We start from the raw sequence: 141898 nt of genomic DNA, 5'->3' as shown, positions 1-141898 counted from the left end.
ATTAACACATTTGCGTCGTGCACAAGTAACACCTTAGGGCAGCGCAAGTCTATATTAATACATCACATGTAATTGTGTAAATATGTCATTTAATTTGTCCTGCACAGAAGGAGCTTTTAAAATAATGTAATTATTCGGACAATGTCTTGTCGGAAGTTCAGCTGGTGAGGACACCTTTGGCATGCGGTGCCTTGCGGCTCTCGGTACTGGAAGGTATTGGCAGGCGCAGTTATGGCCTACCATGACATTTACACGTTGCATTGAAAATAGACAGGGGGCAACGACAGCAAGTTCAGGATAAAGAGCAAAATTGAATCTTGGTCTGCTCTCATGGACAGCGTCTGCCTGGAGCGTTCCCTTTGCTCTATCCTCTCAACCAAAACAGATTTAGTAGTCTCAATGTTCCACGAGTCGCGTACATCTACATCATTGCGTCATCATTGGGTCATATCTGGGCTTGAACAGGCCAACTTCCTAAAACTAGTATAAAATGTGTTAGCCACATCATATTTGTTACTTACTCAGTGAAGTAACAAATATGATCCTGAACCAAAACGAAAAGTCTTGTATTACATCAGAAAGAACACTATCCTCAGTGCTTTTGCTGTTGAATACGTTTGTTTGCCAACACAGAAGCATGCGCTCCTTTGCAGTTCTTCTCAAACTTGAAGTGTCTAATGAGACAGTTATTCACAGGGAGAACAGTGGTTTAGCTGTATGCATAATCTAAATGTATTTAGGAGCATATATTCAGAACACCCTAGGGCGCATTTATGCTGTCATGCCGTTTACACATTGATTGAACCCGCGTTGAACGCCTGGTGCACGTGAGACTGCTGACCTTTCATAGGCCTATATATAAAACAGTCAGAACGTGGAAGTAAATTCGATTATTGTTACTATACACCCATTAAAACAGAGGAGGAGGGAAACATGCGCCACGTGGTACTCGCCTGTTTTCATGCTAAGGGCACTCGATTTACAACGCATGTTCGCGTAAAACTTTGATGTTTTTACCCCGCCACGTTTTGAAAATGTTGCATTCAGTTCTGTAAAATCCAGGGACAGAATTGATATTTAACATAAAGACCTGAGCGTTGCGTAGTTATAGTTCATGGACTAAATGTGTTCCAGTTTGATCGCAGACGCTGCTAGAGAACATGGGCTACCGAGACTTTACTTTATAAGCCTGTATGCCTGAATAAAAAGGAATTTACTGTGCCACTTACAAACAGCTACACGCATGATCACCTAGAAATTAAAATTACCATCCAGCTTCCAGTTACAATATATCACTACTTTTTACGAAAGCAATGTAACATTTAATTCTGTGCACTTACTAGAATGTGTTTTGGTAAATATACCAGTTTGTCTGATATCCAAATGATTTTTTTTTTTCAAAATGTAAATGGTTTGTAAAAATGAATATTGTTTAAAATGTATTTGCCACCTGACTTCTAACGTCACCAAAATGTTCTATGTAAATATACTTAAGTTTCACAGACTGAAAGAACGCAGCTCTTCAATTATTAATTAGGACACCAGTTGTGTCAAAATGTATCTAACCGCGTCATATCCCCTGTAGCGCAGGAAAAACATTAATACATTTGAGAAAACACCAGCTTCCGATCTCCTTGGTTAGAGTTATGCGTAAGCCTTGTCCCCTGTGTACAATGTAAGAGGCAGTACGATACAGCAGTGATGTGCCTTGCAGCTTGTAGTTGTGAGCGTCGAGCAGTCTGAGAAAGTTTGTTTTAATAACACCTGTTTAAATTAATTACATTTTTAGTAGTTCTTTGTGTGAGACCAGTCTCTACGATTACTGGCGTAATCTATCGAATATTCTGACGTAGGCCTACTTTATATAAAAAAAATTGAAAGACCCGCAATCAGAAAATACTCGAAAAAAATACACTTAGAATCCGGGTTGCTGTGACCTCATTCACAACATTCAAGAAAACGGGGTATTTGTATTTAGCAAAGCGTTCTTTTTTTCGGAAGATTGAAGACATTTGATTTTATGATCCGTTAAGCTTCATAATCAGGCTTACCCGCTCAGCCATAGTTTCGCAAACCGTGACTAATAATGTCCTTAATCTAAATTTCAGAAAACTATCGAACAGAACGACTGACCTGATAAATTAAGTGTCTGCTTTGCAGTAGAGGCACTTGTCTATATACAATTATATATATATATATATAGTATTATGTTGTATAGTATTATATTATATAGGTATACAATGTGCAGTTATTATTCCATGTTTACAATGTAATTAAGGCTATTCAAGGTTATTGTTTTTTTTTTGTATTATTTGGATGTCCCTGGAGTGGCTGTTATGTTTCAAGCTACCATGATGCTCACACTGATTTGGTGGTTTAAATCTGAGAGCTTTGTCATTGTGCTCTAATGCCATGTATGCATCTTCTGCATGAAAAACCCATCACCATTCTCAGAAGGCATGCAAACAAAAGAACTTCATTGTGGACTCTCTCTGATCTGAGCAACTCACTCCTTTGAGTAGCCAACCCCTTGGTTCCCCATCATTTCACCAGTTTCCTGTCCTGTTGATGGTGCCCTGATGAAAGGTCACTCAGGACAGGAAAGTCAATCATTGTGTAAGCATCCCCCTTTGTGTACTTGTGTTCTTCATCTATCATGCCCATCGTTGTGCTTGCCAATGACAAACACCTTCTGCGTTGGCCAAACATGCTGTCTGAATAAGGTGACTTGTGTGTAACCCCGCTCACGGCAGAAGAAACTGCAACCTTCAGCATCCTGTTTCCTGTCAGGTGTTAAAGTGTCAGGATCCCAACACTTTATAGTAAACAATACTATACATTAATAAGAGGAATACAGTAAGTCAGCTAAATTTCCTGGTCTTATGTAGAGCACTGGGTGAATCACTCACTGTTGTGGCTCTCCTTCCACACCTCTTGGTGGTCTGACAGCTAAGTGGGTTTAAGAAAGTCTCCCTTTTCTCACTATTTCTGTTGGCTAGAATCAAACGGCACACAAGAGGCTGAGAATTATAAGGATATTAGTTTATGTTGGTCAACATTTTTGCATGAATGAATAAATAGATACATGACCATTTCCTTCACTCCATATTATAAACTTTGAGTGAATTACCCCACATATCACTTCATATTACTGCCCAAATGGGAAGAAATGGAGTAGTGGTCATGTGGGCAATGAAATAAACTGCAGGTTTGAACCCCCCAGTGGGATACCACTGTTGTATTCCTCACCATGTAGCCTGAATTGCTTCAGTAAATATACAGCTGTACATACAGCAGATGAAAATATATCCTATGTAAGGATGTCCGCTTGGACCTGGAAACTTCATTAATCCTACAAGACACTCCATTAATGTGAAAGTCCCAAAATGCAGTACTGAGACAGGCCACCCCTGATGGGTTCACCAGCATCTGCATATGCATCTGCATATGTACTCTTAGAGTGGGAGTTTTTTTTTTTTAGATGGGATCCCCGACCCCAGTCCAAACAACACGCCCAAACATTGTGCCCATGACCCACTCGCACTCAACACAGGGGTTGATTGGATAGCCAAGTTCAGTCACTGAGAAATGAGTGTGGGACAGTGTCCTGACACACTTGTGTGCTCCTCGCTGCTTGCTGAAAGGGGGATGTCTTCCACATTGCTAAGCATGCTCGGTGACACGCACGCCGCGGCTGCCACTCCTTCCCGCTGGGCGCGCCCTCACAGTCCCAACGCAGCATGAGATCTGGGTCAGCGGAGGTCGGACATTAATAACGAAGTGCATTGAGGTGAGGACCGGATACAGCGGCAGCTGCAATGCCTGGGTAAATACCTCATCCCTACTATACTGGTGCGGGGGGTATTGATTTAAAAGTTCGTGTCTGTATTGCCAGGCTGTTAAATGCATTGCTATCGTAGGTCACAGTGCCATCCAGAACCTCCCAAGCCCTCTTTTGAGTGCAGAGTATCTTCACTCGAGATATATAATGGCCTTCACTTCGCAATCACGCATGGGTCATTTACGTCCCCCCCCCCCCCCCCCAATGTGGAATGCTTCAGTATCTCTGTGAAATATGTCTTGATGACAGACATGCACTATTATCCACATGAGGTGAAGGACCATTGCTTCTATCCCATCTCATACCGAGATAATCTGAGTCAAAACATTTGGGCTTCATGCTCGAGTTAAGATTCAAGATGTGAGAGAGAGGAGGTGTAAGGGAAGGGGATAAGGTTCTGTTTACATTTCATGCATGTGTTTACACCTCCCCGAACCACCATGGCCACCACCAGCTTTGGCTGGGTGTCATTTAGGATCCCCTCTGTAATGGGAAAAGCAGCATGCCGTATTGTTTTGAATTCAAACTACCATGGGGGAAACTGCACACTTTCTCCAGTCAGACTCATTCCTGCAGCCATTCCTGATTTCACTGCTCTGAAGAGTGAAGAAGCAGAAAATCCAGTCATTATTGCTAGAAAAAGCATCCGTTCCAGATTCATGAGACTTTGGCCTAATTCCGTCTCGTGTGACGATCTCTCTCATTTTTTAATCGGTTTCTGCACAAGGAGAAGTATGTGATGAAAACATTACCCAAATGCTGGGCTTATGCCACAACACTGAGGGGGGTTCTCTCCAGGGATTGGGCCTGCAGGGGCCAGGATGAGTTAAACAAGGATAGGGAGAGTGCCTGTGGGAGTGGACAGGGATATAGATGCCGGACATTTTCTGGGGCTGAAGGCAGGTTGAGTCTTTGTTCAGCTCAGTGTTGTTTTCTGGTATAAAATTCATGATGATGGCAGTCAGATACTTACAATAGGAGATCACCCTCTATAGCTTAGACAAAGTGATTTCCTGTATGAACATCAGATGAATAAGGATATCTGAAGGTATCATCCACTTCTTCATAAAGCATACATTGTACGGCTTCTGCCAGCCTGAAACCCCTCATTCTTATCAATTGAGTCATGGCTCATTGCACACATGGCACTTCAGGCTCACAAACAGCATGATTGCAGGGAATCCAAGTCCATATTGAGAGAGAGGAGGCTAAAAATACAATTGTTCATTTACGGGTATGTACTTTCACCTTGTGTGCATTTAACATAGGCATCTGATATTGTATTGAAAACAGTCAAGAAGGGATTACATATACATTTTACATAATTGTATACTGTTACTTTAAAAGCAAGGAATTTCCATTTCTGTGTTTCTACTATTTTTGTGGCAATCAATTCTATGATTAGTCTCACAGAAAACACGCCAAAAGCTGACAACCTGTATATGAGTGTGCTTGACAAAGACAGGATATTTCTGATATGTTAGAAATGTGTTAGGAAGTGCCAGTATGGAGCTTGCAAATTAATTATCTGGACATCATCACCCCTCTCAAAATGATCTCAAGATGTCCTGATCCTGAACTGTGATGTTGAGTTTTCAGCCCGATTTTGAAGAATGGTCTGTAAGTCATAAGGTGAGGTAGAACTGCATCAGAATCACACAGTGTACACTTGACACTAGGGGTACTTTCATTTGTGGCCATATGGTGGCACAAGTGAGTTCAAATACATGCCTTTACCGTGGAAGCTCAGAAGGCTGGATCTACCCAGCAGTTTGCGTGTTGGTTCTACCCACCAGCCTGTGCTTATCTCTACGCAAATTCAAATTGAGATGACAAAGATGAGACTTGTAAGCGTAAGTCTGGAATTTCTGGGTGTCCGACACACTTGTCCAGTTGCCATGTGGTCAGAGTGCAGCTGTGCGTGGCGTGCGAGTGCAGCTGTGTATGGTCCACTGTGCCCCCAATGGGAATTAGGGGGCACAGTCTCACCATGACCAAATGCGTCATTCCGTGGCTGAGTTTACTTAGTACCATTGTCTGCAGGAGATTCTGCCATTAATGAAATATTAGCAATTCAAGTACAGATCATTTTGAATCCATCTGACTCCTTTTGCAGAGCGTTAGGTTGAGCAGGTTGAGTCAGTGTTGGGTATAGTAGATTACCCCATTTGGGTAAATATGTGTACCCCTTTTCAGACTCTTTCTCCATATATTGGAGATGGTATTGATAATATTTACCACACCACTCATTTATGCCTTTGTGCTTTGTGCAGGAACATTAGTAATCACAGGCACATGAAATTATTACTAAGGTACCACACGGAAATTTACACTGTATAAACCAAAGAATAGTAGGACTGTTCCATCCATTTTATTTTTACAAAGAGGCAAAGACAATGTTTGGATCCAAATGGACATAACAAAGGCCCATTTGGATGGAAACTTTGTCATTGGTTTAAAATCCATATTTCTTGTAATAAATCCTCTCACCAGCTGTATGATCTGAATTAGACAAAAGCAGACAAGAGGCTGAAAACCCCTCTGTCGATCTTCACTTTAGTGTGAAAGCAGTTCACCCGCAGCCTAGCTGGCACCGAACTGGCTTTCTGAAGTCTCGAGACTGTCATGCTACTATGAAGTGGTTTAATGCTAGTGTCCACCTAGTCAATGTGCAGTGTGAATGGAGCCAGAGAATTGCATACCAGCCACTTCTTCAATGCAACTTACTCAGTCTTTGTCTTTCTGTGATGAAAGGCAGATTCCTCCATGTTTCATACACTCTCATGGGCACCATTTGCAAATGCCTTATTCAACATGTGGAGTTGATGAAATAGTTTTGCTCTTCACTGAAATTGCTTGCACAGATTGATGCAAGCTGCAAGGCTATGATAAGCAGGTACCACGGATGCCCTGCTGACACAGCAAAATTGAAGCCTCTTGTGTCAGCAGGTGAAAACTGAGTTTTCATCAGACAACAGCCTGGCTGGCACTGGCTCTGTTTGGTCTTATTCCTCTGGTGGGCTCAATTCGGGGCTCTATTTTTAGTAAAAATGCAGTAATTCATTCCGATCAGCACCACAGTGAAACAATCAAACAGACTGCCTCATTATTTAAACTGCCCAGCAGGTGCATAGGGAGTGATGTTCATGAAAGGTTTATGTTTTCCAATTTAGTCTGAATTGTTGTGTTTTCAGCCTGTTACTCTTGAAGCCACCTACATGCTCAGCAAAGGCATGTGTACTTGTGATGAGGTTTCTGACGCTTCCATGAGAGTGTACCACTTGTAAACTTTGCTACCAGAGTGCATATATACACAGAACATGATATGCATGTATACACAGAACATGACATGCTCCTTTCCCCTTGCCCTACAGGCCCCGGTCGCTCTCTTTGCATTGCAACATATGGCAGTGGCCATGGCAGCAGGGGTGAGTCAGATAGGTAAACTATTTTTGCAAGGTGCTGATGGGAGGTGAAGTCCACACGCTGGACTTCATCTTCCATGGGTACTCCTGTAAAACTTACCACTTGGCCCTTGAAATCACCTCTAGTGTGTTTAGCAGGTATTGTACACATGGGCTCCCCTGCCAGCCAATCTCAGTGGAGGATGGCCTCTGTCCCTCTCTGTTTTCCTGTCTTTAGTTCAGGCATGTGGAAAGCCTGGGGTGTGAAAAACAGTCCTGCTTCAGCACTCCTGCCTGACTGCTTTTCCCAGTGAGATAAACCTAATGAGTAATTGGTACTTATAAAAGGGTTGTATACAGGGAGAAAATCATTAAAAAATCTAATGTGTATAATCTATACAGAGGCTGGTTTAATAACCTGCTGTTACAAGAACAGCTGCCATTATTTTTATATGACATAAAATCCCGCTTTATGACAAGACAGACTGGGCGGCAACATAGAGAAACAGAGAAAGAGCTAGTGAAAGCAACAAAGCTTTTGGTTCCCGTCAGGGGTCTTTGTTGTGTTGTCTTTTATTTTCATTTATTGTTGACATTCAGTGAGCTTGTGACAGGAAGCTGAAGATGATATATTTATGCACCTTCTCACTTGTAAATAAACACCTGTTTGAAGATTATGATTCATTTGTTACTTCTTACATGCAGTTTATGTCACGCCGCTGAATATTAATACTATTCTTTATATATAAGGATATTGAAATGTATGAATAGGTATGCATTATTAATACCTTATGAATATGTGATTTTGTTTACTCTTACTATTACTTAGTTTACTGTTATTCTTACACTTAGTCTACTTTTGAGGTGAAAAAATTAATTTGGAGTCAATAGTCAGGAACTTCTGCTAAAACATGATGTTGATGGGAAAATAGGATTAAATAAGATTAAATTCCCATTGATATGGTTTATGACAGGGTTTACAAGACTCTGTTGTGTCATGTGAGCTGGGACCACCTGTATTTGTTTTACCAATGTCCTTATCCCAGGTGCCCAACTTTGGATACCTTGTACACACATGTAACATATTGCATTTTATACATAATGTAATGTCCTTTAGCATACTTATGCTTGCACGTTGGTTTATTTCCATCACAGTAACTATCATTGATAGTGTTCCAAGAGGCAGAGAGCTTTGACGAGGACAGCCATTTCTTAAACGGGCAAAGTGTATTCAGTCTGTGCTGCCTTGCACAATCCCACAATGCCTGTTCAGCTCATACATTTGATATTTCACAGGATTTACACTTGTCCCAGTGCAGGCGAAGGAAGCACGCCTGTCATCCATGAATTCCATGGTCCAGTCTTTAGAGATCTGTTAATGTCACTGTCTTCCTCTCTGTCTCAACAAAGTGTTCAACAAAAACTGCTGTCCTGTCTCCTCACACAAATGATCAATTTGCTTAATCAAAGGCTCTAATCAATATCAATTTGCTTGATCACTGACTGAGAACTGCATTCCATTCAGGTCTTCCAGTCCTTGAATGAAGCATGCCCTGACTACTCTAAGCCCTGATTGGTCAGTTAAAGAAAAGCCCTGCTGAAGGTTTCACCAAAAGAAACAGAAGGGTTGTTTCTCATGTCATTTTCTGTTCCCTCCACATGCAGATCACATTGTACTGGTCTCAGAGTTAAAGCATTAGTCTTAGACTACTGAATGCTTCAGCCAGAGCAAGACTCACTCTTACTCAAAGCCTGCCGAAAGTCCATTGAGTGCTCTGGTTGCTTTCTGTTTGCAATAACTGCTATAGGATCCTGTTATCCAACTCTAATCCACACGCCAGCCATTTTGTGAGAAAAAAAAAAAAATCCTGAAGTGGAGCTTGGATCAGAACTTACCTAGACCCCACTGAATATCCCTCTTTACACATATTAATCCCAAACCCCTGGTCCTCTCTCTGTGCTCTCTCTCCCTCAGCTGTGCAGCGAGGCCGCATGTCCAACTCCCAGTCCAGCCCTGGCCAGTACCTGACCAATGGCAGCGAGCCCTACAGTGGGCAGCCTTATCTGTCAGGTTTCATCTCTCTGCTGCTGAGGGCAGAGCCCTACCCCACGTCCCGCTACGGCACCCAGTGCATGCAGTCCAACAACCTGATGGGCATCGAGAATATCTGTGAGCTGGCCGCCCGGCTGCTCTTCAGCGCCGTAGAGTGGGCCAAGAACATCCCCTTCTTCCCTGACCTGCAGCTCATGGACCAGGTGAGGCCCTCCACCTATATTGACCAAGCCAACTAATTCATTTTAGGACTGTTCTGAATATTTTCCAATTGATTTCAGGCTCTCTAATTCATTACAGGACAGAGTGACACAATGTAATGCTCATGCTTTGTGCTGCTAAGATAAGCACAAGCACTGGACTAAGGTTTTGAATGAGGGGCTGGGTTGTGGGTTGCTAAGCTTGGTCCCCGGTTATAAGATTTCTAAATATGTATGCTTGATTAGAGGTTGCTATGCATATTGCCTAGTTACAGATTGATAAGCATGATGTCTCATTACGGGTTGCCAAGCATGTTGCCTTGTTATGGCATTACTATATAGCCTATCCATTATGCTGCTACATCAGGCTTTGAATCAGAGGCCTAATTTGAATGTGAATCTGGATCAGGAAGATGCAGTATCAGGCAGGTGCTGTGCCAAAGAGTTTGCACTAACACATTGTTCCTGTCACTGTCCCTAGGTGGCGCTACTCCGCATGTCATGGAGTGAGCTCTTTGTGCTCAACGCCGCACAGTGCTCCATGCCCCTACACGTGGCGCCCCTGCTGGCGGCCGCCGGCCTACACGCCTCGCCCATGTCCGCCGAGCGAGTGGTGGCCTTCATGGACCATATCCGCGTCTTCCAGGAGCAGGTGGAGAAGCTGAAGGCCCTGCAGGTGGACTCGGCTGAGTACTCCTGCCTGAAGTCCATCGTGCTGTTCACCTCCGGTCAGTATGAAAGGCTGTCAGTTTCAATACAAGAGACCAGAAACCTGCATGTGTGGTGGTGCTGTTGTTGCGTTTGAGAGCTGCTTGCTCAACAAATCTGTCAGGCGATTAATGAGCGAGTGAGGGCCAGGACTGTGTCTAGCGTTGCTTGGTTGCAGCTGAAAAGCTGAAAAAGGTACCCTTGGTATCAGGCTTGCAGGTTCATGACATTTAAGAGGCAGGGTTAAAATGTCATGGGATTCCAGTTTTAGGCCATTTCAATGGATTATAACAGCCCAAATTCCATAAATTAATGTTATCCTTTACAGCAATGGTAGTCATGTATTGAAAAAATAAATACAGTACAATCCCTTTCCTGTTATGTGTTTACTGTATGGTTGCTAGTGTTGCTTTTGCAGTGAAATCACACATGGCTTCAGAGCAGCTGGATCATACCTGATATTTGGGACAGACAGATGCAGGGGGTGGAGGATTACAGCTCTCCAGATAGTTGTGATCCAGATTTTTAGCCGTCTGCAGATTGTTTTTTTCCTTTTTTTGAGCTGTCACTTTTTTTCTTCTCTCCACTAAGCTTGTTGAGAACACTTTGCTAACACCTCTCTCCCAGGCTCTTTTTGTCATCACTCTCTCGTGCACGTGTTCCATCCATAATTGAAACCTGCGCGGCAGCAACCCGTCATCACCGTGAATGAATAATGCATGCTGAGAAACTGCAAATGGGACTCAGCCCAGCCTTGCGCTGACCTACATAACCCCTGTAGCCAAGGGCTTCTATCTGATCCAGTCCAGGCCCCCCTCCCTCCCTCTCTCCCTCCCTCCCTCCCTTCTTGCTAGATTCATCCCTCTGCTCCCAACTCCTGCCAGACACTCCCCTCACCCCCTGCCGGGACCCACTGGCACAAACTAACAAGAACAGACAAACTCTGGTGCCCCCCTTGCCCCGATCCCAACCCCCCACACCGCTGTGCAGCGCCTCTAAAATGACGAACGGTGCCTGGGGCATCCGGGACCTCACACTGTGCACCTCAGCTATCCCTGGCTCATGGTGTGAATCCCACCCTCACAACTGTCTGAGGGTAACTAGGACACCCTTCAACGCTACACTGAGCGCAAGAGACCTGCCTCCTGCAGCTGTGGGCTGTTGTGAAGTTTATTCACTAGAATGTTCCATGCTCAATCACGAGGAGGTCGCAGGGTGCAACTCGTACATGAAGGGATGCCAGTTTCAGATTATATCTATAAGGATGTTCTTTGGCTTGGGAGGTGAGGAGGAGATGTGTTGTCCTGTGCACTTCTTCACTTGAGAGCTCCACAATCTTTCAAAATTCCTGGGATACATGTTACAGCACATATACAAACAACTGCTGTAAATATTCTCTGGATATGATTTACTCTAAATCATATTCATGCAATAATATATGGTGTGACATTTAATATTCCAAATATTGTCTACCTGGGCGATTGCTTGATAAATATCAGCGGTTTACCTTGCACAGAATGCCGATGGTCCTCACAAAGCATTTTAAACACCTGTAGGATTTTAAATGCTTAATGATGTACAGCTAAGTACTCTCCCTGGGTTTTGTTGTCTTGCAGTACTACCCCTCAGGGCAGTTTAATTAGAGTAGTAAAAAATTTCAGACTAGAAAGAAATATGTAGAAGAAAGCATCCTTTGAGTGAAGACACTGACTATTAAAATGAATGTAACAGTCACAGTGACAGCACTGATATCCCTTTTTTTCCGTGTGTGCCCACAGATGCCATGGGCTTATCGGACGTGGCCCACGTGGAGAGCATCCAGGAGAAGTCCCAGTGTGCCCTGGAGGAGTACGTGCGTAACCAGTACCCTGGCCAGCCCAGCCGCTTCGGCCGGCTCCTGCTGCGGCTGCCCTCTCTGCGCGTCGTCTCCTCGCCCATCATCGAGCAGCTCTTCTTCGTGCGGCTGGTGGGTAAGACGCCCATTGAGACCCTGCTGAGGGACATGCTGCTCTCCGGCTCCAGCTACAACTGGCCCTACATGCCCGTCCAGAGGGACCGCCCGCTCCCCCTCCACTACAACGAAAACGGGCCCTGACCTGCTCCTTTATACCCCGTCTCCGCTCCTGTACACAGTCATACTCACTCAGGGACACTGTCCACCAGCCAGACCACACCCACCAACGCCCTCCCCACGTAAGCCCCTCAAGTGTTACCAACACACTGGTTGGCCTGCCCACTTTGGTATAGGGAATGGACGTGATTTTCATGTATGCCACCATGACTGCATAGACTTTAGTAGGACCCGATAAGGGATGGAATCAACAATATACCTAAAGGCACCGCTGGCCCAAGACTGTCATTCTTGCAAACCTGTTGCTGCAGTGGATTTTCTTTTTGGAGCTTCTTGTTCATGCAGATGTGAACTGTGATTTATGGCATGGGATACATTGTTCTGAACAGGTGGATGTGGACAGTTGGAGTGTATCCATGTCCATGTAGTCTTGTGTCTTACAGGTGATTAAGGAATCTGAAGATACTGGAAGCCTCTAATCTGATGCCCAAACTGACTTCTGGGACCTCCTTTAAAAGTATTTTGGGTATTTGTATGTGTGTATGCACTGGTATTAACAGAAATGGTAGATGAGACCTGCAAATGTTTTGTTCACCTCCAGGCAGTGAAAGGACAAATTCCCAGGACACAGTACCCTGATGTAATATCAGGTTGGTGGAGAGCTTCAGGGCACAGAAAAGCCAGTCTTCCTTCAAAACAGGGGTACCTGCAGGCCCACCATGGCACTTACGTGATCAGTCATAGCCCTGGCCACACCAGCCACAACCTCTTTGGACTATGTGTGACTTTCACTGGAGCCCAATAATAGAAAAGATCAGCTAGGATTAAATCATTGCAGTTACGAAGATGTGAGCTTTTTCTGATTCATCCCCACGACAGAGGCTTATGGTCTTCAGTGAGCAACTCCTCTCATGTCTATGGACAGAAGATGTGGGGGAATTAAGGAGTGGGGAGCAAACTGTCAACTCACCAGGAGACCATAAAGGGCATGATGGGATAGGAGGGCTAGGTGTGGGACAAATAATTCCCAGTTCCACCAACAACCAGCAGTGCTCTCTGTCATAGTAAGTCTATGATACTGTATGTAAACAGGCTGTGCATGGGTGAAGTCTCTCATTACCCAGAATTAGCATTGGAGAGAGCACTTATTACATTGGTATTATAAAACAAATTTTGCTATCCTCAGTAATGTCAGGACTACACCACTGGTGATGCTGGACACTGGAATCGTAAGCCATGGAAACAGTGGGAGGAAAGAACTCTTTTGCCATTGATTGCTCTTAGTTTGAGGAATGTTTCTGTTAGACTTTCAGTATCTTCTCTCTTTCTCTCTCTGTTTGGAAGTTGATTGAGTCTAAATCTATTGAATAAAATGTGTCATTCTCAGGTTGTTGGATGAAACATGCTTCTTGAACCTCAGTCAGCTCTTTGTTATGACATAATCACTTCACATAATATTACCAAATGGCAGGTAAATTGTAATGAAACAGAATGGTATTGTAACAGTCATGAAAAAGACTCCCAAAATAAGCTCTCTGCTTCTTGCATAGAGATAAAGCAGTGGTGTCCAACAGCTAGTTGAAACCAGGAACTCTAGATGACCCAACCAAACAATGGCTTTAAATAAGTAACTAAGACCTGAGTTAAAATAAAGACTAAAAACCTATGAATGACTACTGAACACAGCATTGAGGAGAGTGTATAGAGTGTGACATGAGAAAGCAATTTGGTTAATGTCAAAATTCTTAATTTAATGCTTATCATAGGTCTCACAAAATACGGACCAGTGACAATATATGACACGTGCCAGTAATAACACTGTCCCTTCTCAGAGTTAACTTTTCCCCATAGAGTGAATATTGCCCTGCAGACCTAATCTGTGAGAGCACATTATGATGGGTGGCCATCTATACCCTCACCCCCCCCCCCATTTCCCCCCTTATATGTGCATCTAGTCACATGGAATGACTTATGATCTCATTCCAGAGCTGTCACTGGCTTGACACTGTGACCTTAGACTGCCCTGTCTCAGATGACCTTAATGTCACATGTAAGAATGGACCAACAGTGTCATAAACTGGCATATTCCTTTCTGAGCCATATATTGAAAATACATTTGAAATTCAGCTAAATTAAAATACAAACATGTGCCACATAGCTAAATGCTAGCATTTACAATGCATGAGCATTAAAATAACTGATAACTTTCAAAAGAAGTGGTTAAGAATGCAACTCCAATTTATGCCAAATGTGTAGAACCGAATATTGATGTTGTCACCAGGACAGGTCCTTTATGCATGCATTAAAAACCATAGCTCATGGCTACATGCATTATAAATCTCTTATTCTCTATTGCTAGAGCAATCTTTTTAGTGTCTTGACAAGCAAGTGCAGTTGCATGGAAATTCATCACTCCGCATCAGACTGTGCTGAAACGTCAAAGACCATCAACACACTGATAAATCATGTGCAGTTTAATTGCCAGTGACCTCCCCCAATGGCCCCATGCCCACCTTTGAACAAAAGGGTGCTTACCATGGAAGACAAAAGCGCAGCCATATGCATTTTTGACAGAGACACCTTTGCCATTTGCTGTTCAATCAATTTCAATTTTGGCTTAGGGTCCTGCAGATCCAGTTTGCACTGCAACTTTTAGAGACTAAGGTGGGGACGATAGGTCTCGGTTCTCTGATGTACAGGAGGACAGAGTAAATAGCCACAATGGGGGGGGGGGGCAGGGGGGTGTTAATTTTAACTTGAACATCAGATACAGGGACAAGCTGCCTGTCTCATGGAAGGGAGTGGGGCGGTGGTGGTGGGGGTTCATCAGACGTTGGGGTCAAAATCAATAGGCAGGACGTCAAACTGAATTGAGGTCAGCCTTTGTTCTTCAGAGGTAGCACTTAACCGGCTCTCCATCAGAACGCAGGATTGTAACCATCGCTTGTGCGGCCGGGCTGGAACATGACCGCTTTGCCTGGAGGGACAGGAGCTTTGTGCCATTCACAGACAACAGTCCTGTCTGGTTAGCTCCATAAACTGCACTGAACTAAATAAGCTTTAGCTGCTGATATGATCCTAAACACATACTCACACAGTACAGGACGTACCCACACATTCTACTTTTCTTCTTCATTCTCAGTGGTATGCAGTGTCTTATGAAAATGTAACATCCAAAATGTTTTGAATTTGTTTTAAATTTATCATAAAAAGACAGTTCTTATTATGAAATATGAATTATTGCATCTTACTTTTGCCACTGAATGCGTATGCTATGGATTCTGTAGCTTCAAGGAATTATATTTCCAATATTTCCAATTATAGTTCCAAACAATTGTGGGAAAGGACATTTAGAAAGAAGTGGCTTGGTTATGCTGTAGTTCTCCAATTACATACAGGAATTTCCAAGAAGATGATGTAAGTTGTCCCTCTACAAGAGAGGTTACCAGAGTTTTCCAGAGGTTGCATGAGATCGGCAGAAACCTTCATAATATTTAGTACTACCTCAGCAACAGCTACTTTGATTGGATGACATGAACTATACAAAGAACCTACTGACAATACTCCAATTCAGGTAAACTTAACTTTCTCAATTTACCAGTATGATTCAAAGTACCATCCAATTGGAATTATATTGTTGATCAGTGATGGGACAATAAGACATGGTTTATCAATACACTTGAAAGACCACTGTGCCTCAAGAGCAGATGTGTGTTTATTCTAAAACAGAAATGGGCGCAAATACATGCCCAAAGTAAATATCCAAATAGAAGATCTTCCAAAAAACAAAAAAGTGGCACGTTATGATCCTTACTCTTTTTCTGGAGGGAAATTAAGGCCATGTGCTATGTTCTTGAGGGCCACAACTGGTCCGTGGGTCCCACTTTGTTTGTATGTGCTCTAAAGGAAGCAGGGACCAAACATGGCAATATCTCTTGCAAAATAAAGTATCTGCAGCAGTCCCCCTATGAAGGATTCATAAGCGACTCTGATATATAGCAACACCATCAATATTAATGCTGGAGAAAAAAGTTCTGCCAAAGTCCGTTAAGCTGCACGGCATCAATATTGATGGTATTGTGCTGCATCTTAGCTACCTCAGGACCAGGTTGTTCCAGCCAGCCAACAAGCCTATGGGACATCCCCACCTCTACACGGATCACCAGCTCAGTGCAATTCATCCCGGATATTTTATTCATAGCAATTTATCAGGTTCTCCTTATGGGAGCTAAAACGCAGAGTATAAAAATGTCAACTAATCAGCCATTGCCAAAATAAAAAACAACAACAATGAATATTTATATACAGTAATATCAAATAAATACTGCAACTGTTCAATCTGACAATACACACCGTTTGCAGTATGTGTTGTCAATTAAACCTAAAGCTTAATCTTTACTTAGTTCCATTTTAAGTATCTAGGGAAGTGTTACTCCCCTCTGAGTGATGCTTACTGTTTCAAAGCTAACATCAAGTTCTTCATAGAGCAAATTCATTATAACGAAAAAACGGAATTCAAACAATTGTGGGACCGTATGTTAAGTATTTAGGATGGTATAGTCAGGTTGGTTTAGCTAGGTTATTTCTGTTCATTTACACTGGAATGCAAGCTACTGACACAGAATTAATTGCCCAACAGGTATTTTTGGTTAATATAGCTGCAAAAATATGACACAAACAGATGAAAACTAGAGATCATTTTTGATATCTAGAAGGTAGTGTATAAAAGTTTTATAGATAAAAGAATACTTCTCTGTGTTAACACAAAGGGGGCAACCTGTTGCCCAGGAATGTTGTGAAGATCTGGTGATGGTGAGGTCACAAAGTTTTTCATGACTTCAGAAAGACAAAGCCATGGTGACTCTGGGGATGAGATGTGTAGATGCCTTTATAAATGTCATATGTGCATTTTCACAGTTTCAGTGAAGGGAAGCATCCTTTTGCAGTGCTGTGACTTTCTATTTATATATTCTTACAATCTGGATTTCAAAACTAGCAAGTTTATGATGGATCAGATCTTAATTAGCTATCTAGCATTGGTGTAATACATACTTGTTATCAAACAATTAGAAAAGATGTGAAATCTGAATTGGTGTTTGAATCATGGATTTAGTCAAGTCTTTGATAAATATCTTTAGATGACACCCTTAGCAATAACTTAAACGACTGCAGCAGCTGAAGGGAAAAAAAAAATATGGAACAGCCAGGTAACAATATTTAATAATTGATGATTAAATGATCAAATAGTAATGATTCACTGACACAGTTCTGAATATTTCAAGGGTCTGATGTAAATCTGGGCTTGTTTCTGGGCTAGGATTTGAGACCATAAATGTGTGAGATTACATACTCTCTCCAATGTTTCTTGGTTTGTGGTTGCAGTTGCAATCCTACTGAGGATTGGAGTTACAGGGGTCAGATGATTAACAATCATAACATACAATTTTTAATATATGGATTCCAATCTCTTGTAACAATAGGGAATCTTTATTTGGATTTCATTAATTCCATCATGTTTCAGCCTGTTATCCAGCTTGAAGTAGGATATTTTATTTCAATACCTGTTGTCAGGTGCTGTTGTAATAGCAAAATTATCCGTCATTATATAACACCTGCCTAGGCCATCATTATTGATGGTAATGGCAACTGTTTATTCATCCTTCCCTATTCATATATATATGGTTACAACAGCAGTGTCTCCCAAGAACTTGAACCAGCAACATTTGCCAGCTGTCCTCTTTAAAACTACACTGCAATGTGATTGTCCTCTCTTCAGGAGTCTGATGTGAAATTGTCTTTAAAGCCAAGCCAAGCCAAGCAGCTATCTGCAGAAATGAAATTCATCATCATGGCAGGCCCAGATGAAATGAATCCACTTTGCAGTTTTAGCCTTTACCGCTGAAATGAATGGAACAGCCCTTCTGTCGTATGGTCATATGGTCTTTATTTGCAGTTTCCAGCTTACAGTCTGTGAGGTCTTTACTCATCTGTAATAGATTTTATTATGATTTTTGAACCCAGAGAACATTATTCAAACAAATATAGCAGTCATCATCATCATCATCAGTTATAGCTCATCTCCAGTTTAGTGAAGACTGTTTTTGACATTAGAAACATTTTGAGAGTAGTATTTCAACAAATAGTAGGCGACCTAAATTTGGACTCATGCGATTTTACATTTACATTGTCTATAACACTTGTCACATACATGATAGAACTGTGAGGCAGGGAATTTTATTTTAGTCAGGCAGTGCATTGATTTGTTCTGCTTTGTTTTGACATTGGTGCCTCCAAACAGTGGTGGACTTGATAGCATATTAGATCACTGGCAAATGGAATCAAATACACAGGACACAGTTGTGGTTGGGGTAATTGTTGCAGAGATGAGCTGTCATTGAACTGTAAAACAGGGGACAGGCATTGTGAACTGTCCAGAGATTGGGGGAAAAAAAAAATCAGCCCTCTGCCCTGTAGGTGATTAGTCCATGATGCATTTCACTCAGACATAAATCACACCTATGGATATAACACTTGTGCTTGTGGGCCTGGACCAGCATGGATGTATTTCAACACTGTTCCATCTGTGTGAAAAGATAAATGTCCCTGGACCTGTGATTCACAGATTTTGCAATGTGCACAGAACCCTACATGCTGATGGAAAATAGAATGACCTTCCCTAAGGTCAAACAGGAGAGGAGGGTGGCAACCCCTATCAATATTGTCTTATTTCTATGTATATTAGCAAAGTCTATGAGAATAACGGTTAGACATGAATTAAACAGGATTTAAACCAGTAAACAGGATTGGGGGGGATTTAAACTGTTCAGTTAAACAGAACACCAAAGGTGGCAGCAACACCAACACAAATCTGCTTTCAGTGGGTTGCTATACCAAACTGTAGGAAGCAATGCTGAGACTGCATGAAACTATCACTGATGGTGCTAGTGCTGGCTAACACCATATTGGATCTATAAATTATTATTATTTTAAAATTTAACAGTAACAGAGCTGCCAACCTGGTTTCAATATCCCAGCCCAACATGATGTCATCATTCAAAATCTATGATGTTACAGCCAATGCCCCAAAAAGGCCAAAGTGCCAACTGGCTTCTTACAACAAACCAATGTAATCTCAGTGGAAACAGATACATGGCGGTTTCCACTAAGGAATGAGTCAATCCTATTTTGTTACTCAGACTGAAAGTTTTTGTTGAGCTCGTGTATTTTTTTGGGAAAAAAAGTCAAAAGCCCCAAAATGCCAGCTTGATTTCCCATGCTAAAATCAAAAAATCATCAACAATTCAGCCAGTCTGTCTAAGTTGATAACAAAATTAAAAATCAAATCAAAAGTGAAAAATAAAGCCTGCCTGCCCAACCACCCAACCCCATATACAGCCCTCAGTTTCAATTGCTCTGGTTTCAGTGGCCACACAGCTGTACTTAAGCAGTCTTAATTAAAAACAGGTTAAACTTGTTATCCAATGAGCTGCCTCCCTTCACTCTCACACATTGCACATGCACTCAGTTACAATTAGTGCTTGAAATTATGGTGATGTTAGAATCTGTTCAGATGCATTGATGATCCTCTAAATTAAATCATTATTAATTAATCATTTCAACACTAACAATGTACAATAACATGCTACTGGCTACTTCAAGCCACTATTTCATTTGTTTCTAGTCAGTAGATAGAAATCCAATAATCTACAATCACAGGTGTTCACAATATTGTTTCATAACTGATTCACATTGTTAGGTCAGCGCAGGTGTTGGTTGTTTGATTGCATCATGTGACGTCAATATCTTAGATAGATAGATAGATAGATAGATAGATGCTTTATTCATCCCCTTGGGAATGCAGGAATATCTTGTATTAAGAACAGGTGATAATATATATATATATGTTAGTGCTGGCATTTTTTATTTTCACAAAGGCTATTGCCAAAACATGTTGATTACTGTGATTTGTCCATTAAATTAAAGGTATTTAATGTTGTTTTTCTGGTTGAGTGCCCTGTTTTTGGATCTCTTTTACTATATGGGACTTTCCTCCTTTTGCACACTTATGCCATAACTGTGTAAGTATTTTCATAAAATACTATACATACTATAAACTAATACATTTTGTGTCCTTGTGACATATATATATAGCATCCATCCTTTTGTTTATTCCTGTCATCTCAGTCTATATTATGCTCAAGATTTTGGTGGAAATCTGTCCATTTTATATCATTCTGTAATTGGTTTTCTTCTCTGCTAAATCCCCCTTGGGCCTCATCTAATCTCAGTGAAGTAATTACAGTTTGATTATGCTCAGCTTCTCACCATCATTTCTCTGTTTTGAGCTTGGCAACATAAACTTTGACTACGACATTGTGACGGGCACTGTGCCTAATGAATTTTGATTCCCTGTTTAAGCTATTATAGGTGATTGCAAGAATCAAAACAGTGCAAAGTTACAGTTACTTAAAATAACTACAGCCATCTAAGACTTTTAAGACACTGTTGACATAATGAATAACACTTAGAAGGCTGTCATTTTAACTTACATCTTTGTCATCCTTCAGTCATTTAGCCTGGTTGTCCCATTAAGAACTTTTTCTCCTCTTTCAAAAGAACAGAGCAAAGCAGATTAAAATCATTCACATATTATGAGAACTACTGCATGCTTTATTAAATGCAAAATAGATCTGAAACACTGTGTTTCAAACTGGTAGTAATCATTGACTCACATTCTTCAAGAACTTCAAAAACATTTCAATATTAGGTGCAAAATCTCAAATTTCTCATGTGGTAGCTGAATATTTCTGTATAATTTGAAAAAAAGCATTCATTTGGCTCTCCTCCAGGAGTATTGGGCTCAGTGTAATCTGGAAAGCAATTAATGGGCAACTTGGAGGGAGAGGTTTTTCGGCCACGGCCTCCGCCAGACAAAAACGCGTTCAGAGTGCATCCCCCAGCTGCACACTTGTTTTCTGTGATGAGCTGGGAGCTTTCCCAAACGACGCCATAGAGAGTCATTGTGTTCTTGCCAGCTCCCACAGCGAGGCCTCGTTCAACTTCTCACCTGTGCCATTGTTGGTCCCCCGGCACAATGCGGGGTAATTGGAGAATCGGCATTTGAGGACCAGCTCCGCTTTTGTCCCCGATGCGGGAATGGTTGACCTGGATGTGTGGGATCTGGGGCCACGTTAATTGCCGCGGGGTGTTGTGGCTGTGTGTATGCGTCTCAGTGTTATTTGTGTGTGCACCGGTTAATGTCCTGCAGTAATTGCCGTCGTATGACAAGGAGTCTGCTGACAGTGCCACCTTCCTGATTAACGTCCAACACTGTGAGTTAGGTGGAAAATATGTATACACCAAACAGATAAACACATAAGGACTGCGCACGACCACATCAGCAGCAGGAGCTATACCAGGTGCCTAGGTCTCCTTTGCATAGCTTTCTTTGTGTGTGTGTGTGTGTGTGTTAGTGTCCTGTAATGTACATAATTTTTCATGCGAATAATCACCAACTTACAAGAAGTTTTGCATACAATATTTCCGCTTTTTGGTTATTGCTGTAAACAGAATGGAAGGCATGTTTCCCACTGTCGTGCCAGTGTGGAGCAGTGGTCAGGACTCAGGGGTCTACTTGAGGATTATTCGTTGGAATCCAGGAAGTTCCTGCTCCAGTACAAATCAAGCTGTTATGAACAGATATTGTATGACTTCAGCATAAATATTCCACTCGAGTCCACATTTGCAAGCTTGTATCAGGAACAGCTATAAGTTGTTCCTTATACAATAGGAATGTTCTGATTCAATATGCAGGCTATGAAGAATATAGGGGGGAAATTCTAAACAAATCCAGAACACAGCAGCATACTGGAAGCAGCACAGAAGCACAATTGTAATTGCAAAGGTATAATTATACCTGTAATGAAAACAAGATAGAGGTAGAGAGGGAGAACAGCTTTTACTTACTATAGAAAGGAGTGCTCACTTTGAAAAGGGTGGCATCAGTCACCTGGGTGGTGAGATCTTCACTTCAATTTCATTCAGACAATTTGCATTCACAATATTTGGTTATTAAATGAAGTAGTTGTGGGTCTGTAATGGTGGCCCACCTGGGAATCAAATCAGCAATATTTGGATAACAAGCTCAGCTCCTTGACAGTACATCATGATGCTGTTGGATAATTGATCAGAACCTGGAGACTTCATGATTAGTAAGTCCTGTCATAGTAACTCCATATACTTGATTGCCCATGGTGTCCCCTTCAACCTATTCCCCATTCTTACATCGAATCAAGGAGTTTTTCTCTGCATGGAGATACCTTCATTGTGATGTCTTCAAAACCATTTTTTAACTTTGACATTTACAGTGTGATAACCGCAGATGTGGTATTGTGTATCAGTACCTGAATTGCATAGCACAAATGACTTCATGGTGGGTCAGTGGGTTGATCTTTCAGCGCTAAATGGATTTCTACCCTAGTGGTGTAGAAACCAGCAAGTGAAGTGACAGAAATCAATCCTGGCTTGGTGATCAAGATGTGATGTTAAAGTCATATAGATACAGCTGGAAATGTGTGGAATATACTAATGATTATAATGTATCATAACTTTATTTTGAACACGCCAAAAATGAACACTTGGTGTGGAAAGCATTTGAGCAATCAAAAATTTGTGATTGTGACAAAAAATCTGAGGCCTGACAGAAATGAAAGACGGGAGAATGTAGAATAGGAAGCTGACTATATCCTGTCACACTTCACCTTTTTCATTCTACCTTAGAGAGCACTGTCAGCTTTTCATTTGATATAATGTTTTGAAAAATATAACAATTCTGTTTGTGTTGATGAATTGATTTTTTTATGTTTGCATGAGCTTTATTTACATGAATATTTGATTTTGTTGAGTTTATTTAAAGTTTTGAAAACATTATTTTTTTGCAAACGTATGCATAGTTTGCCAAAATGTAAGACAGCTTCATCTTCTGCGTGAACTTTATGTGAGTTTTGACAGTTTTGCTTTTGTTAGAAACCATAAAACTGTTTAAAGAAATGTGTTCAAGCAAACTGTTAACTGGTCCCCAGGTTCAAATTTTCCCGTGCCACAGAAGTGACTTGCACCATGTGAAAAAGATATCATGCTTACCTCGGCTCTGACATTTTGAAATGAATGTCACAAGGATGAAATGTGAGTGAGATAGTGACAAAACTGGGGTATTTAATGGTGATCCTACCATGACCCCACATTGTCCAGTGCCACAGTAAGTATGGTGATGGGATTTGTGTGTGTGTGTATGTGTAAGTATGTGTGTCTGCGTATGTGTCTGCATGTATGCAGTTTTGTATGTGTGAATGTGTGTAAGTGTGCTGGTCCCAGCCTGTAGCTCCCAGTGTGAGTAACACTCCTTAGGTTTAGGGTTCATCCTCAGTTCAAAGTGAAGTTCATCTGCCGGTCAGTGAACTGATTCCACCAGGGTTATGCTCTATCTCTTTCTCTCTCTCTCTCTCTCTCTCTCTCTCTCTCTCTCTCTCTCTCTCCCTCTCTCTCTCTCTCTCCCTCTCTCTCCCCCTTCTCTCTCTCTCTCCCTTTCTCTGTTTTTAGTCAGTGCTGGGCGATCAAGCAGCACTAACAAAGTGATGTATTAAAAACTTGCGCTGTTATTTTTACTGCAGGGGCTGTGAAAGGCCAACCAAACTGTCACATTGTTAACTGTATTCACAGGGGGGTGGGGATGGGAGGGTGGTGGACGACGTGTGTGTGTGTGTGTTTTGACAGAGAGAGAGTGCATTGTATGCAAAAAGTAGCATTGTTTATGTATGACTTATAGCTATGGATTGTGACTGCAATGGGGAAATCTGTGTGCATGTATGTTATGAACTATGAATGTGTGTCTTTAATTATACATTTTTGATGTGTTAACCTATGAGAGATGAACACATGGAAGTAGTTGGCTGGAATGAGATTTAAGAACTATGCTCACAATGATAACAAATTACAAAGATGTCGGCAGAATTTTGAAATTGACTTGAATGAATAACAAACCAGGAAAGATGATGCTTGCCTTAAGGTTCTTGCATTTGTCATATGGCGTATCAATCTATCTGTCTCTGTCTCTGGAGTAAAGCTTGCTTTAGTGGACACCCTTTCCCAGCACAAACCGTTATGGAAAAAAAAACCATACTGAGGACATGCAAGTTCATCACTGAGATCAAAGCTGGTTATCCTGTCAACCATAACTTCCATTTGCTGTACAGGAAGATACTGTAAATCAGTTTGTGGACAACAGAGCTAGTGACTTTCCTGTATAGTGTTGTGCTTTATTTCAATTCAATCCACCATACACTATGTATCAATATAATGTGGACATTTAATGAAACTGATGAAAACTTGCATCAAATTTTTTCTCCCTCTGTTAGTAAAATGACTACGCTGCAGAAGAGGACAGTAAAATTGCAGGGTTAAGCTTTTTAATAGTTTCATGCATTCACCAGCTTGGCGGCCCTTTCATTGCTGAGTTTCATTTTATATTAAAAATCGAAAGGGCCTTTACATGCTTTATGGAGGGAGCGTGACCTTTGTCAATTATGGCGAGTGCATGTCAGCTGCGATGGCCTTTTTTGTCCCGGACAAAAGCAAAGCATCTGTCACGCTTAAGTACCCTTATCTTGTAATTGGGTTCAAGGCTAAGTGACCCGGGTGCAGAGAGGTCCTGGGTTAAGGTCGCCATGTCAGGGGAAAGGGCTACATTTAATCACGGAGAGAGGGGAGAAATCAAGGCCCAGGCTTCAGCTGTCTGGCTAGGCCGGAACCAAGAGGTGTCAGTCTGGGTGAAAGGGTCAGTCACCAGGCAAGGCATATTCAAGCCAAGGTCAGGCAAGCTTTTAGCGTCGGCGTGAATCGATAGGGGCAGAGACATAGCTAATATTCATCGTGCAAACGGGGTCATCCAGCGAGGGCCTATTTTGAGAATGCCCGAGGCCATGCAGAGGTATCAGAGCCTTCTAATTGAAATGTGGGTGAATTCGTGGTAAACATGTGACTGAGAGCTGATCAGTTGAGTAGCCCTCTTGTTTTTTCCACTCCCACAGGCATTGAGGACCACCAATGGCCTGAGATGCCTTTGACTCAAAGCCCCATACATTTCTGGGTCTGAGGAGATTTCCCGAATGAGATATGTCATAAATCATGGGCCAGAGACATCTGTCTGGGAAATATATCCACCTTCTAAGCATCCAGTTTACATATCAGTTCAGGTTTTATTGGTGTGTCATGCTTTTACAGACAAGGTGGTTTCTGAGATTTTGGACTAAGACTATGACACACATCACATTCACATTAAAACTGAAAGAAAACTATTATTATTTTTTTAATGTTAGTTTTCTTTTTACACTGGACAGTGTGAGCCTATGAGGTAGGGCCCTCTGCGGTATGGGTTCCATGAAATGGTTAAGGGGCTGTGCTTGTTATGAGTATGTGTCTGATTCCAAAATGGGATGCTGCGGTGTGAATCAGGAACAAGGTACTTAACCTGGAATGGACCTTGTATAGGCTACTACATAAAAATGCTGAGAATAATAACATTGGTAGGGGGAGAAGTTCCAAGCTTTCAAGTGGCAATTGTGTTATGTCACTTCAGATGGGACACCCATATTTCAGTCAATGAAGTTGTTGTGGTTCCTCAAAGACTGTCAGAAACATTTATCCTCGGTTCGAAGTTTCCTGTGTGTGCCATCGCAGCCAGGTGCTCCCGAATTGCCTTCATTAGGACATCTTGTTAGTGCTTAGGCCTCATTAATGGTGAGCTCTTGACATCTGCTCTGTGTCTTGGCCAATTGGCCACCTTCGCAGTTTCCCCTGTGATAGAACCTGGGGCCATGAATGGCACAATGACATTAAAGGGCAGTCAGGGCCTGAGGAAGATCCACTACAGCCAGGCCAGCCTCTGACATTCTCAATGCTGTATGACTGCAGTATTCCATCAGTGTGCACCAGGAATATACTTATAGCAAGATTCTATATATCTAAATGCAACATATGAAAATCAAATGATCTGATCAATATTTATCCTGAATACTGACGATGGACAGGAAATGAAAAGACTGAAGTTAATATTAAAACTGACATTACATATTCTAGTCTCAGAAACCTTTTCTTGCTTCCAATGCTTCTGATTGTACGTGTTGTTACAAATGGATATTTTACTAGCAAGTAAAGTGCTACATTTGTGAGCACAGCATTTTTTCATCTACCCTGGGTTCAAAGCTGCGATCCTTTGGGTTCAGTGCTTTGTGAAAGCACCCATGCTACTTATCAGGACGCCTGATAATATATGCCCATCTGTGTCACATCTGTTCAATTTCAAGACTACAGCTGTTATCACAGATAGGCATAATATGATCTTGACCAATCAGTTGACCACCTCTTGAAAAATATAACTTAACCCTGATTTGCAGCTTCGTGTCATTTTCAGTTCTCTAAGAAATGGTTCCCCTCTAATTCCATCATATTTACAAGTTTCCCTCTTATTCCATCAAACAAATGTGATCCCTCTGATAAAATCTAACATTTGGGATCCTCTCTGGTTAGATATAATGAAGAGGATCCCTTCAGATTGGATACAATAGAGATGATCCCCTCAGATGCCATAAACGAAATAGTTTCCCTCAGGGTGAAATGTAACAAACAGGATCCTCTCTGATTAAATCTGCCAGATAGGATTGTAAATCAATTCAGGAATGAACCCTGCCTCTTCATCTACAGAAAATGGGCAGAACACTGGCCTTCCTTATCTGGCTTCTTTGTTAATATAGACAGAATAGTATTTGGTTTAAAGGGTATTCAAGTGTGTTCTCTGAAAAATGACCTTGCAATTATTATTATTATTGACATATATCTTTAATAAATAGCTAATACAGGCTTGAAGCTGAACCAGTATTTTTTATTACAAAGCCAATCAGTAATGAATCCCAGGGAAAATGGTTTAGTGGGACATGTGTAGTACAGCTGAAGGGTATGTCAGACTGTTTTATATATATGCCCAATCAAGCACTTTCCCTGGGTTCTGGTATCCCAATGAACATGACTGGTTCTCTTTTAAGAGCGTGCTGACATAAAAAACATAAAAGGTAATCAGCCTCTTCCTCATCACATCCTTGCTCATCTATAAAGCGTTCATCATGAAATTGAGATTTCTGACTTCTTCACTTCACACATAACCTTCTCCCAGCCTTTACTAAATTCTAAACTCTCTCTCTCTGTCTCCACTCTCCTTTATTCCACCCTCCCTTCGCCCCAGCCTTTGCCTTCAATTTATTAGCTGCCATCTTTGACCTAAAAAGTGACCCCAACCTCAAGAGCATATCGATGAAGCTGAAGGATTTATATGACTTATAAATCATGGCCAACGTTCACTATGAAGACAAGGTCAAAGTCATGGAGTGGATTAAAAAAATGTCATTCTAAAGATGGCAGAGTTTAGATCATAGGGAGCGACATTAAAGTTACAAACATCCTTTTGCTTGGTTACCTTCACTGGAGAAGCTGTTCTGCATGATATTGCTCAAGGACAATTAAAATCTAGCAAAACAGACGGATGACACATTGTAGCAGGGACAAGGAGATCTGATATATATGTCGAGTTTGGTTAGATAGAGTTGATACAGATATGGTTGGAAGTATCCATACCCTACACCCTACACCATGACATTATAATTACAAAAATGTCAAGGAAGCTATCAGAGACGCAGTTGAACAACATAATATTATTGTTATTTATTGTCCAGCCAAACAAAACCTTTGCTTAGAAGACACCCTCATCCAGTTTGGTATGCATAGCTTATTTTTTGCATATTATCTACTTATACAGCTGTTCAAGTTGTGTGTTCAAGGACAACGGCAGTGTGCTAAAATGGAGTCGAACCTGCAACTTTAGCATTCCACCCACACCCTTTCCTTTAGCACTTCACCACACTTCTTGGCTCTTAGTAAAACGTTAACAGAAGTGAACTGCCATCTTGAAGCACACCTGTCTGGAATGCCTCACCTGGCATATTAACTTTTAAACCAAACAATCAGAATATTTTGTACATGCATAACTGTATGAATAAGTTGTCACCAGGCATTAAATAAGTCATTTTACCCGCCAGCTACTTATGTCATCAGTTGATTAGTAGAAACCCATGATTAATTCGGTGACAAAGGAATGCATTGTTAATAATCTGTTAGGGTGTTCTCATACAAAAGAAATGCACACTAGAATGAACATGTGATCAAGATGAAAACATCTTTGGTTACTAAGGAATGCCGAGGGGAAAATTCTACTGCCATTGTCCGAGAGTCAGTCACCTTTGTATTTATTACACACAATGGACAATTTAAATGGGGGGTGCAAGGAGATGAACAAATGCAGACCTATTTTGTACACATCTGGATGAAAGAAGGGTCAGCAGAGGTTAATGTGGTCTGTGTCTGTCCGTTTAGCCAATGAGATGACACAGGTGTGACCTCTGAACTCTCAGCTTTCCAATTGGATGCTTTGGAGCTCCACTTTCCCTTGACCTGGGGCCCTGAGCAGTAATTCTATCTGAGGGAGAAGATAGAGGGTGATGGGCAGTTTTGTTTTACTTTTTCTTCATATTTTCACACCTCTATCTTTTTTTACTTCACTTCATGTTCAACAGCCTTCCCTAACTAATATTATATCTGCTTTTTATAGGTTCTGTCTTGCTCATTATATTTTTAAAGGGCTCATTGACACTACCACATATTTTTCTCAGTTAATGAAATGCAATCTATTTACCCTGTGTAAACTTTTGACCACAAACAGGCACACATAATAGGCAAACCAGTGCACACCTAGTCACTCCATAATAAAGCTGCATTTGTTAACCATTTAGAACACATTCTCAATATTTATTTACCTCTTATTAATTAATTATCTGAACTGTCTGTTATTTGCATGTGTTTACAATCCCTGCCTTAAAGTGGATACTATTCACCCTTTATAAATGACTTACAAAATCCCATTGAACATTTGGCAATGCTATATAGCATTAGGTAATTTGTTTATCAATGCTGGTCCTAAAGCCAGTTAAAGCCAGTGTCAACTGCCAGACAGAGATGCCATAAATAAATAATACCTTTGCAATAATGAATTACTTAATGGTTAATTAATTGGGTTTTAATATAATCATTAAGTGTTCCCAGCTAATTAATAAAGGACTTCCATCACAGACACAGATTATCACTCCCAGTGGGGTTAGTGGTACTAGTCCAAATCCTCCACAAGACACAGCTGGGGGATTTCCAGTGCCCCCTGTCCTGTGACTGACCCCAGAATCCAGCCCAGATGTCCCACACCTTGCAAAACAAAGGGTGCAGGTGACCCTTCTCATTGGGAGTAATGGCTTAGTTTACCACAAAAGCAGGCCTCCAACTGGCACCCTGTTCTACTGTCAAATAGTCTATGTAAAGTTAAATAACCGCAATTACTGCGGAATTGTGACAGGACCTAGTTGTGGAACTTGTTTTACAATTTAGACCATTGCACAGAGCACTTCTAGAGCATTTAAAAAGGAGATAAGGCCCATGAAAGAATCCTGTTGATGGCTGAAAGTTTTATTTGCAGAGTTTGAGTGTGAGTATGTTTGTGGAAAGCTGAAGGGTTCATGAAATATTTGAGGACTGGATTCCATATTGGCCCTTTCTTCCTACCAGGGGTTGCAAAAATATACCAAATAACACACTAAGAGACACTCTGAAATGTGGTTTCAGCTATTTAAGCATGTTTATTTTCAGCTTGCATGCTCTCATATTAATGCCCCTTTATGGTTTGGCTGTCTGATAACACAAATAAAGAGAGCTGTGCTCCAGACTCCTTTCATCTCAGGATGTTGCCTTGAGGAGGTATCAGCTGTTGACAGTGAATCATTTACTGTGCGCTGTCTGCCTTAGGTCATTTGCCACCAACCTGATCATCACGCAGTGTGTGGTGTAATGGGCTATAGACCTGAAGATCCTGGGTTCATACACCATGTGGGATGTTGCTATGATACCTTTAAGCAAGGTACTTTTTTCCTCAGTTGCCCCAACAGTATAAATGGGGGTATTGTATATTTAACATATATGTACTGTAAATCACCTTGGATAATAACATTTCTTGAGCTTGTAATGAACTGATTAGCACAGAGTAGCATAGTAGATCAGGACCTGGTTTTATAACCATAATTCAGGCATGAATTCTGGCTGGGCACCATCTGTGATACTATTGGGTAAGGTTAATCTGAATTGCTTCAGTAAATACCCAGCTGTACAAACAGATAGTATTTTTGCTGTATGCCATGTAATTAGACATGGATAATGATCCAAAGGGGGTGTTGCATGTTTTAATAAATGAAATAACCAGTCCACACCAATTACTTATTTTTGCTGGATGCCTGTTCCTCTTAGCCACTGCTAAAACCATCACTGAAGTTAAAAATGAAATAAAATGTTTTTTTTTTTCAAAATCTCAAAGATCAGCTGTCCATTGTACCAGCGACACACAGGCTGAGATTTTCCTTTGTTTATAACTGCGAAAATGAAGCAGAAAAACATCTCTCCCTCCCCCACCAACTGCAGATGAGCCCCATTCCGAAAAGGAATAGGATGTCCTATTTAAAACAGCAAAAGTAAACCTCCGTGACAAAGTCCTGCTCAACCCCAGCCTCCCTCCTGAGCTTCTCCTCCTGTTTCAAGACCCTGTGAAATCCCTCAGACTGCTCTTATGGAAAACCCATCTTGTATATGTTTATAGACATATAGACACACATATACAGACTCATATCTGAGGGGGTCATACTTTGATAATATTTTGAGTTTATATATGTATGTATATATCTCCAGCAATGCCATAGACCATCTGGTTTCCTCTGTATTTATACCTGATGTCATGTGGTTTCTGACCCTCTTGAGTATATGGAGGGATTGCGCTAGGCTAGAAATATTGCACTGAATCTTGCCGTTGTATTGAACTGTGTCTGTGTCTGTCTGAAGTTTGCATTAACTGAACACCACAGGAATTGAGCTGAATTTCAGGTCAATTACATGTTTTGAATTACGTAATAAATAGTGAGAGAGATGAAAATATAAATATGAAATGATACCTCTATATCTTAATAACAGAAATGTCCCTCACTCCAGAAAAGTTCTACCATGTTGCCTTTAATTCACCATCTATATCCAACACATTTTTCCTCCATCTGCCTCCACCCTAACCTTCTTCATCACCTTCTACCATTCCATTTTTCTTTTTCATGTTTTTCCTGCTCCTTTCAGCTTTATCCATTTACCCATCTCTCTCTCTCTCTCTCTCTCTCTCTCTCTATCTCTCTCTCTCTATCTCTCATCCATACCTCTACCTCCCAGCTTGTCCTCCTCCCATATTTTTTCATCCTCATTCTTGTCACCCTTCACCTCTTGCTGTCCCCTCTCTCTCTCTCTCTCTTTCTCTCTCTCTCTGCTACTCCCACCACTCCCTCTGTCTTCCCCTCAGAGCAAGCTGTCAGAGTTGTAGGGGCCCAGTGATCTGTGAAATCGCACAAATTGCGGCTGCCGTAGGTCGGGTCCAGTGAAAGATGGGGAAAGAGAAGGAGAGAAATGAGGGAGATTTTCTGCTTCAACACTTTACTTCTGAACCCTCTCTGCTCCCCCCACCCCTACCCCTGCACACACTTGCACTCACAAACATTGCCATTGCCCCCATCCACCACCCCCCACCCCCACCCCCGCCCTGCATCACCTCTACCCACCAAATCACCATCATCACCACCCCTTCTCTTCAGTAACCAGGTCACCTCCCAAAGCATCTTGGTAGTAAAGTGCCAGACATCACGAGGTGAGCCATACTGGGGTGAGCAATACAGCACCAACAGCCCTTCTGACCATTTCAGGCCAAACACCAGAATTCAGACTTCAGTGCTGGTTTTCCACATGCATACATATTTCATTGCTTATGTGCAGCGGTTTTTGAAATATTGCCACTAAAACCAGCCCAAAGCACAAGGTACTACGATGTTAAGTGTGGGGTGGGGTCAGAGTTCAGGAAACAAGGATAGAGTCTGAATAGGTGGGTGTTACATGTATGCCAAAAGATATCCTGAAAATTGTGGGGAGCTCATTTCACCACTCAGGAGACAAGGTAGTGCAGGATTGAGATTGAAGATTGAGATGAGTGGTGCTTCAATATTTCCTATTTCTTTCCTTCTTTTTTGTTTTTATTGTTTGTATTTATTGTACTATAAAATATACTATTATGCCACCACCACCACCACCACCACCCCCCTAAAAAAAGAGATGTCTCTAGGCGTTTATCTTGCACAACAAATTTCTTCTACAGGAAATAAAATGTTTCTAAGAAAATGATAGTATAGAGATTTTATCACATACCATATTTCTTCCTATCTTCAATGTGCAAATTAATATTCACACATTGCAAACAAGTTCATTTCATCCTGTTTTTATTCTGTTAGTCTGTTATTCCTCTCTCTATGCCTCTTTCATTTTTGCAATTATTAGTGTAGAAAGCTCAAACTGGAAGCACGTATTGTAAAACTGTCAGACACACTGTTCAGACACAATGACGATGCTGAACTTTACAAAGCAAGTTACTACTCTCCTGAAACTTTTTATGAAATACAAACTTGATTGTTCTCATAAGTCTGAAAGTAAAAACAGTGGCCATATACTGGTATATCTATGGCCAAAGTAATCTTTAATGTAAAACACTTATAGTATGAATTTATGTCATAAAGTAAGGTTTGTGTGCATTTTAACTACTTGAAAATGCAGTACCCACTTGTTGCATACATTGGCCTCAGGGAGGAATTATCCTTATAATCAATTTAATTTGATTCCTAATTCCTCTGCAGCCATCTGAAGATGATCATTTTTACATTATGTTCCTCTGATTAAACTTTCAAATAAAGTAATGTTTGACTCTTTTTTTCTGGATGTCACACTGTCTGCATTCAGTATCTTCACTCAATAATATGGCACATTTTGCAGTGCATTATGGGAGCATTGCACATGGGTTTACAAACCATATAGTCAAAGCTTATCCCAATTTCACTGACAATAAGCTGTGGGAAAGATACATACATTCTCTGCCACAAATACCAGTTTACTAAAGGACACCATCCATAATTCATTTATAGGCTGCCAATCTCTGCATCCAACAGTAACCTTGTGCCTGTCCTGACAATGATGGGTTGCTGGTTCAACCACAGAGATATTATGAACGATATGTCCTACCTCACATAAATTGCAATGCTCCATGTAATAATGTAGTACACCATAAACTGTTAATAATATAAAACAGACACTTCTTAAGATCAGCCTGACCTCCCTATAATTAGCATGATGCCACACACTACATGACCCAGCATGCTTTATTGATTTGCATATATCGTAAAGAACATTAAGAAGGAACTTATGCCCCCTGCTGAACAGTGAAGTTAAAAAAAATTCATTGGCCTATCTCTCCATCTCTTATTATTTACTCCACATTGCCCTCTTGTGGTGTAACACTGGTAAGGCAACAACATATGTAATAGCCATTTCAGCTTCCTTCTTACCCTACCGAAGACATTTCCCATTCCTAATGTTTATAACATTTCACTTATGCAGTATCCTTTTTGATTCAGCTAGTGTAACCAAAGCGAATTGATCACATGCTTGAAATGGTATTACAAAGTAAACCTTACATGATCAGTTAAACAAATTAACTGTGTTACTGGGTGACTTACCCTTATTGTAAAAAGCAGCATATGGTTACAGAAAGTTATGGTATGGTCATATGGTTGTTAGGAAAGTAGAATATGTATGCACAGTTGATAAATATTTTCTTCAACTGACCTAAATATTTCCCTGGCATTACATTAAAAGGAGTCTGTTTCAGTAGCACCTGGTCAATTTGTAGAGGTGTGTGCATTCATTTCTGAGCGAGAGAGGCCAAGCAATGCCACAGTGTACACACACACACACACACACACACACACACACACACACACACACACACACACACACACACACACACACACACACACACACACACACACACACACCATACCTTGTTTTTCATGGTTGTCCGACAACATGTACATATTTCAACATGAACAGTAAGGTAATGAATCAGATTATGTCATTTTCTTATACTTTTTTATTATATTATGGCTAAGAAATACACAACAATGTGACTTAGATAATGTGTGTATACACAAATATAGTAGCAAGTCCCCACTTACATGAAAAATAAGCACGTATATATCAATGATCTTCTTTATAAAAAGAATACATTTAATAAACACAAAGACAAGTTGCATCATATAAGGACTAAACAACAGTATCCTTTACAAAGGCACAACGTAAGCATATCAACACTTTGTGAAATGGAATTTCACTGAATGTTTTCTTCAGCGGTAAAATGCAAATGGTCAACTTTTACTTGTTTCCATAAATTTCAATTCAGCACATTTTAACATAATGCAGTATTATACAAGGAAATGTATATTTCATGTGATTAACCATTGGGTTTGTAGTAGTTCTGTGGTAATGTCAGATTGTTAATACTGACAAAAAAATTGCATTGAAATATTTAAAAAGTGTGTCAAATTGTCCCAGTTTTTTGGGTACACTGACACACACACACCACCAGTTGTTTCAGAGGTCACAGACACAGCATTAAGGAGTGACATAGAAAAATAAAATTATTTGAGTGTGTAACACTGCCAGTAACATATTCTAGAAGTGCCAAAACTGGTATAGAAATACAATAATAAAGTGCAAAAAAACATTCTTAGTGTATATGGACAGTGCATCAAAGTTTGGGTTTACTCTGAAATATGAGAAGGAAACAGAAGCTGGTTCAGTACAATTATGGCATTGGGTTGGAACACACAAGCTTACATCAAAAGTAGGTTAAAACCAACCTGAGGTAGGCTGAGAACCAGGCAACAACAGTACCTTGGGAATGCTTTGGCACACGGTGTTTTTATAACCATGAATGCCATTCTGCTCCTCTCATTGGCCCACGTGTCCTGTTGTGCTGGATCACTGGATAAGAGGCACAGGAATGAAGCCTTTAGTAAGTAAAAGATCATCCCCACCCTCCAAGATCATCTACTCGATGAGCTAGAGATTTGAAAAGTGAGGGCGTTCCCTTCTCTGGCCACTAACACAAGGCACCAAAAGGTTGAGACGGCAAAGGCGTGACCCTCTCTGTGAAAGGGGTGGCAGGATTCAAACATTCAATTCACTACACTAGACTTCTCTTGACCCGTAAAATGTTGAGCCTAGTGGATGACCACCTAACGGTGAGCAGATTAAAATACCCTCTATATTAAAAAGTGTGACATAATCTTTACTGCAAATGCTCTGGTGGTGCAGAATATTCAAAGTCACAGTGTGGTACAAGTGAAGTATAAAAAGTGTTCCCTTATTGAGTAATCCTTTTTGTTTGTTTTTTTTTCTTTCTTTCTTTTTGGCAGAATTCACAAGCCTTTTAATGGGCAAGTTAAGGAGGCCCTGACTCCTCAGCTCAATGGGCAAACATCTGACAGGGACGCTGCTATGTCCAAACATCAGTGGCTTTGCTGTTGAAGAAGAGGGTGCAGTTTGAGTAGATGAGAAAAATGGGAAATCCTGGGAACCTCAGTAGAGCTCCAACACCAGAGGACTGCTGGCTGTGAAGGTCTAAAAAAGCAACACCAAAAAAAAGCAATGGTCAAATTCAGGTGATTTACCCCTGCTATTGAAATGTCAGTGGGTCAAGTTGGTCCAAAGAATGTGGATAAACGACTGCTGTGGGTGGAGGTTTACTGTTGCTGGCAATGACCTTTGACTAAAGACTGACGGCGGAGGTGACCATCAGGTCTTTCCCATCATCGCTCCCCCTAGTACCGTCCCTCCATCCTTCACGGCTGAAGACCACAGGCTCCTGTTGAAACCACAGTGGAGTTAAAAACTAAAGAAAGGCACAAATTATACACTTCACATCTGTTGCCTGTTGTGTGAGTGACATCAACAGAAGCTGGGTAAAGGCTGACATCAGCCACTGATGGTTTATGTCTGCCATCTCCAGCTCTGATGCAAGAGTTCATTCACCCAGCACCATGCTTGCTGCTTGGTCTAGTCGCACACAATGCATAAGCTGCGGCTTTAAATATAATGAAAATGAATAAAATTGTTATGTTCCTCATGACACTTAAACCATGATTAAAACTATTATTAAACCACTTTGTGGTTTGATTACATTTCCCTCTCTAACTACAGCATTTTTATCTTGATCCCTAAAAATCAGAGCGATGTCAGTCACGCCTCATTCTACCAAAGAAGTGGTTAGTCGAGTGGTTACCAGGTAGCCTGTTCCAGAAACCAGGTGATTTAGAGTGATATGGTAAACAAACTGAGTGATATATTGTCGAAACTAAAGCTGGGGACTACTGGTTTTATGTAAAGCTACAGTATCTGTTCAAGTCACAAGCATCCCCTGTGGATCAGTGCCATATGAGCAGCTGGATGGACATAACACTCTTAATGTTTCATTGTTACTTGATTACTCAGAACTCATCTATATGTTATACCTCTAAATGTTCATTTGCAAATATTCTGTCCTGGCCTTTCACTAGTTTTTGACATATGGTAGCCCTGAAAAGGAAGAACTGCTTATGCTTATTGCTTACAAGATTTTTAGATTGTGGTTCTAAACTTAACTCTATAAAAAGCAGAAAGAAGAACAAGGTACCATGTAAGGGAGGCCTTATTAAGATTGCTACAACATATAGTAAATTGCCCTTACCAAATCATTGATGTTGTAAAGAGCCTTGTAGGCATAGACAATGGTCAGCGCAGCGAATGCAAGCTCCAGGAATGACAGGACACACAGTATCACCAACATCACCTATAACCGCATTATAAAACATATGGCTAAGCAAAAAATGGCCTGCATGACATTCTCATTTATGCATATCTTTATTTAAGGGGAATTAACGCTGTTGTTTTCCTATGAAATCACATGAAGAAAAAAAACTGACTCATAGTTTTTGCACGTATAAATAATGAAAACTCTCAACCTGCACAATTTTCCCCAATTTATTAAAGCAGTTCTGCACTGTGGTGATTAACACTGATAATTGATTATCACCTGACATTTATCATCAAGGCTTCAGTGTGAAAATAGCTGGTGCCTATGATGTCTAGAAAAAGATAATTTAACATTGAAGCCTTACAGCATTCATGTTGATTTCAACAAAAGGTAAGGCTGAGGGACACAGGAAAGGGATATATTAACATAGCTCAGTTGTAAGAATAAATAGAAGAGGGTGAAATGAAATCCCCTTACTAAAAATGCTCTGCAGGACAATTCAAGGGGAATCAATACTAGAGGGTATTAAAATCAAGAACTAACACTGTCCCATGTGGTTTGGAATTGTATTTTAACTGGAATAATGTAAACTGGAATTTACATAAGGCCTTTAACATGGGCCTCCTCCTGTCAATCATAAAAAGGAAAGAGCAAAAAAAAAATATATATATAGCCAATGAGGATCCTTACGTGCATTTCTGAGCAGGCGGAAAATCCAACGCAATTCAGATAGCAGAAGTAGATGACGATGCAGATGATGGCTGTAACCCCACTCAGCGCGCTCGTCACTATGGTCGCCCTGACCTAAGGCAGGAGCGGACAGAAGGAACGAGGACTGTTAAAGCGCTTACAGGACTGTTCACTTCAAAATCATACAATAATGATTAGTTATTATTTACCTCATAATGGACATATTTCTTTTTATCTCTGAGTTTGGGGATATCTTGAGTTTGGGGCAGCAGTGTAGCATAGTGGTAAGAAGCAGGACTTGTAACTGGAAGGTTGCTGGTTCAATTTCCCACTGGGGCACTGCTGTTATACTCTTGGGTAAGGTACATAACCCAGAATTGCCTCAGTAAATATCCAGCTGTACAAATGGGTAACATGTAGAAAAACTGTAACCTGTACAAGCTGCCCCGGACAAGAGCGTTTGCTAAATGACAATAATGGAATGTAATCTTAGCAGCTCACATTTCATGAACGACACTGTTCACACCACATTACATCTGACATTTGAATGAATAGTCAGTCATCATTCTCATCATCACTGTAACACTGTTACATACAGATATATGCAGCCCGATAAGTACATATAGACCACACAGCAACGACAGGGTTTTACTGGAACTAGTAGCATTGCACTAGTGTGACACTTCAGCAGTGCAAAACATTGTCACTCACCACAATGAGGCGACTTTTCACTCTCGCCATACAGTTCCACCTGGCACAAGAGAAAACCCCACTGGCAATGTACTAAGAACAGAAGATCAGGGTTTTTAATCAAGTTTATTTTGACTGCAGACTTCAGTGGGTCATTGGGTAAAAGGTATTCATAGATCTGAGTATCACATTTTAAGCTATACTGGTCTATTCCAGGAAACATTTGGACATTTTTGAAAAGGAAAATGCCCCCCCCCCCCAATCATATTAGCATCCCAGTTATGCACTATTTTTCAGTACCCTTCCTGTTACTCTGATTGTGTATATGTGGATGTGCGATTTAACATTTAATTCAACCATATATTATTGGATGATGAATGCTTATCAGATGATAAATGTACACAGTGGATGCAGATTACACCACTCAATGCTGCTATAGGTGTTACTCCCTGGACACATGCAAAAGTATTCCTCACTCCTAAAATTCTTTACGGCAAGTTGGATGAAATGTCATAACTGGCATGCTTTTATCAGTGAGGACTCAAAACATTGTCATGTAATGTAATTGTAAAATATTTTTTTTCTGCTGTCTACTCACCAACGTACTTCCTGCCATTGACATTACAGTGCTGGCAATACTTCTCTCAGCAAATAAAATCCAGAGAGATACAACAAAAATACCACATCCAAACAACATCTGTAAAATCTTAGGAGAAAAAAGACAATGAACACAATTTTGTCAACATTCTGTCAACAATCAACATTTGCCTTGTCATCATTTCAAAAAACAACTTCATAAACATTTGGATTATTTAAAATACTGACATAGATTTGCACCCATCTGTCCCATCCAATTAAAATAGCAAATTCCAGATTCTATTCTCAATGTGCTTGGTCACCAAAGGCAAATACTACTGTAATGAGGTTTCATTTGGTCTGGACTATATACATACACACACATCATGTTCCCTTCTACAAAAGAAACAAAATTCTTTGGGAAAGTAATGTACAGTGAGCTCTTACCCCGACTGTTTCGTTAGTTCTTTTTGTAAATATCCTCACAGCCTCTGGTTCTTCCCTTACATTTATACGTCTACGGACCGTAGCTGGTGGATGGCTGGCCTGGCTGCTGATCATAGCAGAGATGGCTGCAGCAGCGTGGCTGGACATTTTACTTCTCGGGATCCCCTGGGAGAATGGAGAAAGGACAACACTTCAGCTCAAATGCTTGGATCTGGCTTAGTTTCAGTGAAGGGACACAGGCGTCATGGAGAACTGTAAAGTGTGAGATGTGCTGTCAATCTGATGAAGCAAACTGACCAGTCAAGAGTCTCTGCTCTTCTCATCAAAATTTAGTGATTGGTTGCCATAGCTCTGCACACTTTAAGAACCATGAACCTCACTTGTGCATCAGTGCTTCACTGGTCTTGCCAGTGTGCTTCACCCATCATGTTTACTGTTCCTACCTACCTACGTCAGCCTGCTCTCTGGCAGGTAATGACACCCAATGGCAAAACGATAAAGCAGATTATTCATTTCCCTCCATCTCCTCCTTTTTGTGGGATTATCCAATGTTTTCCTTACAATATAAAGAAATATGAGCGATGTTGGCATAAACAAAATCTGAATGAATCTGAATGGAATGTTTTACTTCCACGATCCTATCCAAGCACTCTGTTTCTGATTTTCAGATTCCCAAGCAACACCTTTTTTTTTGCAATTTTGGGGGGAAAACAGCAACATATGCTATAAAAAGATATGCTGCAACTGACAGATATCCTTATTTTTAAGGCCATGATAGTCTGAATATTTAACATCCATTGATTAATGTTGTTGGCCTGTTCTGATGGATATTTTTCAGAATATTTTCAAGTGTTGTATTTGTTTGCACTTTATACTCAGTAATCTGGTAATTTGTCAAACTAATAACATTTACACAAAAAACGCGTGCCCTTATACTAGAGTGTCACCTCGATTATGTAACTGAGGAAAAAGGCTGTTGACATAATTCTGAATGTTGTAATGCCTGAAGCGTTCTGATTGATCTTATATTTAATCTACAGGCCTATGAAAATAGATCTGACACAGGCCTGCTGATTTAAAAACCTATATCCCTTGATTTCCGCTTTTTACAGGTGGGGAGGGGTCTCCACAATAAGTTTTAGAACAGGGTGACAAAAAAATAATATTAAAACTTTCCTTTTCCATTTACCACTGATATCGAATAAAACAAAAACAAGCAGTTTTGCTATTACAAATAATACTTCGCAGATAAATATCAATTATTAGAAATAGATTACTATTCCCGTCTTGTCATTTGCATCTGCATTGTCCCCCACTTGTGGTCATGTAGGCCTATGGCTCGGCAGTCTTGGAATCCCTGTAACACTTTTAATAACGAAGTCGGACAGTCGTTTGTCAGGTTGCTTCAAAGATGTATGGCTTCTATTATTCACAAAACAGCAAAAGAGTGACCTTTACAGATATGTGTACAGAGGCATTAATATGAAACGGTGAACCAACATCAGACAGATTTATGAACTAATTAGCTCATTCAGCACAAATAACGCTGGCAAATGTAGCCTATTTCATTTGTCCTTTGCAACGCCGATGTATCGTAAACGTAGCCTAAATTATTACTCCTGGTCAGATTATTTTAAGAACTCAGTGTCCGTACGATATTTGGTGATGCTCAGATAGTTCTAGCACGTGTTAGCCCAAAACCACTCAGTAACATTCAATTTTAGTTTATTTACAATTAGTATATTTAGAACTTCACAATTAGTATAATTAGTGTATTTACAATTTCCTGATTTGTTGAATCAGGAAATTAAGAAAAGTAGAAACTACCCTAAATATTTGTTAGTGAACACATGGAAACACAGGACTAAATTTTAAGACTAATTACATAAAGTAGAAAAGTCGCCCCGTTTTCTCGTTTTTCGATCCAGCAACGTATGAAATCTACACCGACCATCAACGTACGCGACCTGAGAGTTGCGCGTTCGAATCTCAGGTGAGACACTGCTGTGGTACCCTCGAGTAAGATTCACTACCTGAAAATCTCTTGATTCTCTCCGGCAGTGTGCATAAAATACGTAAAACTGAAAGCATACAGTTGCCATGGAGGCTCGCAAATGTACAGTGTACTGTGCTGAATTAGATTTGGAGTTGATTGTCTCAGTTGCAACAGCCGTGCTAAGAAACAACTCTAACTGTGATTTGTGACATGAAATTTTAATGTGGTCCAACTATTCCCATGTTAGAAGGAACGACTGGGTGTAGCCTACGCTTTCGCCACACAGTGCTCCACACTGACCGATGCGCCAGCAAGTCTTTTGTTTCTTTCTCCCTGGAAAATGGCTGCGAAGAATTGGTGATGGGCAATAATCTCCATATTTAAGGTTTAGGAATACGTTTGTCAGACCCCCTGGAATTGCCAATATGATTTGTAGACTTCCTATGATCTTTATCTCATTAACAAAACATAACAGCATTAGCGAGCATGATAATATGAGCGAGTTTTCAAACTGTCAGTACCATGCTAAAATAAATCAAATAAATTTTGAACTTACCCTATATTGAGTGAATCTGTATACTGTGGCGTGCGCGCCGTGCTGACTTAAAATGGCACGTCTGTGCAATACCAGAATATTTCGAACGGCCTGTGTTCTTTTAAAGGCGTATTACAGCATCTGTAGCACTGATCTCAAAAAGCTGGATGGGTGGACGGGGATATATTTTTTGCAGAAACCAATATGGCGACGATTTCACCGCGACTTGCCAATTCCCCGTTGACTGGTATGGAGAAATGTTTTTTTTTTTTTCTACAAAACTAATCGCTTCATAGTGCATTTTATTCCCAGTTTCATTCATAATTACTACAAGAATATGAAACATTGTTTCAGTTGTCATGGCACAACTCCATAGCGAACTTTGAACGAGTTTCTTTACTCTTCGTGGTTTCAAACACTAGGCTCTGATTGGTGTGAAGATCGAGCGGTGGAAATGTGTTGCAGAATGTCACAAGGAGTACGGTGCTGTGGAGAAGCCTGGGCCCCCAACAGTCAAAGCCTGATCGGATTTGAGTGTTTCTGTAGTGCGGGCCTGAAACTTTGAAGTGAGTTGTGTAAAAATCAAAATGCGATGTGAAGAAGGGCAGTTGGAGAATTATTTGTTTAGAATATTAAATACTAGTTAGTTAGCTTGTTATCTCCAGTGGAAGATGTGAGCAAACTGTTAAGCCATAGAAGTAGCGGGTTGGCTTATAGTATAATATAGTATATATAGTATAGTATATTATACTATACTTGTAGCTATTTAGCCAACATAAAATGTTCTCGTTTTAATGTCCAGTTCAAATGTTTTATTTTATGGATCAAAATATTTGTACATTATCAGGTAGTTTTTAAACTAATGTTGGTTACGCAAGAGACAAGATTAGGGAGATCTTAATTAAGCGCAAATGGATATATTGTTAAAACGATAACTAATGCGCTAAACATCTAGACGCAGGGCTGGGACAATGAATAAACTAGCTAGCGAGTTGAACAGATTTGTGGCAGGCAAGTGAACTATCAACTAACAGTGTTACACCAGCAAGTTTTCACGTCAGGAATTTCTCCATCTACCTTTGGCAAATGACTTAGCACTTTTCATTTTTTGGTACGTACAATCCAGCCCACAGCTTGCCGATCAGCCATATCATCGATTTCGTTGTGGAAATCTTATTAATATCAATATTATGTGTTTTCTCTTCTGTGGGAAAATGCTTGTGTTTCTGTTTATTGATTTGTCTTTGCCACAACACAGCTATATAGCTAGTAAGCTAACGTGTTGGACACACATCGCTGAAACATCTGGCAGAGTTAGGAACAGTGATAGCCATATTCTATTGCTATGTAGGCTACCCAAGGCTGGATTATGGACCGGGCCAGTGCCCCGGTGCCTCGGACTGCCAGGGGGCCTCCAAGCCTCAGGCCACGCACCGAGACTTCCGAAGCAAGTTGAATGCCAGGGCCCTCAGTGCGCACAACGCAAGGTGACCACTAGGCCCCTGTGTGCTTATAGTGTGAGCTAACCACTAGTGTCCCCCAGACCCCTCAGCGCTTACAATGTGAGGGCCCCTGGGCCCCTTGGTGTTTAAAATGTGAGCTCACCACTAGGGCTCCGCAGACCCCTCAGTGGTTACAATGTGAGGGCCCCCAGACCCCTTGGTATTAAAAATATGAGCTGACCACTACTGCTGCCCAGACCCCTCGGTGCTTACTATGTGAGGGCCCCTAGACCCCTTGGTGTTTAATACATAAGCAGACCACTAGGGCCCCTGGGCCCCTCAGCGCTTACAGTGTTAGGGCCCCCAGGCCCCTTGGTGTTTAAACAGTTATTGACCACTAGGTCCCCTAGGCCCCTGGGGCTTAACGTGTCATCTCACCACTCGGGCCCCTGGGCCCCGCAGCACTTACAATGTGCGGCCCATCGGTGCTTAAAACATGAGCTGACCACTAGAGCCCCCGGGCAGACACCAACATAGGAAAGCCGGGGGGGCTCCAAAAGACATGTGCCCAGGGGCCTCATGGGACCATGATCCAGCCCTGAGGCTACCACATGTGTGAGGAGTATTGCATGCAAAATGCTACCTTACATTTTTAGAGGAATTGGAAAATGATGTAAGTGTTGTGGGTTATGTAGTGGAGCTAAGAGGAGCTAGCACAAGACTGCAACTACGAAAACACATTGACGCGGGCTAAAAAATTTGATGTGCTCGCCACAGCTCTGCTGTGCACTACAACACACAGCAAAATATCACACACAACCTGTGATTGTGGTCGCAGGATCGGGGCTTAATTTATTAGGATGATGTTGGCACCAAGAACTTCCCATAGCAACAGCCTGTTCATCAGGTGATAGTTGCTTCATATAGGCCTATTAGTTTGGAGGAGGTATTGGGACAGCATGCAGCTGTGTTTAAGGAAGAGTGAGGCCATCTTAAGTGTATCGCAGCCAGTAGGTGCATAGAGGAGTTCAGCCCATGATTTACAAACTAAGATGTTCCCTGTGCAGTGAAACCCTTATCTGTGGTTGAATTTAAGACATTACCGGAAGATAAGATAACTGAACCTGTTCAGTTCTCAGTGTGGGTGACAAAATTATGCCAGTGTGATGGCATATGATGTCAGTAATGGTATGTGGAGACTGTTAAGCACATTGTCAACAGGGAGTCCAGTTTAGAACAGTATTATACGAAAAAAAAGAGGATGGAGAAGAAGAATGCGCGTTGATGCGCGTCTTTAATTCAATAAAAGCAGTAACGAAGCGCGCGAATAGCACTGACTTCGGGTTCAGCGGTGTCGGGGTGAACCCTGTATCCACTGTTGTACGTCGCTTTGGATAAAAGCGTCTACTAAATAAATAAATGTAAATGTAAATTAAGTTCTTTGAAAATGAAATTCTGTTTATACCTGTAATAACATAATCAAATCGAACAATGATCTCTGTAAGTGATATGCAACCTGTTTGCTAACACAATTACTGATGTCGAACAGAACAACAGAAGTCGCAAGAGATTTACTGTGACCTTACGACTTATCCTCTGTAAGTGTTATTTTAGTTGTAGTAATATTTAAAGTGTATCATTCATGATGGGCGCATTTTTATGAACAGTAGAAACACCAGCAAAGCTCATTCGTTTTGTTCGTGTGTTTCTTTATGAGATTGATAACAGACGTCATGACTATTACTTGCTTACGCAAGCAGCAGCAGCTTACCCTGACCTCGGAAGTAAAAGAGGAAAACCAAAACAATGCGGAGTTGTCTATTAGCGAGGGTAGATTGGTATTGAAGTTGTAGGTTTTCTAATTAGCAATTTTTTTGTCTTCTTTTAGTGTGCACATTAAGCGTTAAGTTGCTCGTTCTTCGTCAAGCTGCGCTGTTATAACAGTGTCCTACTCAGTACAACCAGATTATTCGATGATGAATACAAACCAGATTTGCATCGATTCTTTTTTGTCGAATGAGGACGATGTCCGCGCAATTGAAGCCGCAATTAAAACAGCTGTAAAAGCAGTAATGTATGTTTTGTGCAATATAAATGCCAACAGAGTACGTGAATACAAGATGTTGTTGTCCCAGAAGGACAGGGAGAACAAAAGACTAAGAATGCAGATGGAATATGCAGAGAAGGAACTGATATCGTTGCGTCGATATAAACACTCAGTGGAACATGGTAATCATGTGGATGTCACTTGTGGCCATGACTCCGGGCTTTCGTCAGAGGAAAACAGTAAGCACAGTGTGTCCACAAAACCAGATTTACTCGATGGAGACGAAGGCATGCACAGTGAAACCGTGTGGAACCAAGATATTACCAGTAAGTGTCTAATCTTCTCGATTTGACAAAGGAAGCACCTGTAAACGTCGCTCAGACGCACAAATTAAGGGAAATGTAGTATTTCAGTGGGACTTCATTACAGTGCATATTATGTAATCAAAGTAGTTCCCACATTAGGATGTTGAGTAGCGTGACTGAACACACAAAAAGTTTGTGTAAAGGTGTGCATATGAAAATAGCTTTAACATGTGGACTCCATTTAACTTCAGCATTATTGAGAACTTTGCTTGATATTTTCCGATTGGGTTCCCTCCTGGATGTAAATCTTGCCATCTGAGCCTACTTATCTGATTCTGTCTCAGGTACCTGCACAAGAGTGAGTGATGGGGTCGAACAACAGCAGTGGGCAACGGCCACAGATACTTCTCTAATCAAGGTGAATGAAGACTTTCACAACCAGGGATCCAGGCAGAGAACAGCTAGTTGCACCCTGAAGCCCAGTGGTGATGTAAGGCAGTCTGCTGTGTTCCCAGTGAAAGAGGAGCCCTCTGACTTTGAGACTGTTTGCATAAAGTTGGAATTGTCTGATCAGACTGTTGGGGAGCTGGATGGCACTCACCCAGGGCCTCCTACAAATACTGAACTAACATGGTCCAGAGTTGGAGCTGGCAGTGGGGTTCCGAATCACAGCTTTGGAATGTCTGTTCAGCCGAAAGAGAGAACAATGCTCTCTGCAGCTTGTCAAAAAGGTAAGCATGTATCTGTGTTGGTCTTAAAGAGAATGTGAGGAGTCAGGTTTCAGTGACTCGCTACTTTGCACTTCTGTTGAAAATCCTCAGCTGTGGTGCAGAATGCCAGATGAAGTATTTTGTGTGCATATTATAGCACCTATTTTTATGCAGTGATAAAGTGTTAAACAAATCAAAACTGTCTTATATTTTAGATTTTTCAAAGTAAAAAACATGGCTTACTGTTTTTTTGGAAAGAAATTTGTACACATAGGCATCAACATCCCTATTTATATTTGTCTAAGAAACAAATTTCAAGCAAGTCTTGAGATCAAAATGTCTTTGAATGCGTGTTTCCCATTATCCTAATCAGGTGTGTCCATACTTTTGACTGGTGCTGTATGTTGATGAAGCTGTAACTGCTCCGATTGCAGCAAGGCTGTCCAACAAAGAGAGACTGCTCCTTTACAGAGCCAGGATACGGGCGGACCCAGAAAAGTACCAGGCTTACAGGGAGATGGACCGTCGCAGGTGACCATGACGATCGTCGAACTCTGAGACTTTGACCCTTAGCTTATATAGCCAAGCTCACTGTGTAACATTCAATCCTCATCAAATCTGTACCTGTTTATAATGTCATCTGGAAAAAGGGAATGGATTTTTAAACATTAAGTGCAGGTTTAGTGTAAATAGGCCCTAAGTAGTGGGAATTGGTAGGAATGTCCAGATACTTCTTTTTCCTGTGATGAGTAATGAATTGCAATCTTAATTTGGGATATGAAGTCCTATATTTAAAGATGATAAAACAGTAGGTAAAACAGTATCTCTTCTGTTCCCAAACATAGCTTTAGGTAGTATCCCCCATCCTCCCTCAAATGGATAAAGCTGATAGTAATGACAGTTTATTTTTTTAGGTACCAGATGAGGAAAAAGTCCATCAAAGATCTGCCCGAGCATTGCCAGAAACTCAAGAGGGAGGCGTGGAGAGAGGCATCCAGACGTCATCGGGCACGGAAGAAATTCTGTCTTCAAACCGGTCCTCAAATTAGCCAATGAAACATTGTGACACCTTTGGGATCTGCAGGAGACCTGGGAGTGAACTGGGGTAGCATGTTGGATCAGTGCTGAAAGCACTAGACTTGGAACCAGAGTCCTGTGGGTTCCAGTACAGCTTTTGATGTACCACTGGAGATCTTAAGACCAGAGGTCATGAAATTCCTGCTCTCCTTGTGGTTTCCTGTCATTTAGACAATGGCAAGCGAACCCTTATCCCAGACTGGTATAGTACAGCAGGCTTTCTACTGTAGGGCTGTTCACATATTGAATCACAAGCATAACCGTTTGCATTGATTTACTGAACAATTGGTCAAATTAATGGTCACGGTTAGAGTGGAGTGAAAACAAGAAACATCTCACAGACTTTGCCTCGCTTACTAGCTGCATGTTAGGCCTGACAGTAGCGTCTAGAGACAACCCTGTTCTAAATTGTGATGTTTGCACAAAAGGCACACAATCAGCATGCATGGAGTGTGTTTCACTACATAAGGGACAAGTGGGTAGTAAGCAGTGCTCTTGAACTCAGTCATTCAAAGGTTCAACAGCAGTGCCATATTTGAACATACAACCCTGGTATTACCAGTTGTTTGATAAACACTGTCATACTGTTACAGCTGTCCAGTGATATCAAGATTTTACCAAACAACTGTGATGTGTATGTTGTTTTTTTCTGCCTGTATGTTTCACTCCATGGGTTCGAATGGATTGTTGGGGAAATATCTACAGTAGAGAGATTTTCTCTTTTGGGCCAGAGTAATACTGTGTAGCCTTGATGCAGTACAGAATGGCAAATGTTTGTTGAAAATGTATGTCTGTTTTTATGAGTTGAAAAAATACTAAATGTGACAGCAGTATCAGCAAGAGGGTTACAGACAGAGTGTATTTTAATGTGATGTGATGGCCTTACTGCCCAGTGGAGAATCATATCCTGTATGTTACTTTGATTCTGGTATGATGAAATAAAAGCTGGTTGATGGACTGTCTCTGTGTCTTAGGTGTGGTTGTGTGATGTTGTAGACTGTTCGAATCAAGAACTTCCTTTCTTCACACACAACTGAAATTGCAAGTCGCTATTTGCCACTGTAACTTACCAACAACTGAGATTCTTAACGGGGAAAAAAAATTCTGAAATGTGACTAGAAAAGCATTCACTAATCCTGCTGTAACTGAATGTGTTGATATATGGTTTTGCTCACTAATTTAATAGAGCTCAATGTAAAGTTGTGACCATTGTGCTGGCGGAGTTTTTCTTTATCATCCCGATACAGCTTGAGTGGTTTCGATTCCGCCGTCCCTTTACTGCACCCTTCAGCAGCAGGAAGTTGCATCACTCATTAGGAGGGGAAAACAGAACCAAGTCATTTCATTTTGCTGTTAGTGAGGGTAAAACGCCAGGGACAGGATCGGTCATATCAATTTGAGGTAAACGGTACATATATTTTTCACTTTTAGTTGTTGGTACTTTTTGAATGGGTAAACTTTATGTTTCTATTTCTGTTTTAAAAGTTATAAATTACAGATTTGGTTGTCCTCGGATTCTACAACAAGCTACATGGAGTTGTTTGAGCAAAATTCAAAAATAAAAAAACATTAGGATCCAAATCTCGATATACAGTTACAATACCTATACGTTTTTTTGAAAGAAAGACAACCTTGAAGCAATATGATGATTTCTCTCACACCTTCTGAGTATACAGCGAGTTTTTTGTGGTTGTTAACTGTGGTATGGGCACTTAGAGAGAACTTACAGTGGGGCATGATGGTGCTTCCTTCCTTTTGAGGGACTTCTCAGAAGAGCAACATTTCTCAAATCGTTATTCTGCTCCAGTGTCTCAGAATGATCAGTCACATGGAGACCTAAGAAAAGACACCCCCTTCCAACCACAAAAGTAGGCTGAATGTCTCCATTTCATGGTTCTGGGCTTGCACATGTTCTGACAGGCTGTATGTTGAGCCACCTAATGTTTCAGATATCTGTCTCACGCTGAAGTTATTGAATGCAGGATATGTGTGTAAACTGAAATATTGAGGATTCCTAACCAACACGTTTCCTAACCAAAAGTAGTCCTCAACCAGCATGTGTTAAGATTAATAATATGGGGGGCATGCATAATTTTGTCATTAAAAGAAAATTAATAATATCTGATGGTTGTCCATAGTTGATAGCCTTGAGACTACAATGGCTACCGAACTGATGAAGCAGCTGGCTGACAAGAAAGACTCTGTGGAGGCTTTCATGGAGACCCTGGAGAAGGGGGCGGAGCTTGTGGCAGAGACAATGGGAGAGATGCTGCCTGTCTTCTCCATTGCGGCACCTGTGGTGAAACTGGTCCTGGATAATGTAGAGAGCAGGGAGGCCGAGTTCATGAAGGAGCAGTTCCAGAAGCTGCGGGATCGTCTGGAGGTGGTCTCAGAGGAAATCCAGCGCATCAACCAGGAGATCCAGAAGAGCGGAGCAGATGCTGCCTACTTCTCTGTGGAGGAGAACCTGAGCAACCAGTTCCGTAAGTTCATGGACATCCTCAACGCCAAGCCCAAGTTCCGCGAAGTCAAGACAAAGCTCTTTCTGGAGCACTTTGCCAAGACTGGGGGTGACAAAAACCTGCACACCCTGTATGCTGCTGTGACAGGGGACAACTTCTCTGGTGAGTCAGTGCTGGAGATCACACTGAACTATGAGGAGAAGAGCCGCAGGGCCGTGGAGGACTTCTGCGCCCGGCTGAAGAACCTGTTCTGCTTGGGCCTCATTGCCCTGGTGGGCCATGCAGGCCTGAAAGGGACAGATGAGGAAGAGGATCTCGTCCGGGACTGGGGCGAGAAGATGAAGGTGGTTGAGGAAAAGATGAAGGCAGCGGTGGAGATCTGTAAGTCTGGCTTTGCCGAGCAGGCTAAGTTTGACATTGGGAAGCGGCTCAAGGGGTGGACCAGCAAGACTCACACAGAGCTTGCTGACGCCATCGCAGAGTTCCTGGCGCAGAAATTTGACTGGGTGTCCTGGGCAGTAAGGGTATACACTCACACTGAAGGCTGGCTCGGCAACTTGATATATGGTAAAAAGGACCAGGGAATCTATGGAGGGAACCACTTTGCCTTTGAGGGACAGCTTCGGGTGGTGGTTTCCTACAGCCTGAACCCCAGCAGTATAGATAGGGACAGCCTTCGCAGGCTGATTGAGGGACAAAGGCGAACAAGGAACATGGATAAGCTGGCACTACGGATTCACAGCGCTCAGCCCCACTGCCTGGTGCACGTTGTCAGCAAGCACAGGGACGTGGCCGAGAAGACCAGCAACTTCCCAGATGACTTCCGTTATTACCAACTGTACAGAAATTCTCATATCTATATACACTCAGAGTGACTCCTGATGTCTTGCTTCAGGTTGCTATGCCCTTGAATGAACTTCACTTTGCCCTTTAAGAAGTGAATCCTATTATATTTTTTGGTCTCAGCATCACTGCTGTACCTGTTTGATAATGTACACCCACATGCCATTTGTGGGTATTATAACAGTTGCCACCCTCTTCATTGATGTTCAGAGGCCCTTGCTGTGGCTTTTAGCTTTTTGCTGTGATGATAGACACACTGATAAAGTGCAGGGAAATATTTGTAAATATTGTATTATTGTATTGTATTATTGTATAATGTATTTCATTTTATTTTCAAATGGAAGTTTGCCATATAGCATTCAGTATGTTTGCATTACTTCACTAGGTCCTGAATGCCACAGAGTGGAAAACTGATAGCCAGCAGCACTGTGGATTAATCTGGTTTAAAATATGGACAGGTGAGGGGAAACGTTGCTATTTTCACAGCTGTGTAAAGTAAACTATTTCCAAAGCCAGGTCCTTGAATGCCATTTGTTTTTTTTGTTCTTCCAAATATGTTATCATCTCACTAGAACTGCCTAGCTGCTTTTTTTTATACCAAACTGTCTTAAAAAGGCTAAGTCCAAATTCATCCAAGGAAAGGAGGAAAAAATCATATGGAGCACATTTTGATATGCAGAATTGATATGGTTTATTTTGAACTGTTGATTCAGGTTTTTGATATTGGCATGAAATGAGTTGAGTGTGGTCTGCACTGCAGCTCAACCTGAGGAATTCCCAGTGGTACAACAGATATAGAATTACTAGAATGTCAGTATTTCATATTTCAGAATCCTATCCAGTCCAGCATAATGAGAACCTTACTGAGAACCTGACATCACCTGGTTATACCAAAGTAGCTTCTGTCATAGATTTAGAAGACCACTGCTGTCCAGTTCACAAACATGTTGAGTCTAGTATTTCTATATCTATATCTTTTGTTAGTTGTATATGTTGTAACAGTTGGGACAGGGACGATGGGCGATTGGCTAGCATTTCTTCAGTTGAAGTCAATGATCAGTTTCAGCAGGGGGGCAGCAGGGAAGTCCATGGTGATGATGCCAAAGCGCTCAGTCAGTCCAGCCTTGTTTGACAGGTACTGGTGTAGGCGTGTGTTGATCCGCTGGGCCACAGCGTTAGGGTAGGCAAAGATGCCTGCCCCACTGGCATAGGTGAGGAACAGGTGGGACTTGCTCCCGACCGCAGCTGCGTTCAGGTGCTCATAGACGCTCTGCCACTTCTCCGACACGTGAAGAAGGGTTGGGACCTGAGGGGCAAGGCCAGGGGTTACAGGGGATCATATGCGTTTATTGAAAGTCCATCCCGAGGTGTTCCTCATGATGAAAGAATTCTTGACTTTGACATCATTTAGTAAATGGTCAGCCAATTCTTCAAATGGAAATTATTTTTTTTTACATGTGTGCACAATTCATTGTTGCATCCATCCTCTCAAAAAATAAAATGGCACCCCTTCTCCTTTCCCTATCTTCTATCCCTCCCTTCTCCCTTCTCCCTTCCTCTTTCCCTACCCCCCATTCCTTTCTCCCCATTCCCTTTTTCCATTTCTTCCTTGCCACTTCTTCCTTCTCTAAACCCTTTTTCCTCCTTGCCTTGCCTGAGCCTCTCACCTTCCAATCGTCAGCGATGTCCAGCGAGCTGTAGCGCATGCCGAGATCTGGGCCGGCGAAGTCCTGCAGGATGATCAGCTTGCCTCTTGCCTGGCCCATGGTGGGCGTCAGCCGGCTGTGCCACAGCAGGTCCCAGTGGGCGTAGCGGTGGATGTAGTTGACCACCGCCCCGTAGATGTCACGGGTCTCGCTGAACTCCTCCTTCAGCCGCATCAGCACCGTCTCGGTGGGCTGCTCCTGCAGGAAGCGGACCACCGCCTCCAGGGCGTCGCCGAAGTGCGCCCGCTGGTACACCACCCCATGGTGGATGGTGAGGTTGCCCTTCACGTGGCGGACGCGCATGTCCAGGAAGCGCACGCCCGCCTGCAGCTGGAGGCTCAGCGGCCAGGACTGGCACTCGGTCAGGGCGCCCCCGTAGAAGGCCATGGTGTTGTGTGTGCCAGGGAGCGTCACCTCCGACAAGGGGCGGCTGTCGGGGATCGATGCCATCCAGGACGGATTAAGGAACTCCGGGGAGCTGGTGTCGTCATACTCCGGCCTCTGGATTGCCCCTTCACAGGTCACAATCAACACACTGGGGGACACCACACAGAAACAACAACAAAAGGAACAACAAGAAGTGAGTTGAGTATGGCCACGCAACAAGAGAAGAGTGGAGGACAGTCATGGGCTTGGAACCCCTCACTAGATTCTACATGTCTAACAAGGGCTTTTGCTAATACTGCATAGACAGATGTAAACAGTACATCACATTACTGACTCAGATTGTCACGTCATTATTAGAGGACACATTTTTATTTTGTAAAACTAAACTAGGTATTCATTTTTAGGATGATATATAAAAATAACATATAGGTTGTTTTACAAAAATATCTGACTTCTTATTGCCTGAGTATGCTGTGTACCATATGTGAGAGTGCTGAGACAGTTAACCAGAAATGTTAACTAACCCGATGAAGACCACCGTTTCCAGCAGAAGCTTCCAAGCAGTGGTGACAGCGTGTCTGCACATCCTCATGTCAGAATCTCTATCCCTGCCAAAACCCACCAAATCTGAACAAAACTTATTAAAAAAAATTTACATGTGATATATGGGGAAATGTCTTCGATGCCTAAGGTTTCTTATATCCATTTTCACATTACAGTTTCATGTCACAGATACATTTCTATTGATATTTTTTAATGGGGGCCTCACATCCTGACAAAACATACATGTAAGAACTCCTGTGAGCCATATGTTGCCTAACTATGTTGCATGTCCTTATGATTCCTTTGCTACATCACTAAGACTTTGTCTGTCAGCTTTGCTAGACTAGCTTACTTTTACATACTGTGTCACATTTGCGTTGCTATCAGCCAATTTCATGAAACCATTTTCCATATGGCCTTACCACTGGACTGTTCGTAACTTTTAACTCCTTTCAGCTTTATTCTTACAGTATTCTTAAGATGCATCTTAAATATAATACACACCAACTGGCACATCAAACCATCACCAGAGTGTACTTTTGTCATAAGATAACAAAAATGTATACCAGTGCCAGGGCAAGGTTCTCATTTTTATTTATGCTTTGTCTTTCTGGTGGTGTTGCAGGTAAAAGTCCTTTTAAAGGGAAGACCCTGATCTCCATGGCTCCCATAAGCTCCTCCACAGCTGCCATAAGCTTAGTCTGAGCTCAAAGTGCAGGCACACAGCTAACAGTGCATCAGATTAACTGTGGGTCTGTGATTTGGCAGTGAACCTCATTTTGTACCCCCCCCCCCCCCCCAATTGAAATTCATCGTATTGATTCATGGCAGATGTAGAATTGTGCTATGTTTAGGCTTGGCAAACCAAATGTATCCCAGTTTGGAATGTATTCTTCGTCAGCCGCTGTGGTCTGTTATATCTCATGTGTAAAAGAAATATTCATAAGATAAATGTGTTAGACAGAAACAAAGAGAAAGAGAGAAACAGGGTGGTAAATTAAGGAGCAGCAGGCCACTTTACTTTCCCAGGAACAAACAGGGGAGAGTTTGAGAGCACCTTCTTATTATAATATTAAACCTGACCCAAAAGCATCAATAATCTCCATGTTAAGAGTCCCAATCACCATGATCCTGAGTAATCAACCCCCCCGTTAGTGCTGACGAGCGCTGAAAGCACGGGAATGTGTAATGTTGCAGTTACCTGACCACGAAGGGTGGAGTCGTCAGCTGGAGAGCCCTGCAGCGAGTGAGGGTGGAAAAAAAAGGCCATGTTGACCTAGCTGATCCCACGGGAGGCTGGAGTGGCCTCAACGTCAGCACGCATACGGGGGGTGGGCTTCCCTGATCACGCCACCGTTCCAGTCCTTTTTTTTCTCAACACACTCGCTTTTACAGACACACACACACACACACACACACACACACACACAAATCCGCATACACGTGGCTATGAAAGCCAAAGGCCTACAGCACTCACCGCAGCATTTTTTCAAATGGTCATGGCACATTGGCACATTGGTACATTGAAGTGGATATTTTGCTATGGAAATGCTGTACTTTTGAGATGACAAAACCATATACATACACACAACCAAAGAACAATATATCTGAGTGCTCTGTATTTGGATCATTTTGTTGTTAAAGATAAAAAGGAAGGAAAAGGAAGCCTTAAAATGGTGTAATAAATGTTATTTATTTAACATGATGTAAGCATTACTGATGTGATGTTGATTGTTGACTGTCCCTCCCTCTCTCTGTGCTGTAATGAATGCATAAATGAAGTCAGCTGACTCTATCTGAGAAATGCACATGTAAAAAAGGTGAGAAGCATTTTATATGTACTGTTATGTACTGCCTTAGCATGCCACAAAGATCCAGCTGTGTCAATATGGGACCCATTAATCAGAATGGATATGCAGGGCTTAGGGAGACTTTTAAGATATCATTTATGTTATTATGTCTACTGATGATGTGAAGCTGATGCAGTGTAAAGCTTTCTGAGACAATATGCTTGCAGAGCGCTCTATAACAAATGATTGATTGATACAATTGTGAACTATACTTAATATGAGTCAATTCCTTTTATGAGTATCTGGTTCAAATTAACACAGAGGCCTGTTAAACACATCCAAGATCCTCTGAATAAAAATAAGGGAAAATATTTTTGCATATAAGTAACAAAAGCCATCCAAAAAGATCAATTTATTTGGGGTATGTGTGTGTGTGCATGCACCAGTGTGTGTGTGTGTGTGTTCCTCTGGTGAACCCAACAAAACACTTTCCCTGGGTTAATTTTCAAACCCAGACTATTTAGACTTCATATCAAAATAGATATACATGAGAAATGATCATAAAGTCAACTTCTGATTATTTTCCAGGCAGGGTGCAGAACACTCCTATTTCAGAGCCTGTATACCATCAGTCATAGCAGTGTGTCCAGATTAAAGGTATAGAAATGTAAAGGTAAACATACAACAAAGGTAGTAAATGCTGTCTTGTGGAAAGAGTTACGTTTCATATACTAAAATGTAACACTTATACATGGAGGATTCCCACAAAAAAATCACTTACAAAAACTAAAGCACCTGCAAAAGAATTAATTTAAAAATGCATAGTTATGTGTACACAAATACTCTCAGGCGCACAAATATGGTGTGCACAAAAGGTACACATTATTTCTGGGTTTAAAAGGTGAGGACTGCAAAAAAAAAAAAAAAAAAAAAACGTTGATTGATAATGGATCTGGAAGACTTTCAAGATATTCAAGATTAAAGATTCAAATATTTTGGTTAATTTGAATTTTGTGTGCTGATGTCACCCTTCACTGATGGTGTATTGCTCTAAACAACCCCCCATTTTTTCCACTCAGAGTAGGCAAAAGTTTCTGGGATCCTCTGGAGTTGGCTATGCCTTTGAAATGCCAGGTGTAGTGTAACACCCCCATCCCCCCCCCCCCCGCCCCACACACACACACACACAATTTTGAGTGTTTAAAGTCTGATGTCTGGCCAGCCTCAAAAGATGAGGTGAGCTCAGAAGGGATCATTCTCCTCTTTGAAGAGTTGAAAGTGACAATGGGATACTTAATAAATCCCATTTTGAAATAATTTAAAAACTGACACCAATCTAACCATAATACAGTAAAGAAAGCAGACATCAGATGTGTTTCCCACAGCAGTGTTGTAGTTTAAGTGAAGCACTAATAATTCAGCTTCTTGATTCAGCCTATTGAAATCCCTTTTTGTAAGTCACTTTGGATAAGAGCATCTGCCAAATGAATATAGGTAAAATGTAATGTTTCGGGAAAGAAAATAAATATAATCCAGGAAAAAAAGTAGAAATGGAGTGCACAGTCTCAACAAACTACAGGATAAACTTGTTTTAAATGCTGTACTTTTGGTTTCATTTCTTATTATTGCCGCTCTTTCCAACAAAAACCACACAGCTGACACAAAGGAGAATGGAGTGACTAACGAGACACCTCATCAATTGCAAATGAGGTGTGTTGCCAACCTGTCCTGCAGCTCTGGCATAATTGTTCACACGCAACCTAACAAAGCTGTCAGATGACAAGTCACAATACTCTGGATATCTAATCTGGAGGTCAGCCATTGATGCTGTTTTTGAGAAGTAATATAGTGATGACGGTACAGTAATGGACTGTAACTGTAATGGAGATTGACCATTCAGGCAGGAGTTATTGAATGCATTGGATACCCGTTGTGTGCAAGGGAGGAAATGCATACTGGTGTGTAAGAGAAAGAAAGACCCCATCACAGGCTGGCTGACTTGCTTTCAAGCCTATGACTGAATCAGCCATATGCAATCACAAAATGCATTACATTTAATGCATACACTTTATTACAGTACTAATATAAGAATAAGAATGAATATGCGGATGCATTAAAACAGATGGACAGACAGACAAATGGCCCTTGTAAAAGGTGTCCAGCCATACTCTGTTGGGCAAAACCAAAACCAGGGACTTTCAAACATTAGACAACCAATGACAAACACATATGCACTCACAGGACTCAGTATAGCACAGGTTAACAGAATATGTAGGATGATAGGATGATGTTGCCAATTACTGCTGTAGTTGTGGCTAACAGCTATTAAAAATCACATGATAAATGACTAATTTCAGTGTACCCCTTTTACATTAGTGCCTTCTCCACTTAACAAATCCATACAATTAACCAATAATTAAAAACAATACATAGTGCCAGACTTGCACTATTTGTCCATCACACCATGTAAAACAACGTACTCTTACTATAGAATAAGAGTGTACCCTTATCTGACCAACATTTTAATAATTTCAACCATTAAACATATTAATACTAGTAAAATACTAGTATACAATATATTTATAAATAATACAATAATCGATCATACACAGTCACTTCCAATAAACTCCCTACAAAACATAATCCAGTACATACTTCTGTGTGCCAGCGAAAAACATGAACATATTTTATATTTTTCATGCATTGTTATATATTATTTCATTTTCACTTCTGATGTGTCATTCAACATAAGAACATATATTTCACATATATTTACTACTTTTTCATGAACCATATCAGTAGTCATCACTTTTATCCATGTTGTTTTAGACAGAGTATATAGTAATACAGTTTACAACACAAGAGACTTCAGAAATCAAATGTATTGGAGCTGTACACATTTGTATCATGTCAAATACATTCCACAATGCCAGCCAAAAATTGATCACAAAACCCCCTGGCACATTTAAAGTATATTCAACCATCTTCAGTCAATATCCATCCTGTAAAAGTAGATCATTAAGGGCGGATAAACCTGTTTTTTTATACCAAAATGAGCAGAGCTGGCAGAGCCAAGAAAGACAGTGTCCGTCTCATAAAATAAAATTATCTACTCTTGCTTCAGCTTGTATTATTCCTCAGCATCTTGAGTTTCACATGTGTTATCCAATTACTCCTTAAGGGTGAAGGCCCTTGAGAGGTATTTCCTGACCTTCTAGCCATTTGTTTCAATCACCAGATGAGGTATCTTCCTCACGCCTGAGTAAGTCTTCTCATATTCAAAGCCCTTAGAGCTGTGAGGCAAAAGTGTTCCGGATTCTGGAAAAAAACTGTAGTCCTCAGTCACCGATACTTTAGAGTAGTTAAAGAAACCACACTCATCTTTGCCATACTGTGTGGCAGGGGCTGGGCCAATCAAACAGAGTGCTGCATAGCTGCTGCGTTCATTCCTCTGGCTAACCCAATCAGCATTGTTCTCCTGTGAGTCATTTTCCTGCCCCACACCCTTATATGGCGCAGAGGCGAGGCTGTATCTCAGAGGTTGGGGGAATGAAATGGCGGCTGGCAGCTGAAAACAACAGCACTAGTAGGAAGTGAACAGTCACAGCCTTGAACACAGGTAAGCTGACAAGTTGAACACTAAATCTTACTGAAATTATTATGCTTAGGCATTTCTGTTTGAAATAGAAGCCTTGTGGGCAGACATTTTGTGTCAGGAAATACAGTAGCTTCCTCATGTGTGTTGTGTGTGTTTTCGGGTGTCAGTTTTACAATAACCTATATTATGATCCAGGACAGGCTGGTGCACGAAGCACTGTTTGAATGGTGATACCTGTTTATAGTGTCTTTCTTGATGTGCCTCAGCCACTTTAGAAAAGCTGTGTTTTAAGATACAGGTTGTAATGAATGAAACACAGTGAGTCACTCCCTTTTTCCTGTCAGATTTTTTAATTAATGCTGCAGTGCAGTCCTATCCATGATGGTATGCATTCTACAACCCATGAGCTGTAAAACTACATTCTTTTGTGTAGGTGTGCTCATCACATAAGTAAAGGAGTATCCGGGCACACAATTTAGGGATTCTGTAGTACACATCTACAGACAAATAGTGGGTGTGAACTTGGAGTAAGTGAAAAGGAAGTTTAGGGAGAGGTTGTCTTATATTCTGTAAGTAGCTGCTGATGCATTCCTTTAAAGGTGAATGAATTTATACAAGAACAATAATATTCCCTCAAACTTCAACTGATCATATCAATACATCATATCAATAAAGTTTGGCATTTGCTCTTAGTACTATTAAGATGATATATATCCATTCAGGTTAGGCATGGTTACCTGCGTATGTGTGATACCTAGTACCCTAATATTCACTGTGTAAAGCACAACCCAAAATCAACAAAATCTAAAATCAAAATCCGAAGGAATACATTATGTGATTTAATTGCACATATTGGAACAGTATCAATAACTGCTGTGTAATTGTGACAACACATTTTTTTAATTTTCAAATTTCAAACTTCAACTTTAGTATTTCACTGTGCACTCTTTAGAACTGTATGTTTTACAATCCATAAAAGCAACATAGATATCACAAATAAAACTATGGAAGCCAAACTTCAGCAAGAATCCATGATAAACAAAGAGTTTATTTTCTACATTAGTAGTTTTGAAATATCTCCACCTACTGACCATGGATGAATTGTTCCCTTCACAATGCTCTAAATATTTCTACATTTTACACCATTGCATGTCATAAATACTACATGTAATATAATAGCTTAGCATTTTCACTTACTGGTTAGGTAGCAGCTGGAATGTATTTATCATAGTATGTTTACATTGCCTGCATAGCCTGCTGCTGTCAAATTAGGCAATCAATCCATGCCTTGAATCCCAGAATTTCAGTTTAACCTCTATAGCACTTTGCTATTTTATTTTACCCTATGTTTTACTTTACAGTGCAAGATAAAGATTTTTCATAATTATATTTTTATCCTGTTTTGAAAATAAAGCCATTCATAAGTGTTCCTTTGCCTCTTTGCCTTAAAATTAAGTAATAAATAATGGAAAGTGCAACACTTTTATTCATTTCACAACACAAGTTTCCATAAATTTCATGAAAAGCAAAATGCATTAAACAAAAAAGGGCACAGCTGGATGGAAAATGTGTTAGGCAGGGGAGTTGAGTTCCACTTGTCTGCTCTTCCAGGGACGTGAGCCACAGAACCCGTTGGAGGCCATGGCTGATGCGGAGAAGATAAAGCAAACTGCAGCCAAGGTGCTGGGCTGCGTGGAGAAGGTCTCCTCCTTCGCCTCCTCCATCGACCCCCTCTTCGGCATCGTCAGCACCATGGTGGGAGTGGCGCGCAAGGGCCTGGTGGGCGAGGAGGCCCACGCCCTGGACAAGGACTTCCGCGAGATCCACAGCAAGCTGGAGAGCATCTCGGAGAAGAACCGGCAGACCCTGCGGCAGATCCGCATCGACGAGGTCAACGAGACCTTCGGCAAGTACGAGGAGTACATCAAGCACCAGTACAGCGCCTTCAACACCATGGTGGAGCAGGTGAAGAAGGACCCCGTGGGCGCTCGCCGCCACATGGAGGAATTTGAGAGGATCTACGAGCGGGACAAGTCCGACCTCAGCTTGGACGTCTACTACCGGGGAGTGATGGGTTCCGGGGCCCTCTTCGGCAGACCCTTGCTGAAGGTCTACCTGGAGCATTGCGAGGGCAACCGCAAGGTGATGGAGCACAGGTGCTCCCATCTGGCCCACCTTTTCCACATCGGCCTGATCGCCCTCATGGCCTACACTGCCGTCACTGAGGATGATGAGGACGAGGTCAGGGAGAAGTGGGCCCAGAGGGTGGCGGACATCCAGGACAAAATACAGGAGGCTTTGAGTCAGTGCAAAGAGAGCGGGGTGGCTGAATCGGAGTAGCCTGTTCCAGAGAGAGAGGGGGAGAGTGCGAGAGAGAGAGAAAGAGAGGGAATGAGGGTGGCAGCTTATATATACCTATTGTGTGCAAACTGTAAATTTCATGGAAGGAACCCCCTGCCTTTTTCAAAGACAAGGTTCAGACAATCAAAAAGGAATGATGAAAATCAAGAAAGGAATAATGAAACCAAAGCCACTGAGGTGGTGGGTAGTTCTCTCCATGAAAATAGAGGTCCAAATTGCAATGCTGTCTATTTATATTGATGTATGCCATGTCTGTTAAGACTTCTCTGCTGATCATATATATTTTTTTCAAAACAGTACTGATACAGTATAGTTTGCTGTAAAGCGTGATTGAATGTTTGCCTCATAATCACTTTGTTCTGTTCAAACGTGGTGCATTTATGCTTTGACAGACTTGCCTTGTTTGGCTGATGTCCTCTTTTGTATCTTCAATAAATTGAACAGAACACCAATAATCTAAGCCTTCAACTTGTTTGATCGATAGTGGGTAATATAATGATACTGTGTTGTATTGGCCTTTTTGTATGACAGACCCCATTCATTAGTTTACTGAAATAGCATTAGCATTAACACTAATCTGTAAAGTACAAGTTAATACATTCCATTAATACATTCCATTCATACACAGATATATTTTATATTAGTGTCACACTTATATAAAATTTTACATTAAATAAAATATATTTTAACATAGTTCACAGGTACCTTACAGGATTAAATTAATTGGAAAACCGTTAGCCTCAACCTACACTGATGCCCAAATATTCTTTCACCAATGATGGTGCCAATTATAATGTTACTCTGTTGCCAGCAGTAACACATATCATGATAAGTTAATTGTAGGCACAGTTCATCTATTTTTAACTTATTTTCAGTAACAAATGCAAACTATACTGTCGACATTGAATAATCTGTCACTAAGATAAGCAGAGATGAAATAGTTTAACCCACAGGTATCTTTTAGTGAGAGGTCAGTGTTTCCTTAAACTCAGTGGAGAATCTAATGTATATTTTAGAAAGTTAAATGCCAAAAGCATGGGAAATATTGGGCTGCACAGAATTCATGGTATTGCCAACATAGTTTTTGTAAATCCATATAAGGGAAGTTACATTCTGAAGTGTGTGTGTGATGCCATAATTTTACCAGCTGCACAATTTTTGTGTTAGATTGTGACCATGGTTACCATGGCTACATGATAGAGAAAACAAAAATGCCTTGCAGGCTGCTCAGTTGTAACTTGAACTCCTGTCGTGGAGTGATCCTGCTCCCGTTTTATGGAACACCTACTGACATCAGCTGAAGCAGTGTATAGAGTTTGCCACTAGGTGGCAAAAAGAGATCAGCAGTGACATTTGGTTCTGCCCTAACCCTGTATCATGGCAACTGGTTCAATGTTTATTTTGCAAATATGACACACACTTGATTATGGGATGTCTCTACATATCCAGTATGAATCACAGGAGAGGGTAATTTCCTACTGGCATCTGACTGCTGTTTCTTCAGCCAGCCAATCCCATAGAAAACATTTAAACTTCAATAATTAACATATCATAGCTGGCCGTGTTTTTAATTTATTTAACTTTGTGATTTGCAAATAAAAAAAACACCAGACATTGAAGCATCACAACTAATTCCCTGAAATAGAACAATCCATTGCTCCAAACAATCAGATGAGTAAACCCACAACATGTACTGTGTCAAAATTAACATTTATTCGCTTATCAGTTACAAGTTGACTCACATTCCTTTATATTTTAGGCACATTCTGTGATTAACACGCACACACTTTTCTGAAGCCACAATACTGAGAGGATGTCTTTCTGCTTTGCAGCACATTGTATTAAACAAACACACAACCTCTAAGTCAGCAGTAAAGTGCCTAATCTGTTCCATGCTGAACATAATCAACACCAAATTATTGGCTATCAGCATGTTGTTAAAATTTTACTCATCTGATCCTGAAAAAAACTGCAATAGAATCACATGTACATCTCTTTTAAACATTATATGGGCAGAAAAAAGAAAGAGAAAGAATGTTGGAGGGGTGAGGTAGAGAGTAAAGCCAAGAAACTGCTACTGCAGTGATGATGAAAGTATTCACATTTTATGCAAACTCCATTCTTACCAAAAGTATATATGTAAAATATGTATACTTATGTACTTGTATACCTTAGTCTTTAATAACCACTAAAAAAAAACGGTATCAGTCAATACTATAGCGATGGGGAAGTTCAAGCACCCTAGCCCTGGAGGTGTGCAGCTCTGCCCAAGCGACCAGATGTCTCAGGGGGACTGCCATTGAAAGACACCTATAAATACATCACAACCCTGAGAGGCAGTAACGTTGCTGTCTGCTGTGCAAGTCAAGCGCACCTCTAGAGAACACTGTAAGACAAGAGGTAAGCAGCCGGCACTTCTCGCTGCCTCACTTTGCCTTTTTCTGTTTCTCTGTCAGGGTGGTCAGAGTTCATAAATTTGAAATGTCTGTAATGCAGCTGGGAAGCTCTGATAATAAATAGCAATACTACTAATACTAATACTAATACTAATAATAATGATAATAATAATACTGTAATTCCCCAGAATGCCAACCTAATTGGGATTCCTACTTCCAAACGAGCATGAGATAATAAATTTTTCTTTCAAACATTCCGACTATTTGTGTGCCATAAAACTGGATTCAACTATGGATGCAATTATGGATTTGGATGCATCATATGCATCATGGACATTTTTAATTACTGGTTTTTGAAGACAATCTCAGTGATACATTTCTTATTTGGATTTAAAACTGGCAGTCAGGAGAGAAAACATACATTACTGTGTACAGTACCAGTGCAGTGCTAACAATTCTTGAATCCTAAATAATAAAATGATAACAAATAATAAATAAAAAATGAAAAAAATAAGTTGTGCCTTACTAGGACACGCCTGTATCAGACCTGAAATCTAGAAAAGAACGGAATGTAAAACGGAATATGTATAAGATCATTCCCCTGTGCATTGATAGATATGTTTGTAAGTATTTTCTTGATATTTCATTATAACCCACTTTATGCTTACATAAGCCTTTGCTGGGATTATGAAAACCACATTAAAATAATACACTCAAACCATCTTTGATGTCTGTTAGTCTAGCACAATAAACTCTTTAACTGAATGGCTCATAGAAACTTGAAACCCACAACCTGTTGTCAACCTGAAGGTGTGACTCCTGCTTCACATTTCTGCATTGTGTAGTTGTTGACCTCAATACCAATTTTCTGCTATTTTATAACAAAAGACAGTGTCAGATTCACTAGAAATTGTGGTGGCCTTTATATACATATATACATTATACATATACATTACAAACCATATCCTGTAACAGAAATAAACTTTGGATGCATAGCAAAAGAGAAACCAGACTCCCCCTGTGTGAAAAGTGAAAGAATAATAGCCCTTTTAAAATCTTTTCTTTTAGAGTGGGTAAAGGACACCTGGGCTTTCTGAAGGAAAAGGTAATCCTGTGACAGTGACAAGAAAATGAACCGCATCGAGGAATGGGTGCTGCAGAACAAAATCATGATTGAAAAGGGGGTGGAAATAATAGAGCAGGGGTGCGAGGCACTGTCTGCCACTGTGGGGAAGCTTCATCCCATCCTAGAAGCCGTGTTTGTGGCCTCAGCCGAGATCCTCCACAACCCGGAGAGAAAAGAGACCCAGTACCTGTCACAGCAGCTCCAGAGCCTCACCCAGAAGCTGGTGGACATCCAGGAGGAGGTGGGCAGCATCACCCAAGAGATTCAGCGCATCTCCATGAACAAGCAGAACTTCGATTACGAGGCACAGGTGATTAGCCAGTACGAGAAGTTCTGTGACTTCCTCGATGCCAAGCCCGAGTTCAGAGAGAGGAAGATGGAGAGGTTCCTGTGCCATTTTGAGAGCACAGGCGGTGACCTGAACATGGACGCCCTGTATAACGCTGTCACCAGCACCACCCGGGAGCCCATGCTGGACACAGTGATGGCTACTGAGCAGAGGAGCCGGAGAGCCGTGGAGAAGTTCTGTGCCCAGCTGAAGAGGCTCTTTGTGGTGGGCATCATCGCTGTCATGGGCTATGCCTCTCTGAAGATGGGGGCAGTGGGGCGGGAGATGGTGGAGAAGTGGCAGAAGAGGATGGAAGATATAGAGGGGTGCATGAAAGCTGCTGTGGATGACTGCGTCCAGAACTTTGCCACCCAGGCCGAGATGGACATTGAGCGTCAGGTTCTAGAGAAGCAGGGCAGCATCGACGTTCAGTTCGCCGAGCCGCTGCTGGATTTCCTGTCTAAGAAGTATGACTGGGTTTCCTGGTCTGTCAGGGTCTTCAACCACAACGGGATGTTTCTGTGGAACTGGCTGGCTGGGAAGGACTACTATGGCAGGGGCGGCAGCAACAATTTCTTCGACATCCTGACCAAAAGCAATGTCAGGGTGGTGATCTCCTTCAGTGTGGAGCCAAAGCCCATCAACAAGAGTCAGATTCAGGAGCAAATCCAGAGACAACAGCTTAAAGGGAAGATGACAGATGTGGCCCAGTCACTCAGCACCAGCATACCGAACTGTGCCGTGTACACAATCAGCCGCTACAAGGAGGTGGCGGAGTCCAACAACTTTCAGGAGAACTGCTACTACTATGAGAAATACAAGAGAGCATACCTGTGCATTCACTCTAAATAGCCTGAAATGGCAATCTATTCTGGGGGTTAAATCAAAGACAAATTTGCCAAACTGTAATAAAAGCAAAGCTAGCTACAAGTTTACCATTGTAATTGGTCTGGGACTTTGCAATTTCTTGTGGTTATGGGTGATATGTTCTTTTAGAATACATTTTTAAAGGAAAGATGATGTCAATGTATTATTTTAAAGCTGAACAAACTGAAAATGTATGCAGAGTGCCTCTAACATAGATCTAAAATTTAGTTTTGAATGAATATTTAATGTAAACCACAATTATGCTAATCAGTGTAGTGTTTGGTGTGGGAAACAGTGAAGCTTACAATGAGGGGGGAAAAGCCATGATCTCTGTGAAATGTGAAGCCCTTCTTAAGATGGAGGAAGTCTTGAGCTCCAACATGTTCTAAGGCATTTCGACCAACAACCTGGTTCCTTCTACCCAGTTCAACTTTGTCCAAAAGTGGGTGTTCCTACATGTCATAAAACTCTATAAATGCTGACTTTCAAGTGTAATCCATGTTAGAGGCAGAGTTAGACCATATTAAATATAGAGGTGTGAATAAAGTTGACCTTCATGTTTTCTTTAATAAAATAATAAAATTAGAAAACAACATGACATCACTTTGTGTCATGATATTACTAGTTGTGTCATGAGGATACTAGTATAATACTTTATTTTTTAGGCAGACAAAATGATCCAATGTCTACGTATTCAAGTTATATTATGTTTTTCGTAACATTGAATCAGGGGTATGAATAAACGTGGAGTACACCACACACAAACAGGTATCTGGAATTATTAACAATCGTAGCGTTTATCTAGACGTATTATATTACGTCTTATACTGCATACAGACAACGCTCAGCGGTTCAGTGCTTGAGTTCATGAGTAACTCAAGGGCAGGGCCTGATAGCATTCTCTGTCATCTCCATTTTCTCAAACAGGGCGTGCCACCTTTCCCAGCTCCATATTCAGCCGACAATCCATAAACTAGCCGTAACGCGAAACCAGCGAATAAAGCTGATAAAACTGGACTTTCTGTAACGTCACCTGTCTGAAAAGTAAGTTTACGTCGAGTTATTTTCACATTTGTTCTGTACTACCTCTACGGTTCTGTAAAGGTTTTGTTTTCGTTCAGCGCAGCTAGCAACTTTTCTTTTCGAATTATAAGTGCGTTATTTCTAATAGGATTCAACACATTTGTTGAGTTGTTATTTATAACAAACGAATGCTTTACGGTATTTTAAAAACAACAAACCGCGATTAAAATCACGTCTACTGCAGCGGTACTGGTAGAAACTTCCTGGTTTTCTTTCAGGAGCAGGAATTCATAAATTGTAATAAGGCCATTCAACAATAAACCCACATACTTTGAAGACGTCGTTTTTCATTTAAGGAAGCAAAAGTTATACGTTTGAAAATATATTGCTTGAGAGGAAAGAGACCCATGTAGGTTTTTTTTTTTTTTACGTTAACGTTACCTTAAATTCCCGACAAGCGCGAGTTGCCTATTTATGCCTTCTAATCTGGAAGTGTTTACATGGGGGAAGGCAGTATGCGAAGTCAGCTTTTGCAATGCAGTTACCAGTCCCGTGAGGACGGAGTGAAAGATTTCGCTGCTGAAATGAAAGCTGTAAATGTATGCAGCCCATGATCTAATAGTACCACTTATGTTAAAACCCTGCATGAACACACAGGGCCTCCAGTAATTGAATTTGACATTAATATATGGATTCAAGTAGGGTCTGACTTATCTTCACTACCTAAGATCCCTTACACTGGAAATCAAAGACTAAAACCTGAAACCTATTTAATGCAGCTTACTCATTGAATACACAACGCAAACAAAGTTGGTGGGGTCTTAGGATAAAAGGCAGAGGGCTGCTATAACACTGAAACAGTTTGGTTTTCAATTTCTTATACAGTAAACATACACATTATTGGGGACACTTTCCATAGCTGAATACAAGACTGCAACAATTTAAGAGTATATGTGTGGGTTTTGTGGCCATTTGGTCATAATGTCTGCTAAAAAGTAGGTATGAAGCACAAATTTCACCACCTGTGCAAACTGATGGACGTGTACACCTGTAGTGAATTTTCTTGGTAGATGATTGATGGAGATTATCTCTTCAAATATATCAGTGTCAACTTTTAAATGTAAATGTTTAATATTTATAAATAATAATAAAAATTTATTTATTTATTTATAAATATTAAAATGCTAAAAGGTGCTTATAATGATAATGTAGGGCTATTGATTCCAAAAGGTCATTACTCTTCCATTCCAAAATGGAAAAAAAAAAACATGTTTTTGTTGAATGGAAACCTTTGTGTCTGTGGTCTACTGGCCTTGGAAGACAGCCAACATCTTGTTTTCTGCTTTTAACAAAGTAGTCCACAGTTAAGACTGAGCCACCACTGATTAGCACTAACACTTCTCAGGTGGTTCCCTGTTCAGAACCGCTTTATGGGAATTGTAGTTTCCTAGCTATTTTCTGTTATCTCAGGTGAGATGCAGCTATGAAGTAGTTTTCCAACATAGATCCAGGCCTTCTCAAAATGATTAGCAACTAGTTAGAATTCTAGAGACCCACTCACTTTGCGAATTGTGTCCCTAAATAATCTCTTAGAGTATTAGTTGATGATTAGGATACACAAGAATAATTTGTTTAATAAATGATCATGCTTTTCATAAAACACCTTATTAACCATCCACATTAATCTAAATTAAAGAGGGTTCATGTCAGAAAACCAAACTGCAAGGTGCTAGCTGGGTTCCAGTAATGAGGGACTGCCACTGACTGGGAAAAACCTAATTTCTTATGTGTTTCTTGCATCTCCTAATGCAGCGTTGTCCAAACCTCTCCTGGAGGGCCACTTGTCCTGCATGTTTTAGATCTCTCCCTGATCCAACACAGCTGATTCAAATGATCAACTCGTTATGAACTCCTGAAGCTGCCTAATAACAAACTGATCATTTAAATCAGCTGTGTTGGAGCAGGGAGAGATGTAAAACATGCAGGACAAGTGGCCCTCCAGGAGAGGTTTGGACAACGCTGTTCTAATGAACATTTGGTCCCCTATGGTTTCCCCACCCCTGCCACTCAGCAGCGACTGTGGTTAATCTCCATTACATTTCAACAGGTTCTGAAAATCATGAACATATTGACTGTCTCAGCCTAATAAACCTCACTGGGTATGTCTGTGCTGTTTCCTTACAGAGAGTACAGAAGTTTACGGAGGTTTTTCCTGTGGTCTGTATCTAGTGAAGTGTGAACACAAGATGGCTGATCAACTGCAGAAGTTTGTGGCAGACAAGAAGGATGTTGTAGAAACCGTGATGGAGGTGTTTGAGAAAGGTGCAGAGGTGGTGGCCAGCATGGCAGGGGATCTCTTCCCTGTCTTTGCCATTGCAGCGCCTGTGGTGAAGCTGGCTTTGGACAATGTGGAGAGCAAGGAGGCCGAGTTCATGAAGGAGCAGTTCCAGAAGGTGCGGGATCGTCTGGAGGTGGTCTCAGAGGAAATCCAGCGCATCAACCAGGAGATCCAGAAGAGTGGAGCAGATGCTGCCTACTTCTCCGTGGAGGAGAACCTGAGCAACCAGTTCCGTAAGTTCATGGACATCCTCAACGCCAAGCCCAAGTTCCGCGAAGTCAAGAAAAAACTCTTCCTGGAGCACTTTGCCAAGACTGGGGGTGACAAAAACCTGCACACCCTGTATGCTGCTGTGACAGGGGACAATTTCTCCAGTGAGTCAGTGCTGGAGATCACACTGAACTATGAGGAGAAGAGCCGCAGGGCCGTGGAGGACTTCTGCGCCCGGCTGAAGAACCTGTTCTGCTTGGGCCTCATTGCCCTGGTGGGCCATGCAGGCCTGAAAGGGACAGACGAGGAAGAGGAGCTCCTCCGGGACTGGGGTGAGAATATGAAGGTGGTCCAACAAAAGATGAATGCTGTCATCGAGGACTGCATCAACAGCTTCCCAGAGCAAGCCCAGATAGACACCCGTAGGCTGGTGAGGGACCGGGGGGACAAGACCAACCAGCAGCTTGCAGACTCCATCGTGGAGGCCCTGAAACAGAAGTATGACTGGGTGTCCTGGTCTGTGCGGGTCTATGGGACACCCTCAGGTCTGCTCGGTAGCAAAAAGGATTTCCAGTGCTCCACGGGGAAGAGCCGGTTCCAGGTGACAGGGGCAGAAGAGAAGCTGAATGTGACAGTGTCCTACAGCGCCTCCCCCGAGCCCCTGAACAAGCCACTAATCCAGCAGTTGATCCTTGAGCAAAAGAAGCTGACAGTAGCAGCGGTAGCAGAGCTGTTGTTCGAGCAAATTCCCGTCTGCGTGGTTCATGTGGTCAAGGCTTCCAAGGATCTGGCTTGTGCCTGGAGCTTCTCAGACGAGCTGCACTACTGGGAAGCACACAAGAAACTGTATATCTGTGTACACTCGGCCTGAGATAATGTCTTCTTTTTGTGGCTGGGTTGAAGAGCTTCAAACACTTAAAAGTGTGTCTTGTCTGGTTGAATCCAAAAGTCAGATTCAAGTTTACTTCCTGTAGTTATTATTTCTCACCACCTGATACAGCTTGTCGATAAAAATGCCGAAAACAATTTCCCCCAAAAAAACGCTTCATAGTTTTTGGTGCAGAGGAAAAAGTTGCGAAAATCTGTCAGTGTACTTCCATTTTATCATGTTTTTTACATATTACGAATGAAATCTCTATTTACTTATTTACTTATTTTAATCACAGATTCAGAAGTCGTATTATCAACAACTGTATGTCCTTCACTGGCTGTCCTGTTTTTTCATTAATTCCATTAATAATTCACTGTATTACTTTTCCATAGTTTCATTAAGCCACTATAAATTACTGCAATGACTGCAATTTCTTAAAGATATTAAGCAGAAAATGTGGGAACTGATCAGTATGACTGGTCTGTGTCCAGTAGGTGTTGGAGTTTGAATTTGCTGTTGAAAATTGCCATTTGGGTGGCAGTATTACCATATTGTGTGAAGAACAGTCTGTTTTAACAAAAGTTTGGTACCAATCAGGTTTTCCATTTCTCACCATCTGAGCTAGGGGAGAAAGCAAAACTGCATCAATCAAGGCAAGGATTGGTTGAAACATGTGGTTAAATGCCTGGCTTGAATGAAAGCTTGAATGTTCGGTGAGGTATATAAAAATTGTACTTATGCAGGGCAATAACAGGAAGTCTACATCATACACAATGACTGTCTGTACATGCCAATTGAGGGCATTGTTTTTGTCTGTGAGTTTGATATCCAATAAAGCAAATCCTTCAGTTGCCTTCCTACTAATCAGACAATCCACCTGACCAAAGTAAAAGTTGAGGTTCAGTTTGAGTTCCTCTGAGAGAAAGAAACTTTCCATTTGATGTATGCAGTTGCTACAACTGTTCTGTTTGATTGTAATTTCAGACACATGGAGCATGTAGGTTCAGAAAGGCAGATGGGAAGTTTATATACGGAAAATTGCATCAATATATGATGCCTGCACTTGTGAGATCTATTACATGACAAATGCACAAGGCTCAAACATGACTAGTCATCTCACACAGGCCAATCATTATCTCGTGAGTGGGTTTTTTTTTTTTTTTTTTGCACAGTGGGACTGTTGGTTGCCAGGGACTGGATGTAGAGTTATTTTTTGGCTCAAGTGGTGCAACTATTGGGGCAAAGCCATGCACACCGTGCAGCAGAAAGATTGTGTTTAATAGTAGAAAAACTTTGATCAAAACTCCAGCGGTTCAGAATTAAACAATTTATTTAAGTGGAATTTCCCTTCTTTGTATTTGTGTCCAGATTTAGTCAACTTTGACATAGAAAATGATCATTTACCCTACGGTATGTTCTATTTTGACTCTTCCAGGAAATGAGACATGCTCACTACATTCACTGTGGACTAGGGAGGCTTGTTAATCTGTGCAAAGTTTATTCCTGATTTCAATCAGTAAACTCTTGTAAATATAAAGCACTTGTTGCACACAGGTAATATTGCTTTGACTCTGCTGACCATACTGACAGAAACACGCCTTGTGTCAGCATATCTGCCCAGCAGAAGCTTATGGCAGGGGCAGGCTATGCCAGGGAAGGCAGGAAATAGCCAATCAGATTGTGGCTGCTGGGGAGGTGAAAAGAAAAGCAATGAAACATGGTAACATATGACTATGCCTCTTGATAGTGCTTTGATAATTAGAAATCAGAATATCAATTTGCAGGTTGAATGCACACTAAAACCAATTGAAGAGAAATTCCCATTTATTTATTTATTTATTCCCATTTATTTATGCATTCATTCTCCCTTTTAAATGCCTCATGCACAATTGGCCTGTAGCTTAAGTATCCAAACGATGGCCCACTGAACACTTGTTTATTTATGATATGATTCTATAATGTTAGAATATTGTTAGAATAAATATAAGATATTTTTATCCTTTTGTTAATCCTTTCCCATTTACATTTATTCATTTGGCAGACACTTTTATCCAAAGCAATAGGCTACAATTGTTTTTTTTTTTTTTTTTACAATGTTATCCATTTATACAGCTGGATATTTACTGAGGCAACTGTGGGTTAAGTACCTTGCCCAAGGGCAGTGTCCCAGCAGGGTTTGAACCGGCAACCTTTCAATTACAAGACCTGCTCCTTAACCACTATGCTACACTGCTGCTGTAATGCTCAGGCGTCCGAATACTTTTGTCCATATAATGTATATACAGTACTATACTATAAAACACATACTGCATATTCCTTCACATATGTAAAATGAAATATTACACTTGCTTGATGTTTATTTTAGCTTTGAACACAAATATACTGCTCCTCTTCAATTTTCTCATCTCCTCCAGAGCATCATTTTTCATAAAAGTGAAAATAAAAGCAAGGCAGAATTTGATGCACACACATTGGCAAAATATTTACACTGGGTCTAGAGGTCTGTTTGGTGTGCTGGCAATGTTATTTCCCCAGTGGGACAGTCTTGTTTTTCTGGCATCTTCTCCTCTCATTGTGCAATATCTGGGTATACAGTAAATCCCACACAGATTCTCTATTTATTTCAGTTGCCTTATGTCTGTAATGAAAAAAAAAATCTGCCCTGCTGGAAAATTGCATGTTAAAAGTCAAGAATTCATCAAAGAACTCCCAAAGGAAGTGGTGTGCCATTCTCTTAAATGTTTTAAAATATATTTTTGCTTGCTCTGCAGGTCAAGGTAGAGTAGAGATAAATGAGTGAAATCTTCTCTTTCAGTCCCTTCCGTGATTGCTTGGGCCACTGCAGCAGACTTCAACTTTCTGACCAATCAAACGTCCCTGCTACTCACACATACAGCAAGCACACTGCATCATCATAAATCACTGCGATCACGTGAATTGATCAACTGTCAATCGCTGGCAACTAGACAATTGTGGGTTGATTGCATCAGGCTGATTGAACATTTAATTAAAAGAAAGTTTGGAGAACAATGCAAAAGTGGAGATGAATCATAAATCAGTCCTTAAGGTTCTCTAAACATTCTGGAAAAGAATCTCTTTTTAAGTCTCTTAATTGTGTTAGGTTTGTCCTTATTACTACAATGTATAAACATTGTCTACACCTTAATGAAGGGCTAATATTAAACAAATTATCCAAGATGTTTTTGCACAGCATGAAAGGATTTTATTTAGTACTTCATACACAGTTCAGATTGGTTTAAAACATTAGTGGGAAGTAGCTTTCAAACACTTCAAAAATGTCAGGTTTTTGTTTTTTGTAGTTTTTGGGTTTTGTTTCTTTTTTTTGTTTTTTTTTTGCACATGTGTGCTTGTCCATGAAAAGCTTTAAAACAATATAAGCATTTGTAAATGATGACAGACTTATGACAACAACAGCCTAGATTGAGAATATTCTCTCAAATGTTTTCTTGTCTGAAAGTAAGGGCAATTGAAGAAATCACCATTTGAACAAAATGGCTGAATCCATATTTTAAATTTGACTTGAATACCAATGAGCATTTTGGCCCAAATTACAAACATGTTTATGATTGTGTTTAGCGCTTACATACACGACTGAGCAATTTCATGGATATCCCATAAGCCTAGAAACCAACCCTCCTGCTCCAATTAATGACACATTGGCCTTACTAGAAATATTTTTAAAAAATGTCCAAAAAGCTTTTTTTCCACTGATACCTCTCAGGTCATTGAAGGACCCTAAGAATCATATAGGCAAACTGATCTGGATTGTCACTATTCACAAGATACACTCAGAAATTTTTCATGGTGTGTTTGATCAAAAAGCTGTTCCTGGAAAAAGGCAGCCTCTTTTTAGCAGGGATTTGTATCATTTCCAGTCACTCTGATGAAAAGCTCCATTTAGTGGCTAATCTGTCTTACATTGTAGACTGGAGGATGACAGTATGGTTCTAGGCTTTCAGGAGAAAGTTCAGAAACATTCAGTTGTTCACCTAAGAATTTGACACATATAAGTATTAAAAGTTATTAACATGGCTTGTACTTTAAATGTTGAAGTGTACCATGCCATGATAAAAGTTGTCTGAAGGAGTACCACAAGCTCAGACCCCAAGATCACCTACCATGAGTATTTCATTTTGCTGATTAAAATAGAGAACATCTGTCTAAACACAAGAAGTCATAAATAGGCAAATGTCACTCAGCATGTATTTCTAACTGGAGCTGGAAATATATGCAAATTGTATAGAAAAAAAATCAAAAGGAGACTTTGACAGTGAAACCCAGGCAAAGTGTTTAGTGGGATGCACCAAGCATCAAATTAAGGCTCCACAGAAGGCAGGGACTGCATCCCAGTCCAGGTAATCAATGGAGGTGTGAATGAAGGAGTGCCGGCAAGGATTTAAGAATGGGAATGTTATAAACAGACCCCATTATCACCATTCTACCACCTTTACCAATACCAAACAAGAGCTACACAAAAGACAGTACATGAATGACAAAAAAGCCATGAAAATGGCAGAAACATTGGTATCTGGAAGTCATGAATGTCAGAATCATGATGCTTTGTTTAAAAATGTTGATGCTGTATACCTTACTATGTGCTTACCTCAGTTCAGACATGTTAGTTGTTTATTCTGTTAATACCTGCAGACTTTTTAACTGCGATTATTAATTTTCAGTGTGTCCAACTAAATGCTTGCTTGGGGTTTGCCTTTCCAAAGAAGAACCCCACATTGCCCACACACAGTGAGATAGGTAAGAAGTGACAGGAAAGGTGGGCGCTCCTCTGAGATGTGGGATTGGCCGTCGCCTATTCCAGGAGGTGGGGCCTCCTCTAAACTGTTGGATTGGCTGTCTCCTCTTCCAGGATTGACCTCTTAAGATCAGGGTCCTGCGATTGGATGCAACACAAGACCAGACCAGCAAGTCAGAAGGTGACCTCTACTGTACAAATGATGGTATTTTAGAACACATGCTCAATTTTAAAAATGTCTTTTTTATTTCAGCTGGCAAACCATTTTTATGCTCTGTGCTTCCCCGTTGAAATATATAGGCCTACACATGTGTGCCCAAGAGCATAGATACTATATTTGTATTCCTGGTGTGCAAATCACAGAAATAGGCTAAATTTGCATCAGTGTCAAATGCATGGAATTGTCAGTACGGCAGCTTCTTAGCCGGCTTTGTTGTTTTCGCTGTCCATGTGCTCATGTTTACTGTTTTCCCCTGTGTTCCAGCCCTGCCTTGTTCTCCGCCCTATCCCCACTCACCTGTGCCTGATCACCTGCCTGTCTGCACACCTGCATCTCATCCCCTCATCTGACTCGCCCTATATATACCCTGTTTGTTGCGTGCTCTTTCGCTAGTTTGTCTTAGTCCTCCTGATTTGTTACCAGCCGTTCTTTGTTCTGTTTTGCCTGCCTGTTTTTGAGACCCTGCTTGTTCCTCTTGACCTCGATTTTTTTATATCTGTTTTCTGGTTGTTGTTTGCCGTGTTTTCCGTGGTTTTTGACTTTGCCTGTTCTGACCTCGTTTAGATTAGAGATTAGGAATCTCTTTTTTGGGACCCCTTACCTTTCCCATGTTATTCTTCTTCAGTGCCTTTATGCTCAGAACAACTGCACTGATGGTGACACAGAACTGGAGTATGTCAAAAACAATCAGCATGACTCTCAGACCGATCTGTAGAGTCTAAAGAGAGAATGGAGAAAGTTATGTTCTATCACACTGTCAGCAACAACAGCAAATAGACCAACAGCTCTTTCCATTAGAAAGGGGTTAAGGCTCTCCTCTGTCTCTCTCAGAAAATAATGAAAGGGTAAATGGACCTATACATATAGTAAAACAGTAACAAGTAGAAAAAAACATGAATGAAGGGAAGCTACTGAAAAACCCACACCTCTTTTACACCTGAAAATGAGACAGGACAGGAGAGTGAAACTTCATTAATCTCTGTATCCATCAAAATACTCATCTCTCCACAGCACAACACTATAACATGGTGCAAGTCAGGGAGCAGAAAATTCACTGATGCACATGACGCTCCACCATTCATGAAGGTTCACTCTGATGTCACTGCTTTATATTTTCCCCCATCTCTCCCTGAGAGAAAGGTGATCGAATCTCTTTACTATCAGACACTGGACCTAAATTTCAACTGATGATCAATGTGGACCCATGACTGAGTCACATGATGTTGATGCACTTGAATTACAATGAGCACAGTTAACATACTACTGAGCTCACATGGTATGCAACCTGTATGACTTTAGCCTTCACAGTGCAATCAATTATTTTGTAAAATTTCACGCATTCCAAACACATCATAAGAACACAAATTGTCAAAGTTCCTACCAACAACAGGGGCTTATAGGTCACGCAAATGTCGAAGTTACTCTGGCCGATGGAATCCATTTTGGTGGGGTCGTATCTATTATACTCGTTATCTGTTCGGCACCTCCAGTCCTCCCTCCCTCCCTCATCCACCAAGTAGAACACGAAGCCAGCCACAGTCAGGATTGCGCTCACCAGATTCATCATCATAGTTAGGAATACCTGTAGGAGGTGAAGACTTTTCATTTCTTGACAATTTTATAAATACCTCACCATCTTGCTCTCATGTGCATGACCTGAGTCATCATATTGGAAATGCTGTAAATTGAAAGGTCTGCCTCATATAAGCTGAATGCTTTGTGTGAACCTTATACATCCAAGGGAACACTTTCACTTTTAACTACTAATTGGACTTTTTTTCTGGAAAATGTTAAATTAATTTCAAGATGTAATTAGATATACACATTAAATGATCAGTTCAGATGTAGAAGCAGATATTCAGAAGAAGTGACCCAGATGCTATTTAAGTATCCCTGATGGTACAGTTCTCTGATCAATACTGCTGTCTGACTTGGCTAGGAAGCCATTTATGATTGTATTATTTGTCATATTATTTGTTCGCTTAGAAATGCTTATATCCAGGGTTATGTTCATAGCTTAAAGCTTATCTTCAAATGTTATTATTATTAGTAGTAGTAGTAGGTGAGACTTCATAGGAAAATCCATTTTTATCACAACAAAGGGTCCTCCAGGGGACTTCCCCTCTCCATCATCAATGTTTGAGCTGATGAGTAAGATGGAATGTTTCAAATATAGAAGAGTCATTTCACTTACCAAGCATGGGCTGGGAAACCCCTGAGCCAGGATACACAAGATTCCAGAGACAATAAACTGTGAAAACAGAAAAAAGTCACCATCATTGTTGCGTAAGTCTCTCCATAATGAAATGCAAACCAAGGATTTTTCTTGTAGCTACGAAGTGTTTAAAAGGTAGACTGCTCCCTGTTAATTAAGTAACCCTGAAACTGACAGCTAGGGAGCACTTATGTAAATAACGTACAGTTTAGCAGTGTTCAAAAATGTAGATAATTTTCTTTTAAAAGCATGTATTCAAATATTTTTTGATTTATTGTCAGGTTTTAACATGGTATTTACAAATATAACATACTCACTTCCTGACCAAACTAGTATACAACCAATTAAAAACTGAAATCTTATTACCTCTTTACTTTGGGCCCCTTTCTTACCGTTTAATGCCTCAATAATAAGCCATATTTGGTTAATAAGAAGTAAAAACAAAATATTGCATGTTTACATGCACACTCACCATTGCACCCAGCCAGTAGGGGGCCCCAATAGCCCATAAGAAATATGGACCACTGTAGGTTTGGAGGAATATTGTGCCAAGGGCAATGGTAAACAGCCCCACCATGATTTGTATTGTCTGTGAAGAGATTAGGTCAAAAGGGAAGAGTCAGTTAATTCCATACAAGAGAGGAAAGAAAAAGACCATAAGATGTGTGAGAAGTGAATAGCTGTAAATAAATTCCCAGTAGTGTCGTTTAGCAGTTGAGGAGGTGGGCATGTAACACAGAGAGTGTGGGCATGATGCCTAGGTGGGTCTCTGTCCACTTGTGAAAGCTATATAAATATAACATATTCTGTACATATGGAGCAACTGTAAATACTGTAGATAATATGTAAATATGTAGGCTATGTACACACCTTCAGACAAGAACATCCACTTAGCAAATAAAGGGGTAAAATGGAAAATTTATGAGAAACTACTGAGAAAAGAATATACTTTTTTTGGAAAAGACAACTGAAGAACTGATTTCTCAGTGGTTCAGACATACTGTATATAACAAAATATAAGTGGAAATGGACCATGGAAAATGGAAATGTATTTCTCATTCCATTTCTCTATGCTGCCTCTGCTCCCACAGAGTTTCAAGTTTCAAGTTTATTGTCATATACTTGATAACAATGCAACATCATTACCAGAAATGAAATTCTTAGCCTCAGAGCCAACTCAACTTTACATAATAAATAAAAGTCAGTCAGTGTTGAGTTCCCCGTCAGAATCGTTTCCTCCTAGGATTAAGGTTAGGGTTATAACTGAAATTAGGATTAGGGTTATAACCCAAATCCTAAACACTCATGTTTAGGGTTTTGGTTAAAGTTAGGGTTAGGGTTACATTTACATTACATTTTGCTGCTCATCAGACACTCTTATCCAAAGTAAGATGAGTACATACAACATTACATTTACATTGTTGAAATTAAGCAGATGCACTTGTCCATTGGCACTGGGTTAGCAGTAGGCTCAGGGTTAGCATTGGAATTAGGTCTGAAATTAGGGTTTCGCTAGGGTTAAGATTAAGGTTACAGTACTGGCTGAAATTTACAGTTAGGGTTAGGGCTGAAATTAGGGTTTGTCTTGGGTTAGGGTTGGGATTCTGGCTGAAATTAGGATTTAGCTCTGGTAAGGGTTAAGACTAGGCAGGCCCTTTAGTGACAGCAGAAATAACAACAAATCATGTGGAAGAGTTTGTACAAGCATCCCTACATGCTGAAAGCTGAAGGTAACCAAATCTGATGAGGAGAACCAAAGTTGCAACACTGGTTCCACTTTATTTTCAGATCAACAAGTGTGGAAAATCCAACTTCACAGCTGTATGTCATGAAGAACAGCATTAAGTACATTGCAGCAGTGTCCAGGATATTCTGAAATCCAGAAGTATTTTAAAGAAAATAAGGCATGCAGTTCTATTTTCACATTGTAATTAATATTACATTAACATTAATATCATTATATACAGTATGACATAATGTAATGAATGAATGTAATGTAATGCAATGTAATGTAATGACATCCACACGTAAATTGGTACACTTGGACAACTACTACAGCCCAATAGTGGTCTGTGGACCATAATATGAGAACCACTGCTGTGAACTGACTTCAGTACCCAACTAGCTACAAATTGCAAATTCTTATTCTAAGGTTAACTACATTTTTACAGAACAGCCCCCCATTCCCTATACATTTTAGAAAAAGCACTGCATTGAACAATATGAAGAGTCTTGATGTGACAGCTGTCTAATTGTGATACATTTGTAATAGTAAAGTGGCACGGTGCTCACCCCCAGTGTTGACTGAGCGCCACCCAGGAGTTTCCTGAGTCTCTCGGACACTGCACATGCAGGGCTGCAGAACAAGGTCCCAAGAAGCTGGCACAGCAATGGGCAGCTGCTTGCTGGGTCAGAGGTCAGAGTGAAGACCATCACCCCCTCACCCTTTGTCACAGAATATGACATTTTGACTGGTCCAGGCAAAGCAGCTTCTGGAAGATACAATAATTGGGTCATTTTCCAAACAAAATGAAGGATAGAAGGATGTCACACCGAATCCTCACACTGTTGTTTAGAAAAATATGTCTCAGGACAGTGGGATTTGTGTTAGTTTTTTATACACTTCTCTATGTGTCTTGTTTGCTAATGATAGAATGAGTATATTTGGGCCTGCTAAGGTGTTTATGTCTGTCTGTCTGTATACGTATGTACACACTTTGCCCTTATATGACAAAGTCTTTATTGGTGTTCTGCTTTAAATTGTTGAAAAACCCTCCACAAGTATACTTGTGTTCTGAGTTAGTCTGAAAAATATTTTGTTTGAATGGTATGTATGAACCAGAAGACATCTTTGACAATGGAAAAACCTGTCTTGCAACTTTCTCTTACTTACTGGAAATTGTGCCTGGGTCTGTGGGTGTTTGTGTGTGTGTACATGGCAATCTTTCACAGAAGAACACACTTCCGGCTTAGGTTTCCCATTTTGAATTTCATTAACATGTTAGAAAGAGAAGGTAAAGTTAAAATGTTGTAAAAATAGATAAATAAATAAGCTGTCAAAGTAGGTGTGGTCATAGGTTATATTGTGTCACTTAGTAAATACAGGTTATATTGTGTCTTTTAGTAAACACGCAAGCTTCTTGTTTCATCGAACTTTGATATGTAACAACATCCTCCACTCCAAGATAACAGATCTTCCTTGAATAACAGACTGTTGCATTTCCTCAGATAACACTCCTCAGACACTCATAAGCTTGTGTTATGTATAAATGCCCTATTATAATTTTAATGAGACTAGGACAGAATGCCCAGTGGATTCATAAGTAAAACATTTTTCTAAGCAAAAGAAATAATCCCAGCAACAATTTACAGACTCAGTGTAAGGGATAACATGTAAGCCTCAGACTAAAGCAGAGCATATACTCCCATGCTGTGGGTCTTTCATGATAATGTTCTATCTGTGAACACAGTGCTGAACAGTGATAGGAAATGTCTCTTTTTAACTCACCTGATTTGGTTGTCTGGTGATGGGTAAATCAAACTCTTAAATGTTAGTATGTCTTCGTCTTGGTTTGCTGCAGAGGTCTCACCAGAGAGGAAGTGAAATGTAACGAGAGCAATATGTCTTTGTTCACCATGTAACCCCTCACACACACACACAGGGGTGGAGACTATCCAAGAGTGCTTCCCTATTGTATATATGTGATTGCTTTTAGTTGGTCTCTAGCTGAAACTTGAAAATAATACTGTTATTCAGAATTAAAAGTATGCAGAATCCACAATGAAGGATTTTATTAACTGCAGCAAATGGGCAATACATATAAAATTTACTGCAACAAGAAATGGTCAGGATAATCCACAGAAATTTTAGAGACCAACAGACAGTCTCCACGTTACAATAGAAATAGGACCTGTTTTAGCACAGAATTATATTTAAGAACATAAGTATATTACAATGCTTAATTATGGGCTTGTCAAATTACTTCTTCACCATAGTACATCTAGTATTGTGTCAAGCCTGGCCCTGAACGCTTCAAGGGTCTCTGCCTCCACTATGAATCTTGGTAAGTGATTCCAGTACTTCCTATAGAAACTGTGAAATTTACATTGAACTAATTTCCACAAGTCATCTTGTTTTATACCCAACTTGAAATATACCCAGAAGCAGTCCTGTTTCTTTACTCTGTACTTTTTCAAGACCTTGTTGTAGTGTGCCCAGTAATGTCTGGAATTGGACACAGTACTCTAGATGTAATCTAATCACCTCTTTTGATGTATAAACTTTATCCTTTATACTTTTTAAAATATATCTCTTAATACCTTTCTAAAATTTGCAACTGAAAAAAAGGAAAAAAACAAAAAACAACAAAAAACACCCCACCATGTTGTTATTTCATTATTAAATTAGCTAGCTGTTTGTTTCACACAAGGAAAGGGTGAAAAAAAATCTCCCATAAATGGCAGCAAAATAATCTGCATAACTTCCTCTCTACTGAAACAAGACAAGACAACTTAAATCAAAATTACTGTAAGACAGGTTGTTTTGACAGATGGGAAATCTGTACTGGTGCTGTATTTAACTGGATATAGGTGTACCTAAGTCACACAAATAGTGTTTTAAAAAGCGAGGTTACTAATATGTACAAATCAGTTTCAGATTTGCAAGTATAGGTCTATCTCATGATATTAAAGTATCTCTAACAAAACACTTTCAGTGTACAAAAGTGGCCCTTCACTGAAAGCATTCTAACGATATGAATAAGAACCCAAATTACAGCTAACTAATTTGCCTGCATTATCTTTCACACTAAGGAGTCATTTGAGCTAATAAATCCTAAACACTGTTTGCTCTATACTTTCGAGTAACTTGGTCCTGTGCTTTTGGTACTTAAATACAATGTGCTTTCCCTTCTGTTAAGCAGCCAACCGTGAAAATCGTCAGTGAATGACGATCAGTCATAGAACAGTAGAACATAGAACAATAGAACAGACTGTTGTTAAAACACTACACTGAAAACATGTGATGCTCTGCGTATTGATTTATTACAACTTGAAATGCAACGCCTTGTGAATCTCTCCTGGGATTCCGAACAGCTTTCAGAACTAGCTGCCCAGTGTGACACGGGAAGCATAGTAACACCCCCAAGCCACTAGAGTGTCCCATTTCTAAAACAATGTAGTCCAGCTGCAGGGTTAGCCAGTAGGGAAATATTATTAACTCTTGCCCACTTCGGTTTTCTTGTCAGTGACTCAGTGAATATAGGAGGAGTAAAGATGGCGGATAACGGCGGCGTAGACCCTGTGAATAACAACAATAATAAAAATACCGCTTCAGATGGGACTATAATAAAAGTCACAGTTAAAACCCCAAAGGATAAGGAGGAAATCGCCATCTCGGAGGATGCCTCAGTCACACAGGTGTGGTAATTTCATCCGTAATTAATTCCGCTAGCTGGCTACTTGCGTATGTAGTGATTGTGCCCCCTGCCCTCCCTGGCTGTGTGAACCCCTATCTAGCAAGCAAGGTAGCTAGCAGTTAGCCATCTACGCTAATAGTACCGAGCCATGACATGATTTAACCCCATTTACAGAATGCTCAGTCGTTTGTCAGGAAGATGTAGAAGAAACACTAATAATAAAGTGCAAAATTTGTGACTGCTGACGTTGTCCCGAAATTTGTGAAACTGCAAGCCGACAGGATCACACATCAGTCATGTGCGATCGATGCTGCTAGCTAGCCTAGTTAGCAGGCGGATACCCGATAGTGGTACGGTATAGTTAGCTACCTAGTTCACTGTCGTTAGTTTTAATTTCACATTCGTTCACAAGAATTAGACTGGTTGTTTACATAAAGGACTAGTGAGCCAGCTTTCTCTTTTATTTGACAAATGCGTTGTTCTAGAAACGTCGTTATTTCAGCAGCCTTAATAAAGGAGCAGTGTCTTGAATGTTCTGGAAGAGCCGCTGGAAAATGGTTGTTAGCTAATCGGTCTCACTAGCTAGCGCACTTTAGGCCTGAATGCGCCAAGGCATTTCGTCACTTTTCGGCATTCCAGCGAGCTCGCTGAAAATCTTTTGAAATCCGGTCATTAACCTTAACTCCGCTTCTGTACAGGTCCTAAGCCGACCTAGCTAACTCGCTAGCTACCATGTCGTTTAATACTCCTCGTTTTGCAGTGTTACTGTAGCTAGTATGCTATTATATTTGCGGAACTCAGGAACCGGCAGCCGGTTCGTGGTATATGTTATGTTTCCACCGCTGCTAGCTAGTTATTGCTGTTCGGAACTGTCCTACCTACCACTACAACTGATTTCTCTTGTGTTACACTTTCATTGGCCTTTTAATAGAGGATTTTAGTAGTTAGCTAATTATATTGCAGAACACTACCAACTACAACGAGTTTAAAACAAAATCGAGGTCATATTTAAGCAACGCCGTTAAGCCGTTCGGTTGTACAGCTATCCAGTAACGTCAACAATTTGCTCTTAAATGAATGGTAATGGTGGATCAGATATTACAGCTGCCGAAATGGCAGGGATTAACCAAATAGCTAGCAATTCATAAGGTACCGCATGTACCTAGCCACTCTGTCGATCTAATGAAAAATATCTTCTTAACACTAGATATGAAATATGACAATCTGTCAGTTATCCAATGTATGGGTTGTGCAGTCAAAGTACAGGTCGGGTGATGACAAATATACTCATAATAAAATTATGAATAGTTGTAACTGTCATGACTCAAAATTTTTCGGCGCAGAGAAATTTTACAGGCTTGACAGTAATATATGCCATAACACCTGGGATTAATGTCACGAGTGTCCTGTGGTAGTCACAGGTGAAAATCCCTCGTTGCTTTATCAAAGAAGCACAATATAGTTAAAAATTGTGTCTGAATGTGGGAGGTTACAAAGGTCCAGATATGAGATTAATAAATCGTCAGGTAATGTAGTCTTCTGCAGGTAGTTAAAATAATGAAATAAGAATGTTCAGAAAGCACTCTTCCACTTTTGTGGAAGACTTCTCTATGTTGTGCAAGTAGGCCCCTGCCTGTTGTGGAGTTGTGCCAGCCCTCTAAGCTTGATTTTGGAGTTGCCTATCCCAGTGGTATATTCAGATTCAAGACAGCAGGCGAAACCATTGGTCAGTCATGGTGTTCTGCTAAGTCAAGTCTACGTCACCTTTGCATAGATCGACTAATCTTCATGGTATGTGGATCAGCTAATAGGCTAACTTGACTTCAGAGTTCAGAGAGTTGGAAGACTGGTACAGATCAGTGACAGAATAAGTGGATCTGTGCAGATATGATGCTGCCCCAGTGTAGTAGAACACTACCAACATTTTGTATGGGAGAGTGCACAGCCTGGTAACCTGTATGTAGCACAGACAGGGGCATCCAAGCCACAAAATGTATTGTTGAGCTGTAGTGGCTGTAGTTGTGTACATCCACCCTGAAATCAGCTAAAGCATTAAGCTTTAATTATAACGGCACATGAAGATTTCACATTGGTATTGTTCTGGAAGCACGAACTTCAAAAACTTACTATCACATCCACCCACTTTATGCTTCCTGCAGCCATTCTGTAGTCTCCCTAATGACACAAAGAACCATAAAGCATGTGTGAATTTGTGAAAATTTGCTTCTCCTGCATAGTTCAAGGAAGAGATTTCCAGGAGGTTCAAGGCCAAGCAGGACCAACTTGTGCTGATCTTTGCTGGCAAGATACTGAAGGATGGGGACACACTCAACCAGCATGGCATTAAGGATGGCCTGACAGTTCACCTGGTCATCAAGACAGCACACAAGTAAGAGCCCCCCCATATGCTTTCCGGCATGCGGTGCAGTTTATGGTGAAGGGAACGGTACAGGTAAAGGTGATATCTGCTTAAAATATGTTCACAATCAGTACAGTAGGTGTGAAGCAGCAGTGTCATGAAATTGAGAAGGGATCCTTTTCCCACTAAGGCTAACTTGTCCAGACAACATGGCACTTCCACCGCAGAGAGAATTTGTCTTGCAACTGCAAATATTTGGTGGGAGAGAACTCAGCTGCTCCCTGTCCTGTTGCAGGGCTCTACCCTGAAAAAGGGGTATAATGAACACTTATGTTTGTCTGCTTGCTCAGTTCTGATCACAAGAACTGTCTCTATTTTTAGCCTGTACAACAGTTCTTCAAACCGGGTATTTGTTTTGCCCATAATTTACTCTATCTTATTATTTGGTATATAACATGTTCAGAGTAGTTTTAGTCTTGCTGTATCTCATGCTACTTCCCCACCTGCTTTGATCTGTGTGAGATGTAGAGGGTGACTGATGATCTGTGTTCCTCCAGGGCAGCAGATGGCGCTGGTTCGCAGGCTTCTGCCTCCTCCAGCTCAAGTGCACCCCAGGTGAGCAGCAGCAGCACCAACCCTGCCAGCCCGAGCCCAGCAGTCAGCTCCTCACCTGCTGGGTCCAACAGCAGTGGCTCCACGACAGCCCCCACACAGCCAGCCAACATACTGAGTGAGTGACTCAAACAAGCACATGGCTCAGTATAAACCCTGTAGGTGAGGTAAGAGGGTCTGAAAACATTCAGCCAGCTCGCTTAGCTATCAGTGAAGGTGGCCTGCTTTTAGAATACAGGCTTCATGTCAACTTCTGCTGTATTTAAGCATTCCCTTAAATCCAAATTTGAATTGCACCACGGTGGTTGAAGTCCTCGAAAAAGATAGTGAGCAGTGTTGTATTGTAAATAACTAGCCATAGAAGCACATGCAACAAATCAGCAAAAGTTGTAATGGCGGTAAATATGTCAAGGAATGTAATCAGGAATAATAACATCAATGCATCACAGCTTGGCTCTGTTCTAGCTTAAGTTGTTTTCTTTCTTGGTGCGTCAGCAGAGCTGAACTCACGACTGTAATGGCAGTATACAGTGAACATTTCTCTGCACATTTTTGGCAGTATACCTTTAGACGACAATTTAAACAGGAGAGGCATCAACATAAGATCTATATCACATATGTCAAGGACAGCATGGTACCTCTGTGGGACAAGATTTTTTTTCAAAGTCCTGTATGCCTGAACCAAAAATGGTTCTGTTTCATTTCCAGTTCCCTGACCAGCCCTGTGCAGAAAAGGGCTTGAAGCAAAACCTGTTCTGAGTCTTAAGTGTGAATGCATTGTTTCAACAGAGAAATGCAATCTTGCAGTGTGTTAAGTGACATTCCCATCATATGCATTGATTGTTTCCCTTCAGTGGATGCAAAGATTGTTGACAAATTGTCATTTTTCTTAGTGAGTGGAGCTAAATTTGGTCAAGCTGTGTGTCTCAGCCTTGCATTCCAAACAGCCCCCCACCCCCCCACCAGTGTTGACCTATGCAGCACTTCGCAAGCAAGCCTTCTGTGGTGCCAAAGTGCATGTGTGTGTGTGGGTCCTCAAATCTTAAGCCAAAAAAAGAAATGTCTGTCATCATCGACAGGGAGATCTCAGCCTGGTGTTTGCAGAGTACTGAATCTCAGTCGGCATTCACATTGTTTGTTTTACATGGTCCAGACCTTTTAAATTGCTTTGTTTAAAGAATGCCTAAGGGGAATTGTATTTTGTTTTCCTGTAGCTGTAATGTGGGATGAACCCCCCCCCCCACCTCCCTTGTTTGTTTAATGGCTGTTCTCTCTGTGTCCAGCGGGCTTCGGGGACCTGTCCAGCCTGGCCGGCCTGGGCATGGGCTCGGCGAACTTCATGGAGCTCCAGCAGCAGATGCAACGGCAGCTGATGTCCAACCCGGAGATGCTGTCCCAGATCATGGAGAACCCGCTGGTGCAGAACATGATGTCCAACCCGGACCTGATGCGGCAGATGATCGTGGCCAACCCGCAGATGCAGCAGCTGATGGAGCGGAACCCTGAGATATCGCACATGCTGAACAACCCCGAGCTCATGAGACAGGTGAGACAGGAGGGAGGGCCGCAGATTATCAGGGGATATGTCGGCAGTTCAAGGTCGTCTGGAGACATAAGAACTTAGATCTGGCTCCTGGACCCCCAGAGACCATCGCTCTGGTATAAGTGTGACTGCTTGTCCATCTTAACGCAAAGCCCTGCCTGTTTTCCTCAATGATAAGGCGCAGTTGGTCAAAGTGATTGAGCGCTCAAGTTGTCCACCTCAAAGGGTAACATGAGCGGCAGCTTCACTGCACTGCTTCTGCCCTTCACTGTCTCCCACAGACGATGGAGCTGGCGCGGAACCCAGCCATGATGCAGGAGATGATGCGGAACCAGGACCGAGCGCTTAGCAACCTGGAGAGCATCCCGGGGGGCTACAACGCCCTGCGCAGAATGTACACGGACATCCAGGAGCCCATGTTCAGCGCTGCTCGTGAGCAGGTAGTCCTGCCCATACCTGGGTGCCCTGGAGTTGCCAGTTAGATCACACAAGAAATCACTTTGGCTAATACAGCAGTATGTAAAGTACAACAAAAGCCAGACAGGGTTTTTTTTTTTTACTGGCCTTGTTGGTCTCTTCCATCAGTTTGGAAACAATCCATTTTCTGCCCTTGGTGGGAACTCGGAGGGTACTGGGGTGCAGCCCTCCAGGACGGAGAATCGCGAACCCTTGCCCAACCCCTGGGGCACCCCAGGCACAGCAGCACCTTCCGAGGGCGGAGGCGGGACAGGCACCTCCACCACCTCTTCCCAAAGTGGGACCACCCCCAGCATCTCCAACCCCCTTGGCATCAGCGCCGCCAGCCTGGGCAATGGTACCACTGCCCTCCTACCTATACCCCATTAGGTGAAAACGTGCTGATTTCACTTTGCAAATACCTGCTCTCTCATTCACACTCACTTTGTAAGCGTGCGGGTGGTAGCCAGGGCAGTAGACATTAGGAATCTGTGTCCTTTAACATGTTCAACATGTTATGCAGTAAATATTGTATGTTGGCTTTATGTAGGCTTTTTTTTTGTGGGTTAATGCTGCGCAGAATCACTGATCCCTGTCGCATGTGGATTGGATGACAGTGGGCTCAATGACCAGGACGGTCTGTCCAGATCAGTGTAACATCAGTGAATCTGCACAGGATTGATCAAAAGATAAGAAGCCCAGTTTTGCGCTCAGACCGCACTCATGAGCATGACCTTCGCTTGAAGTGGAGCCTCATGCAGCTGTACTGCTCTCTCTCTCTGCAGGCATGTTCAGCAGCCCCGGCATGCAGAGCCTGCTGCAGCAGATCTCTGAGAACCCGCAGCTGATGCAGAACATGCTGTCTGCGCCGTACATGCGCAGCATGATGCAGTCGTTGGCGCAGAACCCGGACATTGCCTCACAGGTGTGTGCAGTCATGAATATTCCTCTTAATGCTGCCTGTATGACCATGGAAGAATAATAGTGGGATGTATTTCTGGATTATATGGAAGGATTCTGGATTCAAATAAGGAATATCAGTATGTCTAAAGTGGTGCTAGCACGTCTCAGTGTATGTGTCATTGTGCTTGTAAGGTGCTGTCAGACTATGTACAAACAAACCTTCATTAAGCCCATGGTGACTATGTGGTGGTCTGTGTGCTCTGTGATAATGGTGCACATGTTGTCATGAATGAGAGGGGCATGGATGCTCTTTGGACAGGGGTTAAATATGTGTGCCTCTGTGTATACTAACTTGCCAAGTAACAAGAGAATGGCTGACCTGCATTTTGCTGAGCTGTGTCAATGTAGGTAATGTAGGAATTAGGGGACAGTTAAAGTAATCAAAGTAATTGAAATTCTGGACTCTCAAGGCTAATATGTATATTGTCTTATAAAAGTGTGATGTTAAAGAGCCCAAACAACATCAGCTTTTTTTTTTTTGGTGCAGATCAGATGGAATGTTTTTTTTTTTTTTTTTTTTTTACTGAATGCATTGGTGTATCTTACAGTTAAAACTGAAATCTGATCAGCTGCTTTGTTACTGCTTGTGGGTTAGCCTTTCATTTCCATTGGCACATTTTGCTTGGCTGCAAATAGAGATGTCTCGATTCAGCTTGACAGAGTAGACTGGTATAGTCTCCATTCCCATGCATCATATCAACTCTGTTCATAATACTTACTTGAAAGTACAGCCCTATTCAGCATCATAAATGTGGATGTTAGGTATTTCAGTACCTAGTTTTGACAGCTTTTTCATTGGTTTGGTTAGCTCTTAACTAACTAGTGATACCAGATAAACAGTTAATGTATGTGTCTAGCTAACTAGTTTAGCAACTCTGCTTGAGATGGTACACTCCACTCATGATACGGTACATTTCACGTGATGTTTAAGTGGTATTTCCCTGCTCTCCATTCTGCTGTCTCTCAGCTAGCAGTGGCATTACATGATCGTGCTGTTAGTTAGAAGCCGTTCAAAAAGGCAAACTGCATTCAAGAGGAGTAATAGAAAAAAACAAGTAAATCAAACAAAAATCAGACAAGGTTTCTTAGAAAAACTGAACAGTAAATTCTTGCCTATTTTAATCGGCAGTAATTGGCAAGTCACATGGGAATTTGATTTTGCAGCATGATTTCAAGGCCATGAAACATTTCCATCGTTTTGCAGAATTGTGAAATTTGATACTATGATATTTCATTTTATGCCTGTTAGTAAGAGAAGATTTCCATCTGTATATGTCATTTCTGACTATTTTAATTTAAGAAGGTAGACTCTATATCCTCTCTGAATCCATACAGCAAAACATTAACAGTAGCTAGCTACAAGCACTCAAATTGAAAGGGGGGAGGATAGTGTGTGCCTCCTTAAGGGATGCATGCAGCTGCTAGCATCTTTGACAGATGTCTATCTCCTGAACACTGGAACATGGTAATGCAGTGATAACCATGCAAATCACTCTGGTTAAGAGTACCTGCCAAATAAATAACAACTGTTGTCTGGCCCCAGGTGATGATGAACAACCCCCTCTTTGCCGGAAACCCCCAGTTGCAGGAGCAGTTCAGACTGCAGCTGCCCATCTTCCTGCAGCAGGTAGGTGTACACAACTGTATGCCATAATTCAACCCAGAGCAGTCTAAATGGAACACCATGAAGCACTCTTAGCCAGAAGATGTGGTGTAGTACTGTGCTTTGCATTTGGGAAAAAAACTGGTTGCTGATGCTAACATTATTGTTCACTTATTTATTTTGAATGGTTTAGTTGTTGTCAAATACATTTCCTTACTTAGATGTGCAGTGTTGTTTTTGAAGCGTCCGTTGACTGACGGAGCATTTGATTGGTTCGTCTGGCGGCTTTTGAAGTGTTGATTTTCTGGCTCTCAGATGCAGAACCCGGAGGCGCTGTCTGTGATGACGAACCCGCGGGCCATGCAGGCTCTCCTGCAGATCCAGCAGGGGCTGCAGACGCTACAGACGGAGGCCCCGGGACTCATGCCAAGGTAAGAGGCAGGGCATCGCCCTCCTTCCCCCTGGGCCACACCCACTCAGCAGGGCATTACCCATCCAGGCATGTGTTTGTTTGCGGCTTGTTCCGCTGTTTTGGCATGGGGGTGTGAATTGGCATGGCTGCTATGCCGTCTGTCAAGTTCTAGGTTAGCATGGCATGTGCCATAACTATACAGCACTGAGGGTAGGGCCCTTTGTAGGGTTTTCTGCAGAAATAACCACAGTGACACGAAGGTGCAGTTGTTTTTTGACTTTTACTCCTCTACTTCTAGTCTCTACCTAGTCTCACAGACAGATGTAAAACCAAATTCACACACAGCTTCTTTTAGCTACACAATAAATGGCCAGGCTTGGACCATTTACAGTTTCTCCTTTATCTTCCTCCTCAGCTACTTCTCCCTGTTTTCCAGCTGCATTACATCTCCAAATCTTCCAGTACCTCTATTAACTCTTCTCACTCGGATCATTTATCCCCTTTTGTACATACAAGAAGGATGTACATGTGTGATGCTATTTTATCCCATAGATGACTTCAGTAGAGCTGCCATTTTTGCTACACATTTTTGTTGTGCAGTAAAGATCAGACTACTAAAAAGATTATAATATTTACATTTACATACATAATATAACATTTTCTACAGCCTACAAAAATACATCCCTAAAATGATCATTTTTGTTAATTACTTGGGTATCTGCAGCTACATGCTGGCTTACCAAACATCCAAGTGGTCAAAATGGTTCCAGAGCAAGCCAGGAGCCTAGGTATCTAGCATATGTCAGCATCAGATATTAAACATATTTGCCGTGTAGACATGTGTACTCTGGTTTGATGTGCAAATCAACGCTAGGTAATCCTATTAGGGAAGTCTCTGTGTACCCTGAGTGGATGCTGGCATACTTAAAACTTTCTTGTCTCCAGCCTGGCTCCTGGAGGACTTCCAACAGCCCCTCTGTCCACGGGAGTGGGTGTGGCCCCAGAGAGCACCACGCCTGCTGGTGGTGGCTCCACCCCTGCCTCTGGGACCAACACTGCCCAGCAGCAGCTCATGCAACAGATGTTACAGATGTTCGCTGGAGGAGGTGCATCGGTATGTATTAAGAGGAATGGAAAAATTAAAAGCAGTTGTACCATGTCAGAATGGAATAGACCAAAAAAAGGAAAATGTGGATTTTCAAGTTTTTTTTTCATGACTTCCCTCAATTGTTGATGGTCATGACATGGGTCCATTTAACTTAGATGGATGCGCTTATATTCTGTTGTCCTGGAAGTTGCTCTGGTTAAGGCCATCTGCTAACTGCATGTAATGTAATGTAATGGCTAGACCCACTATCTCTGCTTGATTGTTGCTTCTCTGTTTGCTGTACATCGTGGAAGTGCTGTCCTGTGTAACTCGACTGAGCCCCATATTCCCACAGACCCAGACCCCAGAGGTGCGATTTCAGCAGCAGCTGGAACAGCTGAGCGCCATGGGCTTCATCAACCGCGAGGCCAACCTGCAGGCCCTCATCGCCACAGGGGGCGACATCAACGCCGCCATCGAGAGACTGCTCGGCTCCCAGCCCTCCTAAACGGAGAGCTACCAGGGTGGGGTGGGGTGGCTGGGGGGAGGAACCATAGACAAAAAGTATCAAAGAACTCAAATTAAAACACAGTCCAACACAGAACAGCTCCACCGTGGTGCACGGCTTGTGGGCAAGTCCCTAACCCCACCCCTCCGCCCCTGCCCCCTTACTCACTCATCCTAGTCCTGTCTGACCATTGGTCAGGCCTCTGCCCTGTCCACCACATGAGATCTGGCCTTGACCTCCCATTAGAGGCTGAATTCCATCTCTCTCATTGACTTCTCCTGGGGTGGGGCGGGGAAATGGGGTGACACCTGTGCCCCTGTTCATTTTTGGGGGAGAGGGCAGTCGTGCCGCCGTAGAATGACTCCACTGCCAACACCATCCCCGCAAAACAAGCAGACGCCTCCCACAAATTGAGAGAAAAAGTTCAGGGTTTGCTGCTTCTAGCTCAAGATGACCTGTCAATTACCGGTTTTTAATTCCGACATTCTGTCAGGCGGTGGCCCAGGACCCAACACCTTCTGATCATCTGTGATGAAGTGTAGAACATGTAGGGATGTAGGGGGAAAAAAATCAGTCGGGGTTCTTAGAACACTGAGAGAAAGGGCTTTCATTTCCTTGGAGAGTCTTGCCCCTGTTCCCTTTTTTTCTAGTCTGAGTTCATGCCTGCTTGACTTCACTATTTATTGCAAGTGCTCTAGAAGTTTCCCTCTGCACCCCCCATCCCCTCCCTTGCCATAGCCGCCTCCTGTTTTTAGACCCCCCACCACCCCCATTCTGAAGTGTCATTCCAAATCCAATGATGATGTGGCCATTGGAAATCCCCCCCTAGGCACTGTAGCGCCCCCTGGCTGTGGTGACTCCCCCCACCCTTTGGGAACATGATTGGTTTTCAGGGGCAGAAGTGAAAACAAGGCACTCTGTGGAAATTCAGATCGCTTTAATCAAGAGGCGAGTCAGCAGTCCCATGATGAAGGTTATTGGGAGGGTGGGGGATATGTGACAGACATCAATAAACTGGTTTTAAAGCTGGAGACAGGTGGTTGAAGACAGATTTCTTTCTTTTATTTTAATCTGATCACATGTATTTTCATTTGAGGTGCTATAGTGCCTAGAAATGACCTGTTGTGTATCTCATTTTAATCTCCTTTAAAAAGAAAAAGAAACAAAAGCTTTACATTTTGTATGGTGGCACCATACCGTAAATTCTAGGTTGCTCTTCAGATCTCAGCCTTGTAGTTGTGGTAACCTTGGTAACGGCTCTAAAGCTTTGCTTCTTTTGTTCACCTCAGAGCTCCAATCCATCACCTGATTGAACATGTTGAAACTAACGTTTAACAGTACTGTACTAAAAATAAACAAGGTTGGTCAATATGCTCGCTATCTTCAGAGTGTTGCTCCTTCCTTCTATCATTTCCTACTTTACTGACATACTTGGTGTAAAAGGATTGGTGGTGCTAAAGGGTTCCCTGTTTGTATTGTGCTTGTTCATTAATGCTGCCTGCATTATAGTCACAATCTGGGGAAATGAAGTCTTAATTAAGACTCACATTTTCACTGGACCTGGAAACTTGCATGTAGGTGGGTTCACGTATTGAAATTGAATGAGAGGCAGTTGGTTCAAGGGGTAGTGAATTTGGAAGGGGGTGGATTACCTACACTGGGCTCCCCAGTACGCTTCAAAATACATTATTACAGTGTGGGTCTGTAAGTTTTGAGGCATGCCAGAACAGCCAGACTCAGTCTTACAATGATGTGATGTAGGCTCGTTTCAAAGTGATTTGACCTGAAACTGTGAAAATAATTCAGACACCTTCATTGGAGGGAGCTCTTGGAGTGACTGGAGATGAAATGACCAGTTTGAGATGCAGCAAGGGCAGTTGCATAGCCATATGTTTAATGTACATATTTCATATTAATAAAAATACGTTTCAGCTGTAGTCCAAGTGTATTTTTGCAGAATGGACAATGTGTGACAAGACGAAGATAAAGCATCCGAACAACAGAACATCTCTTCTTGGTGCATTTTACAGTCAGAGATGTTGAATGTGGCTGAGCGGTTTTGTCTGAATCTGTGCTTGCACTTGGCAGTAACGGGAACGTTAAGATTTTTGATATTTTGAATGGTTGAAATGCAGTGGTGTGCGTTCACTGGGAAAAACGATCCATTTACCCTGGCATCAGATGGGCATGGTGGATCATTGCATAGTGGAGGACAAGATGTGCAGTACTTGGAGTAGGGGCGTAGTGGTTTTTACTCCATGTAACTGCGCTGGCTATTTTAGTCAAATTAATTCATTACCAATATACATTTACACGTGGGCATCTTATGAGATGCTTTGTGACAAAATAATGTTGAGATAATAGCCTGAAAAACATATATAATTTGTCAATTACCCGAAATATTTAAGACAAGAATGGTAAACAAAAATTTTGCTAACTAAGTAATTAATTAGGTTGATTCATTATTTTGGAACAGAAGTTCAAGGTAAAGCCAGCATGGGCTTTGATCACCAATTATTGGAGGTGTGTTTGCTATAAGGTCTTAAGAAGCAGCTCTGAATCAGCTGGATCATTGATGGAATCATTATAGGTAAGATGACATTAACATTACCTCAAAAGTCTCAATATGAACAACTATCAATATGAAATGGGAGACTCGCACACTTCTTAACAAAAAGAAGACAAAAAGATGCTTGTCTTTTGTTTTTACTGAAGAAACGGAGAGAAAGCTCCTCCTGAGAACAGTTGTTGATTACAAATAAAAATGGACAGTTATCTAGCTTTAAAAGCCTTGTGTTTGTGTTCCACATATCCTGGCAGTGTGGATGAAAATTGCTAGCACTCATTGACATAATTGTAGGTATGTATTGTACTGTATGTCTCCAGTAGATGGCAATAAATGTTTGTGCACCTAGATTACAGGTCTACTTTGTCACAGTCCAGAGAAAAGTAAAAATAATTTATGAATATCAACCATTTCATATTTTGTCGCATTCTGAAAGTTCACATTTACATGATCAGTGTACGTTGTTTATGAAATGTTTAGACTTGATGATAAATTGTATTTACACCGCACCTTTCCAGGACTTCAAACACCTTACACTGGGTGACCACAAAGAGATTGACTCAACCCAAAGGATCTAGCATGTACCACAGGATTCACAACACATGAGTGGAAATGGAAAGGCAAGAACTTACTAAACAAGTAAATCTATGGGCTTGATGGCCATGACACCATATGGAACATCACAACTCTGCAATAAGTGCATGATGTTCAGGGAGCTCTCTGAGATGGGTCCTCAGTTAAACATCTCAGTGGACAGACATCACCTCCCACAGCACAGTGTTCTCACCACTGCTCTTCAGTTTGGCTGTAGAATTGAAATTGTCCCATACTGTTGAACATACACTAATTCCAACATTAACCTGATTTTCTCTAGTTTTCTTCCATCTGAGCACCAACCAAGCTCAGCTTAAAGAATTAGAAACTGCATTTTCATCCGTACCAGTCCAAAGGTGTTTACAGGCCTGTTTTATTCCTGTCAAGGGGTGCATTAACTGTTATACATTTACATGCGAATGTGGACCCTATCTGAGAACACTGATGACAGTACGTGTCAGACTAAAAAATAATATACGTATGTGTACACTTGCTTTGAGTATAACTACTCTCACCATAGCAGCTCAACAGTTTGCACAAATACGTCATCTTGTTGTTCCTTTGATACTGTCTGGTGGTCCAAAAGTGAGAAATGTCCCAGTTGGGCCCCCTCAATGTCATTACATACAATGGATTGACATGTTCAATGGACATAGATACATGCATAGACATTTTGGGAACACATTTTATTAAAACTATTTTACCACTGTCAAGTATGTAAGCAGTTCAGAATATTATGTTTTGGTCTGTAAATACACACAGTATAACAATATAGACTGCAGTGTTATTTATTGCTACTTTTGAACTGAGCTACTTTATGTAGCATAACATATCCACTGGTGTGCCAGTTGGTAAATGTGTTCTTAACCCTCAGTGGCTCTGGAGTACTTGATTTATTGCACCCCACCAAGCCTTTAAGACAATATTTATTCAATGAAAATGAAACCTGCTGTGCAAGACACTGTTCATTTCCTATTTCAAAGTCCAACATCTCGGTAGACACAAGAGGCCACTCCTTAGCGAGTTAATGAATACTGCCAGGGAGAGGTGATGGGGGCGGAGGTGAAGTGGAGACATGATACTGTCGTTTCGCATGGAGATGCTTTTGCAATTGAGACTCAACTATTTGATACAGAACAGGAAGTGTTCAGGTGCTGTTGGAGAAGTAGGGTTGGGGGAGGGCAGTGATTGGTCCTCTATGAGAAGGGGTGGGATTTGGCTCCCAGGCCGGGATGCTGATTGGCTTTGATGAGTCATGGTCAGCAGACACAAGCTGGCTTTGTGGAGGGAGTGGGGGAGGAGCAGAGTCTCTATGAGATAACTGCACCATTGGTGGTTTTACCTGTTTCACCTGCCCTTGCCTCTCTGAGGCACCCAACCCCCCCCACCCCGCCTGTCAGCTGAACAGCACGATTAAACAGCAGGACAAGTTCCTTATTCAAACAAGCTGACTGCCTGCTGGAGAGAGAGGAAGGCAAACAGAAACAGCCTTGTTCCCATTCTCACCATTTTGCCGTTCTTCAATCTGGAGGTTCAGGAAGGTGGTCTGTTTTTCCCTGTGGTCTACAGTGGGGTCCAGTCTAAAGGTGACTGTACCGGGAGACAACGCCAGGGACACTGACAGCGTGTGGAGGCACCTGTGTATGCACTTAGCATGGGGTCGGATGAGGCTTATAACTTTGTCTTCAAAGGTGAGTGGCCAATGTTAATGATGGAGGACTCCAAGAATGTTACTGGGCCATGACATGTATGCAGCATGACTTGGGGGGGTAAAAAAACAAAACCTCCAGGGGATACCTTTTTTCTGTAGCTTTGAACCTGCCTTGTGTTTTTGAGTATGCCGTGCAACCACATTACTTGTTTTATCAGGTACACAGGAATGAATACATGCTAGACAAATGAGTGAGGATCCGGTTGTCAGATGTGTAGTAAAATACCACCTGCATCAAACACCTGTTTGACTCCCAGCGATCAAGCTGGCATCTGTTGCCCACAGTTGTTTATTGATCCGTTAGACTCTGGCAAATAATCTCACTTTGACCACATACTTAACCTTCACTTCCTGTATTTGGAAGAGTAAGCCAAGCTGTTGATTTGTAAGACTCCTCCTTACAACAGAGGTGGCATCACAGTGTGTCAAACAAATATATGCTAGAGATGTTCACTAGCCACATCTGTAGACATGAAGAGGCAGATGATTTTGCATTATTTGAAGGATAAATCAATTGGTTTAGCCCCCATTATTACCAAAACATCTGAGAAACTTTTACAATCCTGTTTGTACCCTTGGGCCAGGTACTTAACCCACATTTGCCTCAGTAAATATCCAGCTGTGTCAATTGAAAACATTGTAAAAAAAAAAAAAACAATGAGACAGATGTAAGTTGCTCTGGATAAGAGCATCTGCTAAATGCATGTAATGTAATGATTGTTGAGGGAAAGTATTAGACAATGAAAGGAAATTTAGAGGTAGTGAAGGCATTATAAAGACATTAGCTAAGGTCATGCAGAAAAATATATTTGTGTATGTGTTTGTGTTTGTGTCAAGACAGCATTCATTTCAGGGAACTGGAGCCTACTAGCCTTTGATTATGTTGTAAAATTGCACAGCAGCTTTTGGTCAGGTGTCTCTTAGTTGGTAGACGCAGAGCTTTCCATTGAAACATGTCACAGTGTCAGCCTAGAACAGTGTGTTCTAAACATTGTAAATGCTTTCCCCGGTGACATGACTTATCACCTCTGGTAAAGACTGCACGTGTATGCGTGAAGTTAAATGGTGCTAACGGGAGGCCGGGCGCCATGGATCCATTGTATTCCAGCCAACACGTTCCACTTTTAATGTGTATACCGTTCATTACCATTCCATACATTCCCAATGCTACTCAGAGAATTTCTTGCATGCCTCTGAGTAACGTGAATATGACATATAGTCTGAAGTATGTTCCTCTCCGAGACATGGGGATGGGGTCAAGCCAGGAGCGAAAGCAGTGGATGCAGGTTATATGTTACTCTGATTTTATCATAGAAACAGGTATGACCAGTGGAACAAAACCTGGAGGAGAACGTGGGCCAAAGTGGTGATCTACAATCTGACAAGTATACAGTTTGCACGTGTCCCTTGAACCAAAACGATCTCATTGTGCAGGTTTCGTATCAGCATTTGATCTTGATGGCTACTTAGCTATGATTTACTTTCAGGTGCATTTTGCAATCCCTTTCACTGCGATACCCCAAACGTTTGGATGATGTGACCACAGACGGAGAAGCAATTTAGACTGAACAAAGGGGGGGAGGAACAAAACTCATGTGGCACCCACTCTGTCTTTGTCTATAAAGCTGAACATGGTATTCCACAGACAAAACAAGACCTTCTTGGCCTTAGTAATCACATTCTCCATGGAAACCCGTTCCTGTTTGTGCAGCGCGCTACGCTAGGCAGGGCAGAGTTACTTTTTCAATTCCCTCCCTGTAAAGTTCAAAGCAGAACCTAGTGAACAATTACCCAAAATACATCACCACAGAAAAAACATCAAACAGTCTTCCCCCACTCAGCTCCCTGTCCACTCACAGTTAAATCTAAACTGGTTCCAGACCAGCAGGTGGGCACAGATGCCCGGATGATTTGTGTTTAGGTGAGGACGGAGCAGCTTGCTGAAGGTCGTATGATCACAAGCAGTTAATCAACAGCAGACAAGAAAGGGTGTTTATATTTAACACAATCCAATGCGTCACACACTCAGTGCTGTATTGAGTTTTCAGGAAGAATGCGCTCCTTGTACACTGACATTTGCAAAGGAATTGCCTCCATTTAGCAGAAATGTTGGCTCGTCAGTAGAAATTTGGCACACCTGTGTATGGCAACACAGGAGAGTTCAAGTGTCTGGGAAATATGAACTGACACGCATCTGACCATTCTACAAGGTCTTCAGAAATTCTGGGTCAATGCAGCATTTCAAGTGGGCAAGTTTACAAACTTTCGATACTTGTGCTGTGAAACAATACTGTGAAAACAGCAGCTGATGGACATTATTTTCCTTTTTAATTCTCTGACTGATCTGTTTGCATTGGCTAACAGGGTAACAGGGCCACCCAACTGATTTTCCAAGCACATGAAAATAATTATGTGTTTGGCAAATGTACTATTTGATAGAGCAAACACTATAAGTGTATGTCAAAATATTCTAACAGCATATTTCACAATTGTGGTTTGGGAGCGATGTTTTCAATAAACATGGAACATGTGGACAGGTTGCTGAGGAATATATGTACCACCCAACTGTGAACTTTCCTCACAACTGTTACTGATGCAACATACTATTGGTAGTTTATGCTCTTTTACTTTGTAGGGTGATTTGGATAGTGATTTGTTAACACCTGAGATTATGCTTTAAATGGTTCTTTCTTAAAGCATGTGAAAATTGGTGGTGTGAAAATTTACATCATTTTAAAACAAGTCTCACACACCACATTGTGACATTCATGAAGGATTCCTACTGTTGCACAGACACACCTTATAGAAGGCTTTTCAGGTCATGAACAACTTGCTGTAGATTCTCACTGTCGATTAAGTTGCAGTTCAATATACATCTGTTGTACCTATGGAAATTCTCAAGTGAGCAAACAGATGAAAACAACTGCATTTGGATTCATAGCGCAAATGTAAATGGTGCATTTCTGAAACTGCTGTAAGATCACATTATTTTACCAGTGTAAAGAGTAGACCAAACAGACTGTATAAAGAACTTTAGACTGGCTGGCCTTGGTACAGAAATTCTTCAAGAACCAGAGGGTTTCAGAATCTTGAGATGACAGGCAGGAATGAGTCTTGTGGGTGAGGCCCTTGTTGGGCAAGGCACTCCTTCACTCATTGTTAGGACAGCCCACACAGCGTCTCTGGGTAAGGCTGTTATTCCAATCTTTGCTGAAACCAGACTTTCTTGCATCACTGATGTGTAGAAACAAGATCCATGGGGATGGCTGTCCCTAAGCTTATGAAGTCAGGCCAAGGCATGTCGTTTGTAACTTATTAGGCTATGTGAATGACACGTCAGAACAGGTGCAGCCTCAGAAAAATTGAAGTTATGTCCATGTTGTGCAAAGAGTTACTCAATCGTTATTCATATCCAGCTCTTTGCAAGACTGTTGCAGAAAATCATGGTGGACTGGTATTAATCTCATGTGATATTATTCATTTGTTCAGCAGACACCCTTATTCACAATGACATGCTTAACATATTATATAATTACAGAGGTGTACTACATTGTTTTAGGTGTTCTGCTTGAAAGAACCATACCAGTACCTAACCAAGGGTTTGAAAGACAATGGATGGAGAGACTATGTGCTCCATCCATTGCTGCCCTAATAGCAAGGCAATTCTTATGGTTCAGGTCTGTAGGTCACTGATAATTTCAATTTGAAAGTCATGAAACCCAGTCCTCCTATTACCACTTCAGCCAGTAAGCTCTTGATTTTAAGTCCATATGCTGTTCTTTAAAACTCTGACCACCACATTCCACTGTATAAAACTCAGACCCCAAAAGCACAATGAAACTTCTGATCAGTTGATGCCTTATCAATTAGGCCACACAGTCACTGTAAATGATCATCGGCAGTAAAGACCAACAGTGCAGCCTGCCTGTGAAACACAGACACACCCTGCATTGCAGCTTGTATACTGAACATAAAAACCCTCCTCAGAATACAGTTCATTTGATTACATTTTGCATGAAACCATTTTCTCCTCCAAGCTGTGTCAACAAGATGTTGATTATTACAGCACCACGTCAGACTGTATAGGGCATAGTTTAACCTGCCTCCTTTTCACTGTACCATTGCATCTCTCCAGTCACCTCAGCCACAAGTGCTGTTACTATGGCTTCATAGTACTTTCGCAATGAGTGGTTGAAAATGTAACCTATCTGTAGCGTGGTTCCGTTGTATGTGCATTGCATGGTATTAACTGTAGAAGGAGAAGGTTCTCATGTTGTTGGTAATTGTGTTGTTGGATTACATATTGGTAAGAACATCCTGAAAACATATTTAACTGTCATGACTTATGCATGTTGTGTTAACCACACAGATTGAACATACAGGACTATTGCAGTTCATAATAACTATTAACTAATAGCTAATATTGAGAAGAAAGGAACATGCACATGAATTAACAAAATGTTCATTACAGACACCTAGTATAATAGGTAACAGATATTAAGTATGTCAGATGTAAGCAATACCTAACAAACAACAAACAGACAAGCCTATCCAATTACAGGATTAGTCTGGTATGGTATAGCATCATTAGTACTGACATTTGATAAATATGATGAATTTAATAAAGAATGAATTAAAAATGTCCCTCTTACATCTGACTACGCCCTCCCTGTCCTGACATCCAGTGGTCCTGATCGGAGAGTCTGGCGTTGGCAAGAGCAACTTGCTGTCACGCTTCACAAAGAACGAGTTCAACCACGACAGCCGCACCACCATCGGGGTGGAGTTCAGCACACGCACGGTGCAGTTGGGCACGCTCACTATCAAGGCGCAGATCTGGGACACCGCAGGCCTCGAGCGCTACCGGGCCATCACATCCGCGTGGGTATCCCGGGCCAACGAGCCCGCCTCCACAGGACCACCTCTCACGTGCCCCCTTCGGCACTTCTGCACTCAGCTTCCAGATGGCTGCAGTGAATGCAACCAACTACCCAAGGGCTTAGCTGTATTAGTATTATTGATCAATTAGCTGGAATGAATTCAAAACTGTCAAGATATCGAAATAATTTTTGTTATATAATGGCAGACAATCACATGCTGAATAACAAGTTCATACTCATAGTTGTTAAACATGTATGGCTTTTAACAGGGTCAAAATTAATTTTGTGGCCTCCAGCAAGTCATAATTACTATACCAGAGCTTTGAAGTTTATTCTTGGGGACTGCCCCTAAGGATTCCACCATACAAATAAGGTATATGTAAAATGAAGGCAGAGTACTTTTAATTGCTCTAATGACATCATTTCCATGAGGGAGACAACTGCACATGAAAGCATTGCCTTTCCCATAGAAATACAATCACTGGCATGATTCTTCTCCTCACAGGATCACCAAGGCCATGCTCTAAAGAAGAAAGTAGTACCATTTGGCCAGCTCAAACAGATGCTTACTTTTTTTGTTTAATTGTGACTTTAATTTTCTAATGGATGTAATTCTTTATATAGACTTGGCTGTGATTTTAGAGTGTGAGGTAACTATGCCCTTTGTGTATTTCCATTCAGGATGGCATATTAAATGGGATAGTGAAGGGGTAGGCATTCCTGGTCCTGGAGTGCTTGAGATGTTTCAGAGTTTTTTCCATCAGCTCATCACTATTCAGCTGGATCAATTAATATGGAAAATTAATGCAGGTGACTTGTGTGCATTTGGTAAAATGCTGAGCACCTCAAGCACGCAGTCACCTGGATTAATTTAATATCATAATTGGTCTAGTTGTCCAGGTGTAAGTGCAGATCAAGCAAAAAGCAATGACATCTCTGAAGCTCCACGACCGTGGTTGCTCGCCACTGGGTTAGTACTATGTGACATGGAACTTTAAACCACATCAATAATTCTATATCTGTAAGGCCCCTCCCTCTCTTTCGCTCTCCAGGTATTACAGAGGTGCCGTGGGAGCACTACTGGTGTATGACATTGCCAAGCACCTGACCTATGAGAGTGTGGAGCGCTGGCTGAAAGAGCTCTATGACCACGCTGACCCCCACATCGTGGTCATGCTCGTGGGCAACAAAACCGACTTGGAGACACTGCGGACAGTGCCGACAGAGGAGGCGAAGGACTTTGCAGGTGCACAGCTTGAATATTTAACTACCTCTGTGCCTGAATAGATCAACAGAATAAACCATCTGCATGTTTTATTATTATTGCTTGTATGTCATTTACATTAAGTCACATCCAAGGCACATTATCATGCATGAAATTTTTACAACATAATTTCAAATAAAGCCTGTCATTAAAAAATACATGTGAGCTACTCAAGAACTTCATATGTTGAATTAAAATTGACAAGCAGGGTATTGAATACAGGTTAGATAAAAATAATATAAGCAATGTCAAAATACTCTCTGAATAATTAAAAGAGCACAATGAAATGTCTGCTTCTTTCCCAATGCAGAGAAGAATGGCTTGCTGTTCATGGAGACTTCAGCCTTGGAGTCTACAAATGTTGAAGCTGCTTTCCACGATGTCCTTGCAGGTGACTCTCTTCTTTATTTCTCTCTCTGTTCTCTTTTGGTTTCCCTCTATAATGTCCGCCTTCTTTGTCTTTTTACCTTTGTCTTCAGTGGTTTTGTTTTCCTCGACTTGTTCCGTCATGGATTTGCAATTCTTTGCATGATTTCTTTGCGTCTGTGTCTTCCCACTTCCTTGCATTTTTAATGCTCACTGAGCAGCACTTACGTATTAAATAAATAATATTTAAACATTGGCCTGTGACCTCTGAGAGTATGCATGATATGACAGCAAGAGACATTCCATATAAAGTATGCCATAATAATCTGCGTAAATCAGTATCTGTTCAGTACTGTATGTGATGCACCTTGTTGGAATGTGATTGAATCTCTTCTCTGGATCAAGGCACTTAGGATAGAAAACAACTACTATTTTGCCTGTGACACAAGTTAATCATCAACATCTCTGGCATGCCACTTTAACGTTAACGTGGCTGGGTATCTTCACGGCAGGCTGAATCCCATATCTTTTGTGCCAACTTGTTTACAATCCAAAAAATACCTTTGGTAGCTTGTCATGAATACAGCTGAAAACAAATGCTGAGACATGAGGAGGTGCTCTTGTGTGACAATGCAAGTGCTACTGACAGCTGTCAACATTCCAAGTTTATTTGTGAAAAGCCACAGTAGTAATAATATACACAACCGTTGACCCTCTGAATGTCACTAATTACACACTTTAGCACAGTGCTGGTTTACACAGAGAATGGCAGAGACCCTGGCTTCTCCACAGTTTATCGAATTAGATCATTTTAGGGGCATGATTAGTCCTTATTATTACAATTTGACTAGGCTATTTAATGTTTAATCGTTTACAGAGGCTCATAAAATTTCTGGGATAATTGCCCTGCATTTTCAGATTTCCAGTTAAATTCTGTAATAAAGTCAGTGGCAATCATGCATGCTAGAGTTGATCTGGACTAATTGTGATCATGGGACTGTTGACACAGAGATCCACAAGAAGGTGGCAAGCAAAGAGGTGACCCGAGGGTCCATCAGTGCTGTGTCCATATCCAACCCCAGCGCCTCGGGTGGGGACAGCCCGGAGGAGCAAAAGACCTGCTGCAAGAACCTCTGATGGGAGCCAAAGGATCACTGGATGAGAGGAACAGGGGGTGTCTTGAAGGAGTCCTCACCTTCGGTGGGCAACATCTTCACCCCTGTCCAGTGTCTATGGAAAAACAAAGCACTAGAAAAGCATCAGTGAAATTCAACTTTGTGACTGACCTCATAGTGACTTTTCTTTGATGTATATTACCTGTGGGGTACTTTCAAACCAAATCTGGTCAAGCAATAAGTGTGAGCTGCTTTGCAACAAATTTATAGATAAATTGATTATTGTATTAATGCCAACTCACACCTGGTGTGACTACTGCTAGCATAGTATTTGCTCACCGTTTAGCTTGATCATGTTTTGTTTGACATCCCACAATGCTTCATTCTTGGAAATGGTTGAATGGTCATGGTTGGGATGGAGGGCAGTTTCTCTTTAGGTTTTTAAGTGTATTATGGGCCGAAAGCTTTACAAGAGTGCTGCAGAGATCATCCAAAATAAAACAAATTTTAATTTTGTTGGTTTATCATGTTATCTCAGCTTTGCACAAAGCATTTACTCAAGACTAGAATGGTTCTTACCAAACATGGTAGGCTACTACACATTACATTTTACTGGAAAACAACAGGGATCAAAGTCAAGCCAAATTTTAAATGACTTCGACATGTTAAATTATTTTTAAATGTTATTTTAAAATGTTATTGTATTTTTTTCATGTAAGTTTTCTTTTGTCCTGTGCTTTACAGTGCCTAAATTAGTCTACATGATGCAATTAACTGCCGAGACTTGCTGTCTCTCTCTGGGCACAGGAAATGTTTCATGATTATCACATCTGCAAGTCCACCAGATGAACAAATATGCCAGGAAGTCCTTGAATTACGTGCAATGGGGATGTCAAACGTCAGTAAAATTAATGAAGTTGAGGAGAAGGGTCAGGCAAGCTTATCCCGCCAGAAAATCTGTCTGATATTAAAACGTCTTAGGTGCCGAATAACTCTCTGTTAGTTAGTTTGCGGCAAACTTACGCAGCTATTCTGAATGGCTACACACTTACGTTAAAGAGTTGTCATTATTGCCTCTGATCCCACTTTTGTACTTAGGCTACACAATAAATGGAATGACACACATGTTTGCGCCTTCTGTCATTTTACCAGTGTCTCGATGCTGTTCACAAGACAAGAATATATTTCACTGCAGTTTATTTTTAATGTATTATACTATATTATACTACTACTATATTATTTTAATGTATTATATATCAAAACGTTCCTATATATATATATATATATATATATATATACACACATAGGAACGTTATGATTGAACTGGATGCATTATGGATGAATAATGGGTGCATTATATTACCGATACGTGGCGTTTGAGTCGCGCCCATTAGGCTCACCCACTGTTTGCTTAGGTACAGAAAGGCATGACACTGATGACGTTACAGGGAGAGGCTTGACGAGAGGCGAAGAGGGGCGGGTCATTCATTAAGTGGCTCGGAAATAGTCATCTCAGAAACACACAGAAAGACATAAAACTTTCGCGTGTATGTTGCACGATTTGCCTCGGTAGAGTAAAAGGAGTGCTCTTGTGAAACAGAAGGGCCAAAGGCTGTCCGTGTCAGCTTAAGCCTGGTTTGCTAGCTGTTTAGCTACATATACGGAAGTTAAAGTTATCTGATTATCTTGCTGCGAGCTAGCTAGCTTCCTTATCCGAGCAAGGAAGTGATCGGTGACGTGAGAAGCAGGAGTAGCTAAGCAAGTTTTTAAAACTCCACTGTGTGAGCCCATTCACTGCTGTTGCCACATTTTACGGAGAACACCAACCACTAGCAATAGCTGCTGTTTAAGAAAACATTTTGGAGAGATGACCAACAGGGAAGACGAATACGACTACCTCTTCAAAGGTGAGTGTCTGGCCATATGTTGCTACGTAGTGAGGCAACTAGCTGGCTAGTTAATTTTTCCATCAATGTTAACTTTGACTTAGTTCGACCTTTTGCGGCACTTTCGCCCCAACACTGCTAACATGCTATGTAACTTAGCTAGCCAGCTACTAATATATTTGTAGAACCCAATCGACGCATCAGTGTGACATGACGGAATTTGACATTAGCTGGAGAAACACGAACAAACTGGCTACCGAGTCTAGTTGAATTAGTTATTTACTGACCGGCAGACTGATTTTTTTCCTCAAAAACGACAGTCGGCGGTTCGAAAGTGTGTAGCTAACGTTAGCTAGCTAACTACCCCATCAACGTCTGCTGTTTTATAATAATTTTAAAATACCCAGCTGACAATAATCCACGTCTGTTCTCCAGTTCACTTGCTTGTTTGCTAGGTAGTAAGTAGTAGGTATTTTTTGTATTCGAGATTTTTGGACCCGATTATGTTACATTTAGAGGATCTAAAAATGCTTCTTTTAGTTCCCCCCTTTTGTAGATTTCTCACGGGGAGGTTAATCGGGTTTTTGGCAGCAGTTCTGTGAATGAGTGACCGACTGTTTGACCCCTTTGTGTCGTTATTATCGCTGCGCCGGTTCGCAGTGTTTGCGCTGTGACAATGTCACGCGCAGGCATTTTATCATATGGAAACTCCACCTCGGATGGAGTTGCGTATAGTTTCGCGAATGTACTGCCTGTAAATGGTTCAAAAGCGGGTTAAACATTCGGTCATTGGGAAAAAACTGAGCGGTGTGGGTCGACAAGTAGCCAATATGTTTGTTTATATTTATTACTTTTTAAGAAAATCCCATTGCCAGCCAACCTGCTGTTCACAGAAAGCTCCCCTTTCACAAACCAACTTTATCTTTTTCAAAATTCAGGCAATGTTGTGTGGGTTCACATTTTTGGACGTACATCACATTTGAAACGTGTTGAACTCCCGTGTAATCATATTGACTGTCTGCCTTCCCCAGAGGGTTGCTTCTTATGCAATAACGCATGGAATGTCACAGGAAATGATTAACCCCTTACAGAGGTGTAAAAGTCTTGTCACAAAAGGCTGACCTAGGCTCTGTTCTGCATATTGTTCAAACATCCTCAGTGTCAGATGTTGGATCTGGTAGTATTGTGGGAGTAGCTACGTAAACATCACTTCCTTATATTCAAAAAAAAAAGGGAAACATGTTCATACTTCAAAAGGTTGATTCGGGGAATATGTGAGAATGGAACAATGTCTTGGAATTATTGTTCTCAATCAAAGTTGTGCTGTAAATTTAGAGGACATATTCATTTATTGCCCATAGAACCTCTGACGAAAATATTCTGTTGTAGCCATACATCATAGCCTTTATTCAAATCTCCAACCATTTCCACCATTTCTTGAATAACGTGATCTGTATCTTTCAGAAGTTTTCCATCTTCCTGAACACTCTGCAGTTTACCTTCATTTAATATGAAGGGCTGTTGCCATTCTTTCACAAACTGACAGAATACGTTGAGCTGAGTCAAATCATGGGTGCCTCTAGTCTTGAATTACAAACCTGGTTATGTCAGCATCAGAATTTTCTCCTCAGGCTTTAACAGAAATCAGCTTCTGTATCATCATTAAAGGTCTTTGTATTTTGAAAGATTATCTGTAGTTTAACCTATGGTAATTGTTTAACACATCAACCTATATCTGACTGTAACAGAGAGAGAATCTCAGGTCGTCTTAGTTACCTTGAGTTAAATTTGGTAAGGATGACATATCTGATCATCTAATTGAATGGTGCCTGGTGGTGGAATAAGTCATTTCTTTTTAAAGGTGAATAAATGACTCTTAAAGCCTTTACAGTAAGAAGCCTTCTCAGCCTTTATCTCTTATTATTACAGTTACATCAAATAGATTATGAGTCATAACAGCCCCTTTCCCTCTGTGGACATCACCTATTTGATGTAAATGTAATAATCCTTACAGATTTATTAAATGATCCTTGAAATTCAAACTTTTGGGGATCTGTCTGGGATTACTGCCTACCCAAAGCTGTCAGCTGTACTCAAAGCTATTGGTTCTTGTTGGGCAAGATTTTCTCACTCGGGAGGATGAAATATGGTTTGATTAAAAGGCATCGAGTTTAGCCACTTATAGATACATAAAGGTTATTTAAAAGGTATATATAATGTTAGTGTATTTAGATGTGCTTCCCAGCAAATGTCAGAACAAGAATTTCAGAGAATTTAGCTACAGTTTCCATCTAAAATGAATGGAAAGCCTTAAGAATGATTAATGAAAAGCTTCTGAATTTAGCTTCCTGTTGGTATTGCATCTTCAGCTCATTTCAGAGAAAAAGACCGTAACAAGGATGCCGTTGTTGCTGTCAGGGTAGTTATCTAGTTGAATTTTTGTTTTAGGACCAATCGGTCCAAATCTTTGTTCTTATCATCACTACTATTCTTCATTGGTTCTTGGAGGCAAATTTCTTTGCTCATTGGAGTACACCTCTGGCACAATCTGATCTTTTGGACAAATGCCATATGCTGACATCATTGAGAAGAACCAGCTCCTCTAGAGGAAATTAAGGTAAATGTAGAGAACATTGGTGTCACACCCTTCTCGTTTCAATAAATTACACTTTAGTCTACTCAGAACTGAGCTTTTCAGTGCTAGATAGGTGTAGTGAACACAAAACAATTTTTGTCCTCAACAGAGGCTGAATGTTTCACAGTCTTTGCTATGATAACCTGTACATTCTTGGCCCTTGTTTTTTTGAATGTATTTATTAATTTTCACTCTGCTTTCACTACCGTTGGTGCCTGAATTGTACGCAATCATGCGCAAGTATGTAATCATGGAGGCAGTGCCTTCAATGGAACCCCTTTGGGGCCTAATGGGGACACGCCTCCTGTTATGTAGTATTATATAGGGACACGCCATGGAAGGACCCTGAGCATAGGTGCCACTTTATTTGTTTAGGACTGCACTAAAACTAAGCTTTGCATGTATGACTTCATAACGCTACCACAATTAAAAAACTTACACCCAGTTGGATACTTTAGTATAAATCACTATTTGTCATTTTATTGTATTGAAATCGCACATAGACTAGCGCTTATTGATGGTATAATTTATCAGGAAATAGAAAATGACAAAGTGAGTATAATATTAGGCTCCATTTATATGCTGCTTTTAACAAAGCCATCTATGCATTTCCTACGAGCCTTATAGCCTTGTTCAGGCCATTCTGTTGTATGGGTGGCAAGGGGCGAGCTGAATTCATTGTCCTTTGTCCTCTGAATGGAAATGCTGTTCAGGTTTTTGTGGTCAGACTGGAAAAACCGGCGTGAGGCCCTCTAAAACGGAATGTTGAAACTCGAAGATCCACAGCTGTACCAGGCAGATTACGTCCAGATAAAATTCTAGCCTTATCTCCCACCAAATGACCCTGCCTGAGTGGGATTGCTGTACTGGTGAAATGTGCCGGCGTCAGAGAACAGGGCTGTGTTCCAGATCGCTCTCTCCCTCCGTAATATCAGCAGCAACACTGATCTCTGATCAGCTCCAAGCTTGTTAGGGCAAGCGAGCTGGAGTAGGAGAGCAGCAGATTCGCCATTGTTCATGCCTGACAATGCAGCCAGGCCCTCCTGAGTTCCTCTTCCCTCTGTGGTGCTGTTTCAATCACTTCGTTTCTCAATAGAAGCAACAGACAAAAGGAGACGTTGAACCTGGCTGCGCCTCTCTGTGTGGGAGAAGTGACTCAGGTAGTGAAATGTACCTTCACACAGCCTAATTATTTCTGTTAAATACAGCGTACACCCACGACACACCTAATAAACCATTAATGACATAATCGTCAGCAATAGAATCTTCTCATTTGCCAGGCCTAAAATAGGCTGAGAAGAGGGTACCTTTAAATGTTAGTTACTTACGGAATCTTCTTTCTGGAAATTCACAAAGCTTCAGCTGTAGCCCTGAAAAATTGGAATTAACATGTTGTAAGGTAGAATAGTCCTCACCTCTGTTCAGCCATAGAAATGGAGTAAAATCTAATGGTGGGGGAGAAGGGGCATGTGATTCAAGTCTAGAAGGGCACCTTTGTAGCATTTGATACATTGTTGGATTCTTTTTAATCCCCAACAAATGCAGTTATGTGGTCATTCATTTACATTAGTGGTTTTTCAACGGTTGGAGCTTGAACTAGAAACTGTGTAGAGTTCTACCTTCTTTCTCATTATTTTTAGTGGAACTAGAAGAATGAGCATTAAGTGATGTGGAACTGTGCCATTTCAAACCCATAACCACTCTCTGTTGGTACTAGGAACAGAAACAGGAACTGTTAGGTGAATTGTCATAGTGCAAATATGGTGTACTATGGGTAAAAGTCCAATAAAGAAATATCTGCTGTAATAAATATCTACTTTTACATTCATGAAAACATGGAGTGTATTAACATTGAATTGTCTTTTGAATAACCTGTTGAAATATGCATTCATAGCATGTTAGCCTCTTAAAGTTGCTGTTGTCTTGAAAGTTTGCCACTTGTTACAGCAGCTTCACGGGTGCATCAATTGCATCAATTTCCTATCCCAGCTGAAAGTGACTGCTTTGGAGATCAAAAATTTAAACTCCTGATTCCTCCTAATTCTTCTCTGTCTCCTCCAATTGGCTGAGCCTGCTGATGGGCAGAAGTGGCCAGGAGTGGTTCTGTGAAAAGAGATGCAGTTGAAAGATAAAAGGCAACCCTGCTGGTTTTTTTGGTGCGTAGCTCTCAGTTTGTGGTCCCAGTTCCCACAGAGACAAGTTCCAGAGATGTACAAACAACATCTTAGGTATACCGGTTGGCTGGTTGGCCTTGAAATACTGGTTGAAAGTTGAGGCTTCACGAACCGCACAATGGGTAAACCTGTCACATCTTCAGTGACTCCCTGATGTGATCAAATCAACAGTGATCCACCCATAATGGGTTTCATGATGCTACACTCTCCCATCCCTATCCAGAATAATAGGAACCACCTGACAATGATCAGAGCAGTGAGTGGCAGTAACACAGTATCAGAGACTGTAAATGGACAAAGACTGGTGTGGCTACAGTTGCGGCGGTATGCTGCTAGAGACCTACACCATGACTCTCTGCAGTGGAGTCTTTCTTTGACAGAGGGCAGTTGTTCTGGCTTAGGTCACCCATCCCGCTGCCTTTTGCTGGCTGCTGCTGTTCCTGTCACTGCTTCAGGTTCCTTCATTATGGGCTTTAATGAGGCACATCCTGGGAAAACGCTGATCTGATTTTCACTGTCTGATGAAAAGGGTGGTTGGGTGTGGAAGTCGAGTGCTTCCTAATGCATGGAGGTCATGGCATATTCGCTTTGTCTCCTCACAGCGGGTCAGTAACGGTATGGAAAGCTATCACGATGGCTGTCACATGTGCTTTAATTTCACAAATAGTATGTGTCATCAAAACAAGAAAGACCAGAAAGTACAGGTTATTGAGTTTTTCCAGCTCGTTCATAAGGTCAGTTCTCTAGAAACGTCTCTGGCCTCTGCTGTCGGCAGAAGCTGTCGGTGTTTAATATCTGTCTGTCATGGGGTTACAGGTGGGGTTTGTCTTATGATTGTCTTGTCTGGAATGCCACCAGTACAAATAATACCAATCCATGAAAGCAAACAGAAATGATCTTTGTAAGAATAGAAAGTCAAAATAAAGACCCATGCAGCTGTAGCATGTGTGTATTTTTTGAAGTCACTTGGAAATATCAACATGGAATGCAGAACATGTAATGAATACAGAGAAATGGTAAAAAAAAAAAAAATAATTCTATATTCACGCCCCCCACCACCAATTACTTTAATCACCAGCACACCCACCTAAAGCCCTCTCCACCCAGCAGACATTGCAACAGGTAGGAAAAGCCATATTCAAACATGATTGTACCTGACCCCTCACCCCCATTGTTTTCGGCTGTTGTTGCAACAGGAGAGAGAACCAAAGAACGTGTTGCACCATGAATGATTCATCATGACTGCTGTATGTGTCCTGACTGTGTGCGTGCGTGCGTGCGCACGTGTGTGTGTGTGCGTGTGTGTGTGTGTGTGTCAGTCAGTCGGACACATGCTCCCTCCAGCACGCCGGTTCACTGTCATTGATTCATCTCAGTGTGGGGCGGGCTTCTGTCTGGGGAGCACACATGACACATCCCCTTAAGAGTCTTTGAACCAGGAAGAGCTTCAGCTGCAGGCACCCTCCCTTTCATTCCCCCAAGGGCCCACGGGGAGCCCTCTGTCTCTTATTGCTACGACAACGATTATATGAGCACAGAGACGCATGTAGTCTGCACCTCCAGGCAGACAGCCATTTGATCTCCCAAGGCCATGTGTTTCCAGCCCTGTGGTTTTTAGGGGTTTCTGTTAAGTGGCTTCATCAGGCAAAAACAAGGCAGACTTCAGCCACATCATTTGTTACCAAAAGTGATTATCATCACCATGTTATCATTTACCATGTTAATTGCACCGTACCTTTGCAGGTAACTGCAGCCGCGGGTTTCAAAGACTCAGTATTGTCAGAGGATATAATTTAACATTTTGGAGTGTGTTTATTATTCCCTGTGCTTAAAGAAAATGTTAAACTAAAACCAGCACATTTGAAGTGTTGAGTCTTTTGACCAAAATTTTTCTTGTATGCTAGCCATGCTTATAATTTCATGTTTTAAATTCAGTGTTTTGCATGTAGGCTAATTAAGAGAGTGTCAGTCTTTCCGGGATGAGGCATGAACATGGCCTCTGCTTATTCAAAATCATGCCTGCTTGTAATGTGAGACTGATCAGTAGACGTGAACACACCTAAATGTCTAATATTGATAAGGCTGTATGTATAACATCTCCCTCTTCAAGCCAGTGTTTCCAGACTATCAGGTTGTCAGGCCATTTTTTGTTGTTTCGTTATGTTCTTCCTGGCTGTTGAGCCATAAACACTGTATGTATTGTATTGTATGTATTGTCCTCTTGTCACCTGTCACCACTTACAAAATATAAAGAAAAGTCCCGGTTCAGGGACTGTAAGCAAGCAATGTATTTTCACGAAGGCTCATACTCAGTGAGAAACTTCCTTCTTTGTGGTTTAGTGCCACCTGAATTCCCATTTATTTGTCAGTTTAACACATACTGTAAATATAAACCATTTTGATTTTATATTTGAAGACATTGCTGTTAATGTACATTACACACGTGATCCCTTAGCGGTGGGCTACTGCACAAGCTTTCCTTCATTAGGGGTGATAGGGCTGTGGCAGTTTGGGATCCCCTGGTGTTAAGTTTTCCCTCCTCTCTCCCGCAGTGGTCCTGATCGGGGACTCCGGTGTGGGGAAGAGTAACCTCCTGTCCCGCTTCACCCGCAACGAGTTCAACCTGGAGAGCAAGAGCACCATCGGCGTGGAGTTCGCCACCCGCAGCATCCAGGTGGAGGGCAAAACCATCAAGGCGCAGATCTGGGACACGGCCGGCCAGGAGCGCTACCGCGCCATCACCTCCGCGTGAGTGCCCCTCTCCGCAGCCACCCACATGACCGCCGGCTTTTATCGCCATGCTTAAACCAGTCAGCCACTCTGAGAGTGCTCACTGCTAATCAGTGTGGATATTCACCGACTATCAGGCTGCCATCACAGCTGGACATTAAATGACCAGCTCCAGTGGTCCCTCTTTCAGATGACACGTGGCTTCATTTTAGGCATTAAAAATCCCATAACAATTTTTTGAAAGAGTAAGGGGTTAACCCCTGTGCTCATCCCCAATTCCCAATTTGGACACCCAGTCAGACCCTCACTCCACAGCTGATTGCCACTGCTGCACCCTCCTCTATCACTTCCTCCCGGTTGTCACTCCAGAAGAAAAATGAGGTGTCAGTCGTTCGGCGTAATAATAGATTAAAGAAATAAATGAAATTAGAGGACTAGAGTGACACTGTCTGGATGGCTTATCGTGGTGATTGACGTTTATGATCAAACAGTAGAGATTAATGTAGTGCCTGTTTTTCATCCAGTGCATTAGTCTGAACAGTTATGTAGGAGCAGTGGAAGGGATTTCAGTGTAATCTATCCAGACACGAGCTGTTAACAGGCACCTCGGTTTCGCCTCATCATTTCACCTCAGTATTATAGTTAACATGTGTATCCAGATTAATTCAAAATGCCCTGCTAAGATAGTGAGCCTTTGAAAAATAAACCCATAGAAAGTGTTTCAGTGGGTGCAGTAAGCACACATCAAGATGTCCTCATGAAAAGCTGGGCTCACCCCAGGGTCTGTGTGTTCTTTCCAGATTCAGTCGGAATGAATTAGATGAGTGGAGATGAAACGTGTGTGTTTAGTTTGTGAATGTGCGAGTGGTAAACGTGCTGACCGGATGCACGTCCCTCGTCTGCTGCAGGTACTACCGGGGCGCCGTGGGGGCGCTGCTGGTGTACGACATCGCCAAGCACCTGACATACGAGAACGCCGAGCGCTGGCTGAAGGAGCTGCAGGACCACGCCGACAGCAACATCGTCATCATGCTGGTGGGCAACAAGAGCGACCTGCGCCACCTGAGGGCCGTGCCCACCGACGAGGCCCGGGCGTTCGCCGGTCAGTGCCTGTGCCCGCCCCACAGACTCGTACAAGTCTACACACTCCTCAGTCTGTTATTATATCTAAGGCTTAGCTGCCCTAGAAACAGTGATTGACCCTACGGCTACTTCGGTAATAACGTTTTAGAACGGCATGGCAGCCACTTAGTGCCTGCCCAGTTGTAGACATGATTGGAAGTAACAGTACAAATTCTGCTAACCCTCTATGGTCAGTAGTATCTTTGTCCTATATATAGGTAAATATATATAGGTAAATGCTGTGGCAAATCCTTAGATTTTAAGTCTTAAGTCTCCTCTCTACCTACTAATAAACATAGAATGTCAAACTCCTATACTCTGTTCTCTCTGAATTTTGACTGGAGAGTGTAGAGGGGTTATGACTCTTGACAGCTTCTCTCTAAAAGACTGGGTGTTTGTTACAGAGAAGCATGGGCTGTCCTTCCTGGAGACGTCAGCGCTCGACTCCTCCAATGTGGAGCTGGCCTTCCAGACCATACTCACAGGTAACTTGCGGCACCGCACCCATGTAGACCATACTCTCAGATGGGTATTTACTGAACAGCATACTATCCACACCATACTCTCAGACCACGCTCACAGGTATGCTGTCCTCCAAATTATGGGTTGGTGGGGAATACACCACTGTCACAGAAATGGCCACAATGCCCTTTAAGCTTATTTGAACAGAATTCAGATGCAGCTTCATACGGCCACAAAATACATACATGCAAAACCTGGACCATTGGGTACTTTCTTCCTTATCATCTCATATTACTTGAACTTATTCTTCGTCCGCTTCTTCTCCTCCTTAACTGCCACATTGTAATACCTGCAGTATCACTAATAATACTTTAGTATTGATCTATTACACCATTGGCCTGTCTGGATAGCCATCATTCATCATTGTAAGCCTATAGCTACATCTGTCCGTGGTATTCTATTGCAAAGCATCTGCTGTGAATGAGAGAAACTGGTTCCTGATATACGGAAAATACTCAACTTTTAATTTTTTTTTATTTTTTTTATTGAAAATCAGGTATACCTTAGGTAATGATGGCCCTGAGAACAAGGCTCCAGTATAACAGTGTTATGTCTTTAAATGATGTTACATTTAAAAAATATCTCCATAAACCAATTTTGCCATAATTATTTTCAGGAGGGATGACTATCCTATATGAAGGTTCATATTTATTCAAGCTGACACAGTCGAAACCTTGAAATACAGGGAAAAGGTGAAGACTTCAGTGTAGAGCGCTAGGGAAATTAACAGTTTGAGCTAAGGTAGTAGTGATTACAGTGATAGCCCAGAGTGAAACGTAATTGTTAATGGATTTCCATGTGTTTAGCATCATGCTTAAGGTGCAATTGATGTTATTTCTGTAGTTATTTGACCAAGTGAAGGAGACACTGAGTAGCATGCATTTGCTCTGTACTGTGAGAACTACCTCTACCGTGTTACTTTCCTATCTTTTTTCATTAAAGGAATGATTAATCTCCAGCCACTAGATGGCACCAAACACCAATTGATAGAATTTTTTAACAAGCATATTTGTAATGAATACTGATCCCTCTTTTTTGAAGACAAAGCCTCGGTAATCACCACAGTTTTAGACACCACTAGTGTTACACGTTAAGTGCTCAGCTCAATCTGATGAAAGGGGCTAAAGGGGCTGTAATAAATGTATTTGTCCAACATGATAATCTAATATACTTCTCAGCAGACACCATGACAGCATACCCAATTAGTTAATAATTGCCAGTTGAGGGCTAGAAACAAAGCACCGGAAGGCTTTACATTTTTCGGGTGGATGAAATGAAACCCATTGGCTCCCATCACAGCTGGGAATCAAGTGCCACATTGATTCGTGCCCTGGGGCCCTCACTTATTACTGGCAGCAGGTGACAGCTCAGAGGAGGCTGAAGGGCCAGCGTCACCCATGTGATGACGGATGGGGTGAGTCATCAGATCAGCAAATTGGCTGCTCCAGCGGTGACTGCTGCATTCCGTCACTGAAGGACAAGACTGAGGTCCAGCAGGAGGGCTGTGGGGGGCCCTGTGATCGAAGAGCCGTGAGAGCGAGGGCCAGAGGAATGATGAGTCAGCTCTGTGACCCCCCCTTCCCCCCCCGTGAATTCTCCCAGCCTCAATGACCCAAACTGTGGTGCTTAAATTGTCTTAAGACACTACGTTGTCTTGGAGACCACACAGGCTGTAATTATGGAACTAGTCCCGTAAGGCCAATTTATGTTTTTGAATCCCCGCTGAGTTCCTCATTCAATGAAGCCTCAGCTTCCAAGATTATCATCTGTTAAACATGGCAGCTAAAATGTGTTCCCACCCTTCAAGTGCAAACTGCTCAGATATTCCATGGTAAAGATGGGGGCCGTGAGTGTTACCCTCTCGCGGTTGGTTGTTTCCGTCTTGTCTCTCAATCTCCACCTCATTACTTGTCCTCTTCCTTTTCCCCCCCTCTTTCCCTGCTACAGCCATATACCGCATCGTGTCTCAGCGACAGATGTCCGGCCGCAGCGATGCCGACTTCTCCCCCAACTCCAACGTGGTCCCGATCACGGTGCAGCCAACCCAGCATTCTCCCAAGCAGAGTGCCTGCTGCCAGAGCAACTGAGGCCTTCGCAGCTGGGGGGCAGGGCTGAGGGTGGGGCAGGGTTTGGAATGAGGGCAGGGTAGGAGTCAGAGCGGGTGAGGGTGACTGAGGGTGTGTGTGTGTGTGTGTGTGTGTGTGTGTGTGTGTGACTCCTAAAAGGTGAGAGAACCGGAAACGCTTCGCTAACAAGGGAACAAAAAGACCCAGACGCAGCTTATCTCCAGTAACTGCAGCTCGCTGTTGCCATTGTGCAAATTCTGTCGGGCCTTCCAAAGCTGGTTTATTTAACGCAATAGCCTTATTAAAACCCATCACAAGGTTAGAATGGTTAGAATACTTTATACTGGATTTCACCAGTCCTGTTGGGCTTTGTAAACACGCTTGCAACTAGATCAGAAAAATCACAAGGATTTTTTAGATTTTGAACGTCAAGTGATAAATGTGTGTAATTATGCAATACTTTTTGACACACATTTTATATTATTCCCTTCCTGTCTACATGTCCTCCCTCCCACTTACCTTTTACCTGTCCCTCAAAGTAAACCCCTCCCTGTTCCCCTCAGGGTACTTGTTAAAAAGTCAAAAAGTACAGAACGCAACTGCTCAACTAGAAATGAATGGAAATTATATAGGTTTGCTCTAGTCCACCAGGCTGGTGACGAACGCAGATTGGGAGTTTTATATTTATTATAGCTTTTTTTAAATCACCCAGGCTTTAGCTGTGGTGTACACCTTACTAATAAATAGATTCAAAACAATCAATCAATCAATCAAACACATTAATGAAATTTGTTGCTTAGCATAATGTAAGTGGAAAATTGTTACAAATTTAGGGGAAGAAAAGTAAAGGTGGCTGTGTCCTAAAAAGAGGAAAAATGTACTGCATTTCCCTATACTGTTTGGGGTTATCACTCCTTCCTCCACTTAGAACAGGCTGTCAGAACACAGCACGGGGGTTACATTCCAAACTGTTGCATACTGTTCCAAACTGTTCAGCAACCCTGATCTCTGATCAGTCCTTGACCAACGACGCATGGCACTATCTTACCAGTCACTGATCAGGCATCAGTGTTGCTGAAGGTAGCAGATAGAGCTAGAGTGAGAGAGTTTTTTGCCCCGTCCCCCATGGGCCACCCTCTCCTCCCTGTTAGTTGAAATCACTCTTCTTTGTATTCCTTCTATTTATCGCTGTCTGAATGTAATTAGGGGTCTGTGTATGTTGGCCTCTCCCCCAATGCTGTACCTAATGGGGAGATGTTGTTTGCTGTGGGTTGGTTTGGTGCTGCCTTCCTTAAGGGGTGTGTATGTTCTGTCTCTGAGACGTTTAATGCCTTACATCATGTTGAGTCTCAGCTCTCCCTGCTCATCCTTTCTGATTGGTGAAGAGTAGATTCTGTGGCATTTTTGGAATATCCTTAGGCACTACCATGATGCCAGTGTCAAGTGAAGGGCAGGGATGGGGCCCTCCTTCTCTCTGTTGAGGGTTGAAGGGCTGGGGCACTATGGGGGCTGGTGTTTAAACATGACCTGCATGCATATACATCAGAGTTTCTGTGAACATTGTTACTCAATTACTAGACAATTTCAGCTGCTGTTCTAGAAGCCTCTGTCTGAACTACCAGTTCATGGACAAAGCAGTACTATGCATCAACTGAAATGTTTAATTGTGAATATATTTGTTTAGAGCTTGATGTAAATGAAAATGTTATGTTCCTGCCACATCTGTACAACAGATAGCTTAGCTTTTTTTCCCTGAATTGCAGGCCTTCTTAGTGACTGGTCAGAGACCCTTGATTATCCTTTAACACACATTTAGGGTAAATGCATCATGGGTAAAATACTTTGGGTCTTCATGGTTGAACAAGGAACCATCCACCTTTTCCGGGTGGTTTGCAGAATGTATATTGCAGGGCTTGGTGATGTGTTGTTGATGCTGCTCTTGGGCTGGTTCACTGAAAACAAGGCCCTTTCTGGCCAGTGTCTACTGTATGTAAGCTGAAGGATACCCAGCCTGCAGGGGGTAACTGCCAGCAGGCCACTGGCCCAGTTCTCCCTGATTTGTTTCTCATTAGCTACTTATTGGCTTTCGGGGTAGCAGAAGGTCCTGTTCCCACAGTGCCGAACAACGTGAACGCACACCCTTATTGGTGTTCACCTGCTGTGTTTTGTGTCAGGCTTTATGTCAGCCTCATGCTTGTACTGCACAGCCCGCCTCCAGCTGCAGGGAGAAGCGGAGGTGGTAATGCGCTTGTCCCTCTGATAATGAGCAAGCACACTGATTGAGCGGGCGAATCACTTAGCTTCTTTTGATTGCTCAGTCTCTGTGCGTACACTATCTCAGTCTGGACCACAGATGTCACAAGGCATGCTGTCATGCCTGACGCACTAATGGTTAGCAAGGCTAGCACTCTATAGCCCTGCAGCCTGTGTCAGATATGAGTGTATTTCTGCACAGCTGTACCTCTGATGCCTGACCTTCTGGGAAATGTCACCTGCATTCTGGGGACATTCAGGCTTATTCGGGTCCCCTTCCATTCTTATGAGTTCACAGATTAAACAACCAGGTGTTTTTTAAAATCTTGCAATCCGTGAGGCCACGACAGCAAAAATTCAAATGTGCAGTGGTTGTCGGCGGTCATCAAGCTGTTTAACGAACTCAAAGGAATGCCTGTTGAGCCTAGTTACACTAAAGCTAATGTTTCAGTTCATGAGCACATGACCACTAAGATTTGACTTGGAATTTATGCAGTGGGTGTATAATTAGTCTACTCAGTTGAACCAGATAAGTACAGAGTATCTCCAATTGTAGGTCTGTGTTAGGGAAAGAATTTGTATTTTCCACTAAGCAGTACTGTACTGCTCCTCTCATATCCACCGTCCACAGGTAGTCTCCCTTATACAGAATGCAGAATGGGGTTTTTTAAAGGGTTTTATTGTGAATCTTTATGTAAATGTATTTTTGGTTTCAACTGTGTGTATGTGTGTATATATATATAAATATATAATAAAAGCCTTTGTTTAAAAAAGGGGTTGATTTTCATTTCTTGCCACTTGGTATGTATGCTGGTGGGCTGCAGTCTGGCCTGGCCCAGGGGGTCATGGGTTTGATTCCTGGATGGAGCACTGCTGTTGTACCCTTGAGCACAATACTTAACCTCAACTGTTCCTTTGAAAATCCAGCTTTGTAAAGGATTATAGGTGTGTGTGTGTGTGTGTGTGTGTGTATGTAAGGCGGTATGGAATAGTAAGCAGTTTAAGGATGTCAGTAAAAGTTCCGTGGGGTGACCTCTCTTTGGTGATGGGATTTAGTTTGTCATTGGTGGAGTTGTCTTCTGGTCTCTTTAGAACTCTGAAGTCCCCCAAAGCACTGACAACATATTAAACCCTTGGAACATTTTATATTTTCCTTTTTTTATTAGAAACATTTACAATACATTTTGAAACCATTTTGGAAAAAAAAACATAATACCAAAAAACTAATTAACACGATAAGATGTATAAAACAAAGAATATATAAACTAGTACATATGTGAGGATCTAGAAAATCAGCAATGTTGCATACCTCATGTGGACAAGGCAACACTGTAACAAGACAGAAGGACGGGATGGTTACGGTGGACCCTTTCCACTCTCTTTATGGAGAAGATGGGAACTGGGACTGCTGACCGGACGAAAAAGCAATGACACCACTATGAGATTTGTATGCAACGCTTCCACAGAGCGGGAAGTGTCGGAACAGCTACCATTGACACTACAACTGAAATGACCCTACCTCCACTTGTGAAGAAGTTGAAGCAGTTAGGCCTTGGAGGATGGTTTCAGTCCCAAAAAATTACCAGTGTTTTCACGAGAGGAACCGGATGTTGACGCTTGAGAGCTGACATGGACCATCAGTGCAAGAGGTTCAGTGGAAACTGGTTTAGTTTGCATGGACTTCTGCTCACTGAGAAAGAGTCAGAGGCAACGAGCTAAATGCACGCACATTTGCACACCTTCAAGTTCAGTTAGAGTAATGGAAACACAGCTAATGTCATGTTTGTCAGAATGCAAACTTTCAGCACCTTTTCTGGAAGGAGAAATGCAGCCATGTGTTGTCCTTTGCACTGATAAAACCGGGGATGTATTAACTCCCAGCATGGAGTCAAGGGAATGAGGTGTTACAATTGGTTTTGGAAGGCATTCAGCCAGCATACATTCACCCTTAACTGAGACAGCCCAGACAATGTATGTACAGCACAACCAGTGAGCTGTACTCTGATTTCACTGTTTCATTGCGTGGACATTTTTTACTGATTTTTTTTTTTCTCCTGTCACCCAAATTAGTCCACGATGACACTGTCGCATGGGGACTGAAACAGCCCTCTTACCCACTGCCATTCAAGACATTTTCTAAATCAACCTCTGGAGATTCTACATATGCACTCACTATGGAAATCTACAAAAGAGAACAGCCCAGCAGCACCTGGGTGCAAGACTACAGGATGGCATGGTGCTCTCCTGTCTAGTTGACGCTACAAGAAACTCATGTGGATATGTATGTATGTCAGTATGTATGTGTGTTTGTGCTTGTGTTTCTCTACCAGACATATGCTGCTAGGGCTTCTTGCTTTTCTCTAGCATGCAATTCATTCTTCTCTTACTGGTCTAGACTCGTAACATGGTCAGGTCAATCAAAGAGAAAAGTAACAGGCCCATACCCAAAGCCTTAAACAAAATGTAGCTGGACTGACTCTTTTAAATGAGTCCTGAACACATGCAACAGGGTGGATTAAGGCTTCATATAATATATCTGGAGGTTTACATTTTTTTGACTTCTTCGACGCATCTTTAATTCACCATGTAGCTGATGTGTGTTTGTGTGCATGGATGTGTGTGTAGTCCCCGTATGATCATGAGTGACATGCCTCCAGCGCACACTTTTAACATGCATCTTGGTTTTGATGTCACAGCAGAAACTGTGATTACTGTAGAGCAGAGAGGAGCATTAAACAAGATTTCTCTGAAGAATGGAAAGAATGGGTGGGGAGAAAATTATTAATATCTATAATCTTCACTCTTTTCATTAAAGGCTACAATAGCAATATCCTTTATGACAAAGATAAAAATAATGTGTTTTTGGTTCACTGAGAAGAACTCTTAAAGGGATTGAACATTCAAGATTTCTTTCTACAGCATTTTTCTGGGACCAGTGAGATTGCTCAACATTTTTGAGAATGTTATTCAGGATTAACTCTGCCAAATTATTATGTCACTTGGGCAAAGGGAGTCATAAACACCCTCCACAAATAAGATGTGTGCTGTTATCACACAAAGGCCAAATGGCAAACTCAGTGAAACAAAAAAACCTTGAAATCTTAGAGTATTCATTCTTCCTAATTCCCTAAAAATGCACTGGACTGCCTTTGAAAGATTATATTGTTTAAGATTAAAATACATAACAATGTAGAACATACATAACCCCTTATTATTGTAACAGTGAAATATAAATAGTCTGAATGCTTTATTTAACCTTCATAAATAAAACTTTTTTATTTTTATTTTTTTTTACTAAAAACCAGCTTCCTGTGTTAGAAATATATTATCACTTTTTATTAAAAATGTACGAGCAACCTCTTAAGACATTTTTTGTTTCTTTTTAAGTTTTTATAAATATCCAGATAACTTTTTCTTCATATGACATATAGTAATAACTTATGTTAGCAAAATAGAATGTACGAAACTGTAAAATTGTTTTTACCTTTTACTTTCTAGAAATGATTAAGGTGGCCAGAGCCAAACTTATCCTGTGGCGAAACATTTTCACAAACTACTGCCATGAAAGAAAATATTCTTTGATGAATGATTTATAGAATGGAGCACATTAGTTTACTGGACATTTTTTTTACATTCAAATGCAAAACTTGCATGTCTTGTACAAGAGCTGAGCCTGATCTGAATGACTGCTTTTTTGTCCTCAAATACATTACATAAGTCAATATTTTCCATCATTCTACAATCACATTTTAATCGTGGTTATTGTGCATTGTACATCCTAATCACATCTGGTTTGGTAACATGAACAGTGTACTGTAGCTCTTGATTCTATTGTATAGGTGGTTCTAACACTGCGTATGGGGAAATAGAGCAATAATGAAATCTTTCATAGGAGGAACAGAAGATCATTATGATTGTTATATCAACCATGAGAATGGGATCAATGGTCCTGCAGCGGATGGAAACCAAACACCCCCATCTTTGTTCTATAAAACTGGGTGCTGCTGAATACCTGTAGGTTCGTGCAAATCCACACTAAGCACTTTCAGGCTTTTCTGAATGATGATACTCTTCCCCCTTTATCTGACTCTTGACTCAGAGTTTTCATAGAATAAATTGGTTAATATTTGTATCATTTAAAATAAATGTTAAGTCAGAATAGGCTAGCCCTTAAGTGACAGTTCTACAGGAATTACCTTCCCTTTGTTTCAACCTAGTATGCCAAAACTGTGCCATGTCAGTAGTGCAACGTTGACCAATAAACAGATTTTACTCATTTAAAAAAAAAAACCTGACATGTAAATCAAAATAAACCTAAACAATAGACTCACATGATATTAGTTAATCTACGGTTGATCTTTTGGAGACGTTCCTGTGGTCTGAGATAGGATATGTATGTACGGTATAAAGTGTGATGTGTTTTGAAAGAATTGCGTTGAATTGTAGGAAACTAGACAGAAAAATACCAAATGATGTCCCTTTACAAGTAACACTTAACAAAAATGTACCATGCAAATGAGACCCAGGAAAATAAAAAAGCTTTGGCCTATCACAGACAAATTGTAAATCTTTTCAAAACAATGGAGTTTTTTAGAGCAGAAAAATAACAACACGTAGCTTTAAAAAATGGTATAGGCAAAGCAATGAACCTCGTCTGTTATGAGAATTCTTGTCTTGAACTTTAGGCAAGGGTTATTTGCAGGAATATTAAGCTTAGACTTAAAAATAAATTATATATATATTTTAAATCTCATCTGATTTTTGCTCTTGTACTCTTTGGCTACCTTTATTTGTTCACATTATTTTCTTTTTTTGCAACCAAGAATAAGGAGAACATTATATGTAACATAGTAACATTAATGGTAAAAATAATAAAACATACATCAGCGACAAAATATATATCTTAAAAATATTTAAAACACTGAAACTGTTCTCATAATAATATGTTATCGCATATATTAGTACTTACGATAACTATATCATATATATTAAGATTTGGATACTCAGATATTCTTCATATATAGGAATAATATCATGTAATAAATGTTTAATAAATGCTACTTTCCCAAAGTGGTACGTTTGGCTCAATACTATGTTTAAAGGCATCCATACCCACTGGCTGCAGCCATAAGGGAACAGTCTTCAATAAATGGACGGGTTTTACATTGTTTGATTAATCAGTGCAAAATAATAATAATAAATCATAATAAAAAAATGCACACAAATCCACGTTTTTACAGAGAGGTGCACTGTCTCATCTCTACAGGTTTGACACATACCTGTTATTTCATTTCAAAATGTGATTGCCTTTCTGCAGCATGGACCAAACTATGGGTTTGATGGGGACTTTCCGGAAATGCTTTCAAAACTGCTAAAGATTTTAACTTAAAAGATGGTCTTATTGCTGTCTGGCTTAGTCTTGCAGTGTCGAGTTTCTCACTGTTTTAAAGGTATAGAGACCGAGTGAGAGTACAGCCCTCTAAACAATCTTGAAACAAACTGACCCCTAAGGATGCAAAGGAATGTGTCTGAAAACACAAAAATGATGCTGAAGCCACCAAACACGGCAAATAAATCATCTTGAAACAATACCTGGCAAATGAAATCTTTTTGGTTGTGTGAACAGTGCCAACTATGCTGCTCTTGCTCCATTCTAACGCCCTTTTCAAACAGAACATGTCCCTTCTCTGTATTCTCTCCTAATCAGTGAGGTTCAAACTCCAAAAAAAAAAACAGTACTTCAAAATGTCAAATTATGCAAAAGCAAACAGATAAATATAGTTTACAAATGTAAGTGCCTGCAACATTCTACTGATGACTTTCTTTAATAACCATCAAATGCTTGCGTACATCTAGGACTCTAAGCAATTAGTGCATCTCATTTGAAACAACAAGCAGTCTAAAGCGGAGGAAAAGTGACTATAAAGACCAGGCATTGGCCTCTATCCAATCTAACAACAATGCACTTTGCTAATAGATCAGAGAAACATAAAGCAAAATCTAACTTTGTTCACTTCTGTTATACTCTGTTTCATTAGTATCAGCGACTGCCTAAGTCATAGTATCGTGTAAGAAAAAAAAACGTGACTTACTTAAATTTGTCACTCAAATGTAAAGACAAAGCACATTGTGCATAGATTGAATAGATGCCTTGGTATTGCAAATACTGAAGGTAGTGGTTAGGCAACTAAAATGAACAGCCATCTCTACATTTTTTTTATTTGTTTTGTTTTTTGTTGATTTTTTTGTTTTTTGTCTTCTGTTATTTTCCAGGTTTCAAAGTATGTGCAAGCTATTTTAAGTGCTGTTGACAGACAACTGCAACTTCAAATATTTGTGAGGTCCTGAATGGTCCCCAATGTTTGTTATCTACAGCTACTCCTTCTCTTTTAGCTCAGCTGCAAGCAAAATTGCGATCAACTTAAAAAATCACACTCAGCCTTCAGGGATTGTGGTACTTGTGCTCTAGGATTAAGACATGAGTAAACTGTATTACATGTTAAGTGTTTGTGGAATCTACTTGTTTTTACTGTCTTGCTTTGAATCTTGACTTATTGCTTCTTTAATATAATATACATGCAGAAATTCTGACCCGTTTCATTTTATTTTTTGTTTGTGGTTAAAAAGAAAATGTTTTTACACTTGACTTTGTGAACTTGGATTGGTATAATTTTACTTAACATGGAAAGATGTCAATGATTTGAAGGCTGGAATTTTAGTAGTTTGAATGAATACTGTGATTTCTCAATGCAAGTCTATGGTATTAATAATGCAAGTATAGTATTAACAGGTTTTCTGCAATTTACACCTTGCCATATCAATAGGGTTGCTCCAATCAGTTACATTGAATTTGAAACTTCTCTTAAAATGGACTAGCAAGGTTGTTGTGTTTTGGCTTTCCCAATAGCCAGCAGTGCTTAAGTAAGTGGAAGTGATTGTGATGCATTTTGGAAGTTTTCAATATATTCGCTTCATGTATCGTAAAGGAGCGGGCCACCGGGAATACATTCAGAATAAGGTTTTTTTTTAAGAGTCAAAAAAAAAATCTGAAAGTGTCGAAAGGATATGCTGATTCACCAAAAAATAAAACTGCACCAAATACACAAATAAAAATATCTCTGGTGGTATCTGGTGGTAGTAATTTGAAATACTGCAAATACTTTAGAGCATACATGCCATTAAGATATATGTGCATGCACTAAAGCATCTGCATAAAACCACATAACCTATATTAAGGTTCCCTGTGGTGTCTGCTGGGGACCAGGACAGCACATAGTATGCCCTCATTTAACCAAATTCCATTTTCATCCAGTGCAAATAAAACACCTAAGTGACAAACATCAACCACAGTGTTGCAACAAGCAGCACATTCCATGTGGATTCTTTTTTTTGCCATCACTGGTTGGTTTGACTTTTATATTTGAAATGTTCTTTTCAAATTGTTAAGGTGCTTAATGATACAATTTTGATAAAAGTATTGAAAAAGTCCAAATGGCTGGCTCAGATATCAGCCACCATTCACCTGTCTCTGCATACTTATTTCCACAACTCTGATAATTAATCCCTTTTTAGAATTCTAGCGTTGATCTAGAATTAATCTCACTGGATAATCTAATTCAATATGTAAATACCCATGGCTGGCTGTAGGGGGCAGAAATTCATCCATAACCTTTTCTATACATTTGTCACCTATAATCAAAGCTCATGGGTTTGTGTAACAGACAAGACCATGGAAAAAGTGGTTAGTCATACGTAGCACAGAACCGAGACCGCCGCTGATTACGTGATTCTGATTCTCTGAAGTGCTAAGCCACATTGCAGATGCCTGATGATCTCATGGACACTGCCACATCCCTCTCGCCTCACTCTCCTCCCACTGAAATCACAACTGTTCTGCTGTAGTTCGTGCGCTGTAAATCGCACGCTTGTACACGACAGGAGCTCCCATATGCTCCAAAGGAACTGTATGACCACTCTTAACAAAGCAAAACAAAAAAAATCCCCCTTTTTTTTACTCTTTTTTTTTGAGAGTAGCCTTTTCTGGGGAGAAACTGAAACCACGCCCCCTTTTTAACCCCCCAAAAGCTTTGGTACACTCCCCCCCTTCTTTCATCCCCTGGCTGGGAGTGAGGCAAGGAGAGGGTGTGTAATTCAATTCCACAAAAGCCTAGGATTCCCTGTCAATTACAATCTTCTGATTCTGCCCCGGAGCTGCCCTCCTATTGGCTGTGACTCTATACATTGGAGCAGCCATCTTGAGAGGACTGCTGCATCAGGTTGGGTTATGCACTGGGGCCGAATAGAAACTTCAATCTGCACTGTCTCTCTCGCTCACACACATACACACACACACACACCCACACAAACAGCCTGCCACCAAATTCAGGCAAAATCCTTAAATCCTTGTTACCTATCATTACCTAGGTTACTGGAATTTGTCTTGACTTCTTTTATGTTATTTTTAAGATTTACTTGGTCAATTATACCAATAAAATCCAGATTTGGCTCATTTTAGGTAACACTGTACACAGGTATGCCAATAACTGGATAAGTGGAATTTCATAGAGGCAAAACCCTATTCTTTAAAAAAGCGATATCTTACATATTATTGATTTTATTTGGTGCATGTTATAACAATATCTGCAAATAGATTTCTGGCAGCATTGAAAGTCAGGCCCCAGTCGATCTGGGCGCTTTTTTTTAAAGCCATGCTGTGCTTGAAGCCTCTCTACATTGCAGGACAAAGGACGCCCTGCCTCCTATGGGGAACAGCTCTGAGCTGCAGCAGAGGGAGGGGTCTGTACACACCCCCCAGCCCCCCCCACCCCGCACCCCGACCTGCCTTCTGTGCGGCAGGAGGGGAGGGCGTTAACGGCCCTGGCTGCACAGCTGAACACATTACCGCCAGCAGGCGGGACCCCCTTCCCAATCTGTGCGGCGACACCAGGTCCCCCCACAGCCTGCACCTGGGCCGCGTCGCTTTGACTAATTATCAGTTACTCAGAGCGGCCAAACCCCGCTGGGGAGCCGGAGCGAGTCTACCGCTGTCCACACACAGCGACGGACCGTGGGGCGGTGTGGTCTCAGTGCGCTTCATGTCTACTGCATCGCGGTCTGTGAGGGGGTAAAGGCTACTCCCAAAACAAAGAGGAAAAAAAAGAGTTTAAAGAAAGCTCAGCGCTGCTTTCTGACGCTACTCTGACAGCCTCCTTAACCGGCCGCCCTCCCCTATGATAGCACGGCTGGAGAGGGTCGCTCCGGTCAGACGGGTAGGAGGAAAATGGAATCCCTTAAGGCAAAGAAGTGGCTGACGTTTTTTCCCCTTTTTCTGATTCCAGAAAACTTACTGAGGCTATTGGTCTATGGTTCTCACGTTTCACTTAACATTTAACATGGTCCAATGTTTGGCTCTTATGAGGCCATTTATTTAATTGTGCACCGACAGCCCATCTCCCTATAAAATGGGCCCTGGAAGTGGGCTTTCTGGAATCAGATGGGGAAAGCAGGTCACTTCATCACACAAGCTGGACAAATCGCTTCAATGCTCACTGGACTCTTACAAAGTCTCAGCGACTAATCATATTAACATTACCTCTCAACATTTTTTCCAAGATGTAAATCAGCTGTGAAACTTAATCATCTATTCTTTCTTTTAGTCTAATCAGTCAGAAGTTGTTTTTGAAGGGTGCAGACCAGCCTCTGCAAGGACAATAAAGCTCATGAAACCAGATCCCCCCCCCCACCCAATTATCATATCATGATAAATAAAATCGTAATTAAACATAATGTTCACATTTCTTTTCTTATAGTTCCTAGTCTGTATCTGATAATCGAAACTACAGTAAAAAAAAATGATGAAAGGTAGAGGATACCTTTTTAAAACTTTTGTAAAATATATATAAAAATGAAATTTAAAAAATATTTTTCACATTTTTTTAGGAAAATGATTAGTGCCTAAAATATCTGCTCGTCTGTAACATTTTTCCAAGGGGGGGAAACCATAATTGTAAAAAAAGAAAGCATGCTGAAAAGAATGCTGAGAGCAGAGCGACGGGGAGAGGGTTTAGGAGAATATTCGGATGGCCTGCGTGACGAGGGTGTGGCAGACGGGGCACTCGGGCTGGCTGAGCTCACAGATTCGGATGGCGCACTCCATGCAGAAGAGGTTGTGACCGCAGGGCACCAGGGCGGCCGTGACCTTGCTCTCGAAGCAGCTCATGCAGTCCCGGGTGGCGGCGGGGGGCGAGTCAGGCACAGGCAGTCGCCCGGGGAAGCCCATGCTGGCGGAGATGGGCTCACTGTGGGCCCGCCGGGCCTGGGCATGGGGCGGCACGCCAGGCGTGGCAGTGGGGCAGGGTTCGGGAAGCCCCGGGGAGAGTCTGGTTAAGGACAGCGGCAGACCACCGAAGCTCTTGGAGCGCTGCTGGGCGTAGTAGGCCGCCTGTTTGGGGTAGTCGGGGTCTCCCCAGCAGGGGGTCCCTTCTGAGCCAATGTAGGGGCACGCTTTCTGGCCAGCTGTGGGGAAGTCACTCTTGCTGTAGACCCCCACTCCGCCTCCCCCTCCCCCTCCTCCGCTTACCAGGGCGTCTGAGAAGTTCTGGCGGTAGCTGCTGGCGAGGGGCTTGCGCTGACCGCCCGGCTCGCCCCCCCACACCTGCGGCAGCCGGCCCTCCAGCCCGCCGTTGCCGCCCTCTGTACCCAGGCAGTCGTTCTCGTTGTTGAGGTCGTGCAGACCGCCGGTGCGGAAGGCGATGTGCGACTCGATCTCCTCGCGGGCGCGCTCGGCGTTCCCGGGCGAGCCGGTGATCTCGAAGACGGGGTCACGGTCGCGGCTCGGCGTGACGATGTAGGTGCAGGTCTGCTGCTGGATGCGCTTGATGGTGGAGCCCTTGGGCCCCACCACCAGCCCCACCACGCGGTACGGCACGCGCACCTGGATGGTGGTCTGCCCGGGCAGCGGGGTCGGGGGCGAGCCGTTGAAGGAGGCACCCAGCTTGTTGCGGGAGGCCCGCAGCATGGAGAAGTGCTCGGCCGCGGAGATGATCTCGCGCCGCGCCAGGGCCACGTCCTCCTTGCGCCCTGTGATGAGGAAGACCGGCTCCTCGCCCCGCACCGGGGTCTTAATGTACGTGTTGGTCTTGGCGCGCAGGGCTTTGATCTTGCACCCTGTAGCAGGGAGGGGAGACAGAGAGGGGAAAGGGGGGGTCATTTGTGAAGCCCCTGTCTGACGATATGCAAAGACCTGTGGATGGCATTCCAAAAACGCCGGAATCGCCACCTGATTAGGACTGCGATTCACAGTAAAGAAAACATGCAGTGTCAGCTTAAACGCATCTAGACAGTACTTTAGCACAACTGTCTGCAAGTCACAATGAGAAAGTTTTTTAGCCAATGAATTAAATCTCATCACTGTTTCAATTTCCTGTTTTACTCACAGCATATAATTTACTGTGATTACCGCTTTGTTGGATATTTCAGCACCACCATTTGGGCTGTTTTACTTATATATTAACTACTGAAATTTTTCCTTCAGAGAAAAAAAAGTCGTTTCTAAAAATTCTACCACTAAAGACAATATTTTAGGCCATGTAGTGTTTGTGATAATCATTAAAGGCAGATTCACTCTCAGATTTACTGTGTGCAAGCCTGCGATGGCTCAGTGCCAAACTTAGAGACCTTTCCAGCGGTTGATTTTAGGAAAGCCAGGCTGCATCTTCAATGGAAATGGCCTGGGGTTGGAATTTGTACTGCGGAGGAGCAGCTAGGCCTTGATTATTTGAAGGTACAAAATTTAGTAATTAGCTTCTGAGAGACGCATGGTTCACTGTCAATATGAAAGCTGTTATACAGTAACACTGCTGCAAGCTAAAACCTTGATATTCAATACCCTTATCTGATCCAGAAATAAACCTACACACTCTTTGTTTACTTAAATAGTACTCCATGTCTGACTTGCCAGTAATTAAGGACATATTAAATAATATGCATATCTGCATTATTTCGTAGTATCCACACCCCTTCCCGTTAAAAATGTATACAGGAACACTCCCACTGTTTGTCATGGATCTACAAGGATAATTTCTTGACAATTCTAAATTTTTTTGATTTAGTGATATGAATATTTTGGCTTAAAACAAGCAACAGTCCTTTCAATTTGAATGGAAATAGGGTTCTTTAAAAAAGGAATATTTCAATAGAGGGTATTTTTCATGGCTTAAATTATATCTGCAACAAAGTAATGAAATACTGTAAAAATACACAAATTAATTAATAAAAACAGAGGCATTCATGATTTAAGTAAGTACCAAAACAAAGGGAAATCAAACATTTGTATACATTTTAACAACAAAAAGCTACTTAGCTCATGTTGTAATACTGCAGCTACATGCTGGAATACTGCAAAGTAAAAGTAAAGAAAAAATAATGATGTTTGCTGATACCAGGCACAGAATTTTTTGTACTTTTTAAATTAAATTGCAATTGATGGACCTTGTTAATCCTCTGTTGTATCTACTTGTATTGTCTAAACAGCGCTGTGCTTTTTCTAAGTGGAGCCCCTCCTAATGTCAGCACAACTCTCTCTCCTTCTTTCTCTGCCCCAAAGGCCAAATCACATGACATCATATCACCACTCGTCACCCTGGTGGATCCTGATGTGCCATCACCCCGGGGATGACAACAGGCACACAGGATGACCAGTCGGCTGCTTAGATCAGGGCGGTGTCACTTCCCATGGCGGTGGGGAGAGGCTCCGCTTACCGCTAGAACGTGGGCTGCTTACAAAAGCCACACCAGCGCTGCTAGCATAGCGCTTAAACACTGTTACTTATCACCTGAGTGTCAGCAAACAGTCCATCTGAGAACAATTTCCACCTTTACTAATTTTTCATCTACTAAGTGTTGCTGTAAATAATATATATTTATTTTGTTTTTATTTATTTTTACTGAGAGCTATGAAAATCTTTTTCCTGTGTTCATAGGAATGTGGCTGTCCTGAAGTATCATTTCAAAAACACAAGAGACCACTGCCCACCAAATGTATATATTTTCAGTCTTTCTAAATAATCTGGCATTCAGACATCTACAGACACTATGTGTGAACCTTCAAATAATAAAGGCCCCCATTCACTCACACTTAAGACGGCTAAAATGATAGCTAAAGAGAAACACAGGGATGTGCGCCAAAAATAATAAAAAACAACAGATTGAAAAAATATTTTCTATTTTGTGTTTTGAAAATGTTTTTTCATGAAAAATCAGAAAATAAGTGCCAGACTTTTTGGAAAGGTCTTCCTCAAAACACCTTTTCTCAACAGAATAAAATTTTTTTAAAAAAAATCTGTCATTTTACTGTTACCCCATGCACTCGCACATGGATAATGAATAGACAGAAACATTTTTTTTGCATTCAAAATAAATGTTGTTAAATATTCAAAAGACCAAATATTCAATCTCATCCATTAGCACATCAATGACACAGCACACATACTATCTTCGTATAGAAAACAAATAATATTTCATTCAACATTATTTCTATAGTAGCATTTAATACGAAGGTGGAAATGGTTGTAGTGTTGGTGGCACTGTATTTTGACCTACTGTAAAACAGGAAGCCCTGTTGTTTGTTGATGTTTGTTGATGATGACAAGGTGACTCAGCTCTTAATATTTCATAGAAACAAACACATTAACACTGACTACATTAAAACCGCTACAAATGCTGAATGACTGACATCAGTGCAACCAACTGCATCAGGCATAGTCCCTGAAAAACATTCCCCTTAGCACAATAGCATTTCAACAACTGCTCTATTTCACCTCCACAAGACACACAATTGCCACCTCTAAGGCAAATTATTATGTGATCATTGGGGGCTGGAACCTGCCACGGGTCGTGGGCCCATTCTATACCACCCATTCTATACCACCTAGCATTTTGACTGTAAAGACAGATTTTGGTTAGTTAAAGCAACTAACACCCAGAATCAGAACTGCCCAACCTGCCCTTCCTGCCTTGGTATTGATGCCCTGGCTTATATGACCTAGACCTGATTTCCTCCTTCACTGAGCAGACTGGTCAGTGTGTAGTCCCAACACCACTCCTAATCTGACAAGATCACAATCCCCAGAGGCACGACACTATTAAAACAACACAAACATGGTATGATACATATGACTTGAATGGGTGGACCACAGACAATGGTCGAAGTTTTGGGTGAAAGAAAAATAATGCAATGGTTGCATGTTTTTATTTTAAATTTACAGTTCAAAGAAGCCTAAAGAATATAAAGAATGAATGTGGAGATGGGACCACTTATTGGTACAAGTCATGTGAATCACAACATCCTTAAAAATGTATGTAGGCTATGTAGGAGACTGTAGGACCTGTTATTCCTTTCCATTTTTGCTTAAGTAAATCCATTGCTCTGCAAAGAAACCGTCACATTCCCCCCCATTTCAGCAACTCTAATCAGACAGTCACTGGGCCGCTCAGAGGAACGGGGTGTAGGGGGGTGACTGGGCGTGACTCCCCTCAAAGGTTCAGCACCCCCCATCCCCCCCGCCCCCTTTCCTCTCCACTTCTGCTACCCCTAACCCTTTAAGGCCACAGCAATGCAGACCCTCTCGACAATGGCAGCCCACACAATACGAAGCCAGTGGAGAAAGGACACTTTTGTTCACAGTTGCTCCCGGGGTCACCGGACTCTGAAATGAAGGTGACGCACTGGCCCAAATCACTGCAAAGACTTCCAGCCCATCCTCAATGCGTTTCTACTCCCCTTCAAAGAAAGTGGCCAGGGTGGCTCTCTGGGAGAGGCCAGTCGAGTTAGCCTTTTGTGCCTGGCCACCACTCTACAAACAGTGCAGTAGCATTAGCCATTTGAACAGCTTTCATCTAAGACATTACAAACTGGGTACTCTTGAGTGCTCTACTGACATGTTGTTGCTTTGACAGCTGATGTTAATCTAAGAGGTAACACGACTTGCTGGTTTTGAAACTAAAATCAGATTGATTTATGGCTAAGCACTCAGTAAACTGTGAATCAATTTTAGCGAACGCCTTTGATTTGACAAGCGAGTGGAAACGCCACCAGGGCAAAGTGACATGCATAAATCGAGTCGAGGCTGGTCGACGCTGGGCGACACATTGTAAACAATGAACTGAATCTAAACGGGACAAGGAGAGGAAAATCCTCTTTGGAAATCATTGGGTTGGAACCAAACTAGCTTAAACTTGCATAGAAAACTGTAAATACGTGGACTTTTAATGAAGTTAACGTTCACACGCTTTTGGCTGTTCGGCAAGGAGTCTCTACTTTGAGTGATTTTGGAACAGTCTTGTGCGCTCATACCACAAAGGCAGCAAATGCCACCATGCCAGAAGTGTCCGTTACAATGCAACGTTTCGACACGTCTTGCTTCTAAAACAGTGTTACGGCAGAATAAGAAGACAGTTCATTTGTGTCGTTTCTCGTTTAATTTTAAATAAGTGGTATGACACATGTGAAACATCCGTGCGCTCGTTGAGTAGGCAAACTGGGGAAGCGTGGTTATGTCATATACAACAGCATGGTGAGGCACAGCGGCCAAATACAACAACAAAAAACACCACCCCTTTTCCAGCACTACTGGATAAGTTATTCAGTCTTCTCGGCTACAAGTATCGCTATGCGATACAACATAGCATACATCACATTTGTTATAATCCAAACATTTTTTCTTTTGTCTTTACCTTGTCTCCCTACTATTTCGGCCACATGTTCAGAACTGGGCACGGGGACGCATTCGGTTATATTCGAGCCTCGTCCTTTCGTGTCAGATGGGGGACCGTCATACAGGACGGATAACTTGCTTTTTCCTGGCAAAAGCCCTGTATCCCCGGCGCTTCCTCCTCCGATGGTGTTGTGATGGTTATTGATGTTGTTACTCCGGTCTTGGGATCCAGTTGCAGGAGCCCCGCCACCGCCGTCCTCAGGTTCCCCGAGACCCAGTAGCGACAACTGACCCAGCGCGACCCTCAGAGCCCGGGATTCTTCTTCCTCCTCGTCGGGCGGCACATGCAGCCCCTCGCTTCCGAATCCGGAGACGGCCAGCTCTCCGCCGTAGCCCCCATTCTTTTCCATGATCCCTGCTAGAACCAGCAGGCTCGGCATGGCTAACAAAAGAGTATGAAACAAAGACAGGGGAAAGAGACTCGAGAAACTGCACCCGTGCGCCGCCTCCACGCCTCCTCCCTATTCCAGCCCCCCTTTTCCAGTAGTCACACCCACGAACCAGCCCCCGCTTGCTTTTTTCTGTCTCTGTTGGCTCTCAAGACAAGGACCGTCTGCACAGAGAGGGGCTCGGCTATCTCTCGCTCCACCCCGTCTGGTTTACACCGGCCCCCCCTGCAGACATACTGAGCCGCCCCATTCTCCTCTGCTATCTCGTGCTCTCAGATCCTCTGGCAATGGTAAACCCATATTCGCTTAGCTGCCTTGTTAAAAAAAAAAAAAAACACCTAATGCTCTTGCTTTGTCTATGTAAACAACGTTCCGATGGTAAATAAGTGGTATCTTTACAATCACACAAAGACAGACGTGCATCACTCTCCATATATCTAAACAAAGAGAAGCCTTTGAAACTAAGCCAAGAGTAGTGATTTTTTGAAAAGTAAGGAAAAATAGTAATTTTCATATCCGCATGTAGCCGAGGGGCGTGTATAGGGATACATGCAAGAAGAGATGGTTTTACGACATATTAATGGACAATTACCACCTAAAGGACCTAACTGTCTGTGGTAGGAAGGTGGTGGGCGAGTGCTTGAGAGCAATTTGTTTTTGTCTCGTGGAATTGCAAGGGTAGGAATGATCCTGTATTGTTTCCAGTTACTTTGGTTCGATTCTAGGAACGAGAGCAGCGGAAACATCTAATCGAAATCCGTCCCACCCCTCTCCCACCTTTATTACTATATTCACGAGGTTTCAGGTCACTATTTGAGGTGCTGTGTTTCGAGGGGAGGTGGTGATGTGCAAAGAGTGGGAATGCATGTGATGAAGAAACAAGAGGAGGGGAGCTGTCTGTGGGGTGCCAGTGCAGCAGCCCCCACTTATTTTTTTTAACACGTTCATTCCATCTCCCGTAACAAGAGCGTCAGCACTTGCACCGCTTCTGCTCAGGAGTGGAACAAAGAACTACTGCTCGCTTAGCGGTACTACTAGCTGCCGCCACGGTGTGCTCGCGAGGAGGCACACCTCGTGGCATGTATGAAAACAGAACCCCGAGAAGACATACTGTTGATAATATTACCATGCCATAGAAATACATAAACTCATATTATATGAACTACGCTCTAATAAAAGCGCATGCCACATAAAACATTGCGAAAACAGTTTTAAACAACGTAACAGATATCAATACTTATAATCAAGACTGTGGTTGTTTTTGCTGGCAGTACCAGCACAATTACTATTCTAGTTATCAAGTAGGCTAATACTGTAAAATATCTTTGCTTGTCTGTATCTTCAATTCTTATGCCAACGGCGTTGTTCATTGATAAAAACAAAACAAGTCAAACATTAAAATACAATGTCATGCTTGCAGACTCGTGATTTACAGTAGATGTCTGACTGTACACATGCGCGGCGCATACACGCATAATTGGCGCGTCTGGAGGCAGTGTTGGGGCTAGCTGTAAATTTAGAACCGAGAACGCACTTTATTTTTGCTATAGAGGAAACGGTTCATTGGATCCGCAATGGGCTATGTCCTCGAGGACTGCGGCTCTTCTAGCATGCGCTCGTCTCCCACTGAATGAAAGCCGACCCACACACTGGCTGCTGGGCGAATATTTGTAATTATCTGGGATTTTAAGACCATCACTTGTTCACAGGGTGGCAAAATAAAGCGACGATTTATTTATCTGTAAGGAGATATGAGCCACCAGTTGTCCGTCTCTGACAGCCCCGTTTGGAAGGGTTTTGGATGTGGTTTAATCGGATTATCTTGCGTTGAACAGCACCGATTGAGTTCACATAATCACTTGTGCTGTATGTCTTTTTCATGCTCGAAGCGCCTTTCATAATTGGGTTACAAAAACAACAACACGCCCTTGTTTTGTTTTGTCATCGTATAGCGCTATGTTACACTGAATGATGACCTCGTTATTTTTTATGTGGGGGAACACTCACATTTGGCTGTGAATAAGGGCGGCAGCCGCCCAGCCCGGTGCCCAGACTAAACAAAATGACTGAAGTCTTTAAAAGAGGCTACAGTTGAATCAGCATTGTTGTTTTATTAATGTTATCACGCCTCTTTTCAGAAGGTAAATATGAGCATGTGACCAGTGACAGCGCGTTTTCTGTACATATGTATACTTAAAAAATCAAATCACAATCGTAATAATTCTTACATTCGACATACAGCTGTGTGTGACATTTTATTCATTTATTTTCACGCAGGCCCTAGCCACAAATGCATAAATTAATAGGCAGAAAAAAATTACCTCTTAATTCATTGCTGGTGTTTGTGCATGTGTGTGCATGTGTGTGTGTGTGTGTGTGTGTGTATGTATGTATGAAAGCTGATACACTGTGAGGTCACCTTTGTTGCAGCACCGTGGCTTTAAAGGAGCGGATGTGTTTCATGCAAGGGAGGACACTAAAGGTTCGTGGGAGATGTTGTCATTTCAGCGGGCAGTTTAGATGGACATAATCATTGTCTAGACGCGTACCCCAGGCGCTAATTAGGGAGGTTCTCCCCCTGGGGAGAGGGAGTGTGTGCCGGGGGGGATCGATGACACCCGGAGAGCATCTCGGGATTAACTTTATCAGTGCCCCCCCAGACAGATTCCCCCCATCCAAAAGAACAGCAGCAGCAGCAGCAAAACAACGGCACGGCTGTGGATGGATGTGGGCCGGGCAGGAGGCAGGTACTAAAAGCAAACCAAAGCCTGGGGCTTTTAGAGTGGCACTGCTGTGGGGGCAGACGCTGGAACAAGGCCAGGTTCTCCGTCACGGTGTCACTCGGTCCTAAAGGTCACCTCCCTCTACTAATGGTGTCTGCAGGGGAGCCCCCCTCGCCAATCAATGGATGGTATGGATAATGGATCGCGTTTCTCATTCATGGCTGGGTTTAGGGGCCTGTGTGCAAAGGCCCCAAACACACAGATGAATGAGCTCCTATCTTTTTTTCCACTCTATCCCTCTTTTTTTTCTGGCTCCCCATTTATCCGGCCATCTGTTGGTGTGACGGATCTGTCCACAGGGTGAAGAACAAACATTAGGTTTTTTTTTTTTTCTGACCAGCTATCCCGCAGGCAGATGCACTCCTCTGTCTATCAAGTGGTCTGTCTCCTCCTGTTATTCACATTTGTTCTCTGATTTATTACATATCCAATTATTATGAGTTATGAGGGAGCATACCATGAACAGCCTGTTTTTTTTGAGACCACCAGTCTAGCAGGGTTAATAGGTGTAGCTATATCTTTAGCTTCCATGGAACAAAAAGCAATGGAACATACTGTAGGCCGAGTGGACTGAGTGGTTGTTTGAATTTGTTGGTTGCGTTTTTGCCATAAAAAGGTGCTCCTTGTCAAGCCTTCCTGCTTAGAAGCCCAGATGTCCAGCAATTGTGCTGCTGCCCTCTCCCACAGCGTGTAAGCATTTCCGCCATCACTTTCACACCCTCCTCACCAAGCAGTGATTTTCACCGGGTTTTAAAAAATCGCATTTCGTTATAGTCCATGGTGTCTTCTACATTGCCCCTGCTGTGTCCCTGCCATGTGATTTTTCCGGCCTAGTTTGATTTCTGCCACTTCGCCTGGCGAGGTCATCCCTGCTGGGGTAGAAATCAATGAGCCACTGAAACAAGCCCACTGTCACCACTTCACAAAGGCACTGATGGAAGATGAAGTCCAGCACTGCTGTAGTAATACTACACAGCCTATAACTGGAGCTCACCTGACAGCATCATGGAGCTTGTATAGCAGTCCAGGATGATTTCATTCTTGCGTGATTGATTCATAAAAACAGAATTGCAAATTACTGAATAATTGAATGGATTTCTTTAAAGAAAGCTTTTTTTCCTCACTTTGGTGTACTTAAAAATTCATGAAACAAAATGTATTTGAATGTGTATTGTTTTATATGATCCTTTATTAAATGAAAAAAAATAAAATGACTCACATTCATTAATTTCAGAAATGCACTGTACAAATTGCCAGTGCTGTATAGGTTACAATGCAACCAATGTTGTGAACTAAATACTTTCAAAGACAAGATTATAATTCGTTTCACATTAATTATTTTGATCATCTTTGGGATGATTGGCACTTTTTAGACCACAATGTCATAGCCCAGTCACTGGCTGATCACAGACCTGGTCAATGTGAAAAGCACCACATCATTCATAGGTAGCTTGAGAATGGGATGTGACATGTGAACATTAATTGATTATGTTTCAACTGTCTGTGGACTCAAGAAACAGCCCTGTGAACTTCACATCCCATGAACACCTCCATTGTGTGCTCAGCAATGTGTTGACTTTTACACTGATCAATGGTGTGAGTGGAAGTAGGGGAAAGAAGAACAAGGACAGATGAACAACCCACCCCCTCCCCTAAACACACAGACACACACACTAAGGAGCACTGCTCTATAGAGGGGGAAAGCACCGCTCAGCTGGGAATTAAAGTCAGGTGACTATGACTTCATCGCTTTTCTTGGCTATTAGCTCATTCTGCTCTGTCCGTGAGCTGTTGATAATCCCTCTGCAACAGAGGAAGCTGGAGAATGCTGCTGATGACACATCACCTTAAATGATGATTTAGATTTAAATGACCTCACACCCCAATCCCCGCATGCGGAGCCTCATGAGTGTCATGATGAGGACACTACTCAGAGCTCAAGCTCCGGTTTGGCCAACGCATCAGCCTAGTCTTAGACTTCACCCAAAACCCAACAACAGCCCTCTCTACGACACTGTAATAAACATTCCTCTGTGCTTTATGGCTGGTTGTGTTTGTACATATCTGTGTATGACCGACATTGCAGAAAAACTGAAAAGGATTTTCAGACCAGAAACATTATGTCAGTCAGTATATAGTATATGTGGCAAAATGATACATTCGAAGAAAGCAAACTAATTAAAATTAAAAGAAGTGATTGTGTGATTGTTTGATTGTAATACAACACAAGTGAAAACTCTCTCAGGTTGTCCTTTCCCTAAATATTTCTTGCTGTTTTGATGTATTAATGCCATTTCCTTACTGTGGTCTTATGTAATATACCAGGTAGATGACTGATCATATTCTATTGTTTATATTTCAAAAATC

General features: G+C 41.7%; 13 protein-coding genes across 15 annotated transcripts in view; 9 read left to right on the top strand and 4 right to left on the bottom strand.

Annotated features, from left to right (window-relative positions):
• LOC118796362 (nuclear receptor subfamily 2 group F member 5-like) overlaps window positions 1-12548 on the top strand; it is a 13839-nt gene extending 1291 nt beyond the window's left edge. The window contains exons 2-4 of the mRNA XM_036555206.1: window positions 9221-9501; window positions 9980-10226; window positions 11985-12548. Of these exons, the coding sequence (XP_036411099.1) occupies window positions 9221-9501; window positions 9980-10226; window positions 11985-12301 (845 nt within the window). The 3' untranslated portion in view covers window positions 12302-12548. The remainder of the gene's footprint in view (window positions 1-9220; window positions 9502-9979; window positions 10227-11984) is intronic.
• A 22574-nt stretch (window positions 12549-35122) lies between these two features.
• Window positions 35123-42297, bottom strand: LOC118796385. 2 transcript variants are annotated; one of them, XM_036555236.1, is made up of 8 exons: window positions 42128-42297; window positions 39576-39740; window positions 39151-39258; window positions 38574-38645; window positions 37863-37976; window positions 37107-37208; window positions 36144-36245; window positions 35123-36001 (listed from the first exon to the last, which is right to left on the bottom strand). In XM_036555236.1, exons 2-7 carry the CDS (start codon window positions 39720-39722, stop codon window positions 36150-36152), a joined length of 639 nt encoding a protein of 212 aa, XP_036411129.1. In that variant the 5' UTR covers window positions 39723-39740; window positions 42128-42297; the 3' UTR covers window positions 35123-36001; window positions 36144-36149. The 2 variants fall into 2 exon arrangements, with proteins under 2 accessions (XP_036411129.1, XP_036411130.1); XM_036555237.1 differs by lacking the exons at window positions 39151-39258; window positions 39576-39740; window positions 42128-42297 and having other exon boundaries at window positions 38574-38729.
• A 3056-nt stretch (window positions 42298-45353) lies between these two features.
• LOC118796366 lies at window positions 45354-47959 on the top strand. The gene is made up of 4 exons (XM_036555212.1): window positions 45354-45921; window positions 46245-46631; window positions 47045-47141; window positions 47525-47959. The coding sequence occupies exons 1-4, from the start codon at window positions 45522-45524 to the stop codon at window positions 47664-47666; spliced, it is 1026 nt and encodes a 341-aa protein (XP_036411105.1). The 5' UTR covers window positions 45354-45521; the 3' UTR covers window positions 47667-47959.
• Window positions 47960-49056: 1097 nt separating this feature from the next.
• On the top strand, window positions 49057-51024 carry LOC118769165 (protein rapunzel-like). The gene is made up of 2 exons (XM_036516193.1): window positions 49057-49088; window positions 49826-51024. Exon 2 carries the CDS (start codon window positions 49846-49848, stop codon window positions 51022-51024), a length of 1179 nt encoding a protein of 392 aa, XP_036372086.1. The 5' UTR covers window positions 49057-49088; window positions 49826-49845.
• A 1007-nt stretch (window positions 51025-52031) lies between these two features.
• Window positions 52032-54869, bottom strand: si:dkey-266f7.9 (uncharacterized protein LOC100006223 homolog). Its single transcript, XM_036555218.1, has 4 exons — window positions 54830-54869; window positions 53610-53693; window positions 52660-53233; window positions 52032-52298 (listed from the first exon to the last, which is right to left on the bottom strand). Exons 2-4 carry the CDS (start codon window positions 53675-53677, stop codon window positions 52032-52034), a joined length of 909 nt encoding a protein of 302 aa, XP_036411111.1. The 5' UTR covers window positions 53678-53693; window positions 54830-54869.
• Window positions 54870-58957: 4088 nt separating this feature from the next.
• LOC118796381 (protein rapunzel-like) lies at window positions 58958-61819 on the top strand. Its single transcript, XM_036555230.1, has 2 exons — window positions 58958-59037; window positions 60628-61819. The coding sequence occupies exon 2, from the start codon at window positions 60658-60660 to the stop codon at window positions 61354-61356; it is 699 nt and encodes a 232-aa protein (XP_036411123.1). The 5' UTR covers window positions 58958-59037; window positions 60628-60657; the 3' UTR covers window positions 61357-61819.
• Window positions 61820-64903: 3084 nt separating this feature from the next.
• On the top strand, window positions 64904-66079 carry LOC118796364 (protein rapunzel-like). Its single transcript, XM_036555209.1, has one exon. The coding sequence runs from the start codon at window positions 64904-64906 to the stop codon at window positions 66077-66079; it is 1176 nt and encodes a 391-aa protein (XP_036411102.1).
• Window positions 66080-66994: 915 nt separating this feature from the next.
• LOC118796365 (protein rapunzel-like) lies at window positions 66995-70933 on the top strand. Its single transcript, XM_036555210.1, has 2 exons — window positions 66995-67138; window positions 69302-70933. Exon 2 carries the CDS (start codon window positions 69364-69366, stop codon window positions 70534-70536), a length of 1173 nt encoding a protein of 390 aa, XP_036411103.1. The 5' UTR covers window positions 66995-67138; window positions 69302-69363; the 3' UTR covers window positions 70537-70933.
• A 2814-nt stretch (window positions 70934-73747) lies between these two features.
• On the bottom strand, window positions 73748-81379 carry LOC118796380 (high affinity immunoglobulin epsilon receptor subunit beta-like). Its single transcript, XM_036555229.1, has 7 exons — window positions 81251-81379; window positions 80035-80234; window positions 78215-78331; window positions 77722-77778; window positions 76909-77109; window positions 76129-76245; window positions 73748-75445 (listed from the first exon to the last, which is right to left on the bottom strand). The coding sequence occupies exons 2-7, from the start codon at window positions 80206-80208 to the stop codon at window positions 75389-75391; spliced, it is 723 nt and encodes a 240-aa protein (XP_036411122.1). The 5' UTR covers window positions 80209-80234; window positions 81251-81379; the 3' UTR covers window positions 73748-75388.
• A 1621-nt stretch (window positions 81380-83000) lies between these two features.
• Window positions 83001-94099, top strand: ubqln4 (ubiquilin 4). The gene is made up of 11 exons (XM_036555191.1): window positions 83001-83160; window positions 85397-85548; window positions 86076-86248; window positions 87414-87676; window positions 87955-88113; window positions 88259-88487; window positions 88915-89054; window positions 90636-90719; window positions 91011-91126; window positions 92053-92221; window positions 92550-94099. The coding sequence occupies exons 1-11, from the start codon at window positions 83017-83019 to the stop codon at window positions 92700-92702; spliced, it is 1782 nt and encodes a 593-aa protein (XP_036411084.1). The 5' UTR covers window positions 83001-83016; the 3' UTR covers window positions 92703-94099.
• A 3195-nt stretch (window positions 94100-97294) lies between these two features.
• LOC118796386 (ras-related protein Rab-25-like) lies at window positions 97295-106315 on the top strand. The gene is made up of 5 exons (XM_036555238.1): window positions 97295-97553; window positions 102259-102454; window positions 103506-103699; window positions 104028-104108; window positions 105093-106315. The coding sequence occupies exons 1-5, from the start codon at window positions 97517-97519 to the stop codon at window positions 105218-105220; spliced, it is 636 nt and encodes a 211-aa protein (XP_036411131.1). The 5' UTR covers window positions 97295-97516; the 3' UTR covers window positions 105221-106315.
• Window positions 106316-106712: 397 nt separating this feature from the next.
• Window positions 106713-121546, top strand: rab11al (RAB11a, member RAS oncogene family, like). 2 transcript variants are annotated; one of them, XR_005005889.1, is made up of 6 exons: window positions 106713-107105; window positions 114446-114641; window positions 115532-115725; window positions 116150-116230; window positions 118215-118478; window positions 121532-121546. XR_005005889.1 is itself a non-coding variant. In XM_036555234.1 (5 exons), the coding sequence occupies exons 1-5, from the start codon at window positions 107066-107068 to the stop codon at window positions 118352-118354; spliced, it is 651 nt and encodes a 216-aa protein (XP_036411127.1). In that variant the 5' UTR covers window positions 106713-107065; the 3' UTR covers window positions 118355-118873. The 2 variants fall into 2 exon arrangements, 1 of the variants encoding a protein (XP_036411127.1); XM_036555234.1 differs by lacking the exon at window positions 121532-121546 and having other exon boundaries at window positions 118215-118873.
• A 9000-nt stretch (window positions 121547-130546) lies between these two features.
• On the bottom strand, window positions 130547-136815 carry LOC118796357 (RNA-binding protein MEX3B-like). Its single transcript, XM_036555202.1, has 2 exons — window positions 136319-136815; window positions 130547-131752 (listed from the first exon to the last, which is right to left on the bottom strand). Exons 1-2 carry the CDS (start codon window positions 136737-136739, stop codon window positions 130650-130652), a joined length of 1524 nt encoding a protein of 507 aa, XP_036411095.1. The 5' UTR covers window positions 136740-136815; the 3' UTR covers window positions 130547-130649.
• Window positions 136816-141898: the final 5083 nt, after the last annotated feature.

Source organism: Megalops cyprinoides, chromosome 21 (assembly GCF_013368585.1).
Source record: "Megalops cyprinoides isolate fMegCyp1 chromosome 21, fMegCyp1.pri, whole genome shotgun sequence".
NCBI lineage: Eukaryota > Metazoa > Chordata > Actinopteri > Elopiformes > Megalopidae > Megalops > Megalops cyprinoides.
Note: the sequence above shows the minus strand (reverse complement) of the source record. Positions and strands in the feature narration are given on the sequence as shown.

What these genes read in the sequence shown, in the direction of transcription:
- ubqln4 (XM_036555191.1), top strand. Translation starts at nt 83,017, where the DNA reads ATGGCGGATAACGGCGGCGTAGACCCTGTGAATAACAACAATAATAAA. An exon ending in ACAGCCAGCCAACATACTGA is followed by an intron (nt 86,249 to 87,413) that starts GTGAGTGACTCA and finishes CTCTGTGTCCAG; the next exon opens with CGGGCTTCGGGGACCTGTCC. An exon ending in TCAGCGCTGCTCGTGAGCAG is followed by an intron (nt 88,114 to 88,258) that starts GTAGTCCTGCCC and finishes CTCTTCCATCAG; the next exon opens with TTTGGAAACAATCCATTTTC.
- LOC118796381 (XM_036555230.1), top strand. Translation starts at nt 60,658, where the DNA reads ATGGCTGATGCGGAGAAGATAAAGCAAACTGCAGCCAAGGTGCTGGGC.
- LOC118796366 (XM_036555212.1), top strand. Translation starts at nt 45,522, where the DNA reads ATGATGAATACAAACCAGATTTGCATCGATTCTTTTTTGTCGAATGAG. An exon ending in CTCTGCAGCTTGTCAAAAAG is followed by an intron (nt 46,632 to 47,044) that starts GTAAGCATGTAT and finishes CTCCGATTGCAG; the next exon opens with CAAGGCTGTCCAACAAAGAG. An exon ending in AGGGAGATGGACCGTCGCAG is followed by an intron (nt 47,142 to 47,524) that starts GTGACCATGACG and finishes TTATTTTTTTAG; the next exon opens with GTACCAGATGAGGAAAAAGT.
- si:dkey-266f7.9 (XM_036555218.1), bottom strand. Translation starts at nt 53,677, where the DNA reads ATGAGGATGTGCAGACACGCTGTCACCACTGCTTGGAAGCTTCTGCTG. An exon ending in GAAACGGTGGTCTTCATCGG is followed by an intron (nt 53,234 to 53,609) that starts GTTAGTTAACAT and finishes GGTGTCCCCCAG; the next exon opens with TGTGTTGATTGTGACCTGTG. An exon ending in ACATCGCTGACGATTGGAAG is followed by an intron (nt 52,299 to 52,659) that starts GTGAGAGGCTCA and finishes CTTGCCCCTCAG; the next exon opens with GTCCCAACCCTTCTTCACGT.
- rab11al (XM_036555234.1), top strand. Translation starts at nt 107,066, where the DNA reads ATGACCAACAGGGAAGACGAATACGACTACCTCTTCAAAG. An exon ending in ATACGACTACCTCTTCAAAG is followed by an intron (nt 107,106 to 114,445) that starts GTGAGTGTCTGG and finishes TCTCTCCCGCAG; the next exon opens with TGGTCCTGATCGGGGACTCC. An exon ending in CTTCCAGACCATACTCACAG is followed by an intron (nt 116,231 to 118,214) that starts GTAACTTGCGGC and finishes TCCCTGCTACAG; the next exon opens with CCATATACCGCATCGTGTCT.
- LOC118796385 (XM_036555236.1), bottom strand. Translation starts at nt 39,722, where the DNA reads ATGTCCAGCCACGCTGCTGCAGCCATCTCTGCTATGATCAGCAGCCAG. An exon ending in CAATGGCAGGAAGTACGTTG is followed by an intron (nt 38,646 to 39,150) that starts GTGAGTAGACAG and finishes TTCTGTTCTTAG; the next exon opens with TACATTGCCAGTGGGGTTTT. An exon ending in TGAAAAGTCGCCTCATTGTG is followed by an intron (nt 37,977 to 38,573) that starts GTGAGTGACAAT and finishes CTCCTGCCTTAG; the next exon opens with GTCAGGGCGACCATAGTGAC.
- LOC118796364 (XM_036555209.1), top strand. Translation starts at nt 64,904, where the DNA reads ATGAACCGCATCGAGGAATGGGTGCTGCAGAACAAAATCATGATTGAA.
- LOC118796386 (XM_036555238.1), top strand. Translation starts at nt 97,517, where the DNA reads ATGGGGTCGGATGAGGCTTATAACTTTGTCTTCAAAG. An exon ending in TACCGGGCCATCACATCCGC is followed by an intron (nt 102,455 to 103,505) that starts GTGGGTATCCCG and finishes TTCGCTCTCCAG; the next exon opens with GTATTACAGAGGTGCCGTGG. An exon ending in TTTCCACGATGTCCTTGCAG is followed by an intron (nt 104,109 to 105,092) that starts GTGACTCTCTTC and finishes CTGTTGACACAG; the next exon opens with AGATCCACAAGAAGGTGGCA.
- LOC118796365 (XM_036555210.1), top strand. Translation starts at nt 69,364, where the DNA reads ATGGCTGATCAACTGCAGAAGTTTGTGGCAGACAAGAAGGATGTTGTA.
- LOC118796380 (XM_036555229.1), bottom strand. Translation starts at nt 80,208, where the DNA reads ATGTCATATTCTGTGACAAAGGGTGAGGGGGTGATGGTCTTCACTCTG. An exon ending in GGTTTCCCAGCCCATGCTTG is followed by an intron (nt 77,110 to 77,721) that starts GTAAGTGAAATG and finishes CACCTCCTACAG; the next exon opens with GTATTCCTAACTATGATGAT. An exon ending in CCTATAAGCCCCTGTTGTTG is followed by an intron (nt 76,246 to 76,908) that starts GTAGGAACTTTG and finishes TTCTCTCTTTAG; the next exon opens with ACTCTACAGATCGGTCTGAG.
- LOC118769165 (XM_036516193.1), top strand. Translation starts at nt 49,846, where the DNA reads ATGGCTACCGAACTGATGAAGCAGCTGGCTGACAAGAAAGACTCTGTG.
- LOC118796357 (XM_036555202.1), bottom strand. Translation starts at nt 136,739, where the DNA reads ATGCCGAGCCTGCTGGTTCTAGCAGGGATCATGGAAAAGAATGGGGGC. An exon ending in CGAAATAGTAGGGAGACAAG is followed by an intron (nt 131,753 to 136,318) that starts GTAAAGACAAAA and finishes TCCCTGCTACAG; the next exon opens with GGTGCAAGATCAAAGCCCTG.